At 47.8% G+C, this 144,179-nt stretch overlaps 2 protein-coding genes across 2 annotated transcripts; one reads left to right on the plus strand and one right to left on the minus strand.

The window, feature by feature from the left end:
• Positions 1-9,383: 9,383 nt before the first annotated feature.
• MINDY4 (MINDY lysine 48 deubiquitinase 4) lies at positions 9,384-108,299 on the minus strand. The gene is made up of 18 exons (XM_080932180.1): positions 108,197-108,299; positions 102,772-102,891; positions 98,043-98,278; positions 96,344-96,590; positions 90,463-90,869; positions 62,246-62,301; positions 57,706-57,812; positions 55,302-55,418; positions 54,282-54,370; positions 48,606-48,707; positions 47,121-47,184; positions 46,137-46,202; positions 40,742-40,809; positions 28,183-28,246; positions 25,029-25,190; positions 18,701-18,881; positions 18,185-18,257; positions 9,384-9,614 (listed from the first exon to the last, which is right to left on the minus strand). Exons 1-18 carry the CDS (start codon positions 108,257-108,259, stop codon positions 9,566-9,568), a joined length of 2,271 nt encoding a protein of 756 aa, XP_080788306.1. The 5' UTR covers positions 108,260-108,299; the 3' UTR covers positions 9,384-9,565.
• A 21,768-nt stretch (positions 108,300-130,067) lies between these two features.
• Positions 130,068-134,392, plus strand: INMT (indolethylamine N-methyltransferase). The gene is made up of 3 exons (XM_080931829.1): positions 130,068-130,259; positions 131,526-131,733; positions 133,771-134,392. The coding sequence occupies exons 1-3, from the start codon at positions 130,100-130,102 to the stop codon at positions 134,198-134,200; spliced, it is 798 nt and encodes a 265-aa protein (XP_080787955.1). The 5' UTR covers positions 130,068-130,099; the 3' UTR covers positions 134,201-134,392.
• The last annotated feature ends 9,787 nt before the right edge of the window (positions 134,393-144,179 follow it).

Below are 144,179 nucleotides of genomic sequence, written 5' to 3' on the forward strand. Positions count from 1 at the left end.
AGCTTGACTTTAAGAGAGGAACTTTAAAGGGGGAACTCTCTGCCCTGCTAGGTGAATCTGTCTTCTTCTCACTACCTGAACTACAAGCAGTAACGATCTGTGAAACCCCTTTCTCTGCTAATGTGCAGATAAGGAGGCCTGAGCCAGTCCGGGGCACACTGAGGGAGATGCTGGAACATGGAAAGGTTAGAGGCTCTGCTGTAGGAAGCCTACACCTCATACCTGGCCAGTCAGGGGTTGCAGCAGAGCTGAGTGAGGAGTCAGCTCTCAGAAGGTGGGTGTGAGCAAAGGGAGGTAGGACAGGGAAAGACCTGAGCAGGCCCCACACGGGATTATAGAAGGTGCAACCAACGAGATGTGTGTGCTGTGACTGGGAAGACGGGAGGTGCTTTGGAGTAATAAGAAGCAGGCTCACAGATACCTAGGCTCACCTTAGATAGCTGGCTTCCTCTGGGGTCTGGGGGCTGCTGAGCTGTCACTCTCTAGGCTGTTCACTCTTGGGGAGAGGGCTGAATTGAAGGAAAGACCAGGCTCCCACACAATAGGGCCTGGGTGTGGAATCAGGACACCCAGATACATGAGCTCCCAGAATCTCAGGAAACCAGGGGAGATAAGAGGGGAGGTGCTGCAGGAAACTCCACCCACGCTCAGCCAGGGAGATGTTCTGGAGCACCCTCTGCTCCTCCACAGAGCAGTGGGCAAGGAGGGAGGATGAACATCACAAGACTTAGTTTCCACATCTGTCCCTAGTATCTCCAGGACTGCACCCACAGCTTGTCATGGTGGTCTCCAGCCTCATTCTCAGAAGTAGTTGTTGTTGGGAACAGGGGCTAGTTTCAGGGCCCATGATCTGACCCAACCTCATTTTCTAATCCAGAGGCCAATGCTCGGTATGGGGAAGACGAAACAAAAGAAGGTATTTCTACATGTGGCCCAGGAGCCACAAGAGGGCAGGTCAGAGGTGCCACACGACCTACCATGTGGTAGGGGACTGTGAGAATGATGGAGTCAGACTCTTCTCCAGGATTCAGTCAGCATGCATGAGGTCCAGCCAGTCTTTTTCTACAGAAACATCCCATATAGTCATACTTGCATCTCAGGCCCTCTCCCTAGCTCTCGGGGCAAGGCCAATCATGGCTGAGCACTTACGAGCTCGATTCTAAGCATTCAGTGGAGTATCCACACACCAGAGGAGCAATATGTCTTCTCATTATTGCCATCACAAGAGAACTGAGGCACAGTTATTTCACTTGCTTGTTTGTGTTGTGAGGCTGTCTCACAGTGTGTCTTCACCTTGTATTTGCTTTGTGGCCAAGGACAAACTTGAATGTTTGGTTCTCCTGTCTCCATCTCCCACACATTGGGGTGACAGGTTTATGTAGCAGTGGGAGTTGAATTTAAGACTTTAATATCAATTGAGATACACCCCCAAACTGTTGTTTTGTAATTTAATTCAGAAGACATGAATGGGAAAGGGGGACTAAGACTTGAACCGAGCAAATTCCAAGTTTGAAATCCAAAGCATTCCAGTATCCTATCTTGCTACTTTTCTTATAGCACACAACCCATGACTGCGTGGCAAGGATCCCCCAAACCCAGGATGACAACAGCAGAGGAAGACAGACATGGACCTCTGACCCGGGGCTCTAAGAGAGCCTGACACCAGAGAAGGATATCACCGTAGCATCCTGGGGCATCAAATCTGACATCTGATGGAATCTCCTGGTTTTGGGAGTAGGGGCGTGGTGGTGAGCATTTTCCACAATGACCTCTGAAACCCCAAACATCCAGGGGGGTTCACACCTTTAGAACATACATAAGGACACCAAGTGACCCCATGGGAAGAGCTTGGCCAAGGCTACCAAGGGACTGAGAACCATCCTGCCTGACTGGCAGTATTCTGCAAAGCTAGCTAGCATTCAGGACCTAAGCAATTCCTACTGTCCAGCCCAAGGTCGACAACAGTAAGGGAAACAGTGGGCAGTGGGTCCAGTCACGGACAGAATCTGAACAAAGGCCTGGCACCTCCCCCACCTGAGGCCCCTCCTTCATGGTTTGCCAAGGCGGGCAAGTAGAGGAAACATGTTTTCTCTGGGATGTTTTACAGACTGTTCCTGGGAGACCTGTGGCTGCCCAAGCAGCCAACAGAGGGGGCAGTGCTCCAAGCCAAGTTCTATTTGGCTAGTAGGAATGACAACAGGACTTGAATCCAGAACACAGCCCCACTCACCTGACTCCTGGACTTCCTCATGCTCACACCTAGCCCTTTAGCCCCAGTGCTGAGGTTCTTCTCTGCTCTATGGTCCATATTGTTGACATCCTAGTCTTCTAAAGACAGCTTGGATCCACTGCTACCCTAAAACTTTCTGTGGCTCTCCAGTACTCATAGAAAGAAGCAAAGTCCTCAACCTATTTACAGACCTTTTGATTCCTTGCTGACATCTTTAGTTCCCATCATCCCTAGATTCCACAGTTCCTTTCACCCAATAGTTGTGACTGTTTTCCCCAACGCTGACCCCACTTCAGTGTGTGCAGTACGTTCTCTGTCTGCTCCACCCAGTCATCCAAGAAAGAATTGGGCTTGTGAGTGTGTAGGGCACAGGTCAGGATATCAATAGTGAACAACCGTTCCTCAGTGCAAGGTTCCCGTGCACAGCAGTGACTGTTTACACATTGTCCTCATGTAATTATTAATCGTGCCCTGATGCTTCCTGTGCTGGGGCAGGAAGGGGTAAGACAGGGCAGGGCTCAGGGATGGCATTCACACCGAGTGTCTCAAGCACCTTGAAAGTGAGCAGGCCACAGGGAGGTGACCATGCACTGTACTTATCACCAAGTGCTCTGAGGCTTCCTGGAGAAGTTGGAGTTTGTCATACTTCAGAGACTCAAGAGGGAAAAAAAAAAAAAAAAAAAAAAGATAAACACCCAGGATCACCCTTATCAGAAGTCACAGGAAAGGCAGTAGGTTTAATCTCAGAACAACCTGAACCAACGGTTTAAATGCCCAACCCCAGTGTTCAGTGACAGGCTATTGGTGGAGACACACTTGAGGGAGTGACAGGGCAGGGTTTCAAGCATGGAGCTATAACCCTCAGCTGGATTTGTACCTGAAGAAAGAAGAAAGGAAGAGCCCTGGGCCTAGAGAGAAGGAAGGAAGCCCAATGCCTATGATGTGGGCCGTGCATGTGCATGTGTGTGTGCTTGCATCTGTGTTAAAGGAGAGCCTGTTGACCACGACCTACCTTCAAGAATCTGGTATGGTGTCAAAGAAGTTAAGAGCATCATGAAAATACCTTCCAGACTTCCCAAGGAGGGCTTTGAAGCCAACCCATGTGATTGGTAGGACATGACAACTGGACCTGGGAGCCAGAAGGCAGGACCCAGCCATACACTATGGAAGGCTTCAGTAGTGACAGACTTGTGGGGACTGCTACTAGGTGGGCAGAGCTCACTTCGGGCTGGAAGGGAGGCAGGAAGAAGCGGGTTCAAGTATCACCTGCTGGTCTGGCCTCTAAGAGCCTACCACAAAAGTAAAATGTCTCAGTTTCCCCACCTGCAGAGACAGAGAAGGTCTTTAGTGAATCCCTTGGAGAAGAATGGTGCCTAATAGGCATTTGTGGAACTGGGCACAGAAGAGAGAACATGGCGAGGCCACCCGCAGGCTATGGCTACCGCTCAGCCCTTGGCCTGTCCGGTGGGGTCCTGAGCCCTCTCTGCAAAACTGCAAGATCTACTAGAAGCTCAGGTCCTTGCTTAAAACAAAAGCCCTGGCCATATTATGCCTGGTTATGCCATTTACCCAACATCCCTCCATCCTGCAGTGTGTATGAAGCAATCTTTGTTATCACACATGCTTGGCATTTTTTGCCTGATAATCACACCTCTCACAACCCCATGAGGATTGGGGCATGATTAAAGAGGAGGGAGAACTTGGTGGGTGGGGCCAAATACCTGCCAAGCGGTTTGGCAGCCTAATTTGATTGCCTCCTATAACTTTGAGGGACCTTTGAGGGTTTGGTGGCCGTGCCAGGACCCTGCACAGGACATTACCACCTTACCCATGTGTGTGCTCCTTACCCGGGCTGCCTTCTCACCAACAGCCCCCTGCTTTTCTCCTCACCTGAAGGGATAGAGATCTGATAGAACTCAAAGAAAATCCCCTTTTCAAAGAAAGTGCCCCCACTCTGGCCTATATGGGGTCTTCATCTACTCTTGGCTCCTGACAATGGTCCTCTGAGAACATGCTCTGTTCTTCCAGGATGAGGCAGACATTGGGACTACCACGTCTCTCTGCCCACTCTCTCCTTCCGTCTGGAATGATCATTCACTCAATTACCCACGTGTGCTTTATGACCCAGGGTGGAAGCTTGGAGAAGTTGCTTCTTTGTCCATTGGAGAGATTGGCAAGCAGCATCCATTGCTGGGACCTATTCTAAGTGCGTCTGTGTGTGATCTCACTTTACTTGTGAAGCCTACAGCTTCACACACAAGACACAAAAGCTCAGCAAGCTTAAGTCAAGTGCTTCGGGCCACATATGGGTCAGGTTGATACGGAGGCAGCTTCTTCCTCTCAGATCTGGAAGTTGAGTTTCCTGTATATATATCTCTCCATACTTTATGAGAACCACAAGCTCTCTGCCAGAGCATTTCACACTAAAACTGTCCCACCGCCTTAAAATGCAGATTCCGGTTGCAGGGCTGGGATGGACCCTGAAAGAGAAACTACATGCATGCTGCTGCTCTGGGGGCTCCAGGAAACATCCTCTGCTGTCTGCTTACGAGTTGAGCACATATGGAGACTAGGTCTCTTCTCTCTCAGCAGACTGTGGGGCCCTGTTTCCCTTGGTCAGAGCTGGTGTCATCTCTGTGACACAGAGGCATTGGGGGTAATTAGACAAAGTCTGAATGCACCCTTACCTTAGGACATCTCCATGCCCTGTCCTGTTCTGACCACCAGGAATCCTGCTGTCCTGGAAACCGCTTTGTGTGGCACCCCAAGGGAATAGAGCCACTGTCCTCCCAAGCTGGCCATCCCTACCCTCTGGCCATAGGGCAATTTGGGTCCTACAGCTAATATAGAGGCACCAGATGCAAGGACTGAAAGGGCTGTGTCTTTGCTCCTAATGACAAATAAGACAGTGCCCAGGGCAATTTTTTGAAAGCTTGCAGTGGATTTCAGAGTGTATCTCCAAGTAGATCAACAGAAAGAGAACTACAAATTTTTAACACACATGTATATGAGCATTTACAATTTTAATCCAGGTTGGGAAAAAGCAATGGGCCACAGAAGCCCATTAATTAATTTATTTATTTCATCCCTAGAAAAACAGGGCACCCAATCAGGCAATGATGGCACACAGCACTCACGAGCAGAGGCAGGTGGATCTCTTTGAGTCCAAGGCCAGCCTGATCTACAGAGCAAGTTCCAGGACAGCCAGGGCTAAACAGAGAAACTCTTGTCTTGAAAACAACAACAAAAAATAATAATGTGTCTAAATGGACAGTGCCCACTTGTGACAGAAGGAATGGCATCTGAGTCACCTGGGTAGTTAATGGCAAAAGCAGAGGCACTGAGCACACAGCCAGAGCTGACCCAGCGTGTACATGTAAAGCCACAAGGGGCTTCATATGGCTCGCAAATAAATTCCATGGAGAAAAGACTTGGTGTTCCACACAAAAATGGGGGAGAGGTTGTCTCCACTGAAGAGCTGGCCTGCCCTAAGTAAATGAGTGAGGACTCCCCAACATAAGACACCCTGAGAAACAATGGAGCCAGAACTATCTGTGTGCCCAGTGGTGGCAAAGAGAGGCCCCTAGAATGGCTGCAATATCCAGGTAAGAGCTGCCTAGCTCCTGCCCTCTGGAGCATGGCACAGGCATCTATCCGCTACCACACCACATAATGCCAAGGGACAATGTCACCCAGGGGCGTGCCAGGTGCATGGTCAGACGGCAGCAGGAGTCACTACAATGTGTAAGTATGTGGTGGTCAGATGGAGAGCCACCACACTGTGCATTATGAAGAGAGACAAAGCTAGAGGGTAAAGAGAGGAGCAGCCTGTTGTGAGTGACCAGCCCTGTCACCGGGACCCACAGTGAGGTCTGGGGTCATGCTGCATCTGTGGCTACGCAGCTTCCGGGGTCAGTGTTGATGCCCATGGCTCCTATTACCACTAAAGAACATGGGGACATCCGTGGTAGTGGCAGCTACTGGGGACCATGTGGATGTCCAGGAGCTGTGCAGAACTGGCTCCATCCCTTACTGGCTGTGGCACTCTGGAGATCTGGTCTCATCTCTCACCAACAGTAAAATGAGAGGGCCCTATACCACACCCGGATAGCACAATGGAGCTGGCTCTTGTGGCTGGGGTGTGAGAGAGGTGATCCCCACACCTCTTGTCAACTCCAGCAGTTGGGAAAACTGAGCACTGGGGAGCTAGCCCAGCCCCCGAAGCACTCAGGAGAGTGGACCCTGCACCTTGACTAGACAACACTGCAGAGCTGACCAGGGCTGTGGGTGAGCTGGCACCAAGAATGTGAGCTGTGAGCGAGGGATAGGTGGCCTGCCATTGGTCTGCTGCGAGGTGGTATGGGTGCAGGGATAATGCCTTTACCCACCCCCATCTCCCACCACTGGTGGAAGTAGGAAGAGCTGGCCCCCAATGGGGGTGGGGAGTCATGAGAGCAAAAGAGCTGTCCCTATTACCCCTTTCAGGCTGCAGCACTTGGAAGACTGGGCCCTGAACCTTGACTGGGCAGCACAGTGGAGCTGGCTCTGGAGGTTTAAGTGAACATGCACCAGCCCCAAAAGCATGAGTGCAGGAGAGCTAATCTTGTTTCCTGCGGATGGCGGCATTGGGTGGCCTAGCCGGAGCGGTGCCGGGGCGATCACCCTGGTGGTGCAGATATGGAAAAGGTGGTATTCTGGCCAGCTCAGCTACCATCCAGGCCCAGATCCAGGGCTCTGAGTTGGCCCACCCCAATATCTACATCATCTGTGAGCTGTTGGGACAAGTAAAAGGGCCAGTCCTGCTGTTCAGAAGCTGAAGGATCTCCATGACAACAACAGGTTAACTGGAAGGAGTCCTAGTGAGGAGCCAGTAATGATGGTGTCACAGAAGCCAGAGACCTCGAACCAGACTAATGATTCATTTCAATGAACATTTGCTGGTGGAGATGTATGGACAAAGGATATACCGTGGGAGACACTGACATACTACAGCTTCCACAATGAGATGTTTTCTCTGCTTTGTTTTTGGGAGGTTTTGTTTTGTGTGTGTGTGTGTGTGTGTGTGTGTGTGTGTGTGTGTGTGTGTGTGTGTGTTTACTTTGCAGGGGAGGTTACAAGGGCAAAGGATGATTATGAGGAGATGAGCAGGACTGAAGTGCATGATGGGAAACTCACAAAGGATCAATACAAAATAAAAACAAAAAGCAAAACACAACTGTTTGGCTGACCCTCTTCTCTGAAAGAGCCAGGGCCAGTGCAGGGTCGGAAGTGAAAACGGGCGGCCACAGCACCCGTTCGAATAAACATCCCAGGAGAAGAGAGGTCTTTCCTCATGAGAGTTTGGAGTTAAGTGGCCATTACCCTGGTTCCACATACTCTTCATAATGTCAGATGTCAACAGTCATGGCCTGTGTGTTCCTCTCTAGATCAAGGAGCAAACGCTGAAGAGAGAGCAAAGTCAATAGGAAAAGACTAGCCAGCTTGTTCAGGAATTTATCTCCATGTGGAGCAAGAGGGACAGAAAACTATTGACCCTTAGCACATATATGTATGTGAGCACTGATGATTTTAGTACAGTTTGGGAGAGGGCGATGAGCCACAGATGCCCACTTGTGATGGGATGTTTCAGTCTATGGCCCTGAGAGTGTTACTAAAAAAAAGGCTTCAAGGCCTGGGAGTGGTTGTTACCCCGTTCTGCCCACTTTCCACTGTGCAGCATAGTACTTGTGTATCTGCATAAGATCAAGCTCTGTGCTTTGTTGGGTCAACCTTCTGCACTAATGCTGGGAATTGTTTGTTTTCTCTAGCCCTGCCAAAGAGCCCCTGGCATGGAGACTAAGTGGGTTTCATTGAAAAGATACTCTTCCTCCCCAGGCCGATAAACAAGGCCATTGCAGGGAAACCAACTTCCTTAGCCAGGCACTCTGCAGCTACCTATCTCTGGCCAAGGAAAACAAATGCATAAACATTTCAAGGAGATATAGGAAGCATTTCTACTGGGAACCTGCTGTGAATGGCCACGAAAGTTTACACAGCAAGCCCCATGGGAGCCTAGTGCAGGACACAGCCTTTCCCGCCCTCTGCTTCTCCTGTGGCATAGTTGACTCCCCCCTGGCTCTCCAAAGAGCTGCAGTTGGGACATAGCATGTGCGCTACCTACAGGAACACAAGACAAACTCTGTAGTTGTCCCCCACCAAATCCCAAACTACTTAAAGGAGAGGTTTTTGTCTTACAGCAAGGAGACTTCTTACTACAGAGGTCACAGCCTAGAGCAGCTAGTCTTCTAAACTCCATGGGTTGCTGGGCTAGGGCTGAAGGCACCTGCAAGCTTTACCATTATTTTGGTCTTAGTTTCTACCTGGATAGCCATATGGCAGGGGCTTTGAGGTCTGGAGCTTTACTCCTAGGTACCTCTTGTGAACCTGCAGGCAGCTCTGGAATCTGGCTCTGAACAAGTTAGTTCAGAACTCCAGGAGTTCTTCCCTAGCAACCCATTGCTGCTTCATTGTGCCCCGTGATGAAAGCCAGAGATTATACACCAAGAGGTAAGTGAAACTCAGAGCATACCATTTCCCCATCCAACCTCTCTCCTTATTCTGCAAGGTGAGTACTTCCAATGCCCAGCCCAGTCCCCATGGAAGCCTGTTCGCCCCATAGCCACAGGGGAGTTGACACTGCTTGTCGCCTGTCCCAGCCTCCTTCTAGGTCCACCCCATCCTCATGTGGCCTCACACGAGAACCAGGTATACCCTGAATTGGGCTCTCCAGATCTTTTGCTGCTTTCGGTAGCTTGTATCTTAGACTATGTTGCTCCTGTAGAAAACTGAGGGACTGGGGGACCCAGACAAGGGCATCTCTGGGACAACAGGCAGGGTTTGTCCTCACATCTTGGCTAGGAGATACTTTGCCAGCTGGGGTCCATGAAAACAGACTTATGTTCCATTCACACCAATGAACCACAAAGTCTTGGCCCTGGTCATAGGCTTGACTTTTGCTTTATGGAAGCTGCAGTAACAAGGCTCCAGAGTCCTAAGGCCAGTGACACCAGGGGCCTCAGAGAGATGGCTATCCAGGAAGGATGCAAATGAAAGGCAGCAGAGTCTCTGGTGGCCTCCATCCTGTCTTTGGCAGTCACAGCTGGGCCAGGAGAGACCTCAGCAGTACACAGGACCCGACCACGGCCCTTCATAGAAGAACTGGAAGACTCCGCATGCCTCTGTGGCCGTGCAAACCAGGCAGGGTGACTCCACTAAGAGACCTTTTACCCTAAGACCTGGGGTCCAGGGGTCATCCCAGTGATGAGTGCTGAAGCCAGAACTCCATGCATCCAAAGGTCACAGGATGGGGTCTGAGCCATTCCAGTTCACAGATGCCCCCTTCCACCTATGGAGAGAGTGACAGGAGAACGTTAGAGCAGCAGGGACCCGGAAAGTAGGCTTTAAGGACTCCACCCTGCCCATTCGCTCTCTGTGCTCTCATCCAACCTAAACACCTATATGGCATGCAGAAAAGACTCCAAGGACCCTGGTAACAAGAGGGAAGACACAGATGACAGGGAACAAGTCCTTTTGTGCCAGAGCTGACTGTGCTTGGCTCTGACATTACGGCTCTCTAATGTTAACTCATCCAGACACAGCTCCTGTCCAAGTCTGGCAGTGGCCTTCATGACACTTGGGTAGGACCAGGAAAACAGATATTCAGGGATGTCCATGGCACAGGAGAGGAGCAAGAAAGGTGATAAGAAAGATGCAGAGGAGACTAGACAGCCGATAGCTGACCAGGGCATTGTTCTATGGGCTACAGGAAGCTAGGGAGAGCCATGAGTATCACAAAAACAGTTTTAAAAGCCTTAAGAAGAACTGAGTAGATGAATACTAGTATGAATACTAGTTTTCAAAATCAGACATTGAGCTGAAATCTCCTAACTGCCATAGGCAAGGGGAAAAGAGAAGCTCTTCTTGTTTTAATTCAGCAACTTTTGGAAAACCCCAAATCCCAAGACTGGAACTTTAGCTAGAGAGAAAATAGATCCTCTCGGAGTAACAGTGCAGTATTTCCCACCAGGATGAAGGATGCAGGCCTTATTCACAGAGATATGGCTGGAATTTTAAAGGTCCCCCACAGGTTCATGGTTTGAATTCTTGTTGCCTGCTTGTTGAGACATCTGGAGAACCTTTAGGAAGTGAGGTCAATAGAAGAAGGTCTCTGTTGATGATACCCAAGCCCTGGCTCCCCTCAGACTCAGTTTCCTAGTCTGCCATGCTGTGCACATCCTCTGACACATGTTCCCATCACTAAAATCAGGCTGCTTTACCAGACAGGCCCTCCTCACCAGGATAGACTGAACACCCAGAAACCACGAACCAAGGGAAATCTCTCTCCTTTAAGTTGTTTGTTAGGTAGTGTGGTCCCAGCACTAAGAACACAACTAAAGCACACTGGTTTCCTATCCACAGCTCAACCATCTGTAGATCAAGAAACAATAGTAACAACCTCCCATCCCCCAAGCCAAGAACAAACCTATGCTCAGCCTGTGAACCTGACTTTTCCTGTCATTATTCTGTAAACAATATAATATAACAAGCACTTGCATATTAGATATTAAAAGGACCCTGAGACTAAACCATACAGAAAGATGTGTAGCCACATGTGAATACTATATGGTATTTAAAAGAAGGGATTTAAGCACCCTCAGATTTTTATATTCCCAGGTGGTCCTGAATCCTTCCCATCAATGTAGAGCAACAACTGAAAGGTTCATCCTGGACCCAATGTTCCTATTAGCCCATCTTCCAACTCAACCCCCATTTTCTTCCTTAGAGCTCTTTTTCTTCAGCTCTTCGCACTACTGCCTCAGTGTATCTAGTTTTTGCTGAAAAGTACACTTTTCCAGAGGTAGCAGAATTCATACTCCCTCTGTCTTCTATCTCATTTTCCTGGTGGTTATAAACAGCTTCTTGGAAGATTTATAAATTATATTTCCCCTGTTTCATATTTTCTATGTTTTATACCATTCTATTTCCCATCAAAGAGACAAGCAGATTTCTTGTCATTTGGAAAAAAAAATGACAACAAATCTTACCTGCAAATTCTCCCATGCAGTGCTTCAGTATGGAAGATATTGGCTGCACAGCCACAGAGGAACAGCTGGCATTACGTTCTAGACCCACCAGGGTACTATAGAGACAAGCTATACTTCCCAAACCTCTGAAGGTGTGCGAATGTGCAAGACAGAATGCTGCCCTAATGTATACCCTAGTCAGTGTCCCAGGAAAGCTGGGTATCTGAAATTTTTGTAAAAACCAATCTGCTTACAAGACTAGACTAGGCATGTGGGGAAAGCCAGCACAGGCACAAATGTTCATTTGAGGAGCTCTTCCCAAAATTTTGTGTTCCCTTTGGTGTCATTTCATGGTACCCAGCAAGGCTACCTAGCAATGCTACTCAGCAATGCTGAAAGATCTCACCCCTATAGGGACATGCAGCTTTTTGGCAGTCAACCCTTGGCTTCCTGCAAGAGAGGCATTTCATTCCATTTTGGTCACAGTACTCAGAAACAATTCAAAAGGCGATCTTTTGAGAACCAATGTTTTAAGAACCACCTTTCTAAGGTCCATTTTCCAGCCTACTCCATGCCAGAAATCAAATACCAATGCAATAATCATCAATGCCCGTGCTTCTTCCCAATCATCAATGTGGAATCCCAAGGGTTAAACTTAGTCTACTAGATGCAGGAGATCTAGGTGGCTCAGTGATCTCTGTTGCCCAAGTCCCCTTCCCAAGTGTCTAGGACATCAGGTAGATCCAGAGACCCTCTCAGGTTAGTCACTTTCATAGAATACATCCACTTCAATGGGACACAGCTGGAATATTTGTCTTCACTGTCTGGGTGGTAGACATGGCCACCATACTGGTTGGTCAGCAACTTATCATAACTTGAGAAGTTAATTATTATGTGAGAAGTTTTCTCTTGGTAAGATTTGGGGGAAATCTCATAAAGTTCAGGGGAGACAGCATAGGTCTATCAGCAAGGGAAACAGACTCTGCTCTGACTGGTACCCTGAGCAGGGAGGGTATAGGCAGAGAGGTGCTGATCCCAGATTCTATTGCACCTACTGAGTCATGATACTGAGTCATGATTCAGAATCTGTAATGGTGTAATTTTTTAACTTTTTAAGTATCTTTTCATATTCATGCATTGAGGTGCACCATTAAATAACCTTTTATTATTCTAGCAAGATTTGTATATAAGCATCAATGTCTTAGGTTCCAAGAATGAGTCTTGGGGACCTGAAGAGATGACTCAGTTGTTGAAATCCCCAAATAGTGATGAAAGGAGGCACAAAGTAGAGAAACAGATCCACCCTCAGCCTGGTCCCCAGGGACTACACAACCACTCTCTTCATAGCCCCTCAACCCATAGACTCTACCTTCCCCGAATGCTGGCAAGCTTAGGCTCTCCCAGGGGCTCCCAGCACACAAACTGGCTTTAGTACAGAGTGAGTCACTTTCACCCGCAGCTAAACAGCATCTGTGTCATGACAGTCAGGAAGCCTCACGGGCAGGCTACTAGTTCTGGGTTTGGTTTTGAAGCCATTCACAAGGCACTAGCCCTCTCATCCTGGTCCGCAGGTGCATCGGCTGCGGAGAGAAGCACTTTGCTATGGGCTGGGAGATCAAGGCCATGTGAAATGCTTGAAGGGCTGAGCATGTCAGCCGATCTGAATGGTCCAGAGTGAGAAGCATTCTCACAGTGCTGCAGCAGCAATAAGGACTGCGGGGAAATAACGAGTGGGCGAGATGGGGAGGAGCCTGGAGGTACAGTGGGAGTCAGCAGTCCAGGCTGTTATCCGCAGTTACTCAGGAGACAAACCCGAGGTACACTTCAAACCATCTCGTCACTGGATAATTCTGCTGTAGGAGGTGCTCTGTTCACTGTAGGACATTTTGTGCCCTCTCCCTGACTATAATTGCTGAAAGTATTTCAAGACTGCCAAGTAAGCCCAAAGGTAAGAAACCACTCCACCAAGGACCGCCAACTTAGTAGTTGAGCTTTGAGCTCAGCCACCGAAAAGACCTTGGCATGCAAAGGCCCACTCCCCCAGCCTCAGGCCGAGTCATCTGGGCCTATAACTACAGCACCGTCAGCTCCAGCCTGAACTCCATATAGGAAAGAATCCCACACGGGGCCAACAACAGCAAAAAGAAGGCAGGCCTGTTATAATGCTTCAAACCACTTCAGACACACCCAGGGATCTCTTTGCTGGCCTTGATTTTCCAGACAGACAGCTTGTATGCAAGTTTCTGTCCCTGCACTAGGACAATTCCAAATCAGAGGTAGTTCTAGAGCTAGCTCAGCATGTTCCCTGCTACCTGTAGCCTTGACCAGTCCTCCTTCTAGCCAACCCAACCTTCTCTGAGCTCAGATTCAGGCCACTTACAGAAGAGATCTGGCTTGGAGGTGGCTCTCAGCACTTGTGGTAGGCTCAGGAAGGCTGATACCACCTGTTGCCCAGACTTCTGAGGTGTGGGGAGACCCCTCCACCCCAGCTCTCCCCTTATACATCTGCTCTGAAGCCCACTGCCTGCCTAGATCTTCAGCAGGGAAAGCCGGGTCTTTTTATTCACCCTATTACATAACTCAACACAATACCTGGTACTTACCTCCAAGCCTTCTCCCCCTTTGGGTCCTTCTCCTGCCCACCTTCACCTGCATGTTCGGAGCCCCTGGTAAAAGTCAGGAATACATCTGTGGTTCTTTGTTCTATCTTACAGTGGCTTGGGAAAGAGGAAATGATACTGTCTGACAGCCAGGCAGAACTGAGTTCAGGACAACCCAGACAATGGGACGGGCCGGGGCACGGTGGGAATATGTAGACAGCAGAAGAGTGTGCTTGATATAAACACTGGGTGGGCTCCAGGGAGAGCTCCTTCTGTGGTCACTATGACTAGGGATTCTAGGCAAGGGCATCAGCAGGGAAGGGGGGTGCTTAGATGGGTAGAACATCCCTGTAGGAGGTGAACACTCAGGCCTCAGAGACACTAGTCTGGAACTAGTTTGCATTTCTTGTCTGAGCCTCCAAACAGAAACATCTGGACCCTAGCCCCAGGCCCAGTTATGCACTCTTTCCTCTGCTGTCTGGCCTGATGACAAGCGTTTCATTTTTCTTTCACTCCAATGAGGATGGAAGCCTGGGAGAGGTCAGCGTGTGCTTTGGAAATGACCTCCAAAGAGTCTGGTTCGACTGATGTCATTTCAGAACAACAGGGGGAGGGGGCAAGAGATAAATCCCACATTTCTGACACAGCAAAGGTAAGAGGAGACTCTGAGGGGCTGAGATGTGCGTCATACCAAATAAGGGACAACACAGGAACCTAGCGATGTTTCTAATCAGGATGCTGCTCTCTGAAGGCGAAACCCAGAGTCTGGGCCTGTGCAACGCCTCCGTGACAACACAGCCAGGTGGCAGGAAATCACACTGTCCGCTCAGTGACCTACCACCCAGCTGGGACAGTGAGGGTCCACACTGCTGTTGACTGGGGTGACTCAGCAGACCGCTATGTGGGAAACCTTCACCTCCCCATCTATAAAAGAAAGGCTAGATTGTGGGGACGCTGGACAGGCCTCTCAGGACTGAGCATATTGCCAAATGGCCAGGTAGGTGGCAGGCACATCCTATCGGGTGGGTCATGATTCCCGAAGGGCAACAAGACTGAACTTAAGGATAAGTGGTCATCTTCCCTAGGATTTGATCATAGCTGATCCTGAATTTAATTTCCATTTGATTGAACTCTCTGAGAATGAGAACTAATCCAGCTGTATCTTCTAAAGAATCAAGACACCGGAGCTTCTGTGAGCATTGGCATGTCGAGAAGGAAACTCCACCCACCAGGTCTCCAGCTAGCCACTGTCCTCATGTATGGACGGGAGGATTTAACACTCAACTGCATCACACCAGGTATGGACTATGGCACCATGAGTGCCCTACAAGCAGCGGGGTTTGCCCCTCACATCACCCCAACAGCCAAGACCATGCCAGCAGGTCCCCACAGTGACCTCAGAGGCTACTTTCCCAACTTCCTCCTTTGAGCTGTTTGAGAATCTGTAGCAAAAACAAAATGCAAAGCCTTTGTAATTCAACCCCTTGGACGAGGACTCCTGGCCTGCTGTTTCCCATTACAGTGGCTTGTTATCTGATGAATCAAGGGGACAAGGACCCAGCCATTCCAACCTCCATTCACCCCCTCAGCCTGCTGGGAATAGTTCTGGGAAAAACTCCGGGAAAGTTCTCCCATGATAACTGGCTAGGTAGAACCACAATGGTGAACACACTGAAAACATAGAAGAGGCAAAGACCTGGGTTAGGAAGAAAGTTCACTGGCCTCTGGCTATTGTGCAGACAGGCTTGGTACCTCTCTTGGTAACTGACATACAAAGACAAGCTCATATGGTAGATGAACTTGGATAGAGCCAGGCAGGCCCTTTCTCAGCATTAGAACAGCACTTCTCAAAAGTAGGGCCTAGAGAGATGCCTCCACAGTTAAGAGTAATTGCTGGACAAAAATATATTCATATCATTTTATGTGTGCTGTTGGAAATGACAAAAAAGAGTGATTGATGAAAATAATGAGGACCAGAGTTCAAATCTCAGCCAAATGTCTCACATAAGTATTGCTGGAGCTTGCTGACCTAGACTATCCAAGAAAACATGAATTCCAAGTTCATCAAGAGACTCTACCTCAAAGATACTGGGTGCAAGGTGCGTGGGTGTAGAGGATACCTGTTGCCTTCTTCTGGCCTCCATAATATGCATAGCTACACACACACACACACACACACACACACACACTCACCGTAAACACAAATGAATAAATGAGTGAATGAATGTTTTCTTAAGTGGTCCTAGGGCTGTGGCAGCAGTAACAACCAGTAACTGCGTAGGAATTCACATCCTCAGGCCCCACTACAGAGCCCCTGGGTGGTCTGGAGTTCCAATATATTCTTCAAAAGAAACTAATGTCTACAAGCCTTGGACCTAAGCTCTGGGGCAAGACTTCCCATTGAGTAATCCAGAATTCATATGGGCTTCCCCTAGTCATCCTGGGGATGGACAGTATCTGGGCCTCCTAAGCCTGATGTCACAAACCCTAACTATTTGTATGTTGTACAAATAGTCCTTTTACTCTCTGTGACAAGCAGTAAGAAGCACTTCTGAAGATGCCATGGCTCTGTCTCAGCCAAGCCCAGAACAGGAAGCAGAGGGAGAGCAGGGAAACCCAGGCCCCACTTCCCAACTCAAGCTTCTCTCCAGCACCTCAGGCAGCACCAAGGTGGGGGATGGGTTTGGGATTCTCCTAAGAGACAAAAGCACCAACAGAACAAATCCAAGCCCACCCTCTATGATGGTGACGATCCTGAACTGAGCTCCGTGACAGCCATCTCGGAGCAAGAGACTACCTCAAGGTAGGTAAAAACCCTGGGCCATCAGACTGCGCTCAGAAAGCCAGGCAAGGCTGGGCTTAGGGGGCTGAATGACCAATCAGGAACCATTCATTGTCAAAAGAGGGCAGTGAAGGACTTAGGGGTACTGTTGGTGGGAGGGGAACAAAGATAAAGTCAGAAGGAGATATCAAGGAGCATCCCACTCTGAAAGGGATAGAAGCTGTGCCTAGGGGCCAGTTGGGGCACTTCCCCTTCACCCTGTGGCCTCCTCTGCTAGCCAGCATAGGTGCCAATGCCAGGATCACCTTTTTTCCCCTTCAAAGCCTTCACTCATCACCTTGAATGAGTGGCCCTTTGTACTTGAAAAGACAGCGACCCACATGTGCCCCTAATCCTCTGATGAAAGCAGCCAGCCTATGACCCTGCAGGAATGCTGTATCCCTGTGGGGGAGGGCAGGGAACTGGTACAATGGGGATGTGCCTGCAGCCCTCCCACTTCCCTTTCCTGATGCTTTCACAGTGCCAGGGCACTTGCTCCATCCTCAGTCCTGTTCAAAGGCTTGTTTGTCTAAAAGGGACCACAGGCCTGGACTCCAAGCCTGCTACATGTATCTCTGGTGCTCAGTATCTCAGGGTCAGGCTATGACTCTGGTCCCAGCTGGGGAAACAGATTCCTCTTGACACAGCACCGAGTCACAAATGCCAAGGACAATGACAGTGAAAGCTAATGCTAGGAAACACTTAGTAATATCCACATGGACTCCAAATTGCCATTGTCACCACTTTACAGATGACAAAGTAAGTCAGATAGGTGAAGTCCAGTGTTTCACAGGCAGCCAGCAGCCTAGCTCCAGAACGCATACTCAGAACCATACGACATGCACTATATCCTTGGAAAAACAACCAGAACGTTGTCTCCCTCCCGAGACGCCTCTCCCCTACTACACACTGAGGTCTCCTAGTCATCACTGCAGACTTGGAGAAGAGCTGCCCAAGCAATAGCCCACAGGCCAGACAGAGCACAGCCCCAGCCTGGAGCACAACAAAGCCTAGAAAGAAAAGAATGGGCTTTTCCCAACTCCAGCCTGGGCTACAGCCTCCCCTAAATGCAGGGTCTGGATGAGGTGTCAAGGAGCCACCAAGTGCTTCAGACACAGAAACATCCCTGCTCAGTGTTCTGAGTGGCTCTCCCATACAGAGGGTAGGGAGTGTGGCTGTTGTAGGCACGCACATCCCACCATGCCCTGGCTATCCCATCCCCTCTCCCAATTTTATTCAGCCCTTCAGGTCCTGAAAAGCCAGCAAGCTCTCAGCCCAGTGGAGACATCTGCTTAAGTATAAGGCCCAGGCCAGTGTCTAATCAGCTGCATGATATTACCTGACCACAGCCCTCTAAAACAGGCAGCCCAGGAAGCTGTTTGTCTTTCTGTCTACAGGCTTATTATCCCCAACCAATGCACATCCTGGTCTCTTGGGCGAGTTTTCTGAAGTTAGAGGCAGCTCCACTCACTTGGTTCTGATACAGAGCTCAAGAGGAGGGACAAGATCACCGCAGCTGTCCTCTGAGGTGGTCCTGGTGGTATCTAGGAAGGAGGAGGAAAAGCACTTTGTCATCACAGGGATATGCACTTTATCTTGACAATCCTCTCCCCTTCTTGGTCATTGATTCTTACCAAGACAGTGCACTGGCCTCTTACCTCCAGCCTTCACCAAACCCGTGCCTTACTTACTTCACTTACCAAAATATTTTTTCTAAAAGCAATTGTGGTCTCATCATTTTTCTATCCTAAAACCTCCTATGACTCCCTATTGCCTTAAAGCAAATCCAAACATATCAGCATAGCTTACAGGGCTCTTGCATGGGATCTTAACTTCATCTTCCATCCTTAGTGCCATCAAGTGCTCAAGGCCCATGGCCAAGCTAGCATTACTCTCTGGCCACCCATGATTATCCCAAGAAGGTATGCTAAGGCTGGTTCTGGAACAGCCTGGAGGCTCCCTGAAGAGATGCATTAGGGTGTCTCACCAACAGTCAGCCGTATCTCCTCCTGCTGGTTGGCCAAGCCATCATAGTAATACAGGTCAAAGAGCCGCTCAGCCCTCCAGTCGCACAGGAGCTCTGGCTGTAGGCTGAAGAGGATGCTGAAGTGGCTCTCACTGCAGACCACCCAGATGGGGAACCTTGGGGTTTTCAGGAAGCAGCCAACCTGAAGGACAGAAAGACCTGAGGTGACACACTCAACAGCTGAGGTGAGGCTTGTCACCCAGGGATCCTTGGTGTGATGCTAAAAAACCCTTCCTGCTGCCCAGCCCACAGGCCTGCCTTCTAGAGCTGACCACCCCACTACAAGGATCACAGGGAACTCACATACAGCCCCCCCCACACACACAAAACACATACACTGGTCCCAGGTGACATCCACACCACAAGCCAGTCATCTAACTCTCCCTCCTCCTTTAGTCTCTCACACACCTCACTTGTGTGTAGCTCAGCCATGGCCTCTTGGATCTTTCTGAGCTCCTCAGTCACTCAGCTAACCAATCCATGGGCCTTTCCCATTCTTTGTCCTCTCTTCTGCGAGCTTTATCACCTCAACTACTCAGTCAGAAAGGAGGTTATCATTGGCTTCTTCCGGTTCCCAGGGCCATGTCACTAAGCAGCTACCCCATCAACCACAGCATCCTAGTGTGCCCTTTCCTTGTGACACCACTCAACGCATGCACCGCTACCACAAGCCCTCCCAGTGTGCCAGCAAATGATTGAAAACTGGAGGTCGTAAGGAATAATACTGGACTTCAACTAGAATTGTGCTTTCATAAAAGGTAAGACTGGGGGCTAAGAAAGGAGGGTCTTAATGAGCAGTCTATGGGTCAACGGCTGGAAGTTCAGGGTAGAGCAGGCTATTTGGTAAAGGGAGTCTGAAGCATGAGGCTGGGGCAGCACTAGAACATGGAACAAAAAGGCTCTGGTGCCTGCTAACCCGGGACTCTCATGTCTGGCCAAGGGTGTATAGGAACAAAACAGAGACCCCCATCCAGAACACTGGCATGATGCTTCCTGCAAAGAGATAACTGTTTTCTGAGCTCTTGGGCAGGCAACTCTCTATAATACTCTACTGTGAGTGCCCTAGGCAGCACCTCGTCTACCAGTACTAGGTTATTCAGCAATGTCGAGCTGGTCTTGCCTAATCCACAGCCTCCTCCAGGAGATGAGATATTTTCTGCTCAGATGTTTACAGTCTCCATTGCGGATTAAGGAAAGAATTAAGCTATCTTTTCAAGAGGGAGAGGGACACACTTGCTCTAGAACCCACCTCGGGGTTAATGCTGAGCTACCGGTACCTGGGATAGAGGGGCTGTGCTCAGAATGTCCCCCATGAAGGACTTGCCTATTAAGTGGAGTGTAGAGACCACATTTACAAAGTACTAGTTGCTTTCTTGTCTACAAGAAAGCCTCTCAGCCATGTGTGACACTCATCAGACAGCAAATTTGCACCTTCTGAGATATGGGGCATTTGGGTATACCTGACCCCCACCTAACCCTTCTATAAGCTTAGCTTCCTTTCTGTGCTCAAAAGAGCCTTTTCTTGGGAGCCTGTTGCTCACTCACAACAGGCAGGGAAAGCGCCTCAAGCAAGCCATGGGCAGGTCTGGGTGCCATCAGCTCCTAAATTTTCCAAACGAGGAACATTTATAAACAACAGTCAAAAGATTAAGAGCAGAACAGCTGCCCAGAGGGCTTATAAATGAGTATACTCATTCACAAGCCTTTTCCACAAGGAGACATTTCCCAGAGAAACTTCCTTAGGGGTCTGAGAGAGCTGGGTGTGCCATTTCCTTAGCATGGGCCAGGCTCTCTCTTGTGGGCCATGCTATACTATAATAGGGTGTCTTTATTTGTGTGTTTTTATTGTTCTGAACTTTTAAACTTATTTCTACTGGTGAGAAATAAACTCAGGAGATTATGGTAAACCTGTGCTCTGCCACTGAGACACACTCCTAGCTCCTGAGGTTTTAGTTAATGCCATTCAAAATTTTCCACACCAACAAGGATACATCTATGCTGTGAGTTTTGACAAACACTAAGTTAGTAAGAGTGGCCTTAACAATGATGTGATTCTGAACATGCAAATGGGTGGCTTTTGAGCCACAAGTGTGCTTATAGGATGGACTATTTCTCAGGAGAATAGATAGCTTCCAGGGTCAACATTTTGAGGTCAAGGATCCTACCTTTTAATGAGCTGTATCACTGTATCATGTTAAAGCCTCCCTCCACTGGCTATGACCAGAAAGGCCAGATGCCTTCACGTCCTCACAAGCTTTTGTGCCTTTACATCTTGCTCTTGTCGCTCTTGCTAAAGCTGTGAGGCTGATTTGACCTTGATTGTCAGGGTGATGTGATAGGAGCAAGCGTTCACGTATGTATTTGCCAAATGACTGGTAGACTTTGGGGTTTTGTTGTTCAGGTTTATTTTCAGTCTTTGTTTTCTGAGGAGTAGTCGTTTGTATGTTGTTGTATGGAGAGAAGAACTCCATACATAGGTCAGGTTGGCCTTAAAATTCTAGATTTCCAAGTGCTAGGATACAGGCATATATCACACACTTAGGTCTCCTGTAATATTTTATATTAAGTGAACTAGCCTTTCTCCATTAATTTGCAATCTATCCATTTTAGGTGTGTGCGCATGCACATGTGTGTGTGTGTATGTGTTTGTGTGTGTGTATGTGTATGTATGTGTGTATGTGTGTGTGTGTGTATGTGTGTGTGTGTGTATGTGTGTCTGTGTGTCTGTGTGTCTGTGTGTTTTCACAGATCCACTCATCTATTATGCCTATGTTTTGATTACTGTGGCCCTCATTGTATGGGCTGCTGGTTGCAAACTCCACTATGTATTTCTAACTTCCTGGCTCCCCCTGGGCAATTTTTTTTCTTAAACTATTTTTCAAACCCTTTGGGATTTTCTTATCTTGACGTGCTGAGGTCTTAATCTAGTATCTTGAGTGTGCTAGGCCAGTGCTGTACACAGAGTTACATCCCAGTCCTGTTTGGGATGTAACTCATTTTTAATTTTCAGTTTAGGGAAAGTAGTGTCTTTATCACACTGACTCTCACAATTCAGACTTGGCATGTTACTCCAATTGCTCTTATATTTCAGAAAATTATCTAAGAATCTTGCATAACCTTGGTTATGTTTAGTCCTGGGTATTTTCAAGTTCTTCTTCTTCTTTTTTTTTGAAAAGTATCTTTTGGGTTTTGCATTGTCTTTATCAAGAATGGTTTGTGTGTGTGTGTGTGTGTGTGTGTGTGTGTGTGTGTGTGTGTGTGTGTGTATGTATGTGTGTGTGTATGCGCACTATACCCAATCATCTTTCTAAGCTTTCAAAAAATTACTATAGTGGTTTTCTGTTGGCTTATGTTCATTTCTGAATAGGTCACTGCATCTACATATGAATTTTTAGGTGTATTTTTAATTTTTCTTAAACATTTAGTTATTTTGTGTATGTGTGTGGGCACGGATATGTGTAAAAATCAGAGAACAACGAGGGGACGCGGTACCTTCCTTCCACCACATGGGTTCTGGGACTGGAACTCAGGGCAGGAGGTTTGGCGGCAAGTGCTTTACCTGCTGAGCAGTCTTGTTCGTTCTCGGGTGCTTTTTAAATCTGGATCTTAATCACACAGAAGTGGGGAATGGCTCCAGCCGGTACAGACGGCTGCATTCAAGTACTTGTTCTCAAGGATCAGCACTTGACCACAAGCAGCATTGCCTTCCTGTCTATGATGGGAGCATTCATTTGCTGTAATTACACTTTATCCTCAGCCACACAAAAGAGTACGAGGACACAGGGCTAGAGAAAGCGAGATCAGTGAAGCCAGCGGAGAGAAATCACTCAAGCGAGTACAGATGTGCAGCACCTCACGCTGTCAGTCACCACCAAGTCTTCTGTAAGCAACGGAGGCAGCCGCCGACCGAGTGTGTCACACTACTAACTAGAACAGTGGGCTATCGTTTCAGAAGGGCTGAAATGTGAGAAAACGTCCATTTTTAGAACTCTGCTCACTTAGAGAGACGACAGAGGGGACAACGTTCCCTTTCAGAAAGAAACATTAAGGCAAAGCTTGAAGAGTGACGTTACACAGGGCCAGCGGAGGGGACAGTATAGGCACAGGCCCAAAGGAGGGAACGACCCCAACGAGGCAGATGTAGCTAAAGGCCCAGCATCTGGAGCCAAATGAAGAGGGAAGGGACATCTCTGGGAGGCCCATAGACCATGGGACCTTGGGATTTTAATCTCTTCATTAGCTATTTGTGTTCAGGCCACAATAGCAAAGACCACAAAATGTGTGGCTTAAACAACAAACTTATTTTCTCAAACTTCGGGAGGATTCCGAAATCAAGGTGTCATCTGGACTGTTTGCCGGGGATAGCCCTCTCCGGCTTCTGGCTGACGGCCACTCTGTGCTTCACATGGTCTCCCTGTGTCTATGCACTAATCTCTTCTTATGCTGCTGCTGTTGTGTGGATTAGGGCCATCCTGGTGACCTCATTCTAACTTAATCACCTTCTTAAATACCATCACCAAATACAGTCCCGCTCAGAGGTCCCTGGGGTCAGGACTTCACACATGAATGTCACCGGACACAATATCGCTCATGATAGTCCTGGGAAGTGCAGAGCCCTTCACTTCGGAGCCCAGAACAGTGTGATTGCAGCTGTAGTTTTAAAGAGGACATTGCCTCATCGAAGGACGGGATGGGAAGTGGGGGTGTCAATGATCTTCAAATACTGGCTCTTCCTCATCACCATGTTAGTGTTATCCAGTAAAAGAGGCAGTCTGTACCACAGGAAGATAATCAGGGCTCATGCTTAGCCTGGAGTGTATGGAACTGGACCATCCTATCCTGTTCAACCCGTGGGTTGTCAGGGCGGAGAGTATGAGACCCTACTAGGCTCTCGGAGCTCCTCCTTGGCCACATGGTCAAATTGCTGCCTTACTCCTGTCAGCAACACAACCAGAAAGGAACTGTCCCCTCTCCTCTCCACGCAGTTAGACCCCACACATCCGCATTTTGTGAACCGGGGTGTCCTTCAGATGGAGGGTTAGGAAGAGGCATGTCATACCATGATCAAGGGACAGCATGCCTAAATAACCAGTCACACAGGAAGAGTGGGACAAAACTCCCAGCTCCTTCCCACCCTGCAAAGTCATTTACCTACTACTCTAGGGGCCCATGTGGTGAGACGCTGCTTCCAATTTGTGGCAGCGATCAAGCCTCATCTACGTCCTCTTGGTGTCTGAGTGGTGTGAGTGTCTCCCATTAAGCTCAGGAGTGCTCCTCACATCCCCAGCCACAGAGCAATGGATGCTATCGAGCCACAAAGAGTGAGTTCTAAGAAGGTCTGAATGCAGTTGAGGCAGCAGGTCTGAGAGAGCATCCTTGGCCAGCCATGGTGCAGTCACGGTGCCTCACCACATTCATTTAAAACCTGGGCCTTTGCAACTGCTCTTTCCCAGCAAGACAGGAGGCAGAGGGAGCACACCCAGACAACAGGCCAAAGGAAGCTGAATGGCTTAAGCTATGTCCCCTCAAAGGACATGTCAGCCCTAAGTGTCTCTGAATAGGATCTTATCTGGAACTGGGGAATTGCTTAAGATGAGGTCATACTGGAGTACTGCGCCCTTCACCCAACCGAAGTCCTCAGAAACAGAGACGTAGGGACCAAGCAGCCAAGTGACAGTAGAAGCACAGCCTGGAATGCTGTATCTATAAGCCAGTGAGCACCACAGAGGGCTGACATATGCCACAAGTCAAGGGACATATGAACAGGTTCTCCCTGTGGCCTTCAGAGGGAGCACAAGCAATTCTCGCCTTGGTCTGGGAGCACTGGGGTCTAAGGACTGAACAAAAGCACCTCTTTTGTTGTTGCAGCCCAAAGAAAGTAAAGCAAAGTCTAAGATCTCAAGCTCTTCCCTCTCTCGCCCCATTGCACACATGCATGAATACGAGATGTACACATGCATACACACATACACACACACACACACACACACACACACACACACACACACACACTCATATACCAGAGGCAGCCCCTTGATGCACAACCACAATATGAACCCTTACAAGTTCTTTTCAGCTCTCCTTCTTCCTGGAACCCAGAATCTGCTCTTTGACTCTGAAGTATATGTGGCAGCAAAATCATAATTTCTCCTAGGCTTGCTCGGCATGCAGGCTGGACCTGAACTCCAGCCAGCTTTGGGAAGTAGAGCCCAGCTTCCCTACCTCCGTGTCACCCATCGCATGGGTCCAGGGAATAAGGCTGCTGGGGTTCTGGAGTGCATTTGGATACCTGGCACACATTGTAGTGTTCAAAGAGAGATAAGAAACCGATGTCGCTGCGTGCCTCAATGCCTCGGAGGAGCGTGATGTTCCCATCGCCTGAGTCCAGCTCCACTACATCATTGAAAACATTAGACACAGCTTTCCCGGTCAGGAGAAGATTGACAAGTTCCTGTTGATGAGAGAAAGGGAAGCTGCGTCAGATCGCTGAAATCAGCCTTGGGAGGGCAGACAGGAGGCTGAGAACAAGGGAAAAGGGGTGGAGAAGGAAAGAAACCGAGTAAGGCGAGAAACAGTGCAGAGCAGGAACAGTAAGGGTTGACTTCCACGGGTTCTGATGGGGAAAATCTGCCAACTGCTTCCATCAAAGCATTTGGAGGGACTCAGCAATCTAGATGCCAGCATTTCTTAAGCAAAGACTGTACACAGGAGCCTGTCCTGAGCCAGTACTGGGAGACCTTAGAGAGGCTTCAACACAGCTACATGCTTAAGCCAGCTAGAGAGGTCAAGGACATATCTGTGAGGGAGAAACCTAACGTAGGATATGAGTCGGGCTTTAAAAATGTGTGCACAGTGTTCCCTGCCCCACAAAGGCACACAGTCCCATAACCAAGCAAGAGCAGCTTTGTCAGAGTGTGACCTCTGGGAGAGTCTTGAAAAAATAGTGTTTTTAAAAATAAGCATTTTAATGTTTGAAATGACATTAGACTCAATGGAAGTTGCAAAAATAGTCCAGAGAGTTCCTGTGTACCCTTCACCCAGCTTCCCTCAACGATAACATCTCACAGGGCCCAGTACATCGCACAGCCAGGAAGCCAGCCAACCCTGCACACTGTAGTACCAAGGAGGTGCCCTGGTCTTACTGGGGTCTCGTGGGGAAGCCAAGGACAGAGGCAGAGAGGGCAGCAGGAAGGTGATGCTGAGCTTGCCTCTGATAGTAGGTATCCAATGGGCTGTGGCTCATGCCTCACAGCAGCCAAGCACCTGGACTCAGTGTCATAGCTGTCTGGCGTCTCCAGGAGCATCCACCTTCAGAAGCTGTACTGCAGTGGCTCACTGAGACTGGACACCCTTACGTCCCATCAATGATTAGGAACAGAGACTGAGCCTGACGGATGAGAAAGGACTTGTCCTGGCCATGTAGCCTGCAAGTGACTGGACTGAACCTTCACTGACATCTGCTGAGTGCAGCGCCCCTGCCACCCTTGCTACCCTGGTGGCAATCCTGCTGAGACAAACACTCCAGCTGAAAGGTGGCATCTTCTCAGGGACTCTTTGGGGACTGGACTCTGATTAATTCAACTCTAGCATTCAGACAAGCAGTCTCCCCTGTTATCCTCCCCTAAGAAGACCAGCACTGCTGGTGAGGCAAGCAAAGCACACAGCTGTCTCCTAGCCTGCAGGAATGGCGTTGTCACCTCTACCCAACCTATGCTCTGCAGGGCGGAGTTCACAGAAGTGATTTCCCTTGAACTGTGAAATTAGTGTTCTGGGTAAATGACACAAACACCCCTGCCCCAGTGACAGTTAGGCCTCCACTGATGGCCGCCAAGGGGCCATCATTAGAAGGAGACAGTGAAGGGCCTCATTGTATCCTTGCAAGGGAAATGACAAAATAATTCAAAGGAAATAACTGCTCTGAGATACTGTACCTCGGGTCAGAGGCTACTAAGGAAGGTACTGTCTCAGTTTTTGTTTTTTTTTTTAAGAAAGTTTTGCCATCTGGTTTTCAGAGAGAAGAAAGGCCCCCTGCTCTTCCAGCTGGGAAGGGTTGAAAACATTCATCCCAGCAGGAAGTCTTCTTGAGAAAGGAGCAGCACGTACCTCCTGCTGCCCTTGGGTTCCAGGATCTTGCACTACCAAAGCTTAGCCACTATCCAATCCATTGCTACTCCAAGTGTGTGCTCTGAACTGTTGCTTCCCAGGGGGACTTTTAGAAACTGGGTCTCCATGGGGCTGGGGTGAGGTGGTGCACAGCAGCAAACCCAGCACTCAGAGGGCTGAGACTGGAGGGTCTGGAATGCAAGGCCAGCCTGGGTTACAATGGCAAGACACAGTCTCGAAACAACAAGAAGAAATTCCCTAGCTTTAGCCTCAGCCCAGCCTTAGTCGGAGCCTGCTTTTCAACATGGCCCACAAGGACTGGTGTGCAAATCAAAGCTCAGCAGCCATTGACTGGGCCAGATGCCTCTTCCACAGGAAAGAAACTCGAGCCTAGGAAAGGAAGAAGAAACCTTACTTCCTTCTGTGAGTGTGTTGAGAACAGGCTCAAACTCAGGCCTAGATGATGCTGCTCTAGCCTCCTCTGCCCCTCTCTGCCTAGGCAGCTCCATTTTCTGCCCCTACACCTCCCTTGAGACAGGAGTAAGCTCTCTTGGGTCAGGGGGAGTCAGAAGGAGAGCATGGCCACCAGGCAATCCAGAAGAGCAGATACTCTTTCAGGGAGGAGCAGAAGCCAAGCCCTCATCCCTCTGTGGGTGTCTATTACACCACCCACCTCAAACTTGTTCTTGCATGGGACCAAGGTAGGTTTCCAGGGTTAGGCACAAGTGAGTCAAAATCCCAGAACAACTGTTTCCCCAGCTGGGGCAGAAGACTGAGTTATGGCTCCTGCATACCCAGGGACGTTTCCCAAGGCCATTCTTAGAGGCCTTGAGAAAGGTGTGCATGGAAGCTGTCCTCATGTAGACTAGAAAGACTGGTGATGCTCTTCAGTGGCATTACCTGTCAGGGAGTATGAATGACAAGAGAGGTCAGGGTCTCTCTGGTCCCCAACAGGGTTTTCTGTTTTGTAAAGATACAGAGGGAGGGTGGTTGCAAAGGCAATGCCCTCTGCAAGTGTAATCCAGATGCTGCTACCCAGGGTTACCAGCCAGGCTGGGGCATGTTTCAACAGCCTGGGCTCTGTGCAGTTCAGCACTTAAGTGGAACTTACTTTCCACTTCTTCTGCATCCCTGTGGCTCTAAGAATACCAGCCAGCAGGAAGCATGCTAAATGTGGAAAGCAAGCTGAGCTTTCTTCCCAGGTCTCCATGACAGTGAGGCCCAGAAGAGGGGGGCTCATGGAAGCTGCTTGAAGGGTGTTTGATCAGATGAAAAATATAGTAACTCAGGACAGGGAAGGCTCCCCGCTTTCCTCTCTGCGGGTCCCATTGCCTCCTGACCTGTGTGCAGTATCCGTGAGCTCCGATGAGATGGCTGGTAGGGACATCGAAGTCCTGCCGGACACTAGAAAGCATGAAAGAGAGAGGCATTAGCATGGGGGGGGGGGGACACTGAAGAGCCACGTGCTCTCTCTGGGCCTGGGCTATGGATTTCAGATTTTCTGAGAATCTAAGCATTCTTGTTTCGTTGTGACCCCTCTGTGGAGGTGGTGACACCAAAATGGCCTCCATTTTGATCACACCAAAATCTGGTGAATGAAATATAAAAGGCCCTTGGGCTCGGAATCCAATGTCCAAAATTCACACCACAACCGCCAGTAATAACGGCAACGATGGGGTATCTGCGCCCATCTAGAGACATCATCGGTCAAGCCAGTTTGCTAAACAGGAAGAACTGGCTGGAACGGACTCTAGTGGCGTTTCCGCAGCTTCTTTCAGGATGGCTGGAGTATGTCTCCCAAGGAGTCGTGTCCTAAAATGTGACTCTCATTGTGAGGTAGTAAGAATGTAAAAAGTGTGCACAGTTGTATACATGCATGTGTGCTTCTAGAGGTCACAGTGTGATGTCTGATATCTTCTATAACTTTCCACCTTATTGTTTGTGGGATGTGTGTGTGTGTGTGTGTGTGTGTGTAAACATACATGCGCACCCACACGTATGTGCACATGCAAGCACCTGCCACAGTGAATCCGAGGACTAGTTTCAACCAACAAGAGTCAGTTCTTTCTTTCCTCCATGTGGGATCCAGGGATTGAACTCAGGACACTAGGCATGGTGGAAAGTGCTCTTTCCTACTGAGCCATCTTGACAGCCTCAACCTAATATGATGTATACACCCTTTAGTCCTGGCTCTTCCCAGACCCTCCCAATCATACCCTTGCCAACTTCACTATAGCCCACTAAGACCAGGTAGAGTTAACTACATGAGTGTGGGTGGCACTGCCTTATTTAATTTTTCTGTTTTAGACGGGGTCTCTCACTGAACCTAAGGCTCACCAATTTGGCCAGACTGGCTGGCCAGCGGAGTTTACCGTCTCCACTGTGGATCCACAGGGATCTTCCTGTCTCCTCAGTGATGCATTCCAGCTTTTCACAGCCACACCTGGCTTGTTTACACAAGGACTAGGGATCTGGGGTCTTCACACTTAAGCAGTATGGACTTTACCAACTGAGCCATCACACTAGCCCAAGAAGGTAGAATCTTAGTAACTATGGTGTTTCTATGGTGTTTAGAGTTGAGGCCTTAGGACTAGACTATGCTTAGGTAAAGTCATTAGGATGAAGCCACTATGGTTGAATCCTGATCAGGTGAGACAGAGGGGAGAGTAAAGAGGGGGGGGGGAAGGAAAGGAAAGCGAGAAAGAGAGAGAGAGAGAGAGAGAGGTGGAGGATGGAGAGATGGAGGAGGATGCATACATGTACTCCCTTGGCTTTTGTGTGGTCCCTTTACCGTCTCAGGACTCTGCCAACAAGATCGTCATGAGATACAGACCTCCAACCACCAGAACCATAAGCCAAAATATACATTTCTCATTTAAAACTAACCCTGTCTATGGTTTGGCATTGTTGGCAATAAAAGTCAGCCTATCATAGAAAGCCTGCTTGAGCCCATGACAACAGCTTTTGTTTTGGGCACTATGATTCCAAGATTCCCTGAGATCAGGCAAGAAAACCCTGCCTCAAACAAACAGCTAGCTTGCCAAAGGTAAGCTCATGGATGGTGGTATTAGTGAGAAATCCTGGCAGCTTGTGTCCAAGGCCTGGGTAACCCCTTCCTGTTACCTATGTGGCTCTGTACTTGGGACACAACCTCAAACAGCACAGAGGGAAGAGCCTCTTTACAAAAGAAGTTCTTCAAATGAGAAGACATAGGTGTAAGTTGAGAAGGAATATCAGCTCATGGTGACAGGGACCCTCACCCATGAGGGGTGAGACTTGGCTATGAGACATGGAAGTCTTCATGCCCAGCCTCAAAGCCCTCCTTGCCATCATCATAATCCTACTGTTGGGATTCTGGTCCTTCAGGCATCTTAAAGTAAGTCCCTCTGGAGGCACCAACGGTATGTGCCCTAGAGATGGCTGGCCAGCACATGGTTACTGACCACACACAGCATGATGCCCCCAGGCAAGAAGGATTTACTGCATCTATTAAATAGATATGGAGAGAAGCTCATACAGGTGGGCACTGGGAACAGGTAAGAGGAAAGAGCCCGAATCTTAGGTCTCTGTGGCTACACACAGACCTGAATGTATACTGCCCAACATGCATGATTCCCAGGGCCTCGCCTGCTTCCTACATCTGCAACCCAGAAGAACCACGGAGCTGGATAGCAACGGACACAAGAGCTCAGTGACCAAACATGTTTTTCCTTTCAGTGAAAGACAAGGAAGAATCTGATCTCAATACATGCTAAAAGGCTAAGGTCCCCAAAATGCACACTCCAGTCCTCTTCACTTCCCAAATAACGACACAAACTCAAACTCCATCATCCTCAAAAAAAAAAAAAAAAAAAGACGGGGATGTTATACCTAATAACCAAATTCAGATGGGGAAGTAGTGTTCAGAAGATAGACTTCAGGTAGGGACAGAGAGACCTATAAAGAACCACAAAGGCCCAGGGTCCTCTGGGAAGGTCTGTAGGGCTTGCCCACCAGGAGCAGACCAGCGTGCCTGGGAGAAAGCCAGCAAGGGGTGACTCATGGCAAGCACAGTGTTGGGTTGGCACTGGCTGAGGCAGAAGAATTGATGGAAACGTTCTCTGTGGCATATACAACATCTTCTGACGAGAAGAAAATAACCTCAAAGCAGTCCTGGGGGGACTGATAAGCATCACTGGCCGCCAGCCACTTGCCGCTTTCAGAAGCAGCCCGATCTTCATAAGCTCTCGGCCACGTGTTCACCCAGCGGGCTCGAAAGCCTGCGTCAGCTGGGAGAAGAGGGGCTAGCCGAGCGGACAATGGGAGGAAATGGTAATTACATCCTTAGGTGCAAACACGATGGGAAACTCAGAAGTCGCCTGCATCTTAAAAGGGAGGGACATGTGTATTTCACATTAGGGCACCCGGGAGACGCCAAGGAGCAGCTTATGGCTTAAGAGATTTACAACTTTGGCAAATGGCAATGCCCGGTCCTCCCCTGGAGAGTTCTGACAGGGCCCATGCGTGAGGAGTCCTGGGTCAGAGGTCATCCTCCTCTGCTTTGGCTGCATGGAGGCCTGATTAAATCCTGAGTCCTAGCTCCAGCCAGCTGTATAACTACTACAAATGTTTCTTCCCTAGGCCTCAGTCTCCAATTCTGGAGCAAAATGGTCTTAGGCTGAGTTATGTTCCCCAAATCCATACACTGTATGTACCCAGCCTGAAGAAGCAAACTTGTTTATAGTCCCAGTTGCTCTGGAGGCAGAGGCAGGAAGATTGAAAGTCCAAGGTCAAGCTGGCGCTGTGGTTCAAATCTTTAACCACAGCACTTATACGGACACAGGCAAATCTCTGAGTTTGAGGCCAGCCTGATCTACATACACATCGAGAACCAGGACCAGAATAAAATCCTATCTTAAAAAACAAACAAAATTAAAAAGAAAAAAGAAAGTCCAATGTCAGCTGGGTTGAAGTAAAAACTGTTTCAAAATTAAAAATGGAAAAAGATTATTTAGCTCACTATTAGAGCATCTGTCAAGCAAATGTGAGGCACTCAGTTCAATCCTCAGTATAGTAACATGTACACACACACACACACACACACACATCCCAATCGACTATGAGACTGTCACAGTGTGCATTCAGGGAAAGTGAGGGTCTTTAAATAGGTGCTTATATTAAAATGAAGCCAGAAGGGTGGGTCCTGACCCCACCACCCTGCAGAGTTGTAAGAAAAAGGTTCTGTATTCAATGTATCTGTATTCTGTATCAATGTGTTCCCAGCCTTGCTAGCACTGGCCTCCGATACTAGGTCAAGTGACTTCCAATGTCATTGTAGACCTAAACCTCTCTTTCAACAAAATCTTTTGTGCAGAAGTCCATTTTACAGAAGCCAAGGACAGAGCTTCTATGGTGAATGCAAAGATTAGCTTCCTCCATAATTTCCACTAGGATTCTGCCTATAAGAACTAAGAGGCCAGGGCCCATCTGAGCCACGTGCAGAAGCTGTCCTGTGTGTGCTTCAGGCCCCTCCACCAAACCGTGCTGTCCTGCACTGCGAAGCCAAGCACACAGTGGGAAAGGCTCAGTAAACCAGTGAACAGATGCCCTGCTCCCAGCACCTCAGCACTTGGGAGAAATGGGTCAGGACCAAAGAATCTGCCCTGTGGGTATCTGGGTTGCCTAGTGACAAGGGGCAACAGGGAGCACTTCTTGGGAGGCCAGCAAAGACCAAGCCCCTCAAATCTTTCCACCATCTGGAGGTCCCTGAACCACTGGCCAGTGGGAAAGAATAAAACAGTGACTCAGGGCCAGGAGAGCCTCCAGGGCTTGATGTAGGCTCTGGGGGAGGACTGGTTCAAGCTAGTGGTGGATACCATGCAAGATTCAAGGCCCAAGGCCAGTTTCAGGCCTCTGCCCTTTCCACACATCTCACGAGAGTTGGTGTTTCTGCCATGGAACAAGCCGACAACACAGGGTAGGATATGCAGCCGCAGATCCTCCCAAATGCACTCTTCTCTCAAAAGCTTTGGGAGGGCAGGAGGGCAGGACCTTCATCTCTCCCTGATAGGGAAGCGGAAATCCCAAGGAAAGACTGGACTTGGTTGTTGTGTAGCCACACTGTGGGCAGTGTCAGTGTTCTATGTGGTCTGACATACAGACAGACATTAACCTGGCCAGCCAGCTCCAGGCAGGCCAAACCCCTGGAGCCCCACCCAGGTTCTACCAAGCCTGGCTCCAGCCAGCTTGTCCCCTCACCCAAAAGTCTCTCTTGTGAATATGGCATTTGTCACAGAAACTTCTAAACAGAAGGGAAAATAATAAACATGACCCCATCTCTAGTCCAACAAGGCAGGTTGGTGACCAGCTCAACCTCTGTCTAACCAAGTGGCCAACCCCTACCTTCTTCACAGCCTGAGTCCGCACTGACGGAATAAGAGACCACAGAAAGATTATAGATCTCTGGGAACTTCTGGGATGGGAATAAAGGTGGCTGGTGTCTGACAGTTACCTTTGAAAGCCTTGTGTGAACAGAAACCAGCCATCCCTTTTTTGCCTAAGCATGGCAAAGGCTTTTTTTAAGGGCAGAACCATGTTCCTGAGTGAGCTCTTACGCCCCCCTTCAATAGCTTCACTCCTGTACCCCAACCTACTTAAAGGAGGTGAGTTTCTGCAGTGAGACAGGCAGCTATGGTACAGCTGAGAGGATCTGGGCTCTAAGTCAGTGAGGACTGCGTTCTAGCCCAAAGGCTGCCAGTGAAAACTTGTTTCTTCTTGGGAGCCCATGTCCCCAAAGGCCACATGACCATGGCGATGCCTCCTATTATGGGTTACTGTGAGAACAGAGTGAGATAAACTATATAAAGCCTCTGGCATGTGGTAAATGTCACTTCCTTTTTCCTACAATCACAATAATTAAAAACAGGAAAACAATAACTGAGAGGTCACAATTCCTGCCACCTCGACCATTCATGTCACAGCCAAGAGCCTATGGTGAACCTGGGGCCTCCAAAAGGTTGAAATGTAGCTGAGGACAGCTACAAAGAATTGGGGGAGATGGTTCTTCCAGGAAGGGCCAAGGGGGAGGGACAGTGGTCAGATGCTTGAGTATCAGGCCTCTTCTTCCGCGTGTGCTCTGGTCCCCTAGGATAACAACAGCTACCCTACAGGGTTGTTATAATGAAGGATCAGATCATGGAGAAGTCTTGCATATTATGAGAGCACCATGGCAAGAGAGCAGGAGGGTCCTTCCCATGCCCAGGCAGTGAGAAGCAGAGTACACTGTGTCAGGAAGCACCACAGAAGAAGGGAGAAAAAGAAAGAAAAGGGACCCATGGTTCTCACTACTGCCCAGAGCATCCCCAAGGAACCCATGACCCTCGCTACTGCCCAGAGCATCCGCAAGGAACCCATGACACTCTCCAAGCTGCCTGTGCCTCAGGACTCATGATCTCTCCCTGCCTCTGACACCATGCCTCTCAGCTAGATTCCTAGAGACTGATTTTTTCTGTCTGCTATGCCCTAATTGCCCATCCTCACAGTTGTGTTAAGTGTTCCTTCCTCCATAAAGAGACCCAGCCCTTCCTTACCTCAAGGACAGAAATACCAATCTCTCCTCTCCGTCCTTCTTATCTCTGGGGCCCATATCAATTGTTCTCATATGACCACATTGCCCTTCTAGGCAACAAAGACTTTTAGGACCAGGTAATGTCCTATTGGTTCTTTACTGAATAGAACTGGGCTCCAGACCCTGCAGTGAACAGCAGGTACCAAGTGAAAGAAGCTGTGAGCAAGGGAATCCCTAATAACAGCTTCCAGTAGCTAGATTCCAGGTGGTAAGCTGAAGAAGGGATAACTAAGCAGCCTATCCTTGGCCCAGGCTGCCTTTGTAGAAGGTTCAGTGTGCTACCCTCCTCTCCTCCTACTCCCTCTTCTCCTAGATGCCTGAACCGTCAATGGAAAAACATACACATGGACCTGAGGGTCGTGAGAGCCTTCTGCTCAGCTATCAACCACATTGTATCCTAGACCACAGAGTGGGCCCCTCTCACGCACCCCCCAGGCTCATTTATTGGCAGAGCTACTGCCCACAGCTAGCCCTAGTGGGCACTTCCCAGCTAAATTTGCCATCTCTGTAGCCTGGGGACCTAGTTCAGGCCCTGACAACTAAACTTGGAAGTACAAAAGGCCATCAAATTCCCAGGTTGGTGTGGATCTATCTAGGGCCTTGTTTTCTTTCCACTCCTTCAAGTCATCAGGCACACCTGAGTAGCTCTTGTCACCATCCCCCAGGAAAGAAGATAAATGCACAACCTATTAAACTGGGAGCTAAAAGACAAGTGACACTGATGGCTAAGACAGCAACTTATCTTGCACTTCACAAAGACCCCCTGAGAAGTGGGAGAATGGTCTCAGGCCTGTGGTCTGTCCCTTGGGCTGCCACAAGATCACAAAAGCCCAAGGTAGCAGCAAGGATCCTCTCCTCTTCTCCACTTCTGGCTAAATTGCCTCCTTACTTCACTGTCTGCTGGCTAGATTTATGTAAACTTGACACAAACCATAGTCATCTGAGAAGAGGGGACCTCAACTGAGAAAATACCCATGAGGTCAAGCAGTGGGCCAGCCTGCAGAGCAGTGGTTCTCAACCTCCCTAACATTTCGACCCTTCAATATAGTTCTTCATGTTGTGGTAACACACACACACACATACACACACACACACACACACACACACACACACACATACACACACACACACATACACATACACACACACATACACACACACACACACACACACACACACACACACACACACACACACACATACACACCCCACCACCACCACCACCACCAGCAGCAGCAGCAGCAGCAGCAACAACAATCATGAACTTAGTTTCATTGTTTCTTCCTAACTGTAATTTTGCTACTTTGTGAAATGCAATGTAAATATTTTTCGAAACAGAGATTTGTCAAAGGGATCTCAATCCACAGACTGAAACCACTACTGTAGAGAACTTTATTAGTGATTGATGGGAGAGGGCCCACCCCTTTGTGGGAGGTACCACCTCTGGGATGGTTGGTTGGTTCTGGATTCTATAAGAGAATAGACTGAATAAGATTCTATAAGAGAACAGCCATAAAGAACAAGCCAGTAAGCAGCACTTGCTTTTTGGTCGTAGTGTTTCAAAGCAGCAATAGAACCCTGACTAAGACACATTCCTTTAGGGGAGAGGATGGAAGACCCTGGCCACACACTTACACGGTACATGAAGGGTGACTTATATATGGGAGTCTGGGTGATGCATTTGATCAGACATGGGGCTTCCCTTCCGTTCTTGACCTTGGTCTCCATCAACTTAGCTGGAAATGTTTGTTAGTATAGTCTCCTTGCATGGGAATACTGTTGGAATTCACTGAGGGACTCCTTGCCATCTTCCAGCTGTAGCCTAAAGATCTTAATGGTCCAATACAAGGGCCCTTCTCCATCCTGGGCAGCCTTGCACATTGTGGAGGAGCCCCAGGTAGGAGGGGACTGGAGATCTGTCCGGCAACATGGAGCCTATAGCTGTCTGTGGAGACGAAAGCCCAGGAATTAGGGCTCCTGGTCTGCATCGCTGTTAGTCCTCAGCATCCAGACTGCGAACGTTTAGGAACCCTGAGGATGCTGCCTGCCAAGTATTGTGTACACTTCATCATGATCAAAGCCACACATGTGTTGGGACAGCAGGTTCCCAACAAGAGCTTCCTAGCTCTTAGCCTCACTGCACATGTATCTGGCCTCCCATCTCCCCTCTGGAGGTCTGCAACCTGGCGAGTTTTGGGCTTGCATTTATCTGTTTCTCATAAGAGCTTATGAGGATACCCCCAAACTGACCTTGATTCTCCCCATGATCCCCATGCCTCTACTTCCTGACTGAAGCAAAAGCATCCCATCGCTAGGCAGTAGAGTAAACCTTTGGGTTTGAACTATCTTCCTGGAGGCATCCCAAGTTCCACACATTCTCTGTTGGGTACAACCAGAACTGGCCACATAATGCCTGGGAGTCTGACACCCGGCAGGGTGCAAACTGCAGGAAGTCTGGTTCTTGGGAACACAGTTGGGATGTAAGAGAGGGGCGAAGATGCAGAGGAGATGTAGAGGATCCAAGTCCCAAAGACAGCATTTACTCCTCCGGCCACGCTTTACTTGAATGAGTTCATTTTTGGCTCCTGTTTCCTGTGGCCAGACTAATGTTCCATCACTTGCCTTTTAGCCAGCAACCATGGCTGACTCTCACTTCAGGGATGTTTTCTCAAGGAAAAGAAACCATCCTGCTGGCACAGTTGTTTCTAATCTCCAGAGTTTTGAGGGTGAGATGCAGTGTGGCGAGGCCCAACATTGTGGGTTTGGACTTTCAAGATCACCCTTCTGCTGCCGAAGACGCCGCAGTAATGATTGCTGGTGGTCACTGGATAAAAACCTTCTTTGCAGGCTGCTGGCATGACTTCCTGCCCCTGATGGGCACTGCCTCACTGTGAGCCAGGCTGTGGTCCCATAGCACCCCCTTCCCCTTCCCACCCCTAACCCTGGTCACCCAAGCCTGACTTGGGCAGTGCCCTGATTGTGGGGCTCTGAGCATCCTTAGGGATTTGTGAGAACTCCCTAGGGAAGTCTCTAGGCACAGGGCTCCATGCCTAGAAGCCATGAAAGTGTGAAATGCAACACGACCTTTACTGTAAGCAACTACAGATCTTAAGAAAGAATACAATACGGACAGCTGTAAGTCAGGTTTCAGGAAAATAAGCTCCTCCCTCCCTGGAGAAAAGCAAAGCTCAAAGGCCTGCTTCTGCCTGCTCCTGAAAGAAACTGGTCTGGGTATGCTGGGTTTGCATCTGCCCACAGCATACACCCTAGTTCCACTGTGGTTCACAGTGACCTATGGGTGATGTAAGAGCAGCCTCTGGGATGGAGAGAACCACACCAGGGAGGGGAGTGTGTTCCTCTGTCACCCATTCACGTCGCACAAGTCCCCGTGCTATCCTCTGCACTGTCTCAGAACAGCAATATCTACCTCAGTGCCCACTCAACACACACACACACACACACACACACAGAGAGAGAGAGAGAGAGAGAGAGAGAGAGAGAGATACAGGCATAAATGCATGCACACACATATAAAAACACAGATACACACGCATGTATACATACACAGAGAGAAAGAGACACAGACACACATAGAAAGAGACACATGCACACACATAAACACACAGACAGAGGCACACACGCACGTATGCACATATACAAACACACACTGAGACACAGGCATACATACATTCATGCACATATAAAAACACAGACACACACAGAGTATGTGGAATGAACTAGAAAGGCCTTCCCAACCCAGCACTCTCACGGCTAAGCAGCATTCGATATTAAAAACTCTGGTCTCCTAGGACCTGTTTCCAACTACCACTCAAAGTGGTAACAGACCATCCAGAAACAGCATCAAAGGATTCTCCAAAGCTGACTCGGAACCCAGAGCAGGAAGGCCCTCGGCCATCATCTGCTCCCTACATTTTTAAGCAGAACTGGGAACAAGGACGAGCCATACTAGATGCTGAGGGGCAGGCAGGGGACACTCCCTCCCCACAGCGCCACACTCACTAGCCACCTGACTATACTAGCTTCACAAAGTGAGCTTTGAAATGGCTTTTTCACTTCTTTTTGTTTTCAGGAATAATTTTTTTTGAAGAATACGTTAGATTTAATTTCATTAGCCCTGGTCAGCTTGTGAAAGAGCATTGAGAACACACTGCGGGCCCAGTGGCTTCTGGGTGACAGTGGATCCAAGTATCCTTGATCTACAATGAAACTGGACAAGTTTTGACTTCATGGTTTCACCAATAGGCCACCTGGTGCCTGAGCTGGGTAACATCTGTACTTCTGTGTCCAGATGTCTACGAAGAAAGGCCTTTGAGGGTTGCTGACCCCAAGGTAGTAGATGGGAAGTTGGTATGCCCAGCAGAGCATCATTGTCAGCTGGGAGCTGAGGGCTGTGGTCATTTCAGCACCAGCTGAGCAACACTAGGACTGCCCAGGCTGTTCCTCTCCTTGCCGCTACCCATCTTTTCTCCGAAGGAAGCCCCTGGGCCACAGGTAGTGCAAGCAAGATTACTTCTGGAATTCTCTCAGCTGCAGCAAAGCAAAAAAGCTGAGTGGAGCCAGCCTGCTTGGTAGATGGTTGCCAACTTGCCTTGATGGGTAGCCTGGGCAAACCATTCACCACCTAAAGCACAGTGACCATAGTGAATCCACCCAGTAAAGCAGGGTACAGACTCCAGGTTCTCCAATATGACTGGCAAGGAAAAGGGCTGGGCTCATTGAAGCTGCATAAGGTACCAGCTGCTGTTGCTCTCACTGTACATGGGCCTGTCCTCTACTTGGGGCTCTTAGAGAAGGTGAAGAGAGATCTCTGTTGTGAGATGAAACCCAGCAGGTTCCTATTCAGCTCCTTGGGAAGGAAGAGGCCTAACCTAGACTATCATGCCTTGGGAACCTCAAGGCACTTGCCTACAGAGCTCAAGAAAGCTGCCCAGAGGCCCTGGAGTCAGTTGAACTGCACCTCTGTGTCCATGCTACAGATACTTGTGTGTGCTTATCTGTGAACTGGTGTCTATGTGTCCGTGTGTGTGTCCGTGTGTGTGTGTGTGTGTGTGTGTGTGCGCGCACGCGCGTGCATGTGAGACGTGCGTATGTGCACCAACTGTCAGGACTGTAATACTATCCCCACACTGATGAATGCCCACAAGTGACAGCCTGGATAGAGACTGTCCTTGACCTGTCTGGCCAGGTCAGATGGGTCAGAGATGGCAGCAGCTCTCCAGCTCTGCCTAGTGAGAAGCTCACTTAGATGTGGTACCCTGAATCACTTCTGGAGGGCGAGGGTTGCATCAAGGAGCTTGCCTGTGGTCAGGATGGCCATTTCAGGGTTCTCTGAGGAGAGCAGCAGTCACCACACCCTTAGACAAAACGACTTGCACCCCGGGCCAGAAGCCGCTGCACAGCTGGAGAAGCTGAAGTTAAAACCAACAGGCCCCGGTCCCCAAGAGCACAGCTCCCCCGAGTGAGGCTGAAAGCTCCCCAACCCAACCCTCCCACCATCCAGGGATTAACAAGTCAAGCCTGGGAGAAGTCAGAAAGGCTTATGGTCTCCGTGCACGTGAGCCCATACCAGGAATGAATCATATCATTATGGCAGGATTAGAAGGAAAATGCCATTAGAAAGTGCTGTGCACGCCCTGCTTTAATAAGGTCAGCATCAGCAAGCAGCAGGAGGGCCAGTGCACGAGGCTGCAAAGCCCCACGCCTCCTCCCACCCAGAGCAGAGGCCCAGGAAGACAACACTAGGCCGCCAGCACAGCTGACATCTACAGGGGAACAAATGCTCTTTATGCCAGGGCAACCCAGGCTCAGCCCTTTCCCCAAACCTGCTAAGAACTATTTCCCAAATCTCCCTCAACAAGACTCCCACCCACCGAGTTCCACACTCTAAGCCTATGCTTGGAAGGAATGGAGAATCAATCGATTGTACTTCACAAAAAATTCATGTGCTATTAATCTGCTGGGTTCCCTAATGGCAAGGCCCAGGTCTCTGCCTCCATTACCCATCCCTGCACACGTATCCCGAGACTCTCACTGAGTGCTCAAGTCTGCAGACACTGCAGTTGCCTGCAAGCTCTTTGGGGGAGGGAGGAGGTCTCTCCTGAGATCCCCTGCCATATGGAAAGGCCACAGAGAAGGAAACCCCAGGAAAATGTGTGTACACACTGTGACTACTCTTCTCCACACCAGCCAGCTCTCCCTCCTTGTAGCTGCATCAACTGCCTCTCGGGAACAAGATGGACAGCCCCTGCCCTGGGATGAGGGCAGATACTCACAGCTCCAGGGATCGGGACAGGATGGCAGACAAGGTGAGCAGGATGCAGCCATAGGGTCCCACTTCAAACTGAGAAAGGAAGAAACAGGACCTGTCAAATATACATCATTACCCTCAAGCTACTGTGCAGAACACGGGACCCGCAGTGCAGCCAGCCAGGGTCATGGTTTCTCGGCTTCCAGCCCAGCCATGCCACAGAGAGCATAGCCTATTCACGTCTTCCTAGTCAGACCTTCTAAAGGACAGAGGAACACAGAACTGAGCCCCAAAACCTGGGTGACAGAAAGACGACCATAGAGCCCATGTATGACCCAGAGGCACCAAAGTCGGGAGCAAGTGTGGTGACACATTCCATTCTGGGACCACTATCACCTCTAACGCTGACAGAAGGGAGCTGAGCTCTGCTTAGTACCCTCTGAGAATGAGACCACCCAGCTCCTGGGTAACACACTGGAGGTCTAAGGGTGGTCTGCTTGGCACAGCTCGTATACTGAAGAACTGAGCTGTGTGGTCAGCAAATACACAGCAAATGTAGAACGTGGCTGGAATTCGATGGAAGCCAGGGAGTGCCCACCTTTGCTACAAATTTACTATTTTAAAGGGGTTTTTAAATATCCAGTTTTGATTATCTGGTCATCTTGGGTTTCATTTGTCCGGTATTAAAATGGTGCTGATTGTTGCATCTGGTATCTTTGGCATCCCAGTCACCTCTATCTGGCCGTGTGGCTCTGCAACTTTGAGCCTGCCATGGGACTGGAGAGATGTTTGAGCTTCCCAGTCCCTACCCCTTCCCTCCACTGTAAAATACAGGCAAAGCAGGGGTCTCTGCTTACAGCAGGTTGTAAAGCACTCACAACAGAACCTGCATGACACCCACAGGGCCTGCTGGCGCTCACACTGGTTCTGGTATGCTATGGCTCGGTTTGGGTTTTGGCAACTTGACACAAGCTAGAAGTCACCTAGTAAGAAAAATGCTCAGTTGAGAAAATGCTTCCACCAGATTGCCTGTAGGTAAGTCTGTATGGCATTTTCTTGACTGATGATTGATAACATATTTTATTATCTCTTAGAAGCTTGTCCAGTTCTAACGAGAGACAGAGAGGGAGTGGATCTAGATGGGAGGGGAGGTGGGGGGAGCTGGGTGGAGTAGAGGGAGGGAAAAATGTAATCCAAACTATGTTATATGAGAAAAGGATGTATTTTAGCAAGGGGGGGGAGTAAAAACTAAAAGAAAATGTTAAAATAAAATTAAAAAGCAGGATGAGCAAGCCGTGGGAGCTGGCCAGCAAGCAGCACTCCTCCAAGGCCTCTGCCTCGTTCCTGCTCTGGGTTCCTGCCTTCAGCTCCTGCCTTGACTTCCCTCCGTGAGAGAGTATGCAGGTTATACTTGTAAATTGAGTTGTAAACTGAAATAAGCCCTTTCCTCCCCAAATTGTTGTTGATCGTGGTGTTTTATCAAAGCAATAGAAACCCTAACTAAGTCAATGGTCTTAAGAAATGAAGAGTCAACAGCTCCCAGCACCAAACCAGTATGGAATTTTGCTCATTCCACTTTGGGCATGATGAATGATGTCTGAAGATACAGTTATAATAGTACTCCTTGTGTGTCAACAATAATTTTCAGACTTAAAGCTAAAAGGAGAAAAGGCTATTTTGACAAGAATGATGTAACTGAGTCCATTTTCATTTTTTCCTTGGCCACCAAGAAACTCAGAATCAAATATAGTATTCCAGTTCGGAAACTATTACAGCTCAAGGTTCTAATAAAATTATCTTTCCTTTAAAGTGCGGTCTTTGTTTTCAGCCTGTAATTCAAACAGGCAGTTAACTGATCATAAAAACATAATAGTGAGTGCAGTTCCTGTACTAAGAGCATGTTCCTCTAGACCCAGGAGTGGCATCTGGGAGCTCTGCACTGGAAGGGTGAGAGAAACAAAGACTCGGGCCCACCATGGGCTATAAATAAATAGGAGGCCAACCTGGGCTGTAGAGAGACCCTCTTATAAAAATAAACAAGAGGCTGATCTCTACAAACCTACAAACTGTTACTTGAGAAGCAGGTGGGTGTGTCTGCTTGGTGGTGGTGACTTGTAAAGAAAAAACTTAAAAAGTCTGTAGGGTGGCTCAGCGGAACGGGGAGGCCAACTCCTCTGTAAACACATGGGACGCCTCATAGAAAGCAGATGTGGAGAAGAAGCTTAGACAGGGTTTTCTGGACATGTTTAAGATGTTTAAGAGATGTAGCCATGTTTCGGGCAAGGAGAGCGAATGTAAAGGCCCAGAGGCTGGCCTGGGGAGACCAGAGAGCCCTGAAAATACCGCTCATGTTATGAATGATCTCGGCTCTTACTGTGGCAACTAAATAGACGAATGAGCCTCAAGTTACATGAATCAACTTCATCTAAAACCTGTGACCTCAAACCAGACACTTGGTGCTGTGTCTTCTACAATGAAAAACAATAACTGAGACCCTGCCTTGCATACTTCTCAGGCTATTTACGGTGCACCTTCTCAAAGACAACTCCTGGGGAGGTGAAGGCTGAGAGTAATTGTACTGCCCCCCACCCGGGTGACCCATGCCTGGGGAGTGCTGATGGCAGATCCTCTGTGCAGCTTTAATACCACCTTGTAGTTGCTGTAAGGTGCCACAGGCTCTGCCTCTGTCTCCCGTTCTGCTATGGCCTTACTCTTTGTCTAGGGGAAGCCCCTCGGCTTTCGGTTCTGTCTCCCTGGCCAAGCCTGGGGAGCCTGTCTCCCTGTGGGGTTGTGGTATTACTGTGAACATTCGAGCCACTGAAGCTGAACTCAACTGCACAGTGGGAAGCTGTTCCTGTGCACTGTGGCCTGATCCCAGTCTTTAGGAGACCTAAGGCAGTGCTTGCTTTGGGCCCCCAGGGAGTAGAAAACCCACACCAACTTGGCTATTTGTGCCCTCTTAAGACACAGCTGAATGGTACCAATATTCCATCTTGCTTTCAAAAATATTTATTAAAATTATCACATCAAATTCAAGCTGCCAAGACATGGGAGGCCTCAGGGCATCATGATGGCATGAAAGGTAAACTGGGTTGGAAACTGTGGCTAGGGATGGGAACAATGTCTGGTGCCACTTGGGAAGAAGGAACCATTCTCCAAGCACAGTTCTGGCCTTGGAAGGACATGAGCCCACTGGACGGAAGCCTCCCATACCGGCGTGGGGCCACCAGACACCTCTCAAGTGAGCAGCAATGAAGGCGGCACGGAGGCTGTTTATCTGGGGCACTGGTGGCAGACATTTCCAAGCCTGGCACGAGGGGCCTCTCTTAAGCACGGCCTATGAACAATGGATTTGGTGTATTCGGTGCTGAGGCAGCTCAACTGCTTCCAGCAAAAACAAAAATTAACCAGTGGGGGGAAAGACTGTTTCCAGAGGAATGGGGGCCAGGGGTTGGCTAGACCAGCTGCCCTGAGGAACCATAGCTGGCAAGGAGGCATACTTAGAGCCTGAAGGTTAAACTGAGGAAGCCTCACCTGACAGCAGGCCTTTCTCTCATAACTTCCTTGTGGTTTCTGTCATGTACAAGCTTCATGAAAATCCCAGGGCACAGGCTGAGGCACAAGACCCCTCTTGCAGGCAAGGATACAGAGGCCTTAGTGCCAAGGTCACCATCACAGAAACAGTGACGTGGCCCCAAAGCCTTGCCTTAACTACACGATGCCCACTCTTTGGCCCTCAGTTCCTCTCCTTCCATGGCTAGGACAGTTCCATCTGCGTAAAGGGACAACTTTCCATGGGCATCCCTCAGGCACACCGCTGTGCCCTGGGACACCTTTATTCAACAGGCAGCTCTGGTTCTCCTCACTCGGAGTGCCTGTACTGCATGCAGAAAGCATTTTCCCATAGAAGCTCAAGAGTCTTCACTAATGTAGAAGCAATTCAACTGTTCCAGCTTCTATTTTCAAATGGGGGTTAAAAAGGAATTTTTCCAAGGTCAAGGCCAATTGCAACCAGCAGTAAGCCTAGCAGGTACCCAGTCTCTTCCTTCAAGCCTTCTCATTGCTCTCGGCAAGGTTGGGAAACTGCCACACACTCTGCAGATATCCTGAAGGGTTGTTCCAAGAAAAAAAATAGAACTAGAGATGGGGTAAGTGACAGACAGCTATTCTAGGACCCTCTCTATGTGTCAACCCCTCTGCCCAGACCCAAGGAAGCTGCCCTAACCAAGATGACTGTGTAGGTCCCAGTTCTCCTGGGCTGCCCCAGAATGGAAAAGCAATAGCTCTAAGACTAACAGGCTTCAATGGGGCCATTGCCCCATGACCAGGAATGTCTTCCATTAGTCTCAGTGTGGGACTGTTTCCTTTCCAGAGAACATCTGGTGCTGTTGGGGTCAGGAGGCTTCTGGGGCTATGCTAAGACCCTCAGGTTCTTCAGGGGAAAGTATTGAGAAAGGGCATCTAACAGTAAGGACTTCAGGTCAGGTTTCACCTCCAGCCAACTCTCCCTCCCTAGGCTCACTACTCCACCCTCCATGGAGCAGGAACACTCAAAACAGGACTTCCTTCTTTATATGCCTATAGCATGAAGCTGGGTCTCATGTACACTCTGGGAGGCAGGCGTGCTTGTTAGCCACGCATGACAAGTGAGGTAACTTTGGGTACAAAGAGCTTCAGGATGAAGCCTGAGTCTCACAGCCACTCTGATCCAAAGCCAGGCTGACCACTCCATGAGCCAAGTCCTTTGCCCTTAGAATGTCGGACATCTCTTCCACATACCCCATAAAGCCTTATCCAATCGGAGATTACAGAGTCCTAGGTTTGCCCCTATCCAATCTGGCTGTAGGTTATGAGCCAATCTCAGAACCAGCAGTGAAGTGCAATCCTCCTTGAGCAAAGCAGGTACTGTAGGGTCCTGTGCAGTTCAGCCCTCCTCTCCAGGACACTGGTGAGGTCCCGTGCCGAGCAGGGTCTCTCCTCCAGCCCCACTGGGAGCGCTGCTTTCTCGTCACCTCCCAGCTTGTCCTAGAACCCTTTCTGTTGATTCAGAGTCCAGCCTTCCAGCTTACTTCAGCCGAGGGAAAGCCCTAGATAGCCAAGCCTCAATTTGGCTTCTAATCCCAGATGGAGCCCAGTTGCTACAGCTCCCTAGGCCTTGTGAGTCACTGCCAGCCTTCGAGGATGTCATGGAAACTGTGTTTCCTACCCAGCCCCACCAGTCTCTGACCTACATCAGCACATTCTGCTCCATTTCTTTGCCAACCCCAGGGTAGAGATGACCAGAGGGCTACTCCACCCACCACCTTCTTCATAAAGAAATTAAGACGATCATGAAACAAAATAAATAAATAAATAAATGAATAAATAAATAAATAAATAAATAAATAAAAAATAAATAAAATAAAAATGACTATTCATACCTGATGAACTCTCTGCTGGAGAAAAGTCACCAGGTCCTCAGAGCTGGTAAAACTATACAGTGTGAGCTGTAAAGAAACACACACAGAGTGAGCTACATGTCCCAGGGACTGTGCCCCATGCTGGGTCAGGCCCTGGCTTTACTACCAAAACAAAACAAAACTAAAAAACATATGGAATCTCGTGATTCTGGGCTGTCCAGCACTGCTGGGTGACTTATGGGTTAGTCCTCCTGCAAATTCCCCATCCTCCCCCAACGTGGTGCACAGGGACCAAGCTCCTGTGTGGAGGCCAGAACAAGGAATAGGAGAGGCAGGAAAGAATCACTTCTCCATGCCACCATGGCCAAACCAGCTCAAAACCCAACAAGCTGTTCTCAAGCAAGTCAGGAAAAAACACATTTCCAGAAAGCATTTAATCAAGCAAGGTCCTGAATGAGGGTTCAAGGGTCACATTTGTGTATGGCTGGCTCATTGGGAACAAACTGGCTAAAACAAACAGTGAAGGCTCTGAGTACCTTTACTGTGCCTAAGTTTTCAATAATACAAGGTATCTTTCCTATTTCTTCTCTAACTTGCACTTAAGCCCGGCCTATGGCTGCTGCCCGACACTATCAACGTCCCCTCCCCCACTTTCTACATCCCCATGCCCCTCCCCATCCATATGAATGCTAGAAAACATACTAAAGATTTGGGAGGGGCAGAAGGTCAGTGCAGCAAGGTACACTACACACAAGTCACCTCTACACCTATGCACTTGGCAGGTGATGAGGGGACACACTAGGCCTCTCAGCCACTGAGCCATCTCTGACAAGAGCCAAGCCCCAAAGACACCCAGCTCCCTCCCCTCCAAAAGGGCAGGATTTTGGGGGCCTGGGCTGCAGGGAGAGCCAGCCAGCCCCAGCTGGGGGAGGATTTACTTATATGAAAGGAGATAGTCCCCAAACAAAGCCAAAGGCGGCACGAGAGTTTTCCAGAAAGCCGTACTGTTTCTAAGACTCCATCTGCTTTGTATTTCCCTGTTGGACTGAAGTGTGGTGTTCCTGAAGCCCTAAAAAGGAAAAGAAGGTGCATAAGTCCTCTACCAGAGGAAAAGACTTGCCCGCTAGCCAGCAAGACCACATGTGCCATGAAATAAATAGGCACAGGAGTGACAGCTCCAAAGGGGACAGAGAGCCAAGGGCTCGTTTTTCCTGCTATGAACTCACCCACAAGTCCAGGGCATGGAAAAAGAGAGTGGTGGGTGAGCTTAGAACAGCCACACCCATGTCTGGCAGGAGGAGGCCTGACTCTCCCTTACAGTTGGCAAACACATCTGCAGAGGAAGGACTGCTGGCTTGCCACTGTCTTCATCTAGATCAAGGATTCCGGCCATCCTATTAGAAGCCTCCCCACCCAGGGAGACTCCCTCAGCACCAAAAATGGGAGTGTAGCCCAGGGCAGCCCTGACTAACAGTAGGATCTGGGTGTGGGACCCACTTGCCACCAGCTTCTATGTGGCCTGGGACACATCATCTTCCTTCTCTGTTCCATAAGCTTTTGTCCCCTCTGCCCTTAGAGCTGCCTATAGACAGATGCCAAGGTTAATTAGGTACCAAGCGTAGGGTACCAAAGGCAGGTAGCAGTAGCCGACAACCCAACCCACAACTGATGTGATGCCCAGACTCTGCCGGAAGCGTAACACATTTATCATCTACCATCTATTTACATCAATAAATAATTCATACTGATGTTATTATATCTAATACATATCATTTATTTATACTTACTCATTTAGTTCTCACAACCACTAAGTCATCATTATTATCACCCCATTTTCTAACCAAGTCAACAAATGAGGCAAAGGGAGGTCAGGTCAGGTCCCAAGGATACACATCTAACAAGCAATGGCTTTGAGAGTCTGCTTTAGAGAGCCCCCTTTCTTCAGACTTTGCTAAAGTCATCAAACTGATCCCCAAAACTCTTCCTTCACTAAAGCTTAGCCACAAAGCTAGGCAGTGATGATTTCACCCTAGGAGTGAGGCTCAAGATCCAGAAGACCACCTGTAGGACTGCAGGGCAGGATAGAGGTGTCTGGAATGAGTGGATGATGGTTATGGTAACAGAACACAGGGGCGGGGCTAGGCTACAGCCTCTATCTCATCTTCACAGTAATGAGATTCTAACGACACAGGCAAAGTATGCTTTGGGGTCTTGCATGGCTTTGGGTCTTGGATGGTGGTGCACAATAGTGAGGGTATCACTGAGTGAGCCTGTGGCCCCAGGATCATAGAGACACGAAAGGGGAACTGAGTCACAGGCTTTCTCCAAGTCCTGCATGGCAGGCAGGCATGCAGGCAGGAGCACATCCTCACACGTGAGCCTGGAGTTTGGGCATCAGCAGAGCCCTGCCGGGCATTCAGACCAGGGCACACTCGGCTAGGCCAGGACACGTTGGGAATTAAATGGGACATGGCCACCAGAACCACTTACAGTGCAACCACGGCTTGCTCTTTGCCTCCAGCTCGCCACAGGATGTCTGCAATGGCCAGAGCAAGGCAGCGAGTCCTCTGGGCATCTGAGGGCTGCAGCCGGCTGACGAGAAAGGGAACATGTTTAGGTTTACGAAGACACAAAGCAACACAGGCGCACCCTCTGGGACATGTCTAGGTGGCTCCGCCACACATGGCTCCTCTTTCCTTGCAGGCTAGGGACTCCCTAGCTAAGTTTCAGAGTCTGAAGGCTCTCCTGATGAGGACCATTTTTTTGAAGGAGCCTTGAGAGAGGGTGTTGAGGCTGATGACAAGATTTTTACCCACTGGGGCAAAGGGGTACCCAGAGGCTCGTTTATATTTGAGCATTTAACTGTATGATTTCTCATTCTGACAGAGTCAAGAATATTCCGGCAACACTGCCACAATAGTCATGTGTGAGGCATTATCCTGCTCTAGCCTTGGCCAGCCCCATTAACTGGGGACAGATGAGAACACAAGTGACCAGGAGCCAGGTCTCTGGGGAGGCCATAGGGGTACTACCATGCTGCCAACTGAAACAAGTGTGTGACTCGCAGCAGTGGCCGTCCTGTTGGAGACTGCCCCTCCCCAGACCTCTGAGCTCCAGGTACATGTGAACCCTTTGAGAAGCTGTGACATTCATGGAAAGCATAGGACAAAGCGGGGTTGGCAGAGGTTTCCTAGAGAAAAGGCCACTAGGCTGGACATTTGGGATTGGGGGCAAGGCACAAGAGAAGGTCAGAGAGCGTGGCAGGACATGTAGGCATAGGGTAGCTTTGGGAAGCGCAGCCAGGCACCACATCTAAAGCTGCTGAGCCATCCTGCAATAAAAATGGTGACTAAGAGGTTCCCGGGGCAGGCAAGAGGAAGGCGGTGGCCAAATATAGCCGCTTCTTTCCACTTGACATTTCCAGGGCTCCTTCGTGCTATGCTCCTTGGCTTTCCCCTGTGCTCTGTGGATCTCCCCTACATTCTTGCAGTCTCTCCCTAACCAACAAGACGAAACCTGCTGGGGGTAGGGCAAAGGAATGCACACAGGAGAACGCCAGGTTTTCGCTCACCAAAAAATGCCTGCCCTCCACACCGAGATGAATTACAGAGAGAATGCTGAATCTACCCCCCTGGATACTACCAGGGCAGGAAGAGAGAGACCAGGCCACCAGTGAATAGCTATCATGGTGGGACACAGAGCCATGCGTTCACAGCCAGGCTGTCATTTATAATGAGAACCTAATTACTTTCAAATCAAAGGTTAACAAGATGCAGTGGCGCCTCAGTTTCCCCACTGAGAAACTGAAAACAACACTGGACTCCCCTCAGTGTTGGGAGCCTGAAACAAGACACTTCTCATGAGCCTGGGCCCTGGTGTGTGGGAAGTTTTCAGTCACTGGTTCTAACACTACTGTCACCACATGGACCACATCCACAGACGGTTCACCTGACAGCTCCTCACACAGCGCTCCTGGCATTGGCAAGGCTGCAGAGGCAGTAAGGCGAGCAATGAAGCTCAGCCTGGAATAAGCCAGTGACCGCCTGACGCCTCCTCAGACTCAGGAAACCTGCCATATTCCTCACAGGAAATAGGGACCATATCATCGCCAAACCGGATGGCCTAAGCTGTTAGGAGCACCAACCCAGGTCGGTCAGCACTTGCTAGGAAAATAACATTGAAGAAAAAAAAAAAAAAAACGTTTCAGATGACAGCTATGGCTTACGTGTTGTGTTCCCTGCCTAGCTTACCTGTGCTCCGCTAAACAGTTACGGTAGCTCCCCTCCCACCTTGAGTTTTATTTTCTCTTAAACCACCTCTGATCCCACAGTACACATTCACCGGGATGTCTGAGGTGGGGCCTCTTCCCAGATGAAAACTCTCAAATTGGGAGGGGGAATGTAAAGCCTGCTTGAACAGAGCACACTGCCTGGTACACCTATGGCTGAGAAACCTACAGGTCAGGAGCCACAGGGACCCCATCGGAACACTCCAAGGGAATGATGGAAGTAAGCAATCCTTGCAAGGAAGGGGTGCCATTTGAGGGTTGTTGTTGTTTTTTCATGTGCATTGGTGTTTTGCCTGCATTTGTGTATACACGTGGGTGTCAGATCCTCTAGAACTGGGGCTATAGACAGTTGTAAGCTGTGTATGGGTGCTGGGAATTGAACCTGGGTCCTCTGGTACTCCTAACCACTGAGCCATCTCTCCAGACTCAAGACTTTAAAAACTAGCACAGGAGTCCTTAGCAAGTGCCGAGCACGGATGATGAGTACTCCATGTGTGAAACTATTAAACAACCGGTGAGTTCAGCATATAGCTTCCTCTTTAAAACGAAGGACTAAGTCTCAGGAATGAAGTGATTTACCCAAGTCACAGGGAGGAGGAGAGGTGAGATGGGAAGGTGGGGCTAACTGACTATGATTTTAGGACCTGCCGCCTGCCTTGCAGCCCACCCGTCTAGCATCTTGTGACACAATCAAATCAGTGTGGTGCTCCTGGGCCAGTCCCTCCCGGTCCCACTGGCCCTGCCTGCAGCACTGCCTCCGTGAGCGGGCCTGTTTATCCAGCCCTTGCTCTGGGCCGGCCTGCAGTCAGCAGCAACTGCAGCTCCCCACCTTATCCTGGCATTCTCCATCTCTCTGAGGCATGGCTTCTTGAGCTCTTACTTTTTCTAGATAGAAGAAGATCAGGGAGAATGTAGCAACCACTCTTGGTCAGTATCTGGCCCCCAGGCCACGGGAAGCCCAACCCCCAGTCTTGCTGTTCTGTTGCTTAGTTTACACAGAGTTGTCAGGCCTCTGAGTCATACACGGGCACAAAGACTGTCCTCATCCCAACGGTAACAACAACAAATGGGTCACTCGTACCTGCCTACATATCCCAGACCTGAGCATCACCATTATCTGAGCAATAGCTTAATGGGTGACCCCTTGGTGACAGAGAAGATCCTCATGGTCTAGACAGCAGACACACGTGTCACATCCCCACCAGGAGTCTGGCCCCAGATTATACCAGAACTTTTCTTTGAGGGTGTAATCCCTCCAGAAGTGTTGGCTGAAGATCTTCGGGAGGGCTGGGTGGGGAGCCCAGGTACTTCAGAGAAAAGTTGCTTCTACCTTTACACTTTTCCCTGCAGATGTACCCACATGAACCAAGCCTATAGAAAGTTCTGGAGAAAGCTGGCAATGTGTGCAGGCCATGGTTCCCTCATTTCTGCCCCTCTGAGGGAGGGCAGAGGACTGGAAGGAAGGGTGGCCTCGGGGACCCTGTATCTGGAGCTCCAGAGGCAAGTGTTCGATGTACCTCAAGTCACACAACTTCAGAAGGGGAGTACAGAGCAGGGCTGGTATCCTGGATGCCCTCTCCTCGTTCCTGCCAGCCTCCAAAAACCTTTCCAGCCCCAGGGCTCTCTTGGGGCCTATGGATGAGCCAAGCAGCACAGCTCCTCCCGTCCAGTGGAAAAACACTGTATCCTGCTGCCTGGCTTTGTCGGACGGACTGAGGCGAGGCAGCTGCCAGTCTGAAGGGCTGAGTGGTAATGAGGCCAGACGGCCAGACAGAAAACACACGGCCTTGCCAAGGGGCCTTTATTTCTGCCTGGCTTCCCTGAAAGAGCCACCCACCCTCAGCTCTGCTCTCTTAGAACGCTGTCGCTTTCTCTGGATTTTTTAGATCCACTGTGCAAGAATCCAGCCCAGGAGCTCGAGACATGTGGACTATCCTTGGGCTGCCAGAGAATCCTGAGATGTATCGCAATCCCAAGGTCAAAAGAGGAGCAAGTCTTCATCCCCATGCACAGCCCACCCAGAAGGACCATCTGGAACAGGCACAACTGCATCACACACATGCACACACACATGCACACACATATGCACACACACACATGCGCACGCACACACACACACACTACAGCGTAGTTGTCCATACTAATTTTACTAGATCAGGGCAAGGGAGGCTCTGTTGAGAAGTGCTTTGTGAACATAGAGCCTAGAGGGCACTGGAGCATCCATTAGCTATTTCACACTCCAATAGCCTCAGCTCCTCCTGCCATCGCTGGTCCCCACATACAATAACAGGCAAGATGTCACAGGCTAGTCTTGGCCTAGCAATGGTACTAACTGTGACCCTGAGCACAGCATCCCGACAAGTGGGAAACCGTCTATGTCTGAGTCTAGGGATCTAAAGAGGCCCTGAAGGAGCTTTGGGCTAACATGAGTCATGAGACATCACTCACAAGGGCAATGGTCAAGGCTTACTCAAAGCTGCCAATACTCCCAAGAGTCCAGAGGCCTTTCTGAATGCCTGGTCTTACTCCGTCCCTGGCGGCCTCAGGCAACCTCTGTTCTTCTCCCTGCCCTGGGGCCTTTGCACATCTTGTTCTCTTTACTGGAATACCATTCTGCCTCCCCTCCCTGTTTGTCTGCACTACTCAGTCATTGTTCATGTACTCATTCAACAAAAATCCTAAGGGCCTCTCCTGTGGACCAGGCACTGTGTTGGATTCTGGGAGCCAGCCTGTGGACCAGGCAGCTCAGGAAAGTCCCTGTTCCCATGGGGTGTGTGTACTAATAGATACCTAACTGCACCAATGAATGAGAGTACAGTGAGTGGGGACATAATTAGAAGCAGGGTATGGGGGTCAGGGAAGGCCTTCACTCACAGCAGGTTGAATGGAACCAGTAGACAAACCACTTGGGCACACAGGGAAAGAATTTGAGGTTACACAGCAGGAAGCAGGAAAACATAAAGGAACAAAAGTTAAGACATGAATATGTAGGGAGGGGAAGAAGGAGCTTCGCTCCTTCTGCAGATGTCAGTAAGATTCAAATGTATCTGCAGGAAGCCTGCTCACCCACTCTCGGCAACATGCATGACCCCATCACCACCTGTCTCTTTGTCTGGCTCTCCTGTTCAATTCCAGCAGCCACAAAGGGAAGGGTAGCACTATTACAGCCCTATGATTTATGCTCCAAGCTAAGAAGGGAAACAGGCAAGGGCCCTGCTGAGCCTTGCAGGGGTCCCTGATTCAACAGGTACTGTCACATCGGGAGTGTCAAATGCTTCTGCACAGCAGAGAAAACACTGGCCTCACCAGAAATCAATTGCAAATCTCAAACCTCTTGGTTGGCACCTCTGCTGAAAGGAGAGAAGGTACTGGCTTCTCTCACTGCGCAGAGGTGTCCTAGAAGTGTTGAGCACATGTAGATGAACTGGGGTGCCTAGGTACAAATACTTTGTGTGTGTGAAACAGAAAGTATGTGGTCACAGCTCAGAGAAAAGTCATGTGCAGTGGATTTGTCTGGAACGTGCAGTTTTGGCTACTGACAAAGAAGAGGTAAGCAGGGAGGGAGAAAGCCTTGGGCCGAGTCAGAGGGTCAGCAGGAGCACGTGCGTGTGCAAGGGGTCTGAGGAGGCAGTGCATTTGCAAAGCTGTCTTTGGCCACTTGCCATGTGGAGCAAAATGTCATCCTCGCCTGTTCCTAGAGCCAAAAGTACCATGTCCATTTAACTTGGCCAGTAGGAGCCCTGCTACCTAGCTGCCATCACCCTTGCCCTTCTTAACCTGCAGGGGATGATGGGAAATATCAGGGAACACCCAGGCTTGCTTATTTATTCTGGACACTCTAAAGAAGCTTCAGGAAGGGAAGATGAACACTGACTTACAGATTAGAGTTGATTCTGTTATCTCCTTCAAACAGAAGTTTCTGAAGCACACAACCTTGAACAGCTGCCAGAACCCCACAGGGACCACCCTGAAGAGAAAGACACATGTCACTACCAGTGAAAATGGCCCCAAGAAGCTGTCCATTCCACCCAACAGCTTCTAGCCCCGGTCATAGGGAGCCTTCAGCAAGGTGACTGTCCATATGAAGACTCCTATAGGCTTCACCCTGCTCCAAGAAAGGTCAGCTTTAGATCCTTCCTTGTAGGATGAAAGTGACTATTAATAGTCAGGGGAGAAACTACAGATATGAAGATGGATTTTCCATCACTCAGTCAACTCCCTCTGTGTCCAAGGATTGCCAAAGCAATAGGTCAGTGCGCCCTTGTAGTTGTGGTAAAAGTGAAGCTGAGGCTGGCCACACCACAGAAGGAGGCAGAATCTGACAGTATCAGGGCCCATTCTCCCACCACAGAGGAGGGGGACGCTCCAGGCCTGAGAAATGGGAACATCTTCGAGCCTTTCTTGAGACTATCCTGCTGTCCAGGGTGGGTGCAAAGCTTCCAACACCCACCTTTGGCCCTGTAACAACCACTGCACACTCTTCCAACACCTGGTTTACACACGATGCCATGGCATTTCTTGTGGCACTGAACTCCCCCTTCCCGTACTCTGGCCTCCATTTTTGAAAGTGACCCTCTCCAGCTCTACCTGCAAACCCCCCCAGCTCCTCCAAAAGTTTGGCCTATGAAGGTTCTCAAAGCCTCCAAGCATGTTCCAGGCTACCCTCTACTCCCTCGTGGTGACATCCCAGTGTCACAAGAAGTGGGTTTAACTAGAATGCCCCCAGCAAGAATTGCAACAGCTCTCCTCGCTCTAGCAGCCCCATCTTAATTGCCTGTACATGTGGTAGGCCAGCTCACCCCACTGATGCTCTCAGAGGTCACCACATGAATAATGTCCACACTTTGTGCAAGACAACCCAGAAGAAAGGTCCCTGGAGACCCCAAGAGCAACCTTGCCTTATTCTGCACAATGCCGTATTTTAAGGAGGCAATGTCATTGAAGGAAAAGTTCTGGAGTTTCCATTCTTCACTGAAGCAGCAAAAGGTAGAGCCGAACAGAAGGGTCTTTATCTCCTGGGAGGAAAGAGCATTTTTATTGGCTGTTTATAAAATGAACAATAACAAGGCTTACAGTACAGGCTCAGCAGGAGTTGGTCTTGGGTTCTAGGAGGAAGTGCATTTTCTGGCAGTGGTCTGTATTTTGCAAGCCCATTCTTCTCATATTTGAGGAAGATAAACCTGACCTTAAGGGTCTTACCTCCGGAACGTCTGTAAACCACAGGAGCTCATGCTAACATGGGCCAAGAGTCTCCTTACACAGACCTTGTAATAGAAAACTTCAGCTTCACCAGGGATCTTGCAGGTCCTCAGATCCCCCATTGGGAAGACTGTGAGTTTCCAACCCAACCTCACATTAAAGTTATCTCTAGGGACTCTTAAAAATAATCCTGATGTGTAGGCCATGGTCCAGGTCAATTAATTAATCCACATTTCTGAGGATGAAAGCCAGGTATCCACAGGTTTCTTTGTTGTTTTGAGTGTGTGTGTGTGTGTGTGTGTGTGTGTGTGTGTGTGTGTACACAATAAGAATGAAAGCCATGACTTTCTGACTTATCAGATTTTATCTCCATTATCAGATTTTAAACTGCCCCAAATGACTCAACTTTACAGCAAGGTTTCAGAGCCACAGCTTTGGCACAAAGTTGGCAAACTAAATTTAGTCCATAAACTAAATCTGGTGCCTACCTGGTTTTTTAAATAGTCTCATTAGCACACCACACAACAATAAGTACTGTTTATTTATCTCTGGCTACTTCTACATCACAACAGATATGAGTAATTGCAACAGAGACCATAGCCCTGAGAAAAAATCAAAAGCATATTATTTAGGTTTCTGTTATTAAAAAAAAAAAAAAAAAACAAAACCTCTCTAGGATGCCACCTGTGATCTCCTTTTAAATATTACAGAAAGCCCCACTACCCACAGGGTTTCCTACCACCTCCCACGTCATGTCCCCATCCTTCCAGTTATCCAACATCTCTAGATTTAGATTAGCTCAGTTTGTGGTTCACGTCTAGTAACCCCAGCACCTCTGACCAGAGCTGACAGGCCCCACCCTCTGACACCCCATGATGGTCTATGATTTTCAGTAGCACTTTTACCATGGGGGAGGGGTACTCTGAAGCCTGAGGAGGCACTAGGACCAGCAAGCTGATCTCCAGCCCCTCCCTGGAGGCTGCTCTCAGGGTCAGGTTCCCCCTGTGGACCTGGATCACTGTCTACTACAATCCACCCTTTCATCTGTTCCTTTAGCACCTGGGTCTTCTGGTAGACTCTGTTGCTATCCTCTTAGCCATAGGGATACCAGTGTGCTTAACACCAACCCAGAAGCTGGAGCCCAGTCTTCTCCCATCTGTGAAACCCACTCTGCCTGGTTTGGTACATCTTGCTGGGCAGTCTCAGGGTGCTTCCAAGGGCCCAGAACAAAGTAGAAGTGCCCTGTACAGAGAGGTCCACAGCCATGACTACAGATGGTCAGAGCATGGATGGCGGGCTTTGGGTTCTCTTCCATGTGGCTCTGTAGCTTCAAAAGCTGGACGGAGAGCACAGGGGAACAAAAAAGGGAAGGGGAAATAAACTCTAGAAAAACTCTTTACATCATGATCTATGTGCCAAGTAGACACAGGTAAATGGAACAAAGAGAAGTTGGCTGCATTTCCAGGAGCTTCTAGATGTTCTTCCGGATCCTAGTTGAACTGCTGGTGTGGGACAGCGGGAACAACACTCCATCCTGCAGAAGCCTCTAGCCAAAGGAGGGGAAAGCCACCCTAGCAACGAAGGGTCCTGAGGAACACCAGGACACTTGCCAAAGAGGCCATAAGGCAGGGGACCTGTGTCCTGCTGCCATAGGTTCACCCAGGAGGCCACATGTTTAAACCTGGGTATGCAGAAGAACTGCCAGCCCTCTCTGTCCTTCTAGCTCTGCAGCAGCCCAGAGCCAAGTGCATGAGGTCAGTGTAGGCACATAGCCAGTCTCACAGGATAAGTACCTCATTGATGTCATACTGCTGCAGGTGGGGCAGCTCTGGGCCATCAAAAAGCAGGGTCCTACAGCATCTAGAAGAGGAATAAGGAGCCCCATCCCCACCCCTTTGTCTCAAGGAGGCAGGGAAGCAGCCAGGACTAAGTCTTCCTGACTCTGAGATCAGGTTCCTTATACAACACATCAAAGTCCTTACTTCCACAGTGACCAGGAACAGACTACAACAAGAAAGAACCACTAAATCAAAGATGTCAAAGTTGTGCCATTGGCATCAGGCATGTCCTGTAGACTCCCTGAGCCTTGGCATCGACACCTACCTTAGCCAGTGAGAGGTCAACTGGCTTTGACACAGTTTGAAGCTTGAACATCAATGAAGGTGGGGACAGGACAAAGACTTCCTTTATCAGTTCATCCTCAACATCCTCTGGAAGGAAACAAGACCATGTTGTGTCTCAGGGAAATGAAGCAGTCACGCAGACCACCTCCACACGGAGGAGTTTAGAGAAACTTGGTTTCAGTGCCTCAGCCTGAATGTCTACGTTAGGATCCAACCAGGAAAGAAGGCAAAGAGGGGCCCGCTGCTGGACACCACCCCTCCTTCAATGTGCCACAGTTGAACAGAGTGAATCAAAGAAATGCCTTAGAGCCTACAGCCAGTGATTCAGGCCCAACCTGGCTTAGCACTGACACACTCTTTAAAAAGGTGGGCAGGAAGCACACATCTGCACCACAGGGACACGTGATAAGAGGTCAATGTGAGAGGAGTCATGTTAGTGTAAAAACAACAGTCAGTTCTTACAATCATCATTGTTACTTATTGAACATCTGAGTTTGGCCTTTGGAGAGCTTCACTACCCCTGCTCCCATTTACTAAAATGGTGTAAGGCCTAGGCAGTAATGCAGCTGCCCCACGTTGGGCAGGGAGAAAGTGGCAGGACACTAGCCAAGCTGCCCGTGAGCCAACTGGTACCCCGCCTCCCCTGGATCTCCACCCAGAAGGGACTCCAGGACACCTTTGGGTATATCCTCACACAGCTAGGAGGACTGAGGCTGAAAGCGAATCCCAGCACAGTACAGCAGTGGCAGCAGCAACCTGTGGCACGTCAGCTAGCAAGACGCCTGGTCTGCCCCCCTTCTGCGCAGCATACACTAAAATGCTCAGATAAAGGACCCCAGGAGAAGGCACCCTGGGGCAAGCAGGCTGGCAGAGCTGAGCACATGCTCCCCAGACACACTGCCAGGGGACAGAGGACAACCTCAGTGCCCAGGACAGCTGCCCGCTTGTGTCTCACTCAACAACCTCCTTACTCCATGGGGAGAACCAGCCACCACACAGGGAAAACTCATCCCCTAAATGGAAAGATGAGACAGCCGAGTGAGCGTATGGGCTGTTAGAAAGGGCTGCAGGGGGGGTTGGGGAATGATGGCAAGTGGGGTAAAATTGACTCAAATTCGTTTTGTACATGTATAAAACTGTCAAAGAATATTTTACCGAGGCCGAACTTTAAGTAAGAAGCTAGATTTAAATGAGACCTTTCTTAGTTTGAATCTCTGGAAACGTTACCCTGTGACCATAGCCTTATAAAAATAACCAGAAATGGAAACCAGATGTTCACGAAGCAATGTGAATAGATTTTAGAGACATGGTGCTGGGGAGGAAAAAGGAAATCAAATGAGATGGCAAATAAAGACACATGCATACCAAGCAATGCCCCGAACTGTGTGAGAACAGATGCAGATCATGCCTAAGATAGTGAGGGCTGAAGGGAAATCAGGGCAGAAAGGAAGAACACGCTGACGGGCAGACTTTGTAAAGATTCACGGCAAGAGCACAGATGTATAGCTAATCCCACCATGGGCATCAGAGGCCCCAGCCTACTGGACAGAGCAACCTAAGTCAGCCTACCAGCCCTAAAGGGCTCTTTGCACTGTTCGGGTCAGTGGGTGGAGGGGTCTAAAATGACAGTATTTCAGCTCATTTGGAGAACTCTGTTTGGTATATTGGGTAGGAATGGGAGAGGGGTCCAAGTCTGGGATGGAGAACAGGTGTCTAGGAAGCAGGATACGGGGTGGAGATGAGCTGAGGAGCAGGCAACCTTCCTTGGCTTCTGCAGGGAGGACCTGGCTTAGCACAGGGAGTTGGTTCAGGACCACATAGCGGGCCTCAGGGCCAGATGTGGCGAGACCTCCATGCAAGGGAAAAACAAAATCCTGAGGAACGACATGCTGGCCAAGACACCAAACCATCTGCAAATGCCAGTGGTTTGAGAATGCTATTTTTAAAACCATCATATGTCTGGTTGAACAGAAACTAGGGGTTTGTTTTCCCATTTCATATACCCTTTGAAGGGGAAAAGAAATATGTGGGGGTGAAGGGATATGTGGGTGGTGGGATCCAAAGAACAAGAGGCACCATGCTGATGCTTTGAGATAGGGTCGCCCTGACTTTGAACACACTTTGTAACCCAGGTTGGCCTTGAACTCATGGTAATCCTCTTGCCTCGACTTCCAAGAAGCTGGAATTACAGGTCTGCATCTCCAAGCCAGATGTTATGAAGTGCTCTATTAAACATCCAAAGCTAATATACTAAAGATGGGATGGGATGGGATGGGATGGGGCAGTATGGGACAGAGAGGCCCAGAACTGATAGAGAAACCATTTGGTTCTCCAAGAGATCCCAGCCCAGATAAAGAGATGAAGCACTTCACACACAATGGTGAATATGCTGGAGTAGGGACCTGGGCAAAGGCTCAGGAGCAGAGAGGGGTCAGGGAAGCCTGTTAGGCTGGCATGTGGGCATGTCTCGAAAGACTCCTAGGGCTGACCAGGAGGGACAGAGGAGCCTCACCACTCTCTGCCCTGCCTCTCTCAGGAGTTCATCAGCCCCTTTCCAGGGTTCCTACATTGAAATCTATCCTATTCCAAGTTTACTCAGCCCAATTCATAGCCCCGATCTGCAGCAACTCTTGGTATCCAGCGATTTGGTCCAAACCTTAGCAGAGCACTCAGAATCCTCTCTGCCTGCCTGTTCCAGCCCCATTCTCACACCCACTGCCCCTAGGTCCTGCTCCTCTCGGTAGTTTCTCTCACTCTCATAATTGCCTCTACTTGTGCAGTTCCTTCCTTGGTGAGACCAGGCCCATCCTTCAAAGTCTAGCCTAAATTCCAGTTACACACCATTCAGAGCCCATCACAGAACTCTCTCTGGTATCTCTTGAAGTTCATACATTTCTATGGGGGCACACCTCTCTCTTCTGTTTCACCCAGTTCTGCCTTCCAAGAAGAAAAGATGTCCTCCACTCGGGACAGTCTACCATCAGCAAAGTCTCACCTATGCCTGCAGGGGGCTCAAAGCCTCCTAACCCAGATACAGAAAGGACCGCTGATCCTCTCTCAGAATGCCCTGCCTCTTCCGTACCCCATATCTCCTGCCCCTCAAAATTTCTGCACTTCTCTTCCCTGTTCTCATCCTTTCTTTCCCTTGTCCGAATCATCACCCAAGCCAGCAGCAGAGCAGACCCCTCCTTCCAGAAAGCATGTGCATAGGTGTCCAGTGGCTTCTGGGAACTGTCCAAAAGCCTTCCTTTCAAGGGGGGTACTGAAGGCTGAGGATCACACCATGTTGCTTTGTGTCCAAACATGAGTCACAGAGGCTTTGGATGCCAGGGCTTCTTGGCTCCATCCTTCACTCTGCACAGCCATGGACAGAAGCCTGGCCTTCCTGGGCGGGGCCACATCATCCCCACTAGCAGTTCCTGATGATTGCTGAGGTTCTGGTACCTCTGAAGTGTGTTGTGCAGCATAAACAAGCCTGACTCCATCATCAGAGCCTGCCCTGTGCTTTCAGCTAGATCAAAGCTCAGCCGGCTGCACGCCCAACCCAGGCCCTTCTAAGAGGACAGCTCCCCTCCTACAGCTTAAAAAGAAATGCTTTAAAGGGAGAAAGAAGCGAAGTGAATGGCTTCAATGTGCCAGACAAAGGCAAACAGGTAAAGGGGCTGGCTTCCAGGAGGAGAGTATCCTCAAGAGTTCTTTCATGCCCAGCCCAGCCCTCTCATCCTCCACTCGAGAGACTTCCAGACTCTGCCTTCAAGGATTACAGACAGAAAGAAATTGCCTCAAACTGAAGTGGAAATAAATGTTCTATCTTGCTCTCAGAGGGCAGCGACACAGGCCCAGCCAGGGTGTGAGAGGCACAGGTCTGAGTGAGGAAACTGAGCCCCTCACCCTTCTTTATGTGTTTTGTGTCTCAGTCATGCTTGTAAACCTTGATAGGAACATGCCACCCCGGGCAGGGCTACCTCATATTTTGACCTGGAACTATTGTCCAGAAACATCCTAAATGGTTCCAAAGAGCGCCTGTGTCTACAGTTGGGCTGCGCAGATCCAGGGACGAGCAACCTAGTTACCGTTGGCTGGTCTGGTTTGGTTTGGGCAAACGATCTACCCTTTGTTCAGTTGGATGATCTGACTTGCTTTGGGAGACAGGATCTAGCCACATGGTTCAGGTTGCTCTCTAACTTTGGATCCTCCTGCCGTAGCCTCCTGAGTGCTGGGGTTGCAAGCATGTGTGACCCTATCCACCTATATAACCAAACCCTCCTTTCTGTATGTTTGTTTGCTTGTTGTGTTTTTGTTTCATTTTTCGGGACAGGGTTTCTCTGCGTAGCCCTGGCTATCCTAGAACTCACTCTAGACATCAGGATGACCTCAAACTCAGACTTCTGTGTGCCTCCGCCTCCAGGAGTAACGGCATATGCCACCACTGCCCAGCTGCCAATCCCTCCTTTAAGGATTATTTAGAGGGGGTGCTGCCACACGTGGAGACACAGCACAGAGGGGTGAGCCCCACCTACCTAGTTGCAGGGCATCTGGCTTATCACCCATCCTGTCAGACGCCAACTGATTTTTCCTGGAAGAAAAAGAAAAATGTCAGTGTAGAAGAATGCCAGAGGAACACAGAGCGTTCACATGGCCACAGAACCACTGGCACCGATACCCAGAGAGTGAGCAGGTCACACGCCAGCAGAGTTCACTTGTGTCCCTGCAGCACACTGTGGGGACAGTGTCAAGCCTTATCCTCAGTGTGTATGCCTCATCTCTCACTGACTCAAAGTCAGCTTGCTGGCTGTCTCTGTCTCTGTCTCTGTCTCTCTTCTGGGATGTACCAATGAACATGAAGGAAAGTGGCCACGTGGTTCTGACTTGTTATTTGTGTGTGTGTGTGTGTATGTGTGTGTGTGTGTGTGTGTGTCTGTGTGTGTGTCTGTGTGTTTGTGTCTGTGTGTGTCTGTCTGTCTGTCTGTGAGTGTATGTCTGTGTTTGTGTGTGTGTGTCTGTGTATGTGTGTCTGTGTGTGGGTCTGTGTGTGTCTGTCTGTCTGTCTGTGTGCGTGTGTGTGTGTGTGTGTGTGTGTGTGCGTGTGTGTGTGTGTATTCAGAGCCTTCTAGAAAGGCTCTGCCCATGTAGTAGCTCTGCTCAGGTTTGTTTTCCTCCATCACGCATCAATCTGAACCAAAGGACACAGAACACATTGAAAGTAACACTCTTACGTCATCCTCCAAAAACTCATTTACTATGTTGAAAATGACAGTTCTTTTGAACATGGCATTGAAATATATTTTCCTCCACCGCCTTTGCACGGTAAGATATGACCACAGTAACAATCAGTCTCTCCTGGGGGCCCTCTATTGAACTGGCTTCCTCCTGAAGATGTATGGAGGGCGTGTGTGAAGACTGTTCGAGACACATAGTTCTCAGACCCTGTGCCTGTGCTCTGTGGAACTCTCATTTTTCTCTGTGGCTCCAGAGTGCCGTCACACTCCCTCCCAAGCAAGTTACTCCCCCCTGTGCCCATCCCATTCATCGAAGCCATTTGATTTCATTCAAACCCAAAGAATCTCGGAGCCCTGTGCCACCAGGATTTCACAGGGGTTTGTGGGGCATGGTGGTAGAATGCTCTGGGAAGCTGGGAAGAGGGGTCCATGGATGCAGAGCACCCTGCCTCAACCATGAGGCAAAAGTAAGCTGCATCATCAAAAGCCTCTTCCCTCAGACTGCCCCCAGCTCATGCTCCACCATCAAAAGCCTCTTCCATCAGACTCTCCTACACTCATGTGCTCCATAGTAAAGACTGAGGACTGGGTGCTTTGCTGAAAGAGACATAGAACCAAGGAACAGTCAAGAAACACGAGACCTGGGCACTTGCCCAAGATGGCTTCTGTGAAGCATTTTAGGTGGAGACAGCAAGGATATCCCTCAAGCACTACAAAGCCACCAGGGCCCTCTTAAACCTACTTGTCTCTGCTTCCTCCTCTCTCACTTACAGATCTCAGCAGCGTCTTAAGGCTGTCCTGACACCTGGAGTGGCCCGCCCTCAGTCCCCACATCGTCCCATGACGTGTACAGACTGACATGATACTCCACCCACTACACAGTCACTTAAAAGTCCCTGCTACCCCTCATCACCATTACCTCCGCCAATTCCATGTTTACCAAAATAACCACAGCATTGACAACAAAGTCCTCTCTGGCTCTTTGGGTTACCTCAGGCACTAGACTATGTGCTTTGAAAACCTCAAAGGCTGTCTGTCTCTCAAAATTGCCTTTTGAAGTAGTTATTTCCCTCGGTGTCAAGAGAGGTTCAGCAGTTTTCCATGGCTTTCATCGGGCAAGAGGCAGCACAGGAGCTAAACTCAAACAACTACTCCAAAGCTAACAGCAGCCGCCGCCTCACCTAACTTCCTTATAAAACACAAGCCCGGCCTCCAAAGACTGCTCTGCACGGCTCTGCATGACCTGTGCTGAGAACTTCAGGATAAGCCACTGTGCCTTCTCACACATTCTGCCCTGAACCCTGTATACTCTGACAGATTCCCATTGCCTTCCACCTAAAGCATGCATCCACATCCTCGCATAAATCAGGCCTGTCTCCCGGGCAACAAAAGGGCAAGATGGCGTGGCAGGCTCCCTCACAAGGATGTCCATATTCTAACCACCAAAACCTGCAGCCATGATCTGACAGCAGACATCATAATGTGAAGGATCTGAGATGGGAGGGTGACCCTGGGTCTGGAGATAGAAACAGCGCACGTGTCACAAGCCAAAGATGACCAATCCGGGAGAGATACGGTGGTGAAAACTGACGATGGGCTGGCACACTTAGCAGGAGGGAGAGTACAGTGGGAGATCTGGTCATGCCAGCTCCTTGGCAGTAGGCCAGAGAAACCGATTTTCGACCTCAGCCGTCAGAGCTATGAGACATTACATTCATGCTGTTCAGCCACAGAATGGGAGACATACTGTGGCACCAAGAAGGGAAACTGGCCCACAGCTCTCTCTTGGCTCCCTGAGTGCTGGATGTCTAGCACTAGCCAGTGTTCCACAGAGGATGTTAAATGATGCAATAACCCTCACAGAAATTAGGTGATTTACACAAGCCTGCACAATTTACAACTGCCAACACACCGGCTCGAACCCAGGCCACTGGTTTCAAACACTCCACTTCGTTTACTCCTTTAATTTGCACATGTTGCCCTTGCTAGAAATTTCTATGGCATCCTAGAAACAGTGGGACAGAGTCTCAAATGTTCCTGGTAGCTCCCAAGAGGGTAGGGACAGTATGTCCATTGGGCCAGGAACAACAGGGCCTCTCCCCAGTCATGGGACTTCCAGCCAGAGAGCTATCCATCAGCCGAAGGAGAAGCTTAGAAGCTTTGTGCCCATGTCTCATAGATCTCCTCACCAAAGGAGACCTCAAGTGTGCTTACATGTGGAGAATGTGCTATTGTTCCTTTCATGTGTCCCTCTGTAGCATAAGCCCTGTGGAGTTTAAAAGGTCAGTTTAAAAGCGTGTTCTTGCCTTTGAGTGAAAACTACCAGAAACAACAAAGGCAAAAAGATAAATAAAGGCTACAAAATGCTTTCTCAAAGTGTCGCTGTACAGATAACCCAGAGGCGTGCATCAAGGGCCAATGACAGACATGCATTCTGTCATACACAAATGACCTTACTCCATTTCTGTGCCTTATCACATCCCACAGGGTGAGCAAAGAGCCAGGGTCCTATGTTCAGGAGTATAGGATCAGGACTTAGTCCCTGAGTAAGTGAATTCTTGTGTGGATAGAAAGAGCCACTGAGAGGTTGGCCAAAGGTGTCCCATGGAAATCCCTAAACAGCCCAGGCTGAAAACTGGAGGTTTCTCTCCACAAACTGATAGCAAGAACCCATAGCTGAAGACAATACCTACATAACTCACTGAACACAGAGAGGTCGAGATGGTGCCTACACTGAACCTTCACTGCTATGCTCTAGTGTCTTTGGTACAGGAAGGTACTCTGCAGACTACCAAAAGAGAAACAGAAACACTAACCCAGCCAAAAAACCTTTGACCTACAATCTGTCATGTCTGCAAAATACACTATGGCAGTTGGTGGCCCAGAGCAGGGAGAGTAGCCAACCAGTGTCTGATTAAGTACAAGGCCCACTCTATGACATGAAACCCATACCTGAAACACTGCTTGGGTGACCAAGATCTCTAGATATCCCAGAGACCTAAGAGAAAATCAAATATAAGAGTAGTGGTCTAAAAACAACAACAACAAAACCAAAAACAAAACAAAAACCACCTAACAATAAAATGACTCCTGATGACATTCTTATGCTGTTCTCTTAGGTCGGTGCCTTACTCAGCCATCATCAGAGATGGTCACTCCTTCAGCAGATGGGAACAAATACACAGCCAGACATTCTGCAGAGTCCTTGAAACGCACAGCTCTAAATGGGATGTCTCCACCATAGGAGCTAGAGGGGTGGGAGGATACCACAGCAGGAGAGCACAGCCCTTTAAGTCAACTGATCAAAGCTCCTATGAACTGGAGGCTGAAGCAGCAACACAGGGTTGACATGGGTCTTGCAGCAGGCCCTCTGTGTATTACAGCTTTAGTCAGTATTTTGATGGGACTCCTGAGTGTGTGAGTCTGATCCTTGTGCCCTCTCTTGGGCGCTCTTTTCCTTCTGTTGGTCTGTCTTGTCCAACTTCAGTATTATAGTTTTATTATATCTTACTATAGTTTATTCATTGTGTTTTGTTGTTATGGCTTAACCCCCCCCCCCCCCGCTTTGTTCTAATGAGAGACAGAAAAGAAATGACTCCGGATAGAAAGGGGGTGGGGAGGAACTGGGAGGGGCAGAGGGAGGGAAAATGTAATCAGGATATACTGTATGAGAAAAGAATCTATTTTTAATAAAAAGGATGGAAAAAAGAAAGAGGTGCCTCATTCCCCTGTGCTCACCACTGAACACTTGGCCAGATTAGTTACAGGTTCCAAAAAGGCTACAGATAGTATTATTGGATTAATGTCAACTTCTCTGAGGGTAATACCGGTCCTGTGAAGGGGAAGAAAATGTTCTTATCCTTAGGAAATGAGCTGAATTTCATGATGCTGACTTTTACTCTCAATGAAAGCGAGATCAGCCAAGCACTAACATGTACATCAGTAAGGAAAAGGACATTCAGAGCTTAGCAACTGCTGACATTAGGTGATGGGGACACAGGTTTTTGGTTTTTACTGCAAGTTTGAAATTTTTATGTTAAGTGGGGGAAAAAAACTTGGTAAGCTTGACCAGAAGATGAGAGCCAATGAGGAGACTGTCAGGAGCTATGAGTAGACAATACAAGGGGTGACTCATCCAGAGAGAGAAGATGAGAGGTCGCTGGAGAGAAAAGTACTGGAGTTCAGTGTCCCCTAAAAAGAGTCACCGAAGGAAAGAGAGAACAAAATGCAAGAAAATACTAAAAAGGAAATTGCTAAGAATTTCCAGCCTCAACAAGACATGTAAACATCAACACACATCTAGATGTATGTGCTGAGAGGATCAGCATGCCAAAGAACAAGAAAGACCTTAGAGAAAAGCTAGATTCCCTAGAGACAACTGGAATAAAAGACTTTGCAATGGTAGCAATAGAGGTGGGAAGACACCTTCAGAGTGATTAGAAAAAAACAGAGGAGATTCCAGCTAAAATTATCATTCAAGATAAGCCAAAGACAGTCCCAGGCAAAAACCCCAAGTTGGTTCTCACAGACTTTCACTGAGCAAATTACCAAAGAGCCAGTTTCAGGAAAAAGGAGAGAGAGCTATGGTAAGAGGCTGGAAAACATTTAAGTAAAACTAAATAATAATGGGCAACAATAAACAATAAAAGTAGTAACCACCACATCAGGAGACACAACGACAGACAAGAGACGGGAAAGGGAAAGCCGTCACCCGGCTAAATCTCCCTCCTGAGGGGTAGATTGGTCAGTCCTGAGCTGTCAAGCCAATCATGAGTAAAAGTAGCTAAGGAGAGCATGACAACCTGCCATGTAATCTTCAAACCAAAGAGGAACACCAACAGAACCAAAGGGGAACACCAACAAACGTGCCGCCGAAAAGCAGCCAGGCAGATTCTTAATAAGTTTAGGTTGCGCATCTGACTGCAGTGGTAGTTTTAAGTCAAAGAACTAAAGATGGGCTGGACAAAGCACACACAAGAATGCCCGCACAGCATTACTTACAGTAGCCCAAGAACAGACGTTACCTAAGTGCCTATCAGTAGATACTCAGAGAAACACCGAATACTAATCAATCGCATAAAGGAATGGATACTGAGCATCCATTGAACCTCAAAGGAATCAGATAGGCACCAAAGGTCACACATACCACACAAACCCAGATGCCCAGAGCTAAGAGGTTGGGGGACTGAGAGGTCGGGAACCTAAGGAATGACTAAGGGATCTTACTTGAGGGAAGAAAATGGCGGAAAACTAGAGAGGTGGTGGTTACATGGCTGTATTCAACGTTTATAATGGTCAAAGAAAAAGAAAAGAAAATGTAGGGTAACAGAAACACAATGTAACAAGACCAAGTAAACATATTATGTCAGTGACTAAGGAGGGGAAGCTGATTAAACCTGCAGGGAAAAGGACACAGGCTGGAGAGGTGGCTCCAGCTAGGAGCACCAGAGTAAGAGCTGGCTGCTCTTCAAGAGGATTCAAGTCCCGGCACCCACATGGTGGCCCACAACCATCCTTCAACTCCAGTGTCCGGGGACCCAGCACCCTCTGCTGGCTTCAGTGGTCACGGACTGCACGTGGTACGCAGACATAATACATGTAAGCAAAACACCCCATACACAGAAAACCAAAAAGAACTGATATTTAAAAAGAGACAGTCGCATTGATTATTACCTGTGAGTTCTTTCAAGAAAAATGCAAAAGCTTAACAGCAAAATACGGGAAGCAAGATACAGCACTCCCAAAATATAGGAACAAGGCTTTGACAGAACAAAGGGCCAAGGGTTTACCTGTGAGCACAATAGGAAGTTTTAGCACAACTCTCTCAGCAAATAATTCCTCAAACAGAGAAAAAAACAACTAAGAATACTGGAAGGTCAAAATAGTGTGTATGATTTAACAAAGCCAACTAGTAAACAATATATATTCTTGGCACGCCCATACGGCTTTAATTATAAAAGCTGAACACAAGCAATCTGGAATTTTCAAAATATTCTAAGCTGCATTTCTGACTGCAAGGAATTTTTTTTTAAAGAAATCCAATAATCAAGACAGCTCCTCTACAGTCCTGGGGTGGGGAGAGAATGAGAGATTAGTAATGGTTAAAAAAAAAAATGAGAGTAGACGTTAGAAACATTTCAAACCGGTTACACAGAAAACTCAGCTCTAGGAAGCTGGGTCATGGTTAACAGTGGGGAGTGAGTGTCGTAAGGAGCCTGTCACTGTGGAACGTTCACAGCACAGAGTCAAGCCATGAAGCAGCAGGTTTCACTACCAGAGAAGGCTCAGCAATCCCCAAGGCTGGTTCCTGAAGAGACTAATAGGGGCACACCTTTGGGGTCCTCGCTCTGCTAGCCTGGTTCATCATAACCGACAAGGAGAAAGGATGACGTCACCAACAATACTGAGAGGGCAAGGAAGGGGTTAAAACATTTTAACAGAAATGCCTTCAGTAAGAAGCAGATAAGCAAGGTCAAAACAAGGTATTTAAAAACTAACAAACCAAACTGGACAATTTTTCTAGAAAGATCTCAGAATTAGGCCAGTGAGCTGACACGGTAGGTAAAGGCACTTGCCATGCAAGCCTGGTGGTCAGAGCTCCGGTCACTTAAAGATGGAAAAAGAGAAGCCATTCCATACAGCTGGCCTCTGGAGCTTGGCATGCACACCACAGCACATGCACAAGCACGCACACTTACATGTACACAATGATATTTAATTTTAAAATTTAAAAAAAATCACAAAATTGACTCAGTAATGAACAGAAAATCTGAAACTATAATCATCCGAGGCAGGATGGCTCGAGCCTGTGGCCCCAGCCTGCATACTCAGGGACTGGAGGCCAGAGAGGTATTCAAGCCAGAACTCAATACACACATGCACACAGCAGCTGCTATTATGCACTAGCTGAGAAGATGGCAAGGATGATGTGGGTACATCCTCCAGAAAACTCTCACTTGCCCACGTAAGTGCGCATTATGAAATGAAGCGCTGGACAAGGGCAGTGGCCATGAGTTTTAAGGAAAGTGTGACTCCACAAGGACGCAATACTTTAACGGTAGAAAAAGTAAATGGTGTAAGTCACACCAACATACGAGAGCTTTAAAAATACAAAATAACTGACACTGAAAATCACAGTGTCAGTCCTAAAGAAGGGAACTCTGGACCAGCTCAAGGGACAACGGAATGGCTTTTCGAATGCTGTGCAACAGTCTCTGCCTTGGGAGCAGGTCCACAGCCACAGGACTAAGGGGCACTAGAGGCACACAACAAGGGCAGGGACCCTGTCTGCAAGAGCCAGACCGGAACCAGGCAGAGTAGTCAAGGACTGCACACACTGAACAAGACTGGCATCGCTGGCTGCATAAACAGTCATGTCTCGGGCCACCCCTGTTTGACCTGAGGTGTCTCTGAGGTGCTTTAAGGATGCTAACATGTGGTGCTCCTGGCTTCAGCCCTTCAGACACATCCTACCCCAGACCCCTCAGAGGTTCCCTCTGAGCAGAGCATGCTGCCCTTTTCCTGCATTCCCCGCAGGAGCCTGCTCTTAAAGACTGCTCTGTGGAGAAGCAGCTGCCTTTGTGTGTCCTGTCCTCAGACCTGCTGATATGAAAGGCTTTTAAAAACCTCTGGGTTCTCCATGTCAGAGGTGCTTTTTCTTTTCACCTTGCTGTTCACCATTTCTCTGGCTTCCTATGTAGTCGCAGACGAAGTCCCTATGGGAAGATGGAGGTGTGGTGCTGAAGTTGGATGCAAACCATGCTGGGATGCCACCTGTTGGGGTTACTAACAAGGTCAGAAGCTGAATGGAGTTCCTGAGCATCTCAGTACTGGTGGCCAGGGTGACGGATGGGAGGTGTCCAAGCCTCTGGAGGGGCTTCCTCTGCCTCCCTTAACCACAAAGATGATCAGCAGATGTTTCTAAAATTAAGCCACAGAGAACGTGAGGTCTCGGGAAGAACTTCAGGTTATCAAGAAGTCATTGTGTGTTTTAACCATCACAATGTGTAGCTCAGGGATTTCAACAAGTCTCCACTTCACACGCTACTTGCCAGTTTCCCAAATGTCAGCCTTCAGAATAGAAAAAATAAATCTTCTCTCCTTCCTTCTCCTCTTCCTCCTTCTTCCTCCTCCTCTTCTTCTTTCTCTTCTTCTTCTTTCTTTTACTTCTTCTTCTTCCTCCTCCTCTTCCTCTTCCTCCTTCTTCCCCTTCTCTTTTTCTCTCACCATCTTTTTCTTTTCCTCTTGAGGATGTGGAAAACCTGACTATAATTGACTGGTCTGGTATTTCCTGTAAGAACGCTCTCTGCTTGGAACACTGTGAAAACAATCTGCCTTAACAATTCAACCCAAATAAATGATCTTCCTGCAAGTGGTGAAAATCCCTAATTGGGAATTGGGCTGCACACCCAGGTCTCTCTCATCCGGGTCCATGATGACGAAGATTGGACAAAGATAGGCATCACCCGGTGATGACAGATGGGGGGTGGGTCTCTGATGGCCCTGCATCCTCCTGGAAAATCCATCGGCCCAGTATCTTGCTGGATGGAATACACGTTGTACCCAGGCCTCCTGAACCATTGTTCTTGAGGGTGATAATTGCTCAGCTTAACTCTTTTCCGTATGTGTCCCTCCTGAGATGCTTTGGCACACACCCTTGACAAGAAGTATGCAGAGCCCGGGCAAAGTCCAAGATCACATCCAACATTTCTCCTTCCTGTATTCCATGAGTCAAAATGGATTCTGGAACATTCCAAGAACAAAGAAATTTACCCTAGTCTCACGTTCAGAGGGTTCTTTCAAGGGCACACAGTTTGCAAAACAAAACTGTACTAGCTTTGACCTTCCCTCATATTGTACTCCATACTCTTCCACTTTGGCTCATAGCTTCTGCATAGTTAGTATTTACTGAATCTCCTCTGGGAGCCCTGAAGCTCTCAGAGTTCACCAGGATGCAGCCCATTTGACTGGGAAGTTAGAAAGCCATTCCAGACCTAGTTCAACCTGGATGCCTTAGAGCAGTGGTTCTTAACCTTCCTAATGCTGTGGCCCTTTAATGCAGTTCCTCAGGTTATTGTGACTCCCAACCACAAAATTATTTTTGTTATTGCTTCATAACTGTAACTTTGATAGTTATAAATTACAATGTAAATATGATATGGCAACACCTTTCCAATGGGTTGCAACCCATGGGTTGAGAACCACTGCCTTAGAGAAATGGATTGGGTTAGGAGGACATGCTGTGTTTTCCCCTAAAATCCTGGGAGCAGGCAAGGCCAGGCACATAATCTTGGCTGTAGACATTCTGGTCTGCTCATTTTCAAGTATCCCATGCTGGAAGCAAGAGGCCTTGGCTGCATTTTCTTACTACTTAAACCACATTAAGACAGGCTGCCCTTCCTTCTGGGGAACATAATTCAGCAAAGTTTCATGGTCCTCATTCTGCTGACTCTTGCTCAGGACTCGAGTGTCTGGGCGTGTCTGAATTCCCCTTCACTGGAAACTGATGCTAGACAGCAAAAGTTCAGTACATAAGGAAAGGAGGTTGGTGTGGCAGTACACAGTCTCAATCCCAGTACATGGAAGACAGAGACAGAAAGATGTCTGTGAGGTCAAAGCCAGCCTAGACTACATAGCAAGTTTCAGGGCTGCCAGAGCTACATAGAGCCAGTCTGTCTCAAACAGAAAAAAAGTTTAAAAATGTGAAGAGGTAATGTCACTCCTAGAGGATAAGCATCCTGGGAGAAAAGTCGTCTCTATGGATTACAGCCCTGGACTATGGCCAAATTCATCAAAGCACTCAGACGTACAATAAACAAAATACAGTGATGTCCCAGTCTATGACCTACTTACATCAGGGTCTTGCCACTGCCCCTCTGCCCACTACTTGGGCTACCAGGTTCAACCAAGCCCACTCATGAGAAGCTGAATAGAGAAGAACGCTGAGGAAATGATAGGAAGTCTGGGTCATGTAGAGTCAGAGACAATCAAGAAGCGAGCAGGGCGCAGCCTACACTGCCAGCCAACACAACCGTGGATGTTACCTCTAGTTAGGACGCCACGCCTCCTTCTCCACCACCCCCATGGCATGAAGACTCAATGGAAATGGCACTTCTTGACACAAAGCTTCAGACTTGCCTCCCAAGGATAGTATGAGAGTCTGGGATAGCAAGGATGTTTCCATAACCTTGATCCTGCCACAGGAGACTAAGGCCATCCTCTGAGTTACAAAAGGTTCTCACAAGCCATCAGGAAGGCATTATATAAGTTATCTGGGTTTCCACGGTGGCTAGAAAGCTATGTGGAGATGTTTGCTTAGCTGTGAGTAGAACCCACACTGGGGCAGTAGTCCTACTCTTACTGTCAAATGAAGGCCAACAAATATATCCAAGGAAGGGCACCACACCAAGGAGAAAGGCTGACTTGTCCTGGTCCCATCAAACATCCAATCTATGTAGTTCTGTTTGGTTGAGTAAGCCAAAGGACAGTGTAAAACAACTTCTAAGGTGATGTATTTTCATTTTTAACACACCAGCCATTCTCTGCTGACTATATTCATTAAAGATCTGGGAAACAGTGCGGTCAGAGTCACGGAGATGTAACAACCATTCAGATAGAGACAAATATGAAAGCAATGCCATTCTTGTTAAATGGCACTTGTGTCTCCAGGTGGCTTTCATATGATCTGCCCTGGCCTGGACCTTCCTTCCTGCGACAGTCTAGGTGTTGTAAATGTCAGCTTTGCCTTTGTGACAGCCACTGTCTGCTTTCTCAGGCACCTGCAGAGCACCTCTCAAAACTAAGTCTCAGTCAGTCCTGTATGAGCACTGGGTCTTTCAGCTTTATTTTTACAAATGGGGACAGTGAGGCTCAGGCCACAAATCAATCTCCCACTCATAAGTCCATGGTGACACAGAGAAAGGGGAAACCATACAATAAAGTGTTTCACAAAACTCTGTTACTTGAGAGGTGGGCCCTTGACTTCAAAATGACCACTTATCTCAACAGTATGGAAGTATATTAAGTTCATCCAAAAATGATAATAACAAATCAAATAATTTTACCATTAAGTTCATGCAACTCCAGGAGTTCTCCCTTACATAGGGTCCTCAGATGTATACATGCCGTTTGTTATTTTTAGAGAATTTTACAAAGGAAATGCTTTTTTGATTTTTTTTTCTCTTTAAAAAGTCCAGCCAGCTAGGCCTCATGATATAAGCTTGTAATCCCAGCTTCTCAGTAGACTCAGGCAGGAGGAGCACAAGTTCAAGGTATGGCAAGTCTAATTAAACAGTGAAGAATAGAAAGACTTAAACTAAAAAGGGACTAAAGAATTTTCTCAGCTGGTAAAGTTGCCATACAACCATGAGTACCTGGGTTCACTCCCCAGTGGCCTTGTACCTGGCTGAGCACAGAGGATGTGCCTGTAAGCCCAAAGCTAGAGAAGCAGTCAGGAACATCCTGGGGACCTCCTGCCAGTCAGCCTAGGCAAATTGGCAAGTTCTAGACACAATGAGAGAGCCTGTCTCAAGAAATAAGATGGAGAGCAAAAGAGGAAGATATCCAACGTTGACCTTTCGGCTTCCGTAGACACTAGCACACACATACACACAACCATACCCGGGAAATCTTCAGAGTTGAAACAACATGAAAGGGAAGCTCAGTGGTCTAGAACTTATTCAGCATGAATAAAGCTCGGTGATAGAGACCTATCCTACATATATAATGCTCAGTGATAGAGACCAGCCCAGCGAGTATAATGCTGGGTTTAAAAATCAGAAAACAAAAAAGCAAAAGACAAAAACAAGGAAGAATTCTAGAGGTCACCCAGACAGGACAAATTTCAGGCCCGGGAATTCTGAATCTGTCTCTGAAAGTGACCTGGGTCCAGGATTTGTCTGTGGTGGGAAGAATTGAAACCAGAGCCTCTGGCATGCTATGCAAGAGCCTGTCTCTGCATTATCTCTCCAGCCCCTTCCCACCCCAACCTTACCCCTTTCTTGAACCAGGGTCTACTACATGCTTTGACTGACCTTGGACTCATTCTTCAGTCAAACCATGAACGTGTCTCTCAAGCAGCTGGAATTGCAGGCTTTCCCCACAAGACCTGGCTCTGGTATCTTTTTCTTAAGATTTCTATTCTCTTAATCCCAGGAGTCCATGATAAATTGTAGCCGGTGGATGACCAGAGGTCTCCTTGGACACACAGGCCCAGGGAAGCCTCTATCCTTCCCCAGTTTGGGCAGGAAAACCAAAAACCAGCCCCTTCAGTTACTCCCTTTTCCACCCCACACTGCCCATCGTGGAAAAAGAACCTCCAGGAAATTCTGACCTACTCCTAAAGCACAGAGGACAAACTGTTCTGGATATTTCTTAGAGGAAGAGGAGAGATGAGGTTGCCCCAAGCTCATTAACCTTGTAAGACTAAGCATCACGGTACCTAACACACATAAACCAGAGAGCTGTGGAATTCTCATGAGTAAGCCAGCCCCAACTTAGAACCAGCTCACTCTGGGCTATAATTAGATGTGTCCCTGAGCCAACTAAGCTGCCTTCTGAGCCTCTCCCGGCAGCCATTTTCACTAGAAATGAAGTGTGACTACCCCTGAGTCCAAACTGGGAATCCCCTCCCTCTCTGCCCCCCTGTGTCTAAGGCGGGTTCTCAGTTACTGAACACAGGCAGCTCACATGTGGGAAGCCTGGCAGATGGGGTACTTACTGAGAAACTGAGACTCACATGGGAGACAGACCAGCTATTCAAGTGTGGTCTGGGAAGTGGCGGGGGGAGGGGGTGGGGGCGGAGAGGCTCAAAACTAAAACTTTCTCTGAGTCCCAAAGCTGGAGAGAGAGCACACAACTGCCTCAAGAAGTCAGTACATGGAGATTTCAGATTTTTACATTTCCCGTCTGGATCCCTTGGCAGTAACAGATTTCATGGGAGATTGTAAGGAAGCATGGGTGGGGGGTGGGGGATGACGTAAGCAATACAATCTCTTTTCACCTCCACAGGAAAACGTCTGCCAAAGCCTGGCGTGGAATGGTGCACAGTTTTAGTCCCAGAAGGTGGAAGGCAGAGGCAGGCCGGTCTCTGAGTTCTACACAGTGAGTTCCAGGACAGCCAGCGCTACACAATAAGTATCTCAGAGAAAGAAGTAAGCAAAATAAAAACTTTTTTGCGTAGCAGAATGAAGCCCTTGCAGGACTCTGGCTTTACTGGATTGTAAGGATCTGAATCTAATGAGACAGACACATCTCTCCCAAATCCCCAAGTTCTTGCTTCTCGGGCTTCATCCTCTACCATCGGCAGCAGGCCACTGTGTAGAGACATAGACTAGACTACAGTCCCTGAATCATGTAGGCAAAAAATATCCCCAGTAATACAGCTGGCAGGAAGCACTTTAACCAGTGGTACCTGGAGCTCTTTCCAGAATAAATATAAACCTTTTGAAGCAACTAGAACCACGCCACACTGTCTGCTGTAGGAAATGTCAGGTTGAACCTCATGAGGTAGGTCTAATCAAAGGGTCATGGTTTGAGGAAAACATCCATGGGGGTCAGAAGAGGGTTCTGAGCCTTGCAGGGTCGATGGGGGTGACTTATGTGGTGGGGGAAGGACAGAAGCTAGCTTTCCAGTGACCAAAAGGGCAACCCTGGGGCAGGCTGCTGCCCATGCAACTGGTACAAGCTACCTAGAGAGTCATGTGTTTGAACAAGCCTTTGGAGTGACAGCCACAGTTCCTAGGAGTCCCCTCCCATGTACCAAAGGAGCTGCTATACTCCTGATCATCAGTCATGTCAGCATGTACCCTCAAGCTCTTGGCTAGACTAACTTTGTGCCATTACCTCACCCTGATTCCAACATTTCATAACACTAAGACCTCGGCCATTTTCAGGGTCTTTCCTCAGTGGTAGAAGACACAGGCTACCCACCTTCACTTTCTCTACCTGTTCCTCGTGCTTCGAAATTCTCCTCCACTGACAGAACTTGAGTAAAGTGAAAGAAGACATCACATATCCGTGTGCCCTTCATTTAGGGTAACAGGTCACATTCACTTTTTTTCATGAGGACACACAAACACACATTCCTTTTCGGGGGGGGGGAGGCTGTTTTGATGAAGCATTTGAAGGTAAGCTGTGAGGTCATGCCACACCACAGCTAAGTACTTCAGCCTGCCCCTCCTAAAACAGCATCATTCCCCAGAGAACTCTGTGTGGCTTTGTTTATGTGACAACACTTTAAGGCCATGATCCTTGTCTAAGTACTCCCAGACTCCCACATTTAGGACCCATTCCCTTTGGAGTCATTTTCTTCCAAAAGAAGAAGAAAGCAGTCGTAATGTCTCTCCTGAATATTAAATGAGCTAGCTATGCTTCTGTTTTAATGAAAATGGGTTATATTCAACTTTTGTCCACTGAATTCTCTCCTAGAGCTTTTAAGGGGGGCTAATGGCTCACATCGAGAAGAGAAAGTGACTTGAGACCTGCTGGGAAGCTGTGGCAAGGCACAGGGGTGGCTCTGGCCTGTCGAGGTCTATGGTGTGTGTAGATTTCCTTGGCAGCTTGAAGGCTGGTTCCCGGACCCCTGTCACATGCCCTCTGTGCAGCAGTTCCTTCACTGCTCTGTGTAGGTGGGTCGGGCATACTGAACCTTGACTCTAAGTCTCTTGTAGGGGCAGAGTGCTTGGCCTGGTTCCCATCGCTAACACTCTTAGGGTCCTCGGCTGTCTGCTCTCTTTTCACTGAAAGGAAATTGTAAGTTGAGAAAGAGAGAAAAAAGTGACCCTGGAGCCACAGGAACCATAAGAATGTCACTTGTAAGAATGTAAGAATGCTCTTCCCATCAATCTTCACACTTACCTAAAGTAGCATCAGAGAGGAGATGGAGGGCCACAATCATGTAGGTCCAAAAGGGACAACTCAATGTGCAAGCCCCAAGAACTGGAGGAAAAAAGTGAGCAGACTTACCCATCCCAACCTCCAGAGCTTTCAGGCAAAGGGACTCCTTTCCCATTAACCTTCATGGCAGAAGGAGAAAATGCTTCCCCCATGAAACGAGTCCATTGTTATGAGTGGCATTCCTCCAGTCAAGATTCTTACATCTTGGGGGGGGTTCATCTGTGCCCTCTTGCAAAAGAAGTTTGTTGCATTCAACAAAGACAAAAAAGGAATTGGAGATCTACAAAGTGCTTTGACATCAGAGGTGGAGATGCAGAGTCTGGAGGTTGCTCAGTTGATTTCCTGTCTTCATTTGGGGATTACAGTTAAGTGATTGGATGACTCTCAGAAGAGACTTGAAACTTTGGACTTCTGACATTGTTGAGACTGCTACAGACTATGAGGACTTTGGAATTTAGACTAAATGTACTTTTTAAATTATGCTATGGCTAGATATGGCCCCTACACTTCATGTGTTTGAACAAGCCTTTGGAGGGCAGGGAATGGAATGTCAAGATTTGATTGTGCTTGGCCCAGGGAGTGACACTATTTAGAGGTGTGGCCTTGTTGGAATAGGTGTGTCACTGTGGGTATGGGCTTTAAGACCCTCATCCTAGTTTCCTGCACAGCAGTCTTGCACTGGCAGCCTTCTGCCCACACCATGCCTGTCTGGATGCTGCCATGCTCCCGCCTTAATGATAATGGACTAAACCTCTGAACCTGTAAGCCAGCCCCAATTAAACATTGTCCTTATAAGAGTTGCCTTGGTCATGGTGTCTGTTCACAGCAGCAAAACCCTAACTAAGACATTCCTCAAAGTAAACTCTGGTGGAATCATGTTTCAACCTCTCATTGGGACCTTAAAAGGAAGGGAAGACATTGCTTATGTCATCCCTTAGGAAGGAATTTTGGCAGCACCATCCATTCATAAATGCATCCCAGGCTTGTTGGCTGTTTACCCTCCCTCATGGAGGAATGTGGGGATTTAGCTGCTGCCTACCACCTTTTGGATGCAGCTCTTACATGTGGCCTGGGGGAGGGGCTAGAGTATACATAGGTTTCAAAGACCAGAGTTTGGGTGCTATCTTTGCATCTACAGAGAATCTCTCATCCCTGCTAAATTGACATCAAGTAGCTCTCCAGCTCTGCTAAGCAGAATCAGCCCCTTCACTGTAGACTTCAAAGGCACTTTGGGAACTTGCAATGCCTGGGGCCATCTTGACAGAGATCAGTTTCCATCATGGAATATGGCAGAAAATGAATAGGCCATTGTTGTTACTATGCCCCAACCCCCACTCCCCAGCCGACCCAACCCTAGCACACACCCAGACTCCTCAAGGCTCTGGAGATGATGTATTTCTGTTCTTTGCAGCTGAAATCCAAACCTTGGTTTGCAAATATGCTCCCATCTTCCCTAATTTGAAAACCAATTCGCCCAAACCTCCAGTTGCCACCCATGCCCAAGGCTTCTCTTCTTGTTGAAGGTCCTTTGAGCAGGGATCCTGGATCACTAGGTTTCCCTACCCTCCTGTTCCTCAACGCCTTGCAATCCACCTTCTCTCCACAGCCGTCTCCTACCCAGAGTGCTCTCTCTGAAGCCACTGACAAGTCCCTCCACTTGACCCTGCCACCAGATTCAGCAACATCCCACCCTCCCAAAATGACAAGCCTCTGTCTCCTAGAGACCACCTCTGCCTTCCATGGCTGGACCAGACCCCTCAGTCTTCCTTCTGGGCTCCTTTCTCTTCCTCCATGCCAACCATACATGCAGGTCTCCCACTGCAAGATTCGTCAGTCACTTTATCAGTCACTCTTGGTAATGCTCACCCTCCAAGAATTTCACCAGCCAGAGCCGTGCCAGAACCACCCTAACGACCACCTCTCTGCAAGCTCCTCGGCAGATTTTTCACAGGATCTGTGTTCTGCTTGCCCTAAAATATGGAAACAAAGCCCCCCTGTGCAAAACACCCATCTTCTTGACCTATACAGTCTTAGACTCTTGCCATTTCTCCCTCCGCCAGGCTCACAACCTTTCTCACCGTCCACATCCCTGACATTTCTTCTTCCTGGAAACCCAGCTCCCAGCCCCTCTGTCACTTTGTGCAGTACTGCCCTGGTGCCTCTGCCTGGTAAATGGTTCAAGTTTCCACCCACAAAGGATGAAGAGGTGGGAATGTTAATTACCCCAATTTGCTCAGCACATGTATGCATAAAAATGTCGCACTGCACTCCAAAATATATACAATTATTATGCACTAATCAAAAGATGTTAAATGTTTAAGGAGACAAAAACACTATCTTGATGAAATCATTTTCACAATTTATAAGCGTGTCAAAACACCACACTGTAGTCTGCATTCCTACATAATTAACCATCATTGATTTAAGAAATCACTAGGCCACCCAAACTACTTGAAATTCATTTCTTTTTATTACCTAGGAAACAAAGCCTGGCTTTCGAGTCATCTGTCCAGTCCACCAGTCCCCTCTCCTCCTGGTCCTACACACCCAGTGTCCTAGCTACCCTCTGCCCCTTTCATTATAATGCCAGCTCCTCAGAAGCCTTCTTCATAAGCCTGGGCAGGAGACAGTGAGGACATGCCGGCTGGTTTAATGTCAACTTGACACTGGCTAAAGTCATTGGAGAGAAGGAAACTTTAACTCAAAAAAAAAAAAAAAAAAAAAAAAAAAAAAAAGCCTCCATGAGATCAGAATGTGGAGCATTTTCTTAATTGTTGGTTAACTGGGGGTTGGGCAAGTCCACTATGGGTACTGCTATCCCTGGGCTGTTTTATATAATGATATGAAAGCAGGCTGAGCAAGCCATGGGGACGATGTCAGTAAACAGCATCCCTCCATGGCTTCTGTATCAGCTCCTGCCACCAGGTTCCTGCTTGAACTCCTGTCCGGACTTCATTCAGTGACGGACTATGATGTGGAAGCATAAGCCCAATAATCCTTTTCCTCCTCGAGCTGTTCTGTTCATGGTGTCTCACCGCAGCCACAGTAACTAAGACAGGCTGCTTACATAGATCCACGCAGCTTGGTCATTCTGTACCTCGAGTTTCCCCACCTGTAAAATGGGTCCAGTAGCTCTCCTAGTGTTGCTGCCAGGATTAAATGTCACCAGAATTCAAGTTCATCTGAAGCAATAGGGCCTGTGAGTAGTGAGCACTCAGTAATGTCACAGCGTCATTATCCTTGACACGATCCAGACTCTCAACAGCCTTCTGCTGTGTTCTCTTCCCTTGTCTCTGCTGAACCCCTCAGTGTTGTCAAACATCTGGGTATGGGTGTCTCAGCCTCTTGAAGGCAGGACCCCTCTACAACACTGCTCTCCTCAAACCACTTGAACAGCAAGAGACACTCGGCAAATGCTTTTCTGAACTGAACAAAATCAACTACCATGTATTTATATTGAGATCAAAAACTGTTTACTCTGTCAGGAAAGGCTCTGCTTCTAAGGGACCCATGGCTCTGCAACTGTCTTCAACAGGAAATGAAAGAAATCCCATGGCTTTAGTAACTTCTCATGGAATGAACAGAGAAAACAAAGTCGAATTTTCTGGAATGAGCTGCACACATGGAATCTGACTATACAGGAAGCCGTCCTGGCAGGCCATCAGTTTGATTTGATGAACTCAACCTCAAAGGCCTTCTTTCAAAATCAACCAAGGAGTCAGAAGGAAAGGGGTCCACTCCCACATGATGGAATGAGAGGTGACTCAAGCTCTCTCCCCCCAGTCCCTAAGCAGTCACTCCTCAGGGAGACTCAGACTAGGAGAAGAAGAGGATGCTCTTTTATTGAAATCCCAGTCCTTCCAGGGGCTAAGCACACAGACTCCCATTCTTCTCAGGGGCCACCAGAACCCTGCAAGCCTCAGAAATGCTTCTGGACAGCACAGTTGGATACAGGCCTAGAGAAAAGGGCTAAGGAAGATCAGGAAAGCTGCCTCCAGAGTTAGGACTAAGATCCCAGGCACTGCAGCCACCTTATCCCCCCAAAAAAATCTTAGGCCTGGAAAACAATGAAGAACAATGAATATGTTGCAGGCACAGCAAGGGGTTCAGTAATGCCGCTCAGTCTTCAAACTGTCCATCTAATTCATCAAACCATCTCCTCTAACATCCCATGGAGCTTCAACTACCACTATCCCTCAGCCCTGAGAGACACTGTGGTATTATTAAATCGCTATTCCTGTGTGGAATGTCCCATTCTCCTCTGAAGGAAAAACCTCACACTATAAACACACGGATACACACACACATGCAGTATCCCCCAGTAAAGCCACTAACTAACCTGTACTGTTACTGACTGAAACAGTTCTGAACAGTACGGGGGGGGGGGGGTTGAGACAGTTCACTCCCAAGCTCAGGCAACAGGAGGAATGGGGCAGTCTATCAACCATGGCTTGTGTGATGTGCATGAGAGGAGGAAATAGGCCCCAGCATAGGAGCAGAAACCAATCAGAAAAGGCGTCCTGAAGAAAGTAGCACTCTAGGTGGCGAATATCAAGAACACAGTTGGGGTCACTTGTTCCAATTGGCCTGGTTAGCTAGGTTGGTTGGCTCAGTGGATAGTTTGGTTGGTCTGGTTGGTTAGTCAGATTAGTTGGGTTGGTTGGTTGGGCTAGTTGACTGAGTTGGTTAGATTGTATTTATTGGTTACTTGGATGTTTAGTTGTTAAGATGAATGTGTGGGAAAAAATAAATGTATGAATTAAAGTCAATAAGAAAAGCAAAGGAAGTTTGAACTGAGTAAGTTCTCTTAATGGTTTTCAGGGTCTACTCCGCGGAACTCATCAGTATGGTGTCCTCCTCCCTTCCACCTTTATTCTTGCCAGGCTCAAAACCAGAAATGGGTAAAGATTAGGAAATAAGGCCCATGCCACTCCCTAAGGAGTCTAAAGTAAAGATGAAATATCAAATTATTATTCCATCTGTATGAAAAGTTACCATAACATTGAGAGAACCAAAGAGAAGCAGGCAGGCCACTGATGGCGAGAAACACAAGGAAGAAGCTCTGAGTGTAAATATCAAGGGCCAGTCCCTCTGGATGCTACCCTGTTGTTATCTGACAGCCTTGGCGGTAACAGCTCCATAAGGCCCGCATCCTAGATGCCTTCCTACCCTCACCCTTACCCTCATCCCCAGCCTCTCCTGGGCCTCTACTGGGGTTCTGGTACCTGGGACCTGTGGGGGACTATCTAGGAGCCCAGCAGACTAGATTCTCAGAATCAGAAAAGGCACCAAGGACAAAGGCTCTGGACAACCACCCTTGAATTCATCCCCACAAGTATCTCCAGATTATCTCTGAGCTCACAGCCTCCTTCCTCCAGGCAGCAGCTACTTCTTTTCAGGGATATCCTCTTGCTCTGTACACCAGGACTCAAAACTATAACAGAGTTGACAAGGATATCAGGACCCTGATAATGTCCACAGTTGGGTAAGAGGAAACACATGGACAGCAGCCCCTTTGGACACAGTTTCTTGTTATCAAGAGAAAACTCCATCATCAGAAGCCTCTTTTCCTTGAAGAAGACACAGTGTCAGTGACAAGGATCCCTGATACTCTACCTGAGGGTGCAGTGATGCCGTCCCCTTCCTGGAGACAGAGTGGGGCCTGCGATGTACATCACAACCACACGGCATTTGATCACCAGTGTCACACTTGCAAGGAAAAAGAAATGGTGGTAGGCTACGACTGGTCAAACACAGGTCAAATGTGGCCTAGACTAAGACCAGGGGAGGTGGTGGGCCACAGAAGACAGCTCTTCAGGTCAGAATATGGAGCAAGGCTGATCTCCAAGAGGCCACCTGGTCCTATGGGTGGGCCAGAAGGCAGGGGGACATCTAGGTGTTGTGTAGGTCTCAAAGAGCAGGCAAGTTTGAGTCTCCAGAGTCTTACATAAAGACCAAACAATGCAGAGACAAATGAGGATGAAAAGTCTACCCACTGCTCGCCCATACGGTATACATGCTATCAGACTCAGGATGCTTGGGTGAGAGGAACAGTCAATAAACTGCAGAAGCCACATCCGCTCCGAAGTGGGGGTAAGGCCGCAGCTGGCAAAAGTCCTGCTATCTCAGTGTATGGACAGGCATCTGTGGGTCTGAAGCCTCTGTTCCTGATCTGGGGACTCCAAAAAGGGACTGGAGGCGGGCTTGGAGTTGAGAGAGGGAACCTAATGAGTACTGCTAAATGTATGTAAGTGGACAGCTACAAGTCCCAAAAATGGACAAGGTTATACTGCCACCTAGTGTCCATTCTGTAGAACCTGAAAGATCTGCCAGAATCAGGAGCAAAGTCTCCTGAACCAACCACTGGCCTGAACAAATGCTGGCAAGGTCTTGAGGTGTCCAAAGGAGCTGTTTCCGCTCTGCAAAAACCTCCGGCAGAAGAAAGCAGGTCAGCCTGGCCTGCGTCTGGGGACCAAACTCCAAGCTGCCCCTTGCCTAGTGTGGCTGTTTGCTATGAAGCCAAAGTTTCCTGCACTGAACACAATACTCTAAACCAGGCCCTCCCACAGCTCCTGTTCACTGTGCCTTGCTCTGCTGGTTCTGTGCAGGGCTGTGCTTCAGCATCCAGAACGGATTCTGGCTTACAAAGGGAGGCAGATGATTTTTCTTTCAGTATCTCTAGTGCCTGGCAGGGGTACCAGAAAGGAGTCAAGAGACTTGTCTTATTGGTAGAAGAGAGCATAACCACAGAGTTAGTGATGGAACGCCTGGGGTTAAAAGACTTTTGCCTGTTGAAGTCTGTACTCTCTCTGAGAAAAGCCCTGCTTGGCCACTCCCACCAGGACATCTACCTACAATCAGGCTCCACAATGTGTTCATTGTATATTTAACACCCTGAGGATGAGAGTCTGGAACTTCTGAGAGCTGTTAGCCCCGGTGCTCCCCCAAATGCCTCACATTGGATGAATTCATCCCATCTGCTGTCCCACGAGCCTCCAAGGGCTCAGGGCTTAACCACTTTGGGATAATTTACCAAGGAGGATGCACACTGCCCAGGCTACCCCAGGACAGGCAGCTCACAGCCACGACTCACAAGGATTCCAAGGCAGAGACCAGACTCCACATCTCTCTATGGGCTCAGCCTGAGACCCCATGTCCTTGCTGAATTTCTCCCTCCTCACCCCACCCAGTCACAACAGCAGTAAGACCTGCAATAAGAACCATGGGACAGCTTTCTATACGCATTTATGACTCCAAGAACATGGTCTATAACCTATGGGAAGCCACCTGGGGAAAAGACACATACTGAACCAGTTATTTAGATGGTCGATGATGCTCTGACCAAAACCTGCTTCTTCCCATCTTTCTTGTTTCAGAAAAGACAACCCCTTCCTGGAGCTGATGCTTCAAGTCATCTTTTCTCCCTCCCTTCTCTAACATAAAAGATCTAATCTATAAAGAAATGTTAAACACAAATGCACACTCTCTTGTGTGCACACACACACACACACAGTGAGAAAGAGAGAGAGAGAGAGAGAGAGAGAGAGAGAGATGCATACCCCCTCAGATGCACACCCATGGCTTACCACCGTCACCGTCACCACTCTGATTTAAGAAGGCCACTATTTACTTTCTTCTAGACTATGGCAAATACATTCTAACTGCCCCCTGCCTTCCATCCTAACAATCTTAACAATTCTCAACCCCCTCAGCTCAGCCTTCAGGGGCTCAGTATGACCTTTAGGACATTTCTTTAGAAACCATGGCCCTACAATAAGTCCTGGATTCCACTCTCTCCCCTCTTCTCCTCTCCACACAGGTCTTCAGTGCGGCCTGTCCCACAGGGCCAGATTTCCTGTTTGTCCCCAGAGGCTAACACTGTCTTCCTTCTGGCATTCCCTCAGGTGTCCCATGGCTTCTCCTGTTTGTAGCCATTCCCTAACCCTCTTCCCTGTTTCATTTTGTCTCAGAAACTGAGGATCTAAAATTAAGTCCATACAAAACTGGAGGAGATATTTTATAAAGAACAGGACAACACACATGGGCCATGGAAGCTGTAGTAGAGAGAGTGGAGCAATACACTCACAGCACACAGTATTAGCTGCAAACTGGAACTGGCCAAGGGCTGAGCACCACCTACCCAGCCTGAGAAGTCCCCCCCCCCATTCACTTGGGCAGTTTCCCATCCCCACATAAAGGTCTTAGTGGATAAGGACCTCTGACCCTTACAGACAGTGAAGCCAAGAAGATAAATGGGTTCCAAAGGAGCCTCTAGAATACTGTGCTTTTTTTAAATACCCAATTTAAAACCTGGAGTGGGGTGGTCTACTGAATTAACTCCTCTTCTGTGGAGCCCTTAATACTTCCATGTTGCACTCAGAGAGCATATCCACATAAAATCCACTCATGTTGGTGACATTAACACCTTCCCTGAACTCAGGAACCTGCCATGGACCCCGGGGATCAATGGCTGTAGCTATGGGGTTTCCTATGTCCCTGCTCACACAAAGTCCAGACTTTCGTCTTAAAGAAAAGGGTCAATACAGGAAAATGCCTTGAAAAAGTGAAAACACCAACTCCTAGGTGGTCTAGACGGACAGACTGAGGACAGAAGACAACCATCAAAAACTGTAGTGAGACCAAACAGAATTCCAAAGTGCCGCAAGAAGATGCTACTGGTAATGACCCGTTCCTCTAAATCTGCTCCCATGGTGCTGCGCTTCTGTTAGACAGCAACAGCAAGCTAAGGAGAGCAGTCTAGTTCTCCAGGAAGGCCCCATATCACCCCAGAGGCAGAGGCAGAGGAGAAAGCAGTGGCCATAGCCAGACAGGGACTCAGCAAATGTGGCCAGCTTTGAAGATGGTGAAAAGGAGCAGTAGCTAAGGACTGCCAGCAGCCACTGAAATCCAGAAGAGAGAGATTCTTCTTCGGAGCCTCCTGCCCAGAGCTCGGCATCAGTGTGACTCAGCTCCGATATCTGACCTCTGTGGTGAAACGTGGTTCTGTTTTTCCTCCCAAGATTCTTAAGCTTGCAATGGGAAATGGATGTAGCCCTACATGTGCCAGACCATCCCACCCTCCTCCTAACCGAGGGACTGTGTGAGTCTAGAAAGGTCCATGCCATGGAGAAAGCTCAGTGCTCCCCTCCTCTTGGGCCTTCTCCTCTCTTCCATGCCTCCTGAGAGGAGGAAGTAGGACCTGTCTAATGGCTAAACTTTGTATAGGTAAAGGGACATCCTGAGCTCAACTTTCTTTCTTAAGAGTGAGCATTTCTTCCAGGGGTGGCCTCTGTACCCGGTGACCACACAAGGAAACGTGCTCCAGCCTACAAAGAGCTAAAGAAGGTTGTCTCCTTGGGACTACCAACACTCAACTCCTGCTTTCTAACTTTGGCCTTAACAGTCACAAAGGTGCTATATCAAGCTCTTGTCTGCCCCGTGCCTTTTGTTTTACTAATTGTTTGTGGGGGTGGGAGGAGATACTATCTAATGGAAGCTTTCCTTATTTTAAAAAAATCAAAAAATAATACCTGCTTTAATGCATTATCATGAAAAACAAATGAGAAAAAGCATTTAATATGGTGCCCAGAAAAAAAAGAGGGAGAAGGAAAGTGAGGAGGAAGAGGAGGAGGAAGGCGGGGAAGAAGACAAGATGCATATGTGTGGGCAAATGAATGCCTCGAGTATGCATCCTCATGTGTGACATGGGGTCATCCCCTCAGATCTTTGATGATTACCCAGAATTCTTAGAACCGTGCTTTACACAACATGGGGCCACAGCAGAGAAAAGCTGACTTTCGCACTGCCGCGGAAGTCAGCTGCAGGATGATACAGTTAAGCAACCATTCTCTGTAGAAAGGGCGCTGTCAGAAACACAGGGAACAAAAGGTCCCTGCCTTTGTGAAAATAATCTTCAGTGGAGGAGACAGACAATAGACAAGTAACTGAGACTCTCTGGTAATCAAAAATGCTGTCAATGAGTAAAGGCATAACCCAGTCTAAGAAAAGCATGTGACTAACAAGGGAGGGACCACGTGAGATGGTGGGAAACAGGAGCTTCTGCCTCTACAGGAGCAGGGTGGACATGTTGTGCTACAGAAACAGCCAAACCCTGTGGAAAGGATGAAGACCTGACACAGCTCTGGAGGAGCAGGACTGACCCCAGCAAGACAGCGCTAAAAGCACAAGCACAAGTGTGGCTGCAGAAGAATGGGCAAGAGGGAGCGATGGAGGGGGAGGGGGGACGGGGATGGAGGGGGAATGGAGGAACAGTGGGAAGGAGGGTCCTAGAGGGTCCTGCTTGAACAAGATCTCGGTGAGGAGCAAAGGTGATGCCACAAGCCACAGTGGAAGGAGACCACGGACAGATTGGCCCAGAGGAAACCTTTCCCTTTACAGAGGCAGAAGTGAAGAGAGGCTCTTGTCAGCCCAAGAAGAAGCAAGTAAACACATAAGCAGGGAAGTGAAGACTGTGTGTAGACAGAAACAGAGCACCAAACAGTATTGAAACATAAAATCAAGAAGGAATTGAGTAGGAGTTTTGAAATGTAAAGCACATGCCAAACAAGACGGATTAGACAAAATCAAAGTAGAAGGTGACAGTGGACTCCCAAAACCTCTTGTGTGACCTGCAGGCCTGCACTGTGGCTCTCTCTCTCTGCCAGGCCCAACATATCCGCACACAATGACTAGGGTCTGGTCAAAATTACCAAAAATGCCTGGAAAGAGGGCATGAAAAGGACTAAGATTCAGTAGAAAACTAGACAACAGCAGGAGACCCAGGGGTGATTCCGCCACTGGAGTCATGGGACGGTGACCTTAAAACCATGAGGAATCTCATGCCTGGAAACAAGAAGAATCTATTTTGTTAGTGAATAAAAGCTCTAAAATATAAAAATAACTGAAGTTAAGAAGCTACTTAAGAAGTTTAGTAGCACACTGGATGTGACAGGAGAGAAACATGAACTAAAGGCAGATCCAGAGAGAATAACCCAGAGGGACGTGGTGGTTCCTACAGTCCCAGCACCCACAGCCCAGCAGCCTGAAACCATGAGATCTCACTGCAAAAGAAAAAGGAAAAAAAAAAAAAAAAAAAACATATCCACATGGAAATACAGAGCGAGAATGACAGAAAAAATACGTAAAGAATATTTAAAAGCCATACTATACAACACTGTACAAAGACCATCTGTGTAAGTAAAGTCCCAGACCAAAAACAGACAAAAAAGGAGAAAAAAAAAAGAAGAAAAGGAGTGAAACAAAAACAGTATTTAAACAGTTAACGGATGATAATTTTTTCAAAACTGATGAGAAGTATAAATCCTCTATTTCAGAAAAGTTGATGTATCCCCAAAAGAATCATCAATGAAAACTACACTGGGGTGTGGCATTCAAGCTGTTGGAAGCCAAAGAAAGAAAAATGTCTAAAAGAGCCACAGTGTGGAAGGAACTGTCAATGTGTCACCCTCAAAAGAGCACAATGCAACCTTTAGACTGTGACTGACTTGCCACCAACCGGGAAGAAAGCCTAAGGTCATGGAAGGACACTGCCAAACAAAGACATCACAAAAGGCACTTGAGAAGCAAGCCTCAAAGATCCGCAAGAGTAAACTAGAAATCCCAAAGCCAACCGGAGGGGAGTACAAGAAATGAGATCATTTACAAGGGCCCAAATTACTGAAAAGACACGCATAAAGCCAAAGGGGGTTCCTAGAAAATATATAAGATTAAATAGATAAGACTAATGGGGGTGAATGTACACAGACACTCAAGAGCACTAAAGGGTAATGGCAAATTACTAACGCCTTCATTACTATTAATTAATAATTTCAGGAATGAAGCAGAGACATCAGTGTGGATCTTACAAGCTTGAAATTGAAGAAAGCGGTTTTTTTTTTAACTGTGTTATTTAATACCAATAATCTAAATACAGAGAAAAGTGTCAAAGTCCTTGAAAAATATATAACTTGGCCCAACTGACAAAAAACAGAAACTTCTAATTAAAAACACCAATCTTACACACGCTCTTAAAGGGCAGAGAAAAGGACCAGCATCCAACAAGGGAGCGGCAGCAGGAAAACCCACCAGCCAATCTCCTTCATGAATCTATGCACGAAAGTCCTAAATGAGATGTTAATAAATTAAATCCAGTGTTATCATAGCCAAGAGGCTCGTTCCAGGTGTAGGACTAGATGAACAGTCAAAAACCAATTACTGCAGAAATCCCCAATGGCCTATAACAGAAAAGAAGTAAAAAGAGGGGTCAAAGAAACGAATGGAGCGCCCACAAAAAGTCTTTGGGGGCTGATTCACGAATACAGGGAACTCCTCAAACTGACATCAGCCAGGTCAGGTGTACTACTCCAGTTGTGCTTAGGGACATCAACCAAAGCCTTCTACAGCTCGGAGAAGAAGAGAAGGAGCAGAGAAGGCCTCCCCTGAACTTTGGAAGGTGTGGACCTCCGGATCCATTTTCTTCCTGGTTGATTATAATCCTCTGGTCCTGCCTGCCTCACTGGCTTTACTGGAGACCAAGAGAGCCCCATGAATGCCACAAGAGGCTGGACCACGTGTGCCAAGCGGTGCTTGGTTTGGAAAGCCCCACCTTGGTTCACCATGCTCACCTGAGAGATGGGGGCTGGCCGCCCTGCCGCTTGAATGCTCTTTCTAGCCGTTCCTGGGGCGTGCTGGAATTCCCATCGGACAAGTACAGCTTCAAAGGTGTTGTGCTGATTTCTGTGTGACTGTACCCCAGTGGGCTGTCCTCTGAAATACTTCTTAGCCTGAGCCTGTCCCTCTGGGACAGCCCTTGGCTGCTAGAAGTGGCAGTTGGCTTCTCCAGAGACAGTTCATTCAGCTGGCCCAGAGGACTCTTGGAGACGGAGTCACTACTGGAAGCAGGGACCTCCTGTGGACCTGGACACCCTGGGGTGTGAACAAAAGGCTCAGACTGCTGCTGGCTCTCCTCTGGGGCTTGGAGCTTCCTGCTCAAAGCTGAGGACCGTCTCAGAGAGCGCTTTCGGAAAGAGTCCTGAAGTGGTAAGAAAAGAGACAGAGAGCATCCTTAACTAGAAGAGTTGGAAAAAGTACTTCCTCTAATCCCTGGGATGGTCCTCCCCAGGAAGGTCTATCCCCAACCCCAACCTTCTTTTTCTTTCTTTTATTGAAATAATTTTTTTCATGCAATATATTCTGATGACAGTTTCCTCTCCCCCTACTCTTCCAGTCCCTCCCTACCTCCCCTCCCATCCAGATCCACACCCTTTTTGTCTCTCCTTAGAAATAAACAGGCATCTAAGGAATGATAATGGGATAAAATAAAACAAACAAACTGGAATAAGACAAAAACAACCAAACAAGAGCCAAAGAAGAAGCCTAACAACTGCACAGATACAAAGACACAAAACATCATGTGCACAGAAATCCCAGGAAACACAAAGTAATATGCATGGAAGGGACCTGTAAAGTTAAAAAAAGAAAGAAAAGGAAAGGAAGGAGGAGAAAAGAAAAAAAGAGAAAAGAAAAGGCACTAACTTAATATGAAACAAAAACTCCCAAGGATGCCCTTGAGTTTGTTTTGCTGACCATCTACTGCTGGGCATGCGGCCTACCCTTAAGAGTGGTTTGTTTCCTCGGTGAGACTCCCTTGGAGAAAAGTATTTTTCTTCAGAGTAAAAGTTAGGAGATGGGACATGTGTCCACTTTTCCTTTCGGCTCTAGGGAGCCATTGGTACAGACCTGTGCAGGCCCCGTGCACAATGCCACAGTGTCCATAAGTTCCTGTGAGCACCATATGCGTGTGTTTACAAGGCCTGGTTCCTTGGTGTCTTCCTGCCTCCTCTTCCGTAGTGCTCCCTAAGGCCTGAGAAGACTGACTCCTTCCCTTTATGTACTCTGGAAGGTGACCCCCCAACGCTTCCAGCACTGTGATGCGCCTTCCTGAACAGACCCAGAGCACCCTGCTTTTCTCTCACTCCTTCCTCACCCAGAGCACTTCAGGTGGCAGGAAACCCATCACCAGTTTCTACTTAATGTCTCCTCACCTACAGCTGAGCCACCTGTGGAAGCGATTTTACTTCTCTCTCCCTCACATCCTCACCAGTAATACAAGCTGTCCACCGCCCACTACCTGCCATTTCGAAAGAGGATTCTTCAGTAAGCCTGCGGTGAGATCTTCTCATCTGCTAGGGACATAGCTGTCAAGTTTTTTAAGGATTGATATCGTCACGTTTAGCTATAAAGACGTTTGGTTTTGCTCATGAACTTACGTGCTATGCAACATATACACTATGGTAACTTTCTGAAATATAAATATCCTAAATCCAAAACCCATGTAGTCCACATCTGGGATAAGAGAGGAGGGGCTTGCAGCCGCCCTTCTCATTACCATGGATAGGATGAGACATGGCCCGAATGCAGAACAGGCAGGTCATAGAATTGTGACAGTCAGAAGGCTATTCTCACTCCTGGTAGTAGATCAGGAATGGCCAAAGCTACGTCCCCTTAGCACTCAAGATTTGCCTATGTAAAAAGAAAAAAATCAATAAAGTCAGGTGGACTATCTCCCTCCTATCGGTAAGAAATGGGGCTTCTGCACTACCCAATGAGCAGAGGGCAAGGGAGTGCTGCCAAGAGACAAGATCCACCTTCAAGCTTCTCCTTAAGGATCTCTAAGCATTTCCAAAAACAACTCCGGGGCAAGCAGCAGCCCGGGCTGGAATAAGGGGAGTTGACTCTATTGTATTCTGGCCTCATGACAATGACTGTGCGGGGTATACATGCACACAGGGAGGACGACATTAATCACCTTTCCTGAAGAGACACAGTTACCTCATCCATGACTTACTAGTAAAAACTGATGAATACCCAAACACCTTCAATGAAACATAGGAATTTCTACAGCAACCACTATCCAGTGAACTTCATAGGACTTGGATATCACAAACAAAAGAAACCTCACATCCCAAAGCAATAACCAAAGAAGTCTTCAGCAATGCCCTTAAGGGGAAGGTGGCTGCATGTCACCTCCCTCTCACCAAAGTCTCACCTGCACCCACTCAAGAACTGAGCCATCCTGGTAGGAGACAGGACCCTGGCACCCACTGAACCACTGGTTCTCAAAGTGGGGTCCACATACCTCTAAAAGTCCCCAGACCACTTAGGAAATTCAAAACAAATCTTATAGAAGCTAGGTATGACGTAAATATGTTCTCCATAGTCCACATGGTGTGATTTCGGTGGCATTAAGGTGACATGGTAGACCCCAGAGGATAACTGGAATCAAAGAACTAACACTCTTTGAAGGGATCAATCTGATCTCATGGGACTGGGTAAACTCCTTCAGATGGTTTGCTGTGAAGGAGCCTGCCAGCTCCTCTGAATCCCTGCCTCATACACACGGTCTGCCTTTCCCACAGGAATCCCCACCATGAAGGCACCTGTGCCACCGCACTGAGGTAGAACAAAGGGACTTCCTGAGAGTCTGAGCAGACAAGAACCGTAAGACTCTCAGACCCGCAACTATGACCTAAATAAACCTCTGTTCACTTATCCACCCTCAGATACCTTGTTAGAGCGACAGGCAGCTGACTAGGAGAGTAAACACACAGCCCAATCTGCCTTTCGCAGTGTGATTTAGGGTGCACGGCAGTGACAGGAACATGGCTGGCCATGGACATGAATCTAAACTCTACACACGTTCTTCACTGTCTCACACTTGGAATAAAAATGAACAAATATGATGCTGACTACACTTAAGATCAGCTCCACTGAAGCTTTTATTATGAAGCATTATTAACCCCATTCCGTCTAGAGTATGTCACACACCATCTTACTATTCTAGGCAACCAAACGGGGGACACAAATGCCCGCTCTGCTGAGTAGGAAGGACAGTGGCTACGGCGTGTATGCAACCGTCTAACTGAGTGAGGTGAACTTGCTGTTATTTTCAGGAAACCACAGGCAGACAGACAACAGTGATTCAGACTGGAATTTGGCAGGCAGTTCTTGAAAATAAACTGAGCCTGTCACAGGAAGGGAAACAAATGGTGTACTGTTCTCAGGGATGAAATGCTGCAGGGTAAACATCACAACTCTTGGGAATCCTACATCAGGCACCAAAAGCTTGTGGGTTTGGAGGGATTTTTAAATTTGTCCTGCAATCTTTAGTGGTCCCATCGGCGGGTATGTGAGTGTGTGTGTGTGTGTGTGTGTGTGTGTGTGTGTGTGTATTCAGAAGATGTATATAATTCGGTAACTGATGTATTCCAAAGGACTTGGCACATCACACTACTTAATCATATAGGAATAAAAGATTCAGCATGCATGGCAGACCTACAGGAACTGATAAAGTACAGACAGCACACGTACGTAGTTTAAGGTTCCATGTTAAGGGGTAGGAGTGTAGCTTTGTTTACATTATCCCATAAAGGCATTATGGGATAGCACCATACTTGCCCAGAACAGTGAATCCCTGGGTTTGAGTCCCAGAAGCACATATACTAGACATAGTGACCTCATTTAGAAGGTCCTTAAATTCTCTTTCCTCTCTAAATTCTGTCCAAGGCCAAATGTTGTCCACACACTTTAATAAAAACTGTACAACAGACTGCATTCAGAAGCAAAAAAAAATCTATCTATATTGTTTCCTATCAAGCCAGATATTAAAGAGATTTACAAAACCATGTACAAAGCAGTTACTAATCTTACCAACTGTTTGTTTTGGAAAGCACAATTTTATAACAAAATGTGTTGTGTTAAATGTGAACAGTTTATCGGTATTGCTTAATGATCATGAAGTAAATTGTTTTAATTTCTTAGTTTAAACTTTTTAATTGTTTTAATGTGTGTGTGTGTACATGTGTGTGAAAGAGGGAGAGAGAGAGAGAGAGAGAGAGAGAGAGAGAGAGAGAGAGAGAGAGAGAGAGAGAGAGACTGACTATATAGGTTATGCACACAAATACAGGCTCCACTTCAGAGGTCAGAAGAGGGAGTCAGGTCTCCCTGGGCTGAAGTTCCAGGCATTTATGAGCAGCCCAGGATGGGTGCTGGGAACTAAAGTCAGATCCTCTAGAGGAGCAGCAAGTACATTTAAGCACTGATCTATCTCTCCAGACCCAAGGTTTCATTTCTAATACAGCAAACATCAATAGATGTAGCCCCATCAACAAGAGCTACAGAGATTCTCAATGTTAAAAACAAAGAGATCCTGAGACTGAAAGGTCTGAGAGCCACTGCAGAAGCCTAAACTCCCAGACTGACAGGTTCTCTTCTGCCTTGTCCTCAGCAGAGAGAGGAACAACCTGTTCCCCACTGAGGACAATTCTACAGGACAATCCTCACACCAGCTTCCAGCCAGGGTGCACAATGCTTCCCACAGCCCTCAGGAGACTGACTGCACACCCCTCCACCCTGCACAGGCCTGTGAGCAAACACCATGGGCCACACAAATGTCTCAGTCTTCAGAGGGCTCAGACTAACCCTAAGATGGCCAATAGAGTTCCTGTGATACGGCTCCACACCACTCTCCTGGTGGTAACTACTCTAGGTACCCAGAGGGATCTGTCAGGAGGAAAGAACACTAACGCTGACTAGTGATGTCACAGCATCACTAGCAACGGCCACAGAAAGGCATTATGGGATAGCACCAAAGTCTGAAGTCATATATTTGCCACCCTGGAACTTGGCTATTCCTTCTTCTACATTTGAGAGACTATTCTTCCTCTTAACTTCTCTGACCTTGTTAGCCCCTTTCCTCTTGACAGAGTCCAGTTTATGAGTTTCCTTCTTAGACAACAAGATGCCTTGGGTGGGACATGGCACCAAGGGGTGGCTTGGCAGGGAGAGGATTCTCCCTCAGGTCCTAACGCAACAAGAATGAAGGGATTAGCTCCAGCAGATCATGCTCACGCAGATACAGATACACAGCTGACTGAAAGGGAGATGGTTTTCCACAACCACCGTAGGTCTGCCCAGGCAACTAGTGTTTCTGGTGTTTCCCCATTTATTACTTTGCAAACTTCTTTCAACACTGTCCTCTCGTTTGCCGTGCTCTCCTATCTAACAAGATCAAACTGTGACCCCTCCTTAAAAGAAATCACCAAGCAATGAGTGAAAATTTTACAATTTTTCCAAAAGGAGAAAAAAGAAACAATAAACGATAGCTTTAAAGACCAGGGTTCCCACTCCCCTTTGGCCACAGTGGTAAAAAAACAATATTCTTTAGACTAGGAGAGGTCCCCTTCTCTAGAACTGCAAAGACAGTGTCTTTACTCGAAGTAAGGAGAGAAGAAATCAAAGCATCCTCTTCGCTAACTCAGGTAGATAAACTGAGGGCAAGGAGGTAATGAAGCCTGCTGAGGATCCACGGGGTCACTAAAGGTAGAGCCAAGGAGAAAACAGGTGGGCATCCTTCCTGTCCCTACATGTACCCCATTCTCAGCCAGCTGTACCTGAAGCCCACCTCTCCCTGCCCAGTCTACAGAAAACAGAAAGGGGCAGTCCCACCTGTGGGGAGCTGGCAACGGGCCCAGCCATCATGCCTCGGACAATCAGGCCAGACTTCGGCTTGGTCCTCTCCACTGTCCTCTTCACATCTATGCCAGGCTCCAAGGAGTGAAGCTGCTCCACCTTTTCCCACGCAGGAACCAAAGGGAGGCTGTCCCCCAGGGCCGTGTGCTCAGACTTACTTTTGTATGGGATTTTTTTGGAAGACATGAAATTACCAAGTATGTCCCCATCCAGACTGTCCAGCCTGCAAAAACATAATATGTCCCTTTAAGCAGAGCCTCCAAATGAAAGATAATAATAAACTCATATACACATCATTGGAAATGAGCCCAAGTCAGGAGAGGTAAGGAACAAAAGCACTTCCTCGGAGTTGGGACAAATCATCTGAGTACAACAAAGTCAGATGACAGCCCTCAGAAGGTCCTCAGTCCTGATGGCCTGAGTCTTGCACACTGGGGTGATAAAGGAGGAGACCTGTGGTGCAGTGCTGAGCATGTGGAACTGGCCTTGATATACACGGAGAGCTCACCTAAAGCAAACCGCATGTCTGGGTGTTCAGTAAAGCTGTGCCAGTGTATGTGTGTGTGTGTGTGTGTGTGTGTGTGTGTGTGTGTGTGTGCATGTATGCAAGGGGCAAGGGAGGGAAATGAAACAAAAGAAAAAAAGAGAGAAAGAGTCAAAAGGAACAAGAAGTCCTCTTTTTAGGTGGAGCCTCCTAGGTGGTCGGCCATATTGTAATGGAGCTGAATCTCCCCTTCCAACCACTGGCTGTCAGGACCTCATTCAAATTGACAATAAACACGAACTTCCCACTTTCTATGAGAAGTGCATGGCCACAGACATTGTGCTGATGCTCTGGGTTATATCATCCGAATCAGTGGGAATGACAAACAAGGTTTTCCCATGGAGCAAGGTGCCCTGACCCACAGCAGACTGCTGTTGAGAGAGGGTGTTCTTGTTACAGATCAAGAAAAGGAAAGAGGAAGTGGAAGTCTGCTTGGGGGTGCAAGTAGACGCCAACCTGAGTTCTCAACTTGGCGACTGGAAAGAGAAGACAGACAGACAGAGACAGAGACAGACAGACAGACAGAAAGACAGGTAAAGAAAGAGAGATAGGTAGAGAGAGAGAGAGAGAGAGAGAGAGAGAGAGAGAGAGAGAGAGAGTGTGTGTGTGTATGTGTGTGTGTATTCCTGGTCTGACTGACAGATACTACTGTGCCTCAGTGGTTGGGGCCCCAAAGAGTTAGCAGAATCTTAAAACATTTCAATCTCTCTAAAGAGAACAATGTCCACCAATGTTGTCACAAAGCCCTTAAAGTAAGAAGGGCAGGACCAAAGCACCCAAGAGTCAGCACAGTTGCAGTTACTCTACATGGCCTGTAGCGCAGATGCCAGTGCATTGCTCTGAAGAAACAACGTGCTACAAAAATGAGGAGAGGCTTAAGAATATGCTAAACGTGTGGCCAAGAGAAAGAAGGCGACCAGAGAAAATGGCCTGAAACAGATTGCCAAAAGGCTTAGGCTGTTATCACCAAGGGCATCTACTTTGAAGTCTGAGTACAAAATCTTTGAGACTAACAAAGAAGTGACCAGACCTGAATTTCCAAAGACAAACAGAAAGAAAGAAGTGCCAGAGGTGAAGGAAAACGGCCATGTTTTCCTGGGCTGGGAGGCAGGGTGGGGAGGAGGAAGGCACCTGGCTTTGCCTGCTTCTGACCATGGTGTTCGCCTTCCTGCGTCTTCATCTGAAAGGTCGTATATATTCACCAGTGTGGCCTCTGAGCATCTCAAAGGCAATTTGTTGTTTTTCTTTGGAACAGAGATTGCAGGGATTGGAGCTCCTTGACTTTCACTGTTGTCTGTATTTCCAAAATGATCCAGAAAGTATCTGGTAATGAGTTCCAGGTTTGTTTTTAGAGGCTTTTCTTTTGCCTATCATTGGAAAGGAGAAAATATCATTAATTGAATGCACAGCATTTGGGGAAAGGTAGAAAGACTATCCCAATCCTTTGACATAACTACCAGATTTTCACACTACACACTCCCATCAAACACATACTTATTCTATGTGCCAGGTACCATACTGGGTAGGAATTCAGAAAGAAAGACTAAAGTCTCCACTCTGAAAGAACTACCATCTTGTACACTGTGAGTCCACAAGAAGACTGTCCAAGCTAATCTCCTTTGGCATTCTTTCCCTCTGGAAAAAACTGAAAGAGATAAATCCTTTCATTTAAAAACTACAGTTTTAATTTAATTTTATATTATATTCATTTACTGAGTGGGAAGAAGCTGAAAGCCACATGTGTATGAAGATCAAAAGACAACTTGAAATGGTCAATTCTCTTCTTCCACCCTCTTCCTGTCCTCTGTAGATCCAAGATACATTTGGAGCCCGAATGCTTTACTCGTGGGTGTTACGGTTTGAATCTGGGATGTCCCCTTCAGGCTCAGGTTCTGGGTCACCAGCTTGCAGCATCATTTTGAAGTCTGTGGAGCCTTACGGACGTGGGGCCTGGTTGGTCGACACAGATCGTGAAGGGCAAAAAAGCACATCTGCACCTGGCTCCAGTCTTACGTTTCTGATCCACATCATGATGGACTAAGTGACCTAAACTCATGATCCGAAGCAAACTTTTCACAGCTTGTTTCACAGTTGTTCCTGTGAGGTATTTTGTCATAGCAAAGACAAAGTAAACAGCGCAAATGACGTTTCTTTAACACTGACCACTAGTGTTAAAGAAACTAGTGTTAAAAAAAGCCTGGAGCAGGAAGAAAAGCAGAGAGTGCACTGGGACAGACCCAGACTATACCCCAACCATAAAAAAAGAAAAACTATGTGAGAGAACTCTGCAGAAAAAAAAAATGATATCAGTGTTTCCCAGCCTTGCCTGTACTAAGTATTTTCTTTGGTTTTTGGATTTCTTGTTTTTAAACTCATGACCAGATGAGACTTACTAAACCCAAACAGCAAGAGTTAGAGCTTTGATTTCTCCTAAACCCCTCAGCCCAAATAATCTTAACAAACACCCAGTTGTCCCAGCAGTGACCCACAGGTTGGCCTCAGGCTGCTGGACCATGGGTCAGTCCCAGCCCAAGAGCTGGGAGCTGGGAGCACCCAGCCCTGCGAAGCTGTGTCCACACATGGGCTTGAGTGCAATGCTTGCCAAGTCAGAGCAGCCAAGGGTCTGATGAAGGTCCTGGTGTGGAGTCCTCAGGACAAGCCAAGTCCTTCCCCTGCTAGTCCTCTCCTGCCAAGATCCATGGCCAGTGGACAACACAAAGTTCAATAGCCCTATCAGATCATTAAAATCCGGAATGATGTGTTTATTTATTCAGTTCTGTAAGACCAAAAAAAATTATTTATTTTGTCTTGGTCTAAATTAAGATTGCGGTGAAGTGAGTTGAAGAAAACATATAAAGTGACTTCACTATCTTGCCTTTTCTCTCCAGGCCCTGGGTTGCCCACATTACACCTCTGTGAGTTTTCTCACTTGTACCCTAATGCTCAGTGAACACACAGCCTTAACGTGAAGCTAACACCATTTCCCCAAACCTCAATCTTATATAGAGAGCAGTCCAAAAACCTTGGGAATAAACATTTTTCCTTTTCCGGAAAGTATACTGGGCTCTTCGGAAGGATCCATTGACAATGGGCCTTTAGTCAATGGCAGCCCTGATTTAGGAAGTCTGGAGCTGTGTCAGTTCCTGGGACACCTGGCTGGAGGAGAGAACATGGCCAGAACTGAGCTGGTCACCAAATATAACAGAACCAAGATAGCAGCCAATCAAAGGTCTACTGATGTCACTGCCTTACATCCACCAATCATATGACAGGTTACCTAACCCTTCTGGAAAATTCCCCTAGACCTGCATAAAAGGGGCCTCTGAGCCTCTCAAGTCACTGCCATTCTGATGAATGGTGGACCCCTAAATGCTGGTAATTTCTGCAAAATAAACGCTCTTTGCCTTTGCATGTTATTTGACTCTGTGGTCTTCCTTCCAGCGATTCTTGGGCCCTAACAGTAGGTCTTCCAGTCTATCACACAACTGTAGGGAAAACAAGCCACTGGGAATATTCACAATGAACTGCAGCGGTTCCCTGGGGTCATAAGAACTCTGGACTCAGTGCATCTTGAAAGTACCTGCAACAGATGCTAAGTCTACTTTGCTTTAAAATATAGGCTCCGATTCATTCTATCTACCAATAACTGATGTTTACATCAAATAATTGGGGATTCATCCACCTTAAGTTGTGAAAACATAATTACTTTAGAGAGACTATCCTGTGGTGGGAAAAAAAAAAAAAAAAAACACCTTAAATGAGAAGACGCTTCTGGGAAATTAGATGAAGATGGTTTTAATAAAATCCCAAGGACAGTAATGGTTCTTTGGATTTTCCCAGAGTCTGTGAAGCACATTCCTAACATGAACAACCTGTGCCCCTGCCTCCAAATACAGCAACAGAAAGACATAGTGCTGCTGGCTTAGTGTGTCCCCAATGGAGGACAAGAAGATATAGATGCTATGGGACACTGAGCCTCTGCTGTGACCTCACTTGGCTGCCAGGGCCTAACCTCCTCAAAGGGATCAAAGGCTTCTGCAGGCAGAGATGAGTGAGCTGAGGGGCACTGGCTGGGTTCTACTGACCTACCTGGAACACTTGCGCTCACATAGGGCAGCTGACCCAGGGTCCTCTCTGCTACACCACACACAGTGGGCTAGTTGTCAAGGGGTCTGGAGGTTTTTCTGGGTATTTCAATAGTACTGTTCTCATCTGTACACGCCATTCAATCAGTTAATGTCTCACTTTTTCTTATCTATTTGTATATGTGGGAGATGGTGGTGGTGGTGGTGGTGGTGGTGTGTGTGTGTGTGTGTGTGTACAGCTGTTCACAGGCACCCAGAGGCCAGAGGGAGATGCCAGATGACTTCCTTCCTCGTTCTCTGCCTCACTGCCTTGAAGCAAGGTCTCTCACTGCACAGGAAGATGGTTGGCCAGCAAATTCCTAGATCCCTCCTGGTTTTGCCAGCTCATGCCACTGTGACAGAAACGGCAGTCATGCCCACTTTTGCTGCAGTTGCTGGAGATTCAAACTCTTACCACTAAGCCATCTCCTCAGCCCCAAGACTTCTACTGAGAATCAATCTCTAGCCCCACAATGCTAGGCCTGGAAGCACACATACTTGTAGCCTCAGCACTCAGAGGGCTGAAGCAGAAGTGCCACACTTTGAGGCTAGCCTGAGCTACGTAGTGAGTTTTGGCCAACCTCAACTACAGAGTAGGAATGTCTCACGAAACAGAAAAGAAAAAGAAATTCCTACCCTGTCCCATATAAATGACTGTTGGAGGCCAAATAGCCACTTTGGCTCAGAGATCTCCCCTGGGGGTAAACTCCCATCATACTGAGCCCAGAGAAGCTGGCCCAGAAGGCCAAGGCAGAACATCCTGAGCTTTACTTAGTATAAAAATGGCATGGCTTCCCTTATGCCTCACTTATAACAGACTTCTGCATGAACTATCTGTAGGTTTCTAAAGTATGACAACCAGAACTATGGAGACTAATCACCGGTTTCTCCCTGACTCTTATATCATGCCCAGGCTTGAAGCAACACTTGGAGAGGACGCACAGAAAGAAATCAAGTGAGGATTGTAGCTTTTTAGGTTCCGTATACGGATTCTTCTAGTTTCTAGTCTCTTATTACAGGAATACATATGGATTCTTCAGTAAGTCATTAGACAATGTATTAAATAATGGGACACAACAGTGAGAAAATATAGTCTCTGCCCATCTACTGAGTCCATGGGCCTGAGGGAGGCAGACACTAGTGAAATAAAATGTTCTACTTCAAATACAGGATGTGGAAGGGGTCTCCAGAGCACCATGAGAGCAGCAGGTGGGCTCTGAGTCTGGGGCTAGAAACCTCCATGCCCCAAGAAAACATGTTCCCTTGGTTTCCTCAACTCCCACACCCCTGGGGATGCTAAACCCAGCTTCCATCTCTGCTGACCTACATTCAAAAGAGACAACCACAGAAGGGAACTCTTATACAGGCAGGGGATGGCCATGTTAGTATAACATGCACATACACACACACATACATATATGTAACTTACATTTGTATTACATGATAATATATACGTAAATATTACACTGCATAATATATCCATAAGCAGTCTTACTAAAAATACCATCATGTGGGAAAGGAGATCATAGAAAGCAATTACCACGGAATAGGCATGACAGGCCCAGACTGAGTGAGACAAAGTGACCTCAAACCTGCCAGGGGACAATCAGGGCTGGTAGGCTGGACATAGTTCATTCTGAGATTTGTCATCTTGGCCAGTCCCCAAACCCCCTGCCACAGCTGCCAGGTTCTGGCTGCAAGGACACCACAAGACTCACACCTCAACAGACAAGTACCTTGTTTTCCTTGTAGAGAAACTCCAGATGCAGAACTTTGCGGAGATCATTTCTGCTGTTGATGCTGAGCTCACAGCGGGGGCGCTCCTGGTCCATAGTCACAAATGTCTTGTTCAAACCCTGAGGGAAGAACTCTGAGTCACTGTTCATCATTTTAAATGAAAACCTTCCCTTCACTGACACAGTGTAAACAGAGAACGACTTCTGGAGCTCATTAGGACCAGGCTCATAACCTTCCCTATATGGCCATGGCAGGAGCCCAAAGCTGACTTCAGAATCCATTTTCATATAACCTTGGGCTTGACGGCTTTATCAGTTTGGTTTAGGGTCAGCTAAGGCTGGGCTTGTGGACTCATTTTATAGATAACAATAAAGTTCAGGAACTAGCTTGCTGCAAGCCGACTCAGGGGCTCAGGGGCTCAATGTTTGGCCTAGACTTGGGGCTATGAAAGATGAATCTTTAAAAATAAACGGATGCTTAAAAAAAATAAAAGCAAAAGGCCAACCATTGTTCCCTTAATTTTGCAGTCAAGGAAGCCAGGAAACATGTTTGAAGTCACATGGTGGAGATCAGCATCAGTCTAGCCAGGAAGTCTGTTTGGGGCACAAACCCCGACAGGGCACCTCATGAATATCTGGCAGCAAATCACTATCCATCACCCCTCCCTAAATACCCAAAGACCACAGTGAACAGGGGGCTCCTGCACCCGCCGGGAGCTTGGCATCCACATTTGAAAACAGCCACAACAGCTGCTTCATCCTCATCACAGAACACTGTGACCACCAAATGCCTGCCAAAGATGTCTCGACCCCTTCCTTCTGGGCCTTGGGTTGTCCTTGTTCCTGATGGATCCCAGCCCCCAAGTGCCATCTAGGCCTCAACTTTTCCCTCAGCCTTTGTCCTCAGAACTTTATAGTGGCCTCAGCTGCTAGAAAACAAGACGAAACTCATCGCCTGCCATGAGCTTTTTTTTTTTTTTTTTTTTTTTTAAATGAATTTGGAAAAGATACAGTGACAGTGTTGAACCAGAGAGTGATTGAGTTCTTAAGGAAAAGCATGAGAAAAACAAGTGTGTGTGTGTGTGTGTGTGTACACCGTGCTCGAGCGCATACCCAGAAGCAACTATCTGCATTCTACATTTTTAATTGTCCTGACTTCAACAACCAACGTGATAGGGAGCATCCAGAGATGATGAGTCTTCTCTAATTATCGACCTCAGACTCACCAGCCCCAGTTCATCTAATACACAAATACACACACACACACACACAGAGAGAGAGAGAGAGAGAGAGAGACAGACAGACAGACAGACAGACAGACAGACAGACAGAAGTCATGCTCCCCAAGCTGTCTCTGAAGTATATCATCACCCAGAAGCATGTGGAGGTGAACCCCATTCTTTTCACTCAGCTAAGGTTTGCCCTGCCCCCATGCTGTGCAAGGCTCTGTTCTTGGTACAAGCAGTAGAGAAGGAAGGAAGGCTAGCATGCTAGGGAAGCAGGCCATGATGACAGAACAGTCTGTCCACTGCAAATGTACAGCATAAAACAAAGCAAGGAGAATATGAAGTCGGGGCAAGGCTTTAGTTAACCACGTGCTCATTCTTGTCTTCTGGTTTGCTCATCTGTCCACTGGTCCAAACCCTGGAGTAGAGGAGGTAACAGATTAAACTCCAGCTTCCATACTATGGAGGAGAAGATAACGCACGCGCACACACACACACACACACACACACACACACACACACACACGGAAAAATAATCAGAAAGGGCACGCAGAGCTTGAGGATTAGGATGACAGAAAAAGTTAAAAAGAGGAATGTCAGATGGAAGGACGTGACTGCTGAAGTGAAAATAGATGTGGGGACAAGGTATTAAGTAGTGACCATTTAGAAGGTTGTTGGGTGATTCGCACAATTGACATGGAAGCAGGGAGAAGATTGAAGCAGGGCATCAAGCACAAAAGTCATAAGAGATGATTCCATTCCCTCTTCTCTGATGGTAAAGCTAACGGAGCGGATGGGATGACAAAGAGGAAATGAGCCCCTAACCTTTGGGTCCGCACTAACTCTGAGCAGTGGTGCACGTGTGGGACACCGAGCTGGCATTCGAGAGTTGGAGAGCTGGCTGGTAGAGAGGGAAAACGTGTATTTGGTGTTGGAAATATGAACTGAAACACTAGCATGAACATGCTGGATGCGAAAGAGAAGTTAGTGGAGATATCACAGTAGACAATAAGAAGGCGGGAGCTCAGGGAGAAGTCAGCCAGAGAAGACGACACCGGAAGCCATAACACAGTCTGAGATGCCTTCAGAAGGGATGCAGAAAAGAAGGAAGACCAGAGGGAGTCTTTGAGCCAAGGAGCTACACAGTACTCACTGTTGAGGAAAAGAGAAACATCCAGCAAAGGGTGTGAGCAAATGCCACCAGGGAGGAGGAGAAATGGCTGGAACAGGTAGTGGGAGTCAGATGAAGGATGGAATCCACAGCTCGGACACGTCAGAGCCAGGGGTATAAGGAAGGCAGGGTAACGGTGATGAGCGTGGTGTCCGTGGACGGGATGTAAGAAGTGAAGATGGGCTGAGGGTTACAGTATCCACAGCTCTTTCATAGGGTTTCACATCTTCACAAAGGGGAGAACACAGTGACTGGAGGAGGCTGGGGGCCAAGCTGAAGCCCCAGAATGTGGAGATGTGCTGAATGGATGCCCATGAAAGGACCACCACCCATACCGTGGGGATGCTGAGGGCCATGTCCCTGAGCATGATGACACAGAGGGGCTCAGAGTGCGGTGGGGGTGGGGCAGTGCGAGGGACACTCATTTTTTCTGACTGCCTCTGTCCTCTAGGAGAAATGTACAGGAAGCAGGAGCTGTGTGGAAAGGTCACGAGGACATGTGAAACACTGGAACCCAGATGGTGGAAAGGGAGAACAGACCTATAACATGACCATGGCGAAGACATGCAGTGGACGGATAGAGGCCATGTCGCACTACAGGAGAGACGCCAAAGACACAGGAGCCTGGGGCACCAGGAAAGTCACTTCCGTGAACCCTGAAATGGCCAGGAGACATCATGAGTCTCCTGAGGGCAGATCACATGCTGGAGGGTAAAGTTTGAGAAATGCTACACAGGAGATAGGTCTGAGGGGTAGCCGGGTTAACACAGCCTTCTGGAAGGGTCCCAGGAGAGGGCTCGGGGCAAGAAGGTGTCATGGTCCAGCCTGCTTACCCTGGGCAAGTTTCTTTTCTTCCTTATCTCACACCACTCTTATGTGAAAAGGAATAACGTAAGTTTACTCATCTTCCAGGATGGTGTGGAACATTTGAGAAGATCAATTGCCACCTAGGAGGTACACACAGGGTGGGAACTGGCTGGGCAAAGGCCTGTGGTGATCGCGAGGTCTTCGTCCCGGAGCAGAAGCAACGAGAAAAGCGATCACAACCGAATTTGCTGGTTTGCACCCATACTTCCAAATACAGGAGTCAGAGGCAGAAGAGAGTTCAAAGCCAGTCTATGGAAAGACAGCCTGTCTCAGAACCACCCCAACCACCAACACCGATAACATAAGCAACGCTGCCCTAGCCCATAGTTCTGGCTCTCTGTGACTTTAGTTAGGGTGTTTGCTGCTATGCTGAAACCAAAGCAGCTTTGAGGGGGCTGGGGGTGGGGTGTTTGGCTTACACTTCCATATCACTGAAGGAAATGGGGTCAGGCACTCAAGCAGGGCAAGATCACAGAGGCAGGAGCTTCCAGGTAGAACATCCATGGAAGGGTGCAACTTACTGGTTTGCTCTTCACGGCTTGCTCAGACTGCTTTCATACAGAATACAGGACCACCAGCCCAGGGCTGGCACCACAGTAATTAAGAAAATGCCCCAAAGGCTTGTCTATAGCCCAATCTTACAGAGGCTTTTATTAAACTGAGGTTCCCTCCTCGAAGATGACTTTAGCTTGTGTCAAACTGACATAAAACTAACCATCACAAAGACATCTTTCTTTATACGCTTAGATATAAACCATAGGAGAAGAAGGGGGCCAGGCAGGTAGATGGGTTTCTGAGGTGTTACCCAGTTGGGAGGTCAGCTTGGGGTCTCTGTCTAGGAGATGAAACAAGCAAGTGTGACCTCTGAAATAGAAGTACCAAGGAGCAAACAGTCAAGGTGAGTCCAAGGACAATTCCAACCAATTCTGACCATGGGAGGGATCAGAAGTGCTTGGGAAGAAACGGGCCTTGTCATGAGGCAGAAGAGATCAAGGGAAACATGAAGGAGAAGCAAGGGAGGGGACGTAAGCTTGGGCCAAGCTGTGAGGCCCAGGATGACAGTGAGGGTTCTAGATTGCAGTCAAGAACTGAAAGCCTCTCTGACACTTCTAAATCCAGGACCACTTAAGCGGCAGCAGCGATCAGCCTCCGGGTACATGACACGGATCGTCCAACTAGCATCAAGGACAGGAGAGTCAAGCGGAGGCAATGGAGCCAAGTAAAGATAAATTATAAAAAGCACACAGGCATTTCAAAACAGGTAAGGTCAGAGCTGGTATAAAAACAGCAAAGCAAGTGTAAAGATGAATGCCTATGTGCATGTTGCATGTAAGTATCAAGTTGTATGTAACGAATGGGCACTGCCTGTGTATCACTAATCCCCACATATCAGGCATGAGTGGATAGTAAAAGTTCCTGTGTTAGAGAGAAGATTGAGGTAGTAATGTCAAACTTATATTTCAAACCAATAACACACACCTAAACTTCCACCATCTGACCTCAAATCCTTTCCCTTTGGTCCATGCAAACACATACAAGAACATGTTTTCATCTCAAATTAGTGCCCCTTGGGTCAGCTCAACATGACATCACGTCCTCAGACTCTTCGTGTAAAATACAAGCCAATGCCTGACTCCTGGAACCCATGAAGCTCCTTCCTCTCCTAGACCCCCATGGAGGTCTCAAGAACCTCCTAACTTGTAAACCACTTTGAAAACTCTTCTGGGACGAGGCAGTAAGAGAATCTACATCATTCTCCCATAAAAGCTCACGCAGCAGGTCGAATTTCCATCCTTGATTAAAATGATCAAAAGGAGAGACTATCCAGAACTTTCCTTTGAGAAAGTTCGTCCTGTGTCCCTGGCTTGGAGAACTTGCTCCGCCCCGGACACCCTTGCCAATCTGGCACTGACAGAGGGGACCAGTGGAGGGCAGCCAAGCGAGCGCCGGCCTGGCTTTGCCAGGTCCCCTTGCATTAGGAAGGTCTGGGAAATGTAGTTTCCCTGTGCCGGGAAAGGGGCGCTCTTGGGGGAATCTCTGGAGCGATCAGAAGGCATGGAATGCTCCCCCACCCTCGAAAGTGCAAAGATGCAGGTGGAAACCACTGGCTGCCCCCCAACATTAGAGGATACTCATGGGCTTCGGAGTGTCCAGACATTACCTTTCTGCTAAGAAACTCCCTGATCAGGGAGGCGGCCACCTCCTCCACGTACAGGCTGTCCATGCTGCTGGCGCTGTCCACAAGGCCACGCGGCCGCCTGCAGCCCCAGGCCGCGTAATCCGTTGGGCCCAGTAAAGCGGCGTTGCCGTGGCGACGGTGGCATCCGCGCCAGGAAGAACTCCTCCCCTTCCTGGGAAACCAGCGATCAGGGAGGGCGGGAGAGAAGGGAGGAGCATCCTCCAAGCCGCTTCTCTTTACCAGAGGCTGTGCAGCAGCTGAAGGCGGGGCTTAGCCTATGAGTTCTGGGCGCCGAATTGACTGACTCTGGCTTCTTGTGGTGAATGTCCCTGATCCAATCAAAGGGTCCATTTCTCCATGCATAAAATGGCAAACACGCCCTACCCTGTGATTCTTAAAAGGTCTGAGCCGGCGTGGAAGTGTCCCGGACAGTCCACCCTCAGGACTGCAACTGTCTCCCAGGTTCACTTTGAAACACGACTTTAGTGTTCTGGCCTGTTATGGCAAGGGCGCCAAGACACCAATTCCTGGCATCTAGAAACGGGAAGGATGAGAAACTGGAAAAGCCCAGGTCTTTGCCAGTCACTTAGGCAGTCCCTCAACTTTCTCCACCTCTGTACTTTGCCAGTTGTGTTGGTTTTCTGGGGTGCCATAATATTCTGCAGACTGTGGCTTCAACAACGAAATGACTACCTCGCAATCCTGTAACCTGCAAGTGTGTGATAAAGGTGACACCGGAGCTTTTATTGCTTGAGGCTCCTTGACATCTTTCTGTGTCTCTAAATGTATCTGTGTGCTATTCGTCTCTTCTTAGAACACTGACCACAAAAAGTTCAGTGTCCACCATAACAACCTCCTTTTAACATTACCTTACCTCTAGATAAGCCACCTCCTAGATAACACAAGGCATTAAGACATCACGCTAGGAACTTTAGGCTCTCAGCTCAGCACATACCACTCCTATTGTTACTTATATATTATTTTCTCTAAACCAATGTTTCTTAAATTTTTATTAAAGGTGTTTTTGGGCAGTGATACTCACAAAATCTTAGGTTTATATAATTATTCAATCCTGATGAACATTAAAGCATTTACAAAATTAGAAAGGTATGTTTTTATGTAAGATTGTCTCATAGCCAATGGCACATGCACCATGTCTGGAGGCATCATGTTCCACTTAGGTGTCCTGGGGACATCACTGTATTAGGACAGTTCGGATTACAATTTCCAAGCATCCTCACCTTCTAACCCACCAAGGAGTTCTCTGCAAAGGCACTCTTGAGCTGCACATGGATGGAGTAAAGAGGGCATCGAGGAAACTTGCCAGGGGGACCTGCTATTTCAGATGTAAGGACACACTAATCAATATATTAGAATTTAAAACACAAGGAAGACTGGTATAGACATAAATAAAACAAGAGCTCGGGTATCTAAGATGGTAATTGTTTGCCTTCGTCTTGTTTTCTGTTGCTGGGGAAAAATTCTGTGACCCACAGTTCTAGGTTTCAAACCCACAGCTCACAAAAGTCACAGCAACGGGGAGCTGGAGGGAGTTGGTCGTATCACACCCATAAACAAGAATAGAGCCCGACAAACACATACATGTTCGGCCACCCTCACTCTTTTGAAGATGTATTTATTTTTATTCTGTGTGGGGGTAAATTTGATTGTTTTTGTGTATGTGTACCATGTGAGTCCAGAGACTCAGAAAAGAATGTTAGATCCCCTGTAACTGGAGTTAAAGATGATCATTGTGGGTGCTGGAAACAGAACCTGGATCCTCTACAACAGCAACAAGTACTCTCAACCACTAAGTAATATCTCCAGCCCCACTTCTTCACTCTTACACAGCTTAGGATCCCCTGCCTAGGGAATGGAGCCATCCACAGTGGGCAGTTCTTCCTGAGTCAATTTCCATAATCAAAATTATCTTCTTCAGCCAACAGAATCTACATGATCCCAGAGGCTTCCTTCCTAGAAGATTCTAAATTGTGTCAGGTTGACAATTTGAATGCTTTATAAAAAAGGAATCAAAAGAAACTTTAATCCCAGCACTCAAGAGTCAGAAGCAGTGTGGATCTTGGTGAGTTCCAGTCCAGCCAGGGAGACATACTGAGACCCTGTCACAAAAGAAATAAAACAAAAACAAAGGAATGATAGCCTTCTGTGGAGGTCGAGATCAAGATCGAATCCAGGTGTGATGGTTAATCTTGCTTATCAACTCGACTGCCTCTGGAATAAACTGGAAAGGCAAGCCACGGACACTCCTATGAGGGATTTTCTTCATATTGCTTGAAGTGAGAAAACCTTACTGTGGGAGAAATCTTAAATGGCAACCCAGACAAAAGGGATATGGGAGAAGGAAACTTTGCTTTTTGTCAGCTTCCTCTATCCTGTGGCTGCTATTACTGATGCCTTTGCTGACATTCGGATCAGTTTCTTTTGGCTTCAAGCATAGACTGACAGCCAGCCACTCTGCAGGAATCCTTCAGGCCTTCAAGACTATATGGGGCAACTGTGACATTCAGCATCTTAGGACTGACCAACTACTGAATTCTTGGCATCCCCAGTATGAAATAGCCATTTTTGGACTACCTACACTGTATTGTATAAGCCTATTTAACGAAGCACCTTTTAATGTGTATTCATTCTGTCCTGGAGAACTTTGACTAATAATGAAGCAAAGGAAAACACTGTGCCTTTATTCACTCCCTTATTGAGCCATGTCACACTCGAGTATACAAATGGCACTAATTTAACACCGTAAAATAAGTGATCATGGAGAAAAGAGAAATGGGGGGAAATGGCAGAGATAGACAAAGGGGCAAATGAGCATAGAAGATATTTCTACATCATAGATTTAAAAAAGAGAAAACAGGAAAATGTAAGAGGGCTTTTGAAGGCAGAGATTACACCATTTTAAAAGTTCATCACAGGGTTGAGGAGATAGCTCAGTAAAGTGTAACATGCAAGAATGAAAACCTGAGTTGAATTCAGAGCACAGTGTTAAAGTAGATAGATAGGTAGATAGATAGATAGATAGATAGATAGATAGATAGATAGATAGATAGATGATAGATAGATAGATAGATAGATGATAGATAGATAGATAGATAGATAGATAGATGATAGATAGATAGATAGATAGATGATAGATAGATAGATAGATAGATAGATAGATAGATAGATAAGGAGAGAGAGAGAGGGAGAGGGAGAGAATAAGAAATTAAAATAAGAAGCAGCATGTCCATGCACACTGTAATTCTGGAATGGGGAGATGGACACAGGCAGATCTCTGGGGCTTGTTTATCAAGCAGCCTGGGCTCATCAGTGAACCCCACATCCCTGTCACATAACAAAGAAACAACATCCAAGATCTCTGGTCTCTACCATATCAGGCAGGATTACATAATATTTTAGCAAAACCCAAACATCAAAAGAAGTCTCTACACATAAGCTGCGTAGAGACTTGAAGGAAGGGTGCTTCAAGCAAAGAAACACCAGCAGAGCAGTCCCTGAGAGAGCCTGAGTGCTTGTGCAATGCTTTCTGGCTTAGCAAAGGCCAGAAAGAACAGGAGGAAACAGGATGTAACAGTCTGGGAAGAAACAAAGATATAAAGAGTAATGGTGTGCCCCTCCCTCTGACTATCAGAATATTGAGACAATAGATTACAAGAAATTGGAATTTCCCCGGGAGTCTCATATTGGGGTAGGAAATGGCTGGGACCCTGGGGCCAGTCTGTCTCCCAGGAAGAGATGGACAGTTCTGATAACTTGTCCATCCACCTGGCAGGAGAGACAGTAATGAGTGGATAATTGACAGAGCCAACCCTTGACCAGAGCTGCTGAGCAACACATACCTCTGACTCTCATGCTGGGACCTTAATGACAATGAGTTCTCTCCTCACTCCCCTCCCAGGACCGTCACTGCACCTCTTTATTTGTTCCTCTTCAAACATGGGCACATTGAACAACTCTCTTGCCACTTACTACTGATAGATGATCGAGCCCAGCTGAGCCTCTAACAACTCTAAAACCTAGGAGCCCAGCTGCATCAGCCTGTGCCCATCAGGAGAACTTCTGTTCGTAACCCAAAGTGGGCACCCTTTGGAGAGTTTGGGGCAAAGTTGAGATGCTATCTTATTGGTTTTGACAGGTTCTTCTGGCTCTTTTGTTGACAACTGACTACAAAGGAACAGGTCCGGAAGCAGGAAGACTAGGAACGAATTACACCAGAAATGTGGGAAAGGTTGAGGATGAATATGGCAAGACAAGGGAGACAAAGTGTGTGTGTGTGTGTGTGTGTGTGTGTGTGTGTGTGTGTGTGTGTGTGTGTGTTAGAGAGAGGGGGGAGTTAGCATATAAAGCATTAATGTCAATGTGTCTCTAGTAGAGAGATGTAGGGATCCCTGTCTGGTATCCTGTTTGGTTCTGGCTACAGAAAGCATCAAGTGTGTTGCGGCCTGCTGTATGGGGACAGTAGTTTTGTGAGAGCATCATCTCCTTCACAAAGCTCTGGGAGGCACACCGATTAAAATGACCCTTCCTTCCAGGAGGTGGAAACATGGACCTAACTAACTATGTCAACAAGCTGGCCCAGCCAAGTTAGCAGAACATTGTGAAAACCCTTCCGAAGACTTGACTTTCGGAGTTTCCCAGCTGTCTGGTCACTCCCTCCAGAGGTCAGTGGTTCCTTCCATCCAGACAGGATGAGAAACAACTCATCCACACACTCCCTCAAAGCCCTATCTGGAAGCCACCTCCCAATCTCCATCCCATGGCCATTGGCATGTGCCTTTGAGATACTCACAAGCCCTAGAGGCCCTAAAAGACAGTCTGTACTTTACCCAGAGAAACCCACTTCCACACTCACAGCAGACATGGAGTCTAGCGATCTCAGGTCTATGTGGGGCAGGATAGAAAGACATGGAAGTTTATGGAGACATGAGAAGGAAAAGAAGACCCTTCTCCCAGGAGTCTGCCTGGAGCCTTTAGCCAGCTGAGAATCAAGGATCCCAACACGATTAATGTTTCATTAAGGCCTTTTCTCTTTCTAAGCTATAAACTTGTAATTTTCTAGTAATCTCATCAGAGATCCCATCGACATTTTTTGATTTGTGGCTTCCTAGTACCTGTCCAGGTTCATTAACATAGAACTAACGTTCTTTATGAAGTACTATGCAGACCCTGACTTTGTTTGCTACTAGTAAATCTGGGGCCTGTCTGTTTTAAAACACCGTCCCTGTCATATAGTTGTCTTTGAATAACCTGTACCAAGGGCCTGGGTTCTCTTAACTGCTGGCCTACACAGTGGGGGAGCTTCCCTTTTTCCAACCAAGATGACCTCCAGGGCCAAGTCCTCAGCTACTGAGATGATGGGGCAGTGGAACTAACTCAATTCATTTGGTTCTCATTTGGGGCTAAGTATTCATTTTTCTTCAAATGTTTGTGAAAGGGAGGGTTGGATGGGGGGGCTTTGAAAGGGTAAATCAGGTAGAAGATAATGTGCCGAAGAACCCTTACCCACTGGTGGGGATGTTGGGATTCTGTAAATCCAACCCCTCAGTTACCTGGCAATAGCCAGGTATGTTCTGCCCCAGTGACCTGACACTATAAAAGGGGCTGCTTGCCCCCTCCTCTCTCTCTTGCTCTTGCTCTCTTGCAGCCTTGCTCTCCCACCCCTACCCCTCCTCCTCCTCCTCTTCCCCTTCCCTTCCCCCCTCTCCCTCTACCTCCATGTGCTCTACTCCTCTCTCTCTCTCTCTCTCTCTCTCTCTCTCTCTCTCTCTCTGTCTGTCTCTCTCTCTCCCTCTCCCTCTCCCTCTTTCTCTCTCTCTGCCTCTACTACCCTCTTAACTCTCCCATGACTGAATAAACTCTATTCTGTACTATACCGTCGTGTGGCTGGTCCCTCAGGGGGAAGGGATTCCCAGCATGGGGCCCTCAGAGGATCTCTCTTGCCCCCAGACCTTGCCACACCTCCATGAGCCATATGCCCTCCACTCTCTTTATCCTTTCCCTAACAGGGGAGATATAAAAATGTCTCAGTTCCGCAACAAATGGAACACAGAGGGTAGATCAAAACAAAGAGAGGAGCCTAGATGGTGGCTGAGAAGACAACCAGTTGATATCAAAACTGTCTCTCTCTCTCTCTCTCTCTCTCTCTCTCTCTCTCTCTCTCTCTCTCTCTCTCTCTCTCTCTCTCTCTCTCTCTCTCTCTCTCTCTCTCTCTCTCTCTCTCTCTCTCTCTCATGCTCTTACATGCCATGCACACATGCATGTGCTTGTCATGATCCATTTGTGGATGTCAGAAGAGAGTTTTCTTTATTTTTCCCTCCCTCTTCTCTGCCCAGTGCCCTGCTCCCGAGGAGACAGCTTACAGTAGCTGGTTCTTTCCTTCCACACCTGTCCAAAGGATACACCTCAGGTCTTGAGGCTTAGCAGTGCCTTTCTCCTCAGCTATCCTGTTGTCTTCTCTCCTTATTTTGATCCTCCCTCTCTCACACAGAATGCTGTGCTAGACCTGAGAGTCTACATGAGCTATAGAACCTCTGGTAAGAATCTATAGATGGCTCAATGGCTGCTTCTCCATAGGTTCTGAGTTCAATTCCCAGCAACCACATGGTGGTTCACAACCATCTGTAATGTGATATGATGCCCTCTTCTGGCTTGCAGGTGTACATGCGGATAGAGCACTCGTATACATAAAATAAACATTTTTAAAAAACTGATCTGCTTTCCAGGACTACACTTTTCTATAGTATTTCTTTTTAATAATTAAGTCTATATCTTGACAAGTTCATACATACACATATATAATTCATCCTGATTAATGCTCACCCTTGCTCTCTCTCATTGCCCTCTCATTCTTACTAAACTCCCTCACCTCCTCCTGGCAGGGCCCTGTCTACAAAACCATATCATGTGGGAATTTCTTTTATTTCTTTGTTTTGCAACCAAAATGGGTGGAGTCTTACCATCTAGTTTTGATAAGCAACCAAGACCAATGTCGATATAAATACAGGCCAGATCCTGAACTGTGAAACAATATTGTTTATTTTGTTTAACACTCAAAAGGAGGGTCGTGGTAGAAGACTGTTGAGTTTATAAAGGTGGATTTCTGCTCTTGGTCATCCAGATTCTGTTCGTTATATGGTTCAATGATTTAATGAGGGAGCCAGTGAATCTCTTACAGAATATTTGAAAAGGTCCAGTGGAGAAGAAATTTTATACAGACAAGAACCAGTTGGATTAATATTTACATGGACATTAGTATGGGTTTTTCAAAACAATAAAATTTTGAGTTTTTATATTAAAATAAGCAGTGTTTTCTTATTGAGAAAGATTGCGTTGACAAAGGTCCAGTCTAAATTTGCTAGGATGGAGATGAGACCCATGATAGGGTGTGGGACCACAGATATAATACGCTGTGTAGCTCAAATGATTTGTTTACTTAATGCTTAGCTGTCCTTTTGAGTCGTTTGACGGTAGGTGTGGAGTAGGTTACGTAGGACCCATCAGATTAAAGGTCAGTATGAGCTGTTATGTCTAAGACGGCTTGAGTCAGGGCCGACCACCAGGGGCACTTCCTGCACCTACATATCAGCTCATTTGGGGTTCTGCAGTTTTAGCCTTTCTAAGCTGACCATGAAAGATGTTGGCTCAGCTCCCAAATTCTGAGCTGCAGCCCTGATCGATCCATCTTAGGGTATATGTTTAATAAACCATCCCCTGTGTAATGTTCAATAAACGAACCCTGAGATTAGTGTTTGTCTGGTTTGTGAAGCAACTCTTGAACGAACCCCAAGAGGCTTCAAGGTGAGAAGAGAGAGCCTTGGAGCTTTCTATCTGGGCAAAGACTAGATTATATTCTCAAAGCACCACAGATGAGCTCAGGTAGGATCTAAATCACTCTATCCTGATGTCACCAGCCAAGATGTCAGCAAGCCACATGGCTGCTACTTACTGCAAAGCCACTACTTATACACGCACATGCACACACTTTTATTCCTTCAAAAACATCTATAATTTTCATAAACAAGAATAGAATCCAAGTTACATATACAGTATGCTATAGCAAATTATGATTACCTATACATAGACTTGTAACTATTAGCTCTTTTGCTATGGTTTTCCTTTTTTTAGATTTATTTATTTAATATGTGCACAGAATTCTGCCTGCATGTATGCCTGCAGGCCAGAAAAGGGCATCAGATCTCATTATACATGGTTTTGAGCCACCACGTGATTGATGGGAATTGAACTCAGGACCTCTGGAAGAGCATGTCAGAGGTTAAGTGCTCTTAACCTCTGAGCCATCTCTCAGCCTTGTTACAAGTTTCAAGCTGACGTTTCTATCATAGATTTTATAGATCTTTTAAAAGTCACATCCGATGAACTTCCAATTACTAAATACAGAAAGTTAGTTTACAAATGTTTTAAAGGCAGTAAATAAAACCCAGGAAAGGAGGTATTCGAGAGCTGAACATCTGTGGCTACACTTCGTCATCTGTGACCTCTGCTGGAAATAGCTTTCCTCTCAGCTGCTTTCATCCACACAGTGTCTTTTCCTGCCTTTCTGAGCTTTGCTGTCTTCTCTATCACAGAGTCAGGTGACCAGCCTGACCCAGGATGGAGATATTGGAGGAAACTTTGTGTTAAACAAACAAGCTTGGGTCAGGAGTGACCAGACAAGCCAAATCTCCTCTCCAGAGACAGCTTTTAAATAGAGTAGAACTTGAAACTATATTTTAATATTATTCGTACCCAAAAGATATTTGAATCTATAAGATATTTGAACCCAGTGATCTATGTATCCATAACCAGTTGGTGTGTGTCTGAAGATGGCAGAAAACCTCAAGTGCTTAGCAATATTTTAGGAATGGTAAAGATACAAGCAGAATTTTTTTTCAGGCTTAGAGAGGCAGAAACAGAGCATAAGGTAAAAGAGGCATAAAGTAAAAGAGCTTGAGACTATCTCAGTTAGAAATTGTAAAAAAATATAGGTTTGGAGGCCCAGCAGAAACTGAGTATTCCAGTATTACAACTGGGTGTGGTTGTAAACCAAAGCCCTGAGAAAGAGTCAAGTAACCCAGGGGTTTTATGGAGGAAGGAGTCTTGAATCCCATGTGTATTCCATCTTAGGGAGTTATCTAAATCAGTGTAGGTATTAAAGACAAAAAGTTCTGAATTCGGGCCAGCAGTGTCCGTTTGTCAAATGCATGCCAATGCCGGATTCACACTGAAAGCCGGTTTCAGTTCTTCTAATTGGAGCTCCTTTAGGTTAACTCACAAACAGACTATACAAGTGTCTATTGGCACAGAAAATTTGGAACCCATAGCAGGTGTGGGACCAAGGCATTGACAGGGATCAAATCTGACACCCGGGGTACTCCCCATCAACTTTACACTGACCCAAACAGGCATCCTGGGAGCAATTTGGAAAACCAAAACGCCGAGAGAAATGTGCACAATACAGGCCATGTTCTGTGCATGTTCTACAGTTTTGAGTGACGCTGAATTAAAAAAAAAAAAAAAAAGGAAAAATTTGTTTGACAGGTGACATCTCAAGACAGGATGTCATTTAGGCCGAGTCCAGGTTATTGCTTACCAAGTCTGAGGTGGAAAGAAAACAAACAGGTAAAGTAGAAAGATATGGAAAATGTACAGTTTGGTGGGAAAGGAGTGGGTTTAAAGTCGCAGACAGGGCAGGTGCGGAGAAAACAGTGCGAGTTCTTGACCAGAGCGGTGCAATTTCAAGAGATGCCTTGTTTAAAGAGACAATTAGAACAGTGTCCTGAAGGCAAGACACCATTCACCAAAGGCTTATCAATCTTGCAAAAATGCAAAGCAATTTGGAAACAGAGAGTCTAATAAATAACTACCCAGGGACATACTTCACCAGGGTCAGCAGGTCATAAGCAATGAGAAAATTCATACAATAGGATTGAGTTGTTATTTCATAGACATTGTCTTCAGGTAAGTTACAGAGGCAGAGCCAAGAGACAGTGAGCTAAGTAGTTTTCCTTCCTCTTGTTCCTCATTTGATTCAGAGTCGGATATTACAGGTTGACCACACAGTACTTTTCTTCTCAGCCAAGATTCATAAGAAAACAACGTGAAGGCAAGGAAGAAGCCACACTTTGACTAATATATCCATATCACATTGGTTCGTTCACTTCCAGTCGTCTCTTTCATTTACCCCCAAGCCGCTGTGTAGATGCTAACATTTTCTGTGTGGCCCTAAGGCAGGAAGTCTCCTAGTGAGCATCCCACTCTTTCCAACTTTACAGTTTGAACCTCCTGCTCTTCCCAGGACCCAGCTCTCTGAACTTTTAGTCTCCTGTTCTGAACAAATCTACATGCCCAACAGTGGCTCTGCTGGGGCCTTTTCCCCTAAGGCAGTCAGATACTTAAGGTCTATATATCAAGCCGATATTGATGAAAGTTTTCTTCTACTTCAGTCTCCTAAAATCTCCTAAAGGATGCAATCTGTTCCGCTTCAAGGAAGTGCTTGAGGATTATCACAGGATTTGTTTCCTTCCAGCATCCTTGGCTGAAACCAGGGCAATATTATTTAGAATAGGCACAAATCCTTATCCTGGTGAAAGGACAATTGCTTCATAAACCACCAACGCCTTTAGCAGGCGAAGGTTAGACCTCTGAGATTAGAGTTGAAGAAGACAGCCTGAAGGTCCCATTGCGTCTCCATTCCTCCAATGGAAATATATGGTTGAACATTAAGGTTAAAAGTGACGCACATCCCAAATAGGAGAAAATTACTAAGTAAATACTCAAACACACTGCTTGAGTCGAAAATGGATCTTATTGGCCCTATCTGCTCATCAAAGTCAGCCAGGAGAGTAGTGGAACAACAGGAGTCTCTGAGTTCATGGTTATACAAGATAATAAATGAGAAGAAACGGACATTTGAATGTCTGCCAATAAATGTGGAAAGGATGATGTAACTGGTGAATCAACATTTGGCAACAATACTAATAATCATTCACTCAAGCAAAAATAACCAGTAAGTTCTAAAACTAGTAGGTCCGTAATGTCTCAGCCTAAAGGTGTCTCTGAATAAGATACCTCTGAACTACAAAGGGGAAAACAGGTAACCTGTGTGGGAGAAAGTATAAAGTTAACCAGCACAACATGAAGTAGGTGATTGAATCAACCACCATCAGTGCTTTGGTTACTCTTGCACTGCTGTGGGGAAAAAGTGCCTTACTTGCTACAATACTGGCTGCCAGGCAAGACTGCCCGCAGATACAACAGTGGCACAGCTGTTGTGGAATAACCAACTGCTTTCTGATTGGATCTGAGGCCTGCCCTACAGGTGAATAATATCTGATGCTAAAATCTTGATCAAAATCCCATGACTTAGGAGGCCCTAGGCAGGAACCCACTATTGTTGTTTTGCCAAAAGAATATGGTGTTAAACTAAATTCTAAATATTTGTACTTATCATAATAAACAAGGGCTGCTCTCAGCCTTAATCAGAGAAGTTTCATTTTGTAGCAAATGGTGGTGAATGTACTGCTGTCAAATGACTGCTTAATGCTCTCAGCCCTAAACCAAACACATATCTGATCCCCTTAGAGACTTGGAAAGCATTATAGGAGAGAGAACCGAAAGAATATGAGCTAGATGATGGGGAAAGGGGGAGCGATGTGGATGTTAGAATCAAGAAATCACAGGAGCTGCAATCACAAGATTGGGCCTATCATTCATGGATAGTAGATGGGTTCATAGACACCTACTTCTCCCCCAACAAATTAGCCTTTGAGGAATGCTGGAGGAGGGAGATTAGTCATCTTCACTAGAATAACCATTGGCAAGTTTCCCACGTTCCAATGGATAGCCTGACACCACGCTCTTGCTCACATCCAAACTCAGTTGGTTATAACACCATAACCAAAACGACATGAAATCATGAAAGGGACCTGCGACTGGAGGGAAGATTAACAGAGGTCCATAAGACAGGGCAAACATGAGTATAATCAGAATGTATAAAGCTGTCAAGGAATAGATTTAATTTAAAAAATCATTACAGAAGCAACTAAAGGGGGGAGAGAAAAAGATTAATTTTGGCCCGAGTTCAAAGGTTCCAGGCCAAAGCCCTTGGCTGTACTGGTTCTGGGCCTGTGGTGAGATGGTGATAAAAGCATGTGACAAGTGACAGGGAACAGGTATAATCTTCCAAAGTGTGCCCTCCAGTGTCCTACTTCCTTCGGCGAGGCCCCACCTCCTAAAGTTCCCATCACCTCACTAAACAATGCCAGTTCTCAGAACCAAGAACTCAACACATATGCCTCTGGGAGACAATTCATAGTCAACGATGACAGCCGGCAAGGGGAGGGTCTGCATCATGCAACACTCAACACTGCATCGGGGGTATTCATGCTAAAATAATGACATCAGGGACTTTCGTGGATGGAACGTTCACTTCCCTTCTATGTCATTTCTTCTCTTCCAGTGACCTTGGATCCTCCTCACCCAGGATGAAAACATATGAATTCCAGGTGACAGGATGCAGGAAAGGCTGGGATGAGGGGAAGGAGTCTAATCTTTATACACATCTTCAAGAAGGCCTCAGAAGCTGGCACTAGGATTCTTGCATCCACCCCTTAGGTTGGACACACTCTAGAACTGCACCCGGCTACGAAGGAATCAGGGAATGTAGTCTTTATTTAGGGTAGCCATGGGCACAGGTTTCTTTGTTCCAAGAGAGTTATGGATCAAATGGAGAAGGAAGGGCAACTGGCAACCTCTGGCACATCGGAGTTCTTCTAAATCCGTAGTCTCGTGTTTCTAGTTCTTTCTGTGATGACAGACTTATTACATTCACGGTCCTCACACTCACATCATGCAGACCGATCCCCGGATGGATCTACGTTTTAACTCTTAATGCCACTTCAGGGCATTAAGGGCTTAGGGCACAAGGTCCTATGGGAATATCTTCACTGTCCCTGTGCTGACTCTACCTGATGTGAGCAAAACCACCCACTTTCCTTTTTTATGTAAGTAAGTTTAAGATGCTTAAAATCTCCTCATCTGGGTCTTACAAGTGTGGAGGGAGGAGGTTCTGACGATGTGAGGTGTCTGCGATTCGTGTATCAGCATTGTGTCACACTCTTATCAGAACCGGGGGAGGGGTTTACTCAGGCACAGGAACCAGTGATGGGGCATATGTCAGTCACATTTCCAGTCTGGTAAGGTTGGGAGATTGGAAGTGAGTTTTCCTTTGAACCCTGTGCTACCTTTGTGCTATGATGAAGCAGGTAGCGGGGATGATAACCCACTAGGGTTCTCTAGGCTGCATTTTCTTATTTTCTGTACTTCAGGCCCATGGAGGCCTTGCGTGTAAAACAGGGTGGACCTCTGTGTCACTAGACACAGCCATCTGTGATGCCCCTCTGCAGGAAGGCCAGCCTTCATTCCTGGAGCTTCAAGTGACCCATTTAGTCATTGGCACCATGAAGCCTTTGTAATACCTAGAATTAATATATAAGCCCCACCTGCCCAAGGACCAAATAACCGTCTTGGATGCTGGAAGTTGTACTTCTTGGAATACAAAAAAATCCCTATGGGAAAGTGTGGTGGTCTATAAGTTTGTGATTATTGACCCCTGCAAAGCACGCATCTTGGGACCACTCAGCTGGGAAACTCCAGGGAGTGGTCCTGACCAAAGTCCATCTCTTGGTCAATATTTAGTATTTAATAAAGTTTGCTTTAGATTTGGCCCAATGGTAGAATTGCTTTTTCTTTTCTGATGAAACTCAGGATTAACACCTTCCTGATCCTCCCTAAACCCACCTAAACAGTTTCCAGCTGCTTTGAAAGGACAGTGGGAGCTGAACTGCTCCAGTTCCGGCACTTGATGGCTGTGTGACTTCTTCACGGGGCAACAGCAACGCAAGGTAATGCTGCTGTGAGGATTAAATGAGCTTAGTGTGGCTGACTTCATAGCAGCAGTGCTCACAGAATTCCAAGGATGGAAACACCCAAGAACCCGTTGATGCTCGAGTGAACAAACAAAATAGTCATAATATGTCCATTTAGTGGAGAATTATCAATCCTTAAAAAGACAGAGCGCTGACAGTTGGTGCAATGTGGGTGGACACTGGGAACATTAAGTTAACTAAGGCAGACAGAAAACAAATCATTCCCAAACCACCTTGGATTCCCAGATGAGTGAGGCCTCAGAGTATGGCAGGCCTCTGGCCAGCTCTCTAGGCTTTGGGCTCAGGTTCTGGAAGGCCACCCTGTGGAGCCCAATGATGGAAGTAGTGGTCCGGTAGCAGTAGTGTTTGTACCTGACCTGCCCATTGTCATGGACAGCAGGGTCCAGGATAGCATGCCCTATACCTCCTACACTTTTAGCATTTCCCAGGGAACCTCAGGCCTGCCCACCAGGTAGAATAAGAAATGCAGTGTAGCTGTGGTCATGACTTGGTAACTGGCCTGAGCTGCAAAGAAAGGCTTCACAGTGAGGTGTGAGAAGCAATGGCAGCTGGACCCACCCTGGGCTGCGGTAGGTACACACTACACCCTGGGTTGTAACAGCAACACTGTGGGGCTGTAGTGAGTACATACAAAACCAGCAGGGTGATCAGCAGTCAGTACCATCAGCCTAGGCTGGTGTTTTAGTTAGGGTTTCCATGACTGTGAAGAGACACCATGATCAAGGAAACTCTCATAAAGGACAACATTTAATTAGGGCTGGCTTACAGGTTCTGAAGTCCAATTCACTATCATCAAGGTGGCAGCTTCCAGGCAGGCCTGGTGCTGAAGGAACTGACGGTTTTACATCTTCATCAAAAGTAAGCCAGGAGCTGTTTTCAGACAGCTAGGAGAAGGGTCTCAAACCCCACCCCCACAGTGACACATTTCCTCCAACAAGGCCACACCTACTCCAACAAGGCTATACCTCCTAATAGTGCCACTCGCTGGCCCAAGCATATTCAAACCACCAGAGTTGGCATCACACTTGAGCACCTGCCTCATTGTAGCCAGACTTTCCTGGAGCTGCCTGGATGGCAGGGCTCAGCGACCATGATTAAAGGCTAAAAAGGGACTGCTATTTCTGCGATGAAGCACCAAGAATGGCCTCAGACTCCTCAAAACTTCACTGTTCTGTGTGGGTCTGTGTTCTGAGGTGCTGTTGGGATGTGGGACATGATACTTGGGTGGGCAGATTGTAGAGACAGCTGTTGTAGGTCTGTGTTCAGTCCCACAACTGGGGTATGACTACATTGACTCTGCACCACCGGTGCAAGAACACGGTCTAAGATGTGGGGAGCCCTAGTTGGGGTTTCTGACATCCAGTTGTTACTAGGGTGCCACACAGAGGAGCTGGGAACAGGATCAGGGGTCCACAGCCCAAGACAAGGGCTGGACCAAGCGCTCCCAAACTCTTGGACATCAGCTGAGTCATGAGGAGTTGGGAAAATAGTTTGGGGCCTGCAGGCTGAGGACAGTGACTAGCCCGGAGGCAGGGGAAGTAGGAGTTCCAGCTTATTTTATTAGTGATTTTCCTTAGCTTGGGGGATGTTGTCTGGATGTACAAAGGGACCTTCTATAGGAGACTTTGGCTTCGGCTCTGTAGGCAAAGGTCTTCTCCATGTTCCCATGGGGGATTTGATGGAAGAGACGGTCCATATTTATCCATACTGTTTATTGACTGTTCACTGTGGAAAATGGATGCATACCAACTCCTCAGGGTGAATCAGAGATTAAATACCTTTTGCAGGGTGGAATGTCTGGGCAGGGAAGCTTATTTGCTAAACCCTCAGGGCCTCTAGATACCTCATTAGCATGGAGAACTCTGTTTGGGGCTATGTTACCAATGTGGAGAGTGTGAATATCAGGAATCTTGTAGATAGTAGGGATGTTTCCTACTGCCTCAGGCAAGTATCTGGGTACCAAGTTTCCTGGCATGGTTCACTGGCCCACAGTTCTGAATCCATGTGTGATTTGGGATAATTTTTCCCCACTCTAGACTTCAGTTTTCATGGCAGGAAAATGGCCGCAACGAGTAGACCAGAACAATTAGAGGATCCTCATCCCGATTCCAACTGAGTCCCCTTTCCTTGATCCCCAGGAAGGATAAAGAATTCCAAGTAGAAGACAAGCAAAGAATCAGGACTGGCTACATGCACTGGCTGCAGGGAGTACTTGCACAGGTGACCTTAAAGCAGGGCAGTCAAAGCAAACACACAAAGAAGATCATGAAGTGTGTCTGACAGTCAGGTCAGTGGCTGGTGAACACCTTCCCCTTCCAACAGGAATTTGCTCCCCCCCCCATCAGCTTGTTAGGCCCAGCCACCATCTCATCTTTTCAGGGGCAGAGGTGTGTATGCGGAAAGGGGTTGTGGTTTTTTTAAACCTTGGTATAATGTAGCAGGAGGGAGCATCTCGGCCGGCCCATGCTGCTGCATTCCTGTAGCCTAGTGTAAAAGAAGTTTACTGGGAGAAGGGAAGGGAAGGGAAAGGAAGGGAAGGGGAGGGGAGGGGAGAGGAGGGGAGGGGAGAAGAGGGGAGGGGAGAAGAGGGGAGGGGAGAGGAGGGGAGGGGAGAAGAGGGGAGGGGAGAAGAGGGGAGGGGAGAAGAGGGGAAGGGAGAAGAGGGGAGGGGAGAAGATGGGAGAGGAGGGGAGGGAGGGGAGGGGAGAAGAGGGGAGAGGAGGGGAGGGGAGGGGAGAAGAGGGGAGGAGAAGGGAGAAGAGGAGATAAGAGGGGAGGGGAGGGGAAAAGAGGGGAGGAGAGGGGAGGGGAGGGAAGAAGAGGGGAGGGGAGAAGAGGGGAGGGGAGAAGAGGGGAGGGGAAGGGAGGGGAGGGGAGAGGAAGGGAGAGGAGGGGAGGGAAGGGAAGAGGAGAGAAGGAGGAAAAAAAGAGAAGAGAGGAAGAAGCTGGCTGGGAACACGTGGGGAGATGGTGGAGGAGAGGAAAAGAGAGAGTAGGATATGGAAAGGAGAAAGTTGGGTGAGGCCTAGTGGAATTATCTGTAAGCCAAAAGCAGGTATCCTAAGCCCACCACAATCTTGCTATTTACCTGCAGCCTTAGACAAGGCTAAACTTAAGGATAACTAGAGAGACTTCCCCATCTACCCTAGCCATCCAAGGTCTCATAGAGAGCAGTTTGAGGACTGCAGGGTGCTGGGTCCTCCAACTGTGTCCTGAGACCCAGGCCTCTGAAGAATAGGCTTCTCTATCATCCACCCCACTACCCCCCCCATGCATACAAACTCTTTCCAGGGTCTCTAAGGGCACTCTGGTCCATCTTTACAGCTTAGCCCGGGGCTAACATCCCCTTAGGAATTGCAATAACTGTCAAATAACCCCTATGCCTGAGAAACTTCGGACATCTATTACCTGTGAAACCTCCCTCGGCCATGGCTCTCAGGTCTGCCCCTCTGCCTTTGCTGACCAGATCTTTCATGGGCTCACTTGGAGTACCACAATCTATCTCTGCAGAGTTCTCGCATAGTTTTCCTGCTCCTCCCATGCTGACTGGTTCTTAAGCTTCCCCTTCTTCGAGGATGCAGAAGGTTCTTGAACCACATCACACCACCATACTAACACAGCTGGTTCCTCTGGAAATGGACTGGTGACCTCAGGCACATGCTCCAGGGGCACTTCTCCTCTGCCTGTGACCTGGGAAAGTGCTAAAGAGGAGTGCCCACATCCACAAGTGCTATGAGGCCTAAAGCCACATCTCTGGGTCACAATTGTAATGGGCTTGAGTGCCTAGACATGTCCCCATCTGGTTCCCCCGTTGGTTACTGGGATCAAATGGCTCTCTGTAGACTGGGCAATAGGCTAAGCTTAGAGTTGAAACCTGGGAACAGAGCTGTGTGGCTGAGCCAGCCATAGTACACAGGCTACTAGGTGGCCAGAGCTCACCACAGCATCTCCAGGAATGAGGACTATGGAGGCCCACCATAAATGCCAACCACAGCCAGAGTAGCCTGACTTCCTGGCCAGTAGCTTGCCACAGACCCTGGCTAAGTCAACCATGAACATAAGTATCCTTCCCCTAAAATGAGAGAGTGGGATGACCTCCCACAGTCAGAAAAGCTTGGCCTCCTTTGGCCAGGAAATGGCTCTGACTTGGCCACAAATGGAGCAGAAATGCATCAGCTATGTGGAGGTTCAGGCCAGCTGCCCTTGAAGGACAGGAATGCCTTGCTTGAGTTCATAAACAAACAGTTCTGACTCTGTAAAACCCAACAGCCTGGGGCCTCCACTAAGGCAGGGTCACCCAGCAGTCACTCACAAAGCTTCCAAAGAGCCAGACCAGGACTTCCCAGGAGGCAGGAAACTGATATGTTCATATTTCATAATTCAAGGGGATGTTTAATAAAGAGATTGTACTAGCTAATTCTATCTCAACAGGTCGTCTGAGAGAAAAACCACAGCTGAAAAAAAATGTGTCTGTAAGATGAGGCTTTAAGCAAACATAAAGCATTTAATTGTGATCCTGGGCTGGTGGTCCTGGGTTCTATTAGAAAGCAGGCTGGTCAGCTATAAAGAGCAAGCCAGTAAGCAGCACTCCTCCATGGCCTCTGCATCAGTCCCTGCCTCCAGGTTCCTGCCTTTTGAGGTCCTGCTCTGACTTCCCTCTGTGATGAACAGTGATATGGAATCTTAAGCAAAATAAACCCTCTCCTCCCCAAGTTGCTTTTGCTCATGGTGTTTCATCACAGCACTAGAAACTCTAAGACAGAGGCAGTACTAACCAGGGGCATTGATGGGGGTCTTGAGGTGCCTGCACTAGTCAGGGTTCTCCAGATGGTCTTAGAGCTGTACGTAGGAAGAGGTTTGTTTTAAGCTCTTAATTCACATGACTGTGGAGACTGGCAAGTCCAAAAGTTCAGTGTGGAGCTGGCAAGATGGAGACCCAGGCAAGAGACCATCTGCCGCAGAACTCCACCTGCTTGGGGAAGTCGGTCTATCCAATCCACGCCCTCATCTTGTTAGATGAGGCATACCACGTTAGTTACCTGCTTTCCTTAAACTCTGCCACTAAAATAATGAATGCCATCCAAAACACCGTGGCCCAGCCAAGCTGACAGATAAAAGGAGCATCACAAAAATGAGAGCTAGTATCGAATGGCCTAGACTCAAATGGCTATATGGTGAGGTCTTGCAAACCAGCAGCAAACATATGTAGGCCTGGACTACTGCCCAGGTGCAATCTGAGCTACCTGCCCAACACCTCAACCCTCTTGTATTTACAGGATGTAAACTAGGCTTTGCTATCCAGAGCCAGTGTCACACAATGGGAGGGACACTGTGGGTCCATGTACATACCTCCCTGAACCTCTGTGTGTGACCACTGTTTCAACCAGCCCCTTGGCTCTCCCAAGGTCTCTCCCTCTGGCTTCCACCTGCCTTCCCGCCACCTTTGCTGTCTTGGTCTCTACTGATTCGTAGAACCTACTGATCCCAGCCCACTCGGAGGGAGCCTTCACAGAGGTAGGGAAATCTTCCGCATTGAGCTCTTATGAAGATATTCTAAGAAAAGGTGTTTTTCCACATTGGAACCACTGACAGTGGACTTGAAAGCATTACAGGATGCTTCTCCAAGATACACAAAAAGTTTCCAGATATTGCCAGCAGGACCTTGGAGGAAAAACTGCTGCCCACTGAGGACCACAGTCCCAAGGTTTCTGTTCCTACTGAGACGGTTTCTGTTCCTTCTAAGAACCTAGACATTATTTTAGAGTTTTCATTATGTTGTGACTTCTTAAAAGCTAAAACAACTCACACCCAGGAAGACTCCTGCCACAATGTTAAGCAAATGGGCAAATTTCACGCTACCTGTTGTAGAAAATGAAGCCACCTGAAAAGTTCGTGAACTAGAAACACCACACAAGCAGCCACAATCAGCACACAGAGCCTTCTTGCCTGTCCTGTGGAGAGGAAATCCTGTCAGGAAGAGGAAACCCAACGAAAGGCCTACTGTTCTAACTTCATTCCAAGTCCCCAAATTAGGGTTCAATATCTTCTCACACACCAGCACCCTGAACAGTTCCCCAAACTCTGGATAGAAGGAGATCATCCCAAAGAGAAAGAAAAAAATTTACCCTTTTCATGTTTTCTTAGAGGGAAATTGAGCAGATACTTACCCTAAAATAAATAAATAAATAAATAAATAAATAAATAATAAAACTACATGGAGTTTTTTTTGCCTAAATTATCTGTACTAAAAGCTTTTAAGCCTTGTCTTAAAACTTGAAACTCACATATTGCAAAAACCCAATCAAAAGCCAGACCAAAATCACAAAATTCCATGAATTACAGTAGCTGTAAGAATTTCAATTGCTGGACACCAGGGGGCGCCACTAACAAAGTCAGACACTTGTAGGTACCGAAAGAATGGATCTTTGCACAAAATCTCAGTCACAAGTGTCAGGGGCAGAAGTGAGAAACCCTAGATAAATGTTACACCTTCAGTGTCTCCACTCCTGTTAGCCACTAGAATTTAGCTTCCTCAGGTCTCAGCTTTAATACACTTTAAATAAGTTGAGTAGGCGACGAATTGTATTTTTCATAGCTGTGTGGGCAGCTATGTGCAGCACCACTGGGGTGAAGTAGAAACAGAGTTCAGGCTCTGTGAGTTCCAGGAAAGGGAGAAAACCAGACCTTCCACAGCAAAAGGACAAGATGACAGATGGGTTTCTGTCCTGTGGAGATGTTTCCCCAAGCTCCAGAAAGCCTGAGAGGAAATGACCATCTTCCATTCTGGGTGGCGGGGCTCATTTTTCTGGCTTGAAACGTAGTGTCTGGGGGCATAATGGAGATCCAGGGCCAGGATCTACATCACTGGGTCCCCAAGTGATTGATTCCTTGAACTTATAAGCAGCATGTGAGCAAGTCCACAAACCACACCCAACTGAAGGTCAGGGGGCGTAAGGGGTGATGAACAGGATGAGGTTTGGGGTGAATCTGGATTCACTTTGGACATAGGGCCTTGAACATGAATCTGGAGCCTCTGCTGCTGACAGAGCGACCTGGACATCACATTGCCCACTTTCTTGTTGTTGAAAGGACAGATACCTTGCAGGCTGTTGTGAAAATGACAGGAGACCCCTGTCACATAGTAGGCAATCAATGTCATGAACTTTCCCCACAGTGTGACTCCCATCCTCCCAATGCTTGTCCCCTGGGGAACCCATTCTGAAGTTTGCTACCCAGAAGCTCTAACCTTTGGATGACTTTTGCAAAGAGATGAGGCAAGCCTCTGTGTGTGTGTGTGTGTGTGTGTGTGTGTGTGTGTGTGTGTGTGTGTGTGTGTGTGATCATTGCAGATTCCCTTACTAGCTGTTAGAGATTTTAACATTCTCTGACCCTCCCACTTCCCCAGCCCGAGGAGCACGTCTTCTCTGGTTCTTGTTTAGTTTGCCATATCAAAGACGAAGCCCAGGGGCCCGGAATGTGTTGGCCAGGGCCCTGGCCCTATGTTCCCACCCTCTACTCTCACCCTCAGGAGTGAAGCATCCCTGAGCAGGTCCCCATCTCTGGTCTCTGCCTCTTAGTCTTGTCTGTTTGTATATCCCTGTCCCTCTGTCATTTTCTCCCTCTCTGGATCCCACAGGTCAACACAGCACCCTAGAGAGCTAGGGATGAGAGTTTGGGGACCCAGTGACCCATGACAGGACTCTAGCATTCTCTTGTGTCATCACAAAAAAAAAAAAAAAAAAAAAAAACATCAAATAGAGCCAGAAATCTGACACCCACACTCTGACACCATCTGCAGGGACTACCGAGCTCCTCCCTGAGAAGGAAGTCTGTTAGAAAGATTATAAAAGACAGGGTGGGAAGGAGTGGGCACTCTGCAAGGGGAAGGGAGTACAGACAGCTGTGTAGGCTGGCTGGAATGGAGAAGGGCAAGGTGCTCATGGGAGGCGAGGACTATGAAAAGGAGTTCACTCCCAAAGACTACCTGACCACTTTCTACAGCTTCGACTCTGGCACAGTGGCAGAACGGGAAATCGTGAAGTTCAGCCTGCAGAACCTCTACCAGACCTTCTCTACAGGTGAGTGGCTGAGGTCACCTAGGGAGGGGCTGGAGCCATGCCAACAGGAATTGCTCTTTCTGTACATACAGATGCTACAGAGGTGACTAGCCTGGAGATGGAAATGTTTGCAGATCCAGGGGAGCCATGCCTCAGGAACAATGAGCTTGGCTAGCAGCCGTGATCAGCCTCAGCCGCTACACTTGTGAACTTTGAGGGGTACACCCAAATTTGTGGATCTATTGGCCCATGCTGAGAGGAATGACATGAGACCAGGCACCAGGACTGCTCCTCCCTCTCCTTCTGCCAGAGGCCTTTCAGAAAGCTCTGTAGCCTTTCTGACTCTGAGTCTGATAAAAAAAAATCATATGAAAATTTTTCCTTATATACATGAATACCAGTTTCCGTAATTTGTTCCCCATGTCTAAGGGGAAACTAAGGCTCAGCAAGGTGGGGAAGGAGAGAGGTGGTCAGTCAAAGTCAGAGAGAGCTAATAGTAACACCAGGAATAAGAAAGCATTTCAAGTGGCCCAGATCTAATGGCTAGGGTGTGTTCTGTGTGACCCTGGAGGTTGTTCAGTGCACACACACACACACACCCTGAAAGCCTTCTTAGTCAGACATTCAGTGCCAAGGAATGGATAGCAAGGAGAAACCTCAGAATACAGAGGAAGAGAAGTCTGGTGCTCCTGGAGAAAGCTGGGGCAGAGTACAGGCATTGGTCCTTGGCAGAGGCACAGTGGGTATAAAAGGAGACTGCGGAAGGGAGAGAGCGGGCTGAGAGGACATACCCTAGGCTGCCTCACTTTCATATGTGTGCCTGCCTCTTCTAGCAAACCAGAGAAGGGCTGTTAAGAACTGGCTGGTGTGGCTGGAGAGATGGCTCAGCGGTTAAGAGCACTGACTACTCTTCCATAGGTCCTGAGATCAAATCCCAGCAACCACATGGTGGCTCACAATCATCTGTAGCATGATTCAGTGCCCTCTTCTGGTGTGTCTGAAGACGGCTACAGTGTACTCATATCTCATGTCCATAAAATAAATAAATCTTTAAAAGGAGAACTGGCTGACGTCAGACCCCTGCCACTCTATTAATTATTCTGGGGGGTAATGGGGAGGCAATTGAGAATGTCAGCTGTACCCCATCCCCTGCATTGTTCCCCAGTACTGTCAACACACAGCCCAGAGGCAAGGGGGCCGCTGCCCTTCCCAGATGGTGCATCCTGGAGTCACTCAGCAGGAAGTGAAGTCAGGGTACCCAGAATGCCATGCTCGCTCTCTCCACAGGAGGTGTGGGGGGCGATGTCCTGATTGACATTGGCTCAGGCCCCACCATCTACCAGCTGCTGTCAGCCTGCGAGGTCTTCCGGGAGATCATCGCCACTGACTACACCCCGCAGAACCTGCAGGAGCTGCAGAAATGGCTGAAGAAGGAGCCAGGAGCCTATGATTGGTCCTCCATAGTACAGCATGTGTGTGAGCTGGAGGGAGACAGGTACCTGCAAGTGGTCCCACGTTGTCCACCCACCCCGTCCTTCTCAGACAAGGCCCCTCTGGTGCTCAGGATAGCACAGGAACCCACCACCCACCTCACTTTCCTCTTGGCCCGCCTTAACCTCGTGAACCTATAACATTCCCTCTGGGTCAGTCCCACCTCCAGCTTCCCCAAACCATCTGGCCCTTTCTCTGTACTCGCGCAACCCAGCTGTGACACCTGCTTCTATGTCACCTCCTCCAGAAAGTCCTGCTGACATTCTGGCTCCCACCACACCCACTCGGTTCTGGAAGCTGGTTCAGTGTCTCCTTCGACTTTGGAGACCACACTTGTCATGAAAAGACAGGCTGTGGGGTGTACCCCACATTTGTCCCCTCAGCATTGTGACAAAGAACAGTGACCTTCTGCAGGTCCTTTGTCACTTCGGTTCACAGAGGGTATATGCTCCAACTGGAGCTGCAAAGATCAGTGATTCTGACCTACATCCTACAGTTGGGAAACCAAGACCCTGGCTTACAGAGCGTCCTCAGAGCAGAGTAAAAGCAGATTAATATTTCTGTCCTGAAATATTGGAACAGAATTCGGACTCTGTTACCATCCAGAACAGTCTACATTGGTCATGGTTAGAGGAACACAATTATAGGGCCTGGAAGATAGTCCATCTGGATGTCATGCGTCAAACACACACACACATCCAGAAGGAGGGAGCCCCGTGGAGCTTCTGTTACACAGGAAGTCAGCTACCATCGGGCTAGACAGAGAGAGGTGGTGTGACACAGGAGAGGTTTCAACAGGGACAAGGAGAGCAAAGTTCTGGGCTAGAGGTGACCTCTCCTGGTAGCTCAAGTGCCTGTAGTTGAGGTGAGGGAACAGGGATGTGTCTCAGAAAGACTATGCAAGTGACAGGAGCCACCCAGCAAGGGCTGCAGACCCACGTATGACGAGGGCGTGGTCAGGCACCAGGAGGACCACCAAGGCCACACCAGCTTCTGTGTCACCTCCTCCAGGATGTTCTGCTGATTGTCCAGCTCACACCACACCCACTCTGCTTTGTCAAGAGTGACATGATATAGTGTGTGTGCACGTGTGTATGAATGTGCAAATATGTATTTGTGTTTGGATTATGTGTCGATGCAGCATGAATAAGTGTATGTGAATGTGTATATGTCTTTGTCTGTGAAAGTATATATTTCTAAGTTAATGTGCATATGTATATGCATGTATATGTGTGCATGTATGTGTGTGTACAATGCACATGTGTAGGTATACATGTATGTCTGATGTGTGTGTGTGTGTGTGTGTGTGTGTGTGTGTGTGATGGCATGCATTCCACAGTTGATATGTGGAGGTCAGAGGTTAACCTGTAGAAACTGGTTTTGTTTTTTCAACACGTAGGTCCTAGGGATTGAACTCAGCTCTGAGACTTGCTTGGCAGCAAGCTCCTTTACCCACTGAGTCACCCTAGTTCCGGACCTGCATCTTTAAAGAAACTATTCGGTACACCAAGCTGAGGAGAGTGTCAAACCCAGTCAGGGCGGCAGGTGGCAGATCCACCCACACAGTCACAATAAGTATTGAGATCCCCCGGAGTAGCTTGGAGGATGCTGGAGTCTGTAGCAACTCTGGGTCTCCCCAGCCGCTGTGTCAATAAAAGAAGAAAAAGGAGACAGCTCTCAAGAAATGACACCCGAGGTTACTCTGGCCTCCACACGCATGTGCAAGCATGTGCATGCCTATTTCCACACACGTGTGCACCCACCCACAGACATACAAAAATAATAATAAAATACACCAAAAAGATTAAATGATTTTAAGAAGAAGGGAGGTGTAAAAAAGGAGGTCACAATCAAAGGCCCAACCCACCACTACTGGTGGCTGTGCGCAGCTCCGTGCCTCGGTTTCCAGCTTCATGGCCTATTGCCAAGTACCACAAAAGGTGTTTCTTATAATTACAAACTGTATCATCTATTATCTCGGCTCGTTATGGTCATACTATCCGTCGTAATCCTCACGGCTTCTCTCTGACCCTCTCAACAGGAGCAGGTGGCAGGAGAAAGAAGCCAAACTCCGAAGGACAGTCACTCGTGTACTGAGATGCGATGTGACCAAGGCGCCCCCACTGGGGTCAGCTCAAGTGCCTCTGGCTGACTGCGTGCTGACCTTTCTGGCCATGGAGTGCGCATGTCATGACGTCGATACCTACCGAGCAGCTTTGCGCAGACTGGCTAACCTGCTGAAGCCAGGGGGGCACCTGGTTACCTTGGTTACTCTGCGCTTCCAGCACTATATGGTAGGTCCCAAGAAGTTCTCTGGGGTCTACCTGGAGAAGGAGACAGTAGAGAAGGCTATCCAAGATGCTGGTTGTCAGGTGCTGAGGTGCAACTGCGTCTCCCTCAGCTACTCAGAGGCCTACTGCGTCAATGATGGTTTATGCTTCGTGGTTGCCCGAAAGGGTCCCAGTGCCTGAGGCGGCTGGCAGAGAATCACCTTCCCTGGGGAAGCTATAGCAAGCATTTGTAAAGCCCTGCCCCACAGCTTTCTAACACCTACCATACTGCTTCTATTCCCGGGGCCACAAGCTCACAAGGGAAAACCCCAGGTTCTCTATTTTCAACGCCCCAGATCCATCTCCCTTATTCCCTGATCAAAGCTCATTACAATAAAGTGGTTTCTCTGGCTTCTGTCTTGTTCTCCCAACAACAGCCAAGAGTTTGGGCTGCCAACCATTTACCTAAGGGCAGCTGCTGTGTACACAAGCATCCAAAGGACAGACAGCAGGACAAAGGCTGATGGTGCTCTGTGTAGCACAAAGCCCTTTCCACTGAGGCACCGGGATCTGGGGCCAACGTTGGGGTCCCTAGGTGGTGTTACCTGTTGAGGGAGCTAGCCTTGACTCCCAGCTTCCCTCACAGTGGCTAGAGGCAACTCTTGAGGGTCTCTTGTCTCAGCAGCTTCAACAGGCTTGAAGGTGCCAACCACAGTAGGTCTGGTCACCATGCCTGGTTCAGAAAAGAGATGCCAATGTGTGCAGTGTACCAGCTGGAGTGAACAGCGTCTAGGACCCAGAAATGTTGTATTTTCTGGATATGAAAAAGTGTGTGCTGGTGTTTTCCCGTGGTTATCGAAAGCCAGCAATACCCAGTTAGCAAGATATGCAAATGTCACTTTCCTATCAGTACTTGAGGCCACCGAGGTGACTTTCCCTAGCCTACTAGTTAAGTAAGGAATGTGGCTTTTTGCATAATAAAGAGTTGGAGCTGGGGCAGAAAGAAAGGGCAGCAGAGGCTTGGGAAAGGTAGAGAGCAGGATGCCCTGGGGAGGTGGGGTGGGGGAGATGGGATGGAGCTGGAGACAGGCAATAACAACCACTTGAGGGCTTGAGAGATGGCTCACCCAGTAAAGAGCACTGACTGCTCTTTCAGAAGTCCTCTTCGAGAGGTCCTGAGTTCAATTCCCAGTCATCACATGGTGGCTCACAACCATCTGTAATAAGATCTGATGCTCTTTTCTGGCATGTCTGAAGACAAATAAAGAAGAGAATGACAGAGAACTCAAGTTGGGTTAGATGCTAAACACTAACAGCTTTAAACTACGTAGGTCACTTCCTGGTTTTAACCTCAAGCAAGATCTTTGAAAGCTCCACAAAAGAAGAATAGTATCCTGCCATCCACATCCAAGCACATGTTCTAGCTACCTCAACACACTGCTGTTGACCTTGGTGGTCCATGACAGGTTTCAAATTGGTAGCTAAGGAGACTAGTCCTAAATCTCTGTTTTCAATGCCCCGCCAGTGGCTGGAGGCAAGGACAATGGGTCAGTGGCAGTTTCCAGACTTTCTCAGCTATTTCTTCAGAAACAGGCTCCAGACCTCCCCAGCAAGTTTCCAGCCCCACACTAGGTAATGGAATCTCCGTAGAGATGGACCCAACAAATTAGCATAGAGGTCACCTACCCTAAAATTCTCTCAATGGGGCCTGTGAGCTCACTTGGTTGTCTCTCTATCTCGGTAATGGGGAAACCCCAGCATGTTATTTGAGTCCGGGGTGTCATTCTTGGGTGAATCATGTACATTTACTCTAGCATGTTGAGTCCTTCACTGCAGACAGATTGTACCTTCTCTTGGGATCTCTTTGGAGACTCTGACCCTGACACATGGTGCCAACCCCCAGTGTCTCTCCCTGACACCTTGGGTTCTATGGCTTCTGCATCAACAGTCTGCACATTCACCAGTGACCTCTACTGGCCTTTCATGGGGTCAAGTTTCAGCTCCCTGCTTTTAAGACCAGTACCACCTGAGAGGCTCCTACGTGTTACCAAGTTCAGCTACCAGTATAAGACACAGCCTCAACAAAACCACAGCGTCTTTGTGTTGACCCTAAGGAAATATTCCCACAGGATTTATCTCAGTGATGCTGGTCTCTCCATAGTTGCTGCTAACTTCTTAGCTCCAGCCGGCCAGCATCTATTGTGCCGCCAGAAAATCAAGTTTGTTTTGGTCATTCTGGTCTGCCGTTGACTACTATGAAGGGTTGAGGGAGTACCTGGCAGGCCCATCCCAAGGTGTGTCCCTGAGTAATTAGTACTCAGACCATTGAGTGACCAGAACTCAATGAGACAACTCCATACAACAAATCTGGTATAAAGGAGGGTTATTGGGGGAAGAGGGGTGAGAACCTGGGGAGGGAGTAGAGGCAGCAAGAGAGCCAGGAGGGCAGAGAGATCGGGTAGAGAGGGAGAGGAAGGGGCTCCAAGGATGGAAAGGGTAGCAGGCATACCTGTCAGTGGCAGCAGGTGACAGCAGCTGGTGTAAGACATTGCTAGGTCCCTGAGGGGAACCTGGTGGAATGGCCTGTAAGCTAACCATAACCATTCTTCAGCCTTGGCTACCTAGAGCCACAGGTCTGAATGCCAAATACCACTCAGTGGCTCCGACGGACCTTTGCTTCACTCTGAATGTCACAAGGCAGGCCTCCGCAGGCCATCTGCACTGCTCTCCAGATTTGTGACCTCTCCACGAGCCTAGGGAACAGCCCACTGAGTTCTGAGCACTCAATGGCGTTTCCAGCCCAACGTTCCAATGAGAGCACAATTCTCCCCAAAACACGGGGTCAGGTTTGTTACAGTGCCCCCACCCTAGTATCAATTTCAGTCATAGTTAATAGGGCAGAAGCCTGGAGACAGGAAATAAAGCAGAAACTGTGGAGTAACCTTACTAGCTTGTTCTGCCTGCTTCCTTCCTTCCTTTCCTTCCTTCCTTCCTTCCTTCCTTTCTTTAATTTGGATATATTTTATTTACATTTCAAATGTTATTCCCTTTCCTGGTTTCCCCTCCATAAACCCCTTATCCCATCCCCTTCCCCCTGCTTCTATGAGGGTGCTTTCCCACCCACACACCCTCTCCCGCCTCCCCACTCTGACATTTCCCTACACTGGAGCATCAAGACCTTGGCAGGACCAAGGGCTTCTCCTCCCATTGATGCCCAGCAAGGTCCACCTGCTTTCTTACATCATCTTATTCCACCTTCCCATGAGTGGCACCATCCACAGTGAGCAGGACTCTTCCACATAAATTATCAGTCAAGAAAGCCCCATAGGTCAATCTGGTGGAGGTACTTTCTCAGTTGAGGTTCCCTCTTCTCGGATGACTCTAGTTTGTGTCAGGTTAACACAAACAAACAAGCAAAATCAAAACAGGACGGTCACCTAGCTGAATTGCTTCACTACACAGACTTAGGTTAGACAGCAATAACAAGGGAATCCTCCCACTATCGAGGGAGTCCTCCCACTCTCGAGGCAGTCCTCCTTCCAGAGTCAAGAAACAAACCAAGTTTGGCCCCTGGTCCTTGCTTTAGAGCTACAGCAGTGTGGGGCTGCAATGATTCAATATGACCACAAGAGGGCAGTGCATGGCAGAGCATCAACAGAACCCAGGAATTCTTAGGCTTGTTTGTTCAACTTTTTGACATTCTGAAGAATATTTTTCTGCCCTTTCAGGCAAAAACAAACAAACAACCAAAGAAGAAAAACAACTTTCAACAGGCAGGGCCTCTCTGAAATCAGGACCTACTTCCTGTCTGTGTGGCCCCAGACTCTGTGCATCAACTGGGCCTGGAGATTGTAGAAGAAGAAGGTTGGAATCCAGGATGGCTGGTGGGTGGAGGTAGGTAGCACCAAGCAGGAGGGTTTGGGCTCCTATCTCAGTGTCTGCACCGGTGACTGATGCCTTCCAGGAGACACAGGCTTCTTTGAGGGTGTGTACAGGCAAGAGAAGGTAAGAGGGAGCATTCCAGACCACAAAGGGCAATCCAGGCAGCCGAGTCTCAGAGGTCAACTAACAGATGCCAACCAGGCTTCCTAGTACATTTTGGAAAATACAGAAGCCACCGAATTCTCCAGATGTAACCTTTGTAGAAAAGACCAGCAAGAAATCTGCTTGCAGGGTCTTCTGGAGACAACAGAAATGAGGGAGAAGGTAGGGTAGCCAGGTGCCTGGTGATGCTAGGCCTCTCCGGTTGAGGAACTGAACTCTGTCTGCTCTTGGGGTGTCTTAGTTTGGTTCCTATTACTGCAATAAGGGACCAGGACCAAAAGCAATTTGGGGGAGAAAGGGTGTATTTTAACTTACAGTGTATAGTCAACCATTGGGAAGTCAGTGCTGGAACTCAAAGCAGGAACCAGGAAACAGACTGAAGCAGAAGCCACAGAGGAATGCGGCTTACAGGCTTTTCTCCGATGGCTTACTTGGCCTGCTTTTCTGTGTCACTCAGGACCACCTGCTCGGGGATGGTGCCGCCCATAGTGGGCTAGACCCTCCCACATCAATCATTAGTCAAGAGAATGCTACATCGGCTTGCTTATAGGTCAGTCTGAGGGACATTTTTTCATGGAGGGTTCTTTTTCTCAGGTGACTCTAGTATTTGTCAAATTGACAAACTCTAAGGACCACACAGGCACTGAGCTCTGACCCAGTGGAGAAGTGCATCTGCCACTGTAGAGTCAGGGCAAAGGGCAGTAGGAAAGATGCGCCCAGAACCCTTCCCTAGGTGGCTGTAAAGGCCAGACCACCTGCAAGCAGCCTTTTCACAACTAACCATTCCATGACCAAAACCAGTATCAGGTTTCTGAGGGGTGCAGGGCCTCAAGCTCAAGAATCATTTCTAGGTAGGGTGGTAAGGACTTGGTACAAGGAAGGACAGTACCAGATGAAACCTTCGGTAGCAAGGATGCTTAGGAAGGCCGGGGAAGGTTGTGTCCTAAAGAGATGCCCCTATTACCATGAGGTATGCATCCAGAAGATGAGCCATGTCCTGCCCAGATGAAGATGAAGGCTCTTGCAGGCCAGTATTCAACAGGAAGTGGTTCAAAGACCACTTCTTGTGAGGTCTAAACTCCAGTATCCCTATGTGAGGAACAGAGCTATAATGGTGTGATGGTGGGCTGCCCCTGGCAAAAAGAAAAGGAACCTATCCACTGCAAAAGTCTGGGGGAGTCCTATTGGCTGGTGGGGATAAAGTGCCACCAGCCTTGTGAAATGTTGAAGGCCGAGAAGGGAGCAGGCAGCCTTGTCAGGGGTCTGTGGTCAGAGGGAGGAGAAGCAGGTGGTACTGCTGTGTACTGACCTGCTAGCTTCCCAGGCTGTCTGCTGAGACTGGGCACCGTGCAGAGGGACTAGGGAATCAGGGCTGGATGAAGTGGAGACTGGCTCACTGGGTGGGACTCTCATGCCTCTCAGAGGGTGGGTAGGCAAGAGCCAGAAGCCAAGGAAGGTAAGGCACCTTTCTGCAGGGCACCCTAATGGGAAGAAGAGGTACTCTGAGGCAGCAGAGGTCCAAGCCTGGGTAGGCAGATAAGACTGCAGTGGCCAGGTCTGGTGGGGACCTCCTAGGGTGAACATTACCTGGAAAACCTTATGGTGATTCATGCTGCCATAATCAGCCCACTGAGATTGCCTGGGCTGCAGTGTTGCAAACAGAGCAAACCCCTCCCATAATTAATTGAGAACAGCATTTTACCCACTGTTGTTAGATTGGACTTAAACTGACTTTCCTGTGTGTTGGAAAGAGTGTTGTACCTTTCAGTTTGTAATGACTTTGGGATCAGAGAGGCTGATTCTGCTGTGTCCAGCCTCACCACCGAGAACTACTGTCTCTATTTACTTATTTATTTATGTATTTATTTATTTATTCATTCATTCATTCATTCATTCATTCCAGAAGTCATGGTCCTTTCTTCAAAACCACAGCTCAGTCAAGCAGCAGCAAGGGAAGAGAACCCACTTTTCTAGAGGATATCAGAGAGTCCAGAGTCCAGATATTTGGCTCCCAGGCAGCCAATGAACCCATACACAGATCCATGGAAGGAGAGGCAGGGGTGCAGGGAATCCAAAGCCTTCATGTATTCAGTGCCCACTGTATTCAGCAGTGCCAGGAGCGTGCTGGAAAAGCAGCATCCCGTGCAGGCACAGTGAAGAATGGATCAGCATCCAGAAAGCCTGGGTTCTAGAATCTGACTTCAGCAACTGAGACGTCTAATGTGTGACACGTGTCCTTTACCCATACCAGGCTCTTGGCTCAAGCAGCTCTTCTGAACTCAAGGGTGGGCCTTGATTCTCATTTTAAGGTTCTGGGTGGGGAAGGACAGCTGCAGTCATCTAGGTCATCACCATGACCCGGCAATAATGCAAAAGTTGGGAAGACCAGGGATCAGCATGGTGGTAAGTTAGACCTGGATACCTGTTGGCCTCAGTTTCCCAAGCTCTACCAAGAGAAGAAAATATGCAGGCAGCTAGAAAACCTTTATTTTGTCAGAAACAAACTGTGGAACGAGGCAGGACATCATCCTTCGAGCTGTGCAGCTTCCTGGTGCTGTCCTTTTGCGTCTTCCGGCTCCTTTCGAAGCTGGGTCTCTGCCTCTTTACTTGACTCTAAACCTCTCTGTTTTCTTTCACTCTATAGATTCTCTGTACATTTCTGCTGTGTGTGAGGCATGTCACACAAGCATATCATACACTGCGCACCTTCCCCCTTCTTTGTCTTCCCTCTCATTAGGTCCCTTTGTTCTCCTAAACAGCTTCATTTTTACCTTCATACATAATTCAACATTCTGATATAAAATCTAGACACCTCATATGTTTGTTAAGCTTCTGTTGCCATGATAAACATTCTGACCAAAAGCAACTTGGTGAAGAAAGGCTTCCTTTGGTTTGTATGTTTTGATCACAGTCCATCACTGGGGAAGTCAGGGCAGGGCCTCGGGCAGGAGCAGAGACAAGAATATGGAGGAAAGCTGCCTCCAGACTCATATTCATCTATCTTTCTTAGACAGCCTAGGTCAGCCTGTCTAGGGATGATACCACCCATGGTGGGCAGCCCTTTGACCTCAGTCAACAATCAAGACAATGTTCAGCAGATATACTCACAGGCCAATTTGATTGGAGGCTGTTCCTCAAACGAGGGTTCCTTTTCTGGGTAACTCTAGTTTGTTTCAAGCTAACAGAAACCAACCAGCATAGCTTATGAGCAAAAAATATGATGTTTTACTTTCCTGAGAGTGGTATAATTTACTTAATATTGTTATGTCTAGTTGCACTTATTTTCCTACAAACAAACATACCACAACCTCTGTATCCATTTCTCTCTTGTTGATAGCTTCCTGGTTTCAAGGGACAGGTTTGCAAATGAGAAACCTCCAAGGTCCCGCTGTGGGCTTACCATAGGCCACGCACTTGAGAAAGCAAGCACAGGGCAGGGATTTATTTATTTAATTAATTCATTATTTAATTCATTTATTTAATTCCAAGACAAGGTTTCTCCGTGTAGCCCTGGCTGTCCTAGAACTCCCTCTAGTAGACCAGTCTGGCTTCAAACTCAGAGACCCACCTGCTTCTGCCTCCCAAGTGCTGGGATTACAGGCCAGGCGTGCACCACCATGCTCAGCTGAGGATTTATCAGAGCGGCTGGCGGACCGTGGTCTGGCTTGTCCAGTGATGGCTGTCTTCCAACGGAAAGGCTAAGAATTCAGTTGTTGTTCCTGTTCGTGAGCCTAAATGTTTCAGCTCGTCTTCTGTCTACACTGGAATCCCAAAGATGAAGGTTCTAATACTAGTAAAAATAATCCCTTAGCCGCAAGCTAGACAAACTTTCCAGTAGCTGTGAGAGCACGCAGGCAAAGAGCAAAACCCAATAAAGAAAACACCTCACAGGCAAGCCCAGTTGCTTGGGTTTTAGTGGATCCCAGATGTAGTAAAACTGACAACCAGGATTACCAACCGCACCCGCCATTTGGCAGACGCATAAACTGGAGCTCAGAGAACTTAAAGACCTATCTTTGGAAAGTAAGGGGTAGCCTGGATTTTGATCCCGTGTCTGGCTGCTACAGGAAATGGATAGATGACGGAATTAGGTGCCCCATGTGCTCTGTGCCCAGGGCAGAGAAGCCAGCAAGGTGGATCCCAGGGGCTACACAATTTCATCAGGAGGACAGGCTGACAGGATCCCTGGCTCTGCCTCCTGGGTATCAGCATGGAGCCTTGAGTCTGCATCTCTAGTGATGAAGCAGAAGGGAGCTCCTGTGGGGCTGTATATAGCACAAGTATATAATATATATTATTTATTTATATATCCCCTGTATATAGCGCAAGCTTCTTCTGGAAAGTATGTGGCCTGGCACAGGGCCCTCAGTGGGGCAGATGCCTTCATTCCTGGGCCTGTCCAAGCTCTGAAGTAGGAACCTGTCTTCCCCAGCTTCTAGGAAAATGCTCTTTTGCTTTGGAGGGCTGCAATTGCTGTTGCCACCAGCATCATGGTGGCAACCATTCTAAAACTTGTCCTGTGTTTTTACAGCACAAAGAACTTGCCACAAAAATGGATCTGATGGCCCCAGGAATGAAGCCACTTGCACCATGAAGGGCTCCGTGCTAGGACACACAATTTCTAGACGTCTTTCCCATACACACCCCAGCCCCAGGGAAGCTCTCTTCTGTTCACTAGAAAAGATGCAGACTCTAGGCTCCATGCTGATATCCATGATGCAGAGCCAGGGTCCCTGTCAGTTTGTCCTTCTGTTGATGAAGATTGTGTAGCCCCTGGGGTCTACCTTGCTGGACTCTCTGTCCTGAACACAGAGTATATGAGCCATCTACCCATGACTACCCCTAGGGAGTGGTACCACAGCTGTTTCTTCTTCTGATGCTGGTCCTCACCACCCTTCTTTCCTGTCTCTCCTGTCCACACTGGAGCCTAGCCCAAGCTTCCCACAGATCTCACAGTACAGCAATACTCGATGCACAAATAGTAAATGGTGAGTCACAAAACAATAGGTCTACAGAAACAAAACCAAAGGAATAGTTGACAGGTCTTAAGTAGAACACACTAAGACAAAGGGTAGGTTGGGGGTGTGGGATGAGCTGCTGTTGTGGTTGTAAGTCCTGTAGGTTTGTCAGTTCCTGGAAGCAGGGCAGAGATGAGGTTTTGGGGATTTGCCCTAGAACACACAAGTGAATGGAAGGAACCATCTTGATTCAGCCTGGTCTCGGGAGCTCTGGGCACTGGCTGCACACATATTCTGCCTCAAAACCTTCTGTCACACTGCACCAACTAGGGTGGCCTGCTCCCCAATCTAGCAACAGTGTCACCTTAAAATGATTTTCTCGGAGAGAGGCAGCTCTTCTCACCCCTTAATTGGATGAGAGCCAGGCCAGGCAGAGAACGTTTCTAAGTGAACAGGCTTATTGTACTGCACACAAAACCAGAGGAAGTGAAGATAAAACAGGAGGAACAGATGAAGGTACCCAGACAAAACAGGTGGTTAAAAAGTCACCTGAGAACAGAACACTAGAAGAAGAGTAACAGTTTGTGCCCACAAAGGAAACTGTTAAAATGGCCCTTCAAGGAGATTCACATGGGAATAAGTGTCACCACAGTACTTGAAGGAGTTCACTGGGACAGGGTCCTGGGTCACAGTGGACACTCAGTCTGACGCTGTTTTATAGGTATGGGAAGTGTCATCTGAGCTCTTGGATGTCCATTGCAGAAGAAAGGCCCGGTACCAAGAGTATCATTTACAAATGGATGCACAGTTGTCAATGAGGCTATGAGCCTCAGGGTGGCTACTGGCCAGCCATTTGGCTCAGTTAGAGCTTTTGTTAGAAGTTCAAGATGGAGTTGGTGCTGTCAAAGCATGATCTCATCCGTCATAATTAGAATGCCAATTTACTGGGTGTCACAAGAACCACAGCACAGCAACGGACACATCTCAAGGCTTCTACAGCCCCTGTCAGTCAGCTGGCAGCTGCGGACTGTCTACGCCTAGAACGGGAAGGAAGCAAACTCTCCCAGCAAAGCGGCTGCTTTCCATAAAACAGTGCATAGGAATAGAGAGGAGCAGGTGTGAGGAGTGCCCGGTATGGGTGGAGAGTGTCTTCATGAAGTGACCTATGAGGAAGGAGA

This window comes from Micromys minutus (genome assembly GCF_963924665.1).
Source record: "Micromys minutus genome assembly, chromosome: 18".
NCBI classification, from domain to species: Eukaryota; Metazoa; Chordata; class Mammalia; order Rodentia; family Muridae; genus Micromys; species Micromys minutus.

Excerpts from the sequence above, each read along its gene's own strand:
- INMT (XM_080931829.1), top strand. The coding sequence starts at position 130,100 with ATGGAGAAGGGCAAGGTGCTCATGGGAGGCGAGGACTATGAAAAGGAG. Across the intron at positions 130,260-131,525 it reads CTACCAGACCTTCTCTACAG|GAGGTGTGGGGGGCGATGTC; the intron begins GTGAGTGGCTGA and ends CTCTCTCCACAG. Across the intron at positions 131,734-133,770 it reads TGTGAGCTGGAGGGAGACAG|GAGCAGGTGGCAGGAGAAAG; the intron begins GTACCTGCAAGT and ends CCCTCTCAACAG.
- MINDY4 (XM_080932180.1), bottom strand. The coding sequence starts at position 108,259 with ATGGACAGCCTGTACGTGGAGGAGGTGGCCGCCTCCCTGATCAGGGAG. Across the intron at positions 90,870-96,343 it reads CCGTTGCCAGCTCCCCACAG|GACTCTTTCCGAAAGCGCTC; the intron begins GTGGGACTGCCC and ends TTACCACTTCAG. Across the intron at positions 28,247-40,741 it reads CTGTCCCGATCCCTGGAGCT|TGTCCGGCAGGACTTCGATG; the intron begins GTGAGTATCTGC and ends CATGCTTTCTAG.